The following is a 141,781-nucleotide window of genomic DNA, read 5'->3' on the forward strand; positions in this document are numbered from 1 at the left end:
TAAAAAACAAACACGCACTTGTGGCCTGGAGAAGAGAAGCACGCCCAGTGTTAACCTATTACAGGCATATTGCGCGTATCCAGATAGGCCAGCTTTGGGATCAGCGGTTCAAGAAAGTGAGCCCCCTTTCTGACTATGCAGTTTACCATCTGCTTTGGCCCTGCTTCTAGCCGATTGATTTCAGGCAAGCTACTTCTCTTTCCTAAGCCTTTGGTTTCCTCACCTATGAATAAGACTAATAAATGTCTTATAAGATATCTGTGAGGATCGAATTAGGATGAGTGTGAGTAGACTGGCTACGAGAGCCAGCCCTCAATGAAAATTAACTACTGTAATATGAATAACCATTATGAACAAATATGTATGGAGAGCCTGCTATTGCCAGGCCCTGTGCAAAGCCAAAGAAAGATCTGTTCCTACATTGGTAAGAAATGTAGCCTGGTCTTTTAAAAACATGGGTTGCTGTGCTTGCTTCAGCAGCACATATACTGAAAAATGGGTTGCCATGAAAAATGTAAATTGGGGGAGAGATTGTTCTAAAATAAAGCAGCTAAAAAGACATAATCAAATACAATGTGTGGCCCTCGAATGGACCCTGGTGTATGTGTATATGTGTGTTTTAGCTAGTAAATATTTTTTGACAACTGCAGAAATTTGAGCTAGTGTGAATATAGTTGATTTTAGTGAATTACTGGTAATTTTCTTTATTTTATTTTATTTTATTTATTTATCTTTAGAGGGGAAGGGAAGGAGAGAGGGAGAGAAACATCAATGTATGGTTGCCTTTTGGGCATCCCCTGCTGGGAACTGGCCTGCAGGGAACCGGCCTACAACCCCAGTATGTGCCCTGACTGGGATTCGAACCGCGATTCTCTGGTTCGCAGGCCTGCGCTCAAGCCACTGAGCTACACCAGCCAGGGCAATTACTGGTAATTTTCATAGTGTAATAATAGTATGTGCTCGTGTGAGAGAATGTTCTTATTGCTGTGCTATGCATCTGAAGAACTTAGAGTGAACGTCATAGCACCTATGAATTACTGTTTTTATTGGTTCAACAAAAAACCACATAAACACAAATGTACGTGGACAGAAAGCAAATAATGCAAAACTTTAACAACTGCTGGATCTAAGCGATACTATCAACTTTGCTCTGTGTCTGAAATTTTTATAGCAAAAAGCTGGGGAAACTGAATGTAATATTGTATCCATGTTTTGCTTACAACCACAGAAACATTAAGTCTGTACATGGATAAACACTGGGAGGGATCTGAAAGCCCACTGGTGACTTATGATGGTTGGTATCTGATTTTTAGCATAATGGTATTTGGACAAAAAATAAACATTGTGATAAATAAGACCAAGTTCTACCTGTTAAATTACTAACAAATATTAATGCATGATTTCAATACAAGGAGATAAATGCTTTGAAAAGGGAGATATGAACAAGCCGGTGGGCCCTGCAGTGCTTAGCAGGCCCTGGTGCCTCCAATGGGTCTAGGAGCAGTAGAGGAATCCAGAGTCAAGAGGGATGTAAATTAAAATTCTGACTCCCCCCCTCACTGACTGAATGAACTTCATCAGGTTACTTGACCTCTCTGTGACCCTATTGTAAAAGGAGGTATGGTAGACAAAATAAGGGCACGGTACCCCCATACCCCAAAAATATCCATATCCTAATCCCAGGAATTTGTGAATATGTTAACTGACATGGCAAAAGGGACTTTGCAAGTGTAATTAAATTAAGGACATGGAGATGCAAAAATTATCTTTGGATTATCTCTCGGGCCCCATGTATACACAAAGTCCTTATAAGAGGGAGACAGGAGAGTCAGACAATTAGACAAAAAGATGACAGCAGAAGCAGATGGGAGAAAGAGTAAGAGAGAGAAAGGGGGAGGGAGGCGAGAGGGAGGGGGACGAGAAAGAACGAAATGAAAATGCTTTGCTGCTGGCTGTGTAGCTGCAGGTAAGGGCCATGAGCCAAGGAATGCAGGCAGTCTCCAAAAGCTAGAAAAGGCAAAGAAACAGATGTTCTCCTAGAGTTTACAGAAAGAACATGGTGAATCTTGGGGCCTGAAGATCTGTAAAATACATCACTTGTGTTGGTTTAAGCCAGGAAATTTGTGATTGTTACAGTAGCCATAGGAAATTAATACAGGGGACAATACCACCTACTTTGCAAGCATGTTGCCAGAGGCTATAGCACATGGAACATTATGCCTGACACTTTCTAACCACCATTTTTCTGAATGACCCATGTGGGATGTTATAAAATCATGTGTGAGTAAAAAATGCATTCAAAATACAAGCTAGACCAATGCATTTTGATCAGACAAGGTACAAAAAGTTCATTGATATCATTTTACATTCCACTTGGCAGTTTTCCTTTAAGAAATTTGTCTTCTTTTGGCAAAGCAACAAAGGAAAACATCCACAATTACCTAGAGAGGCCATACCTCTTGTGGAATAAACTAAAAAAAACCCAAAAAACAAAGAACCCTCCCTCCTTTCCCAACTATGTTATCTATGAGAAGCTGGATTTTCTTCACCTATTTCAAGCAAAACAACGTATCCCAACAGACTGGATTCAGTAGCCCATAGGAGGAAACGGCTGTTTTACAGACATTCAAGAACTTTACCAAAATAACAACAACAACACACTTCTCACCAAATTTTTGTTTTGGAAAACAGTTATTTTTAATTAAAATATGTTTTTATATGTTAACATAGAATCAATTTATGATTAAGAAATTATCATACATATTTTTAAATGTCTCAGTTTTCCTTCCTACATGGTAAATAGCAAGAGATATCTCACAAAAACAAAACCTTTTGTGGGAGTAGTCAGGAATCATTTTGAAAAATACAAAGAGACCCCAGACCAAGCAGTTTGAGAGTGACAGCTGTAAGGCAGCAGGCAGGCTCCTGGCCTGACTCTGCAGGGGCCCTTCCGCCTGCCTGGAACTTTCTGTCCCCTCCATTACTCAGGTCTCTGGTGGCCCTCTCCTCTGAAAGTACTTCCTTGACGCTCCATCTGTAATGACCACCCACCCCACTCCCTCCTGTAACCTGCTTCACTTTTCTCTGCAGAATGTATCACCAGCTGATGGGCTACGATATGGTTGCCCTGTGTGGGCACTGCCTGTCTCCTGCACTAGACTCTAAGCTCCAGGAAGCCAAGAACTTGGCCTTTTTCACTGATATTTTTCCAGCACCTTTGACAGCTCCAGACGTTGGGCAGCTACTCAGTAAACAGTTGTTGAATGAATGAATGTATGAACAAATGACCTCACCGAATTCTCACAAAACCCAGTAAGGGGAAGACCATTGGTTTCCACAATACAGGGCAGAGGAAACCGAAAGATCTCCTAAATCATGCTTTGGCTAAAATTACATCTCTTATAAGTGAGGCAGCAGATTGGGGTTTTAAAGATTTTGTTTGTTTATTTATTTATTTTGAGAGAGGGAAAGGAGGGAAAAGGAGAGGGAGAGAAACAATATGCCCCCAATGTGGGTCCTGGCCTGCAACCCAGGCATGTGCCCTGACCAGGAATCGAACTGGCAACCTTTCAGTTCACTGGCCAGCCATCAATCCACTGAGCCACACCAGCCAGGGCCAGGTTGAGGTTTTAAAAGTGTTTGCCAAATGTGGAGTTGGGATCCTACTTGGAAATTGAGTCAAACCAAGTACCGTAAGAAGACATTTATTTCAAACAATCTTGCAGTCTAAGTAAAGCCTGGAGGATACCAAGGAATTTTTTTACCAATAAGTGTGTTAGATGTGCTAGTAGCATTGTGGTTACGCTAGAAATGGCTGTTTCTTGTTTTAAGAAACTTATGCTGAAATACATAAAAGTAAAATGACATGCTGTATGGAATTTGCCTTAAAATATTTGAGGAAAAAAACAGAAAGGAAAAAAAGATAGGTGAAGCAAATGTGGCAAGATATTGACAACCATTGAATCTGTGATATCAGAGTATCAGTCCGCGGCCTCTGAGAAGTGATTTCTTTCCATCTGGGCAGGAAATTGAGAGGCAGCTGGTGGAGCCTTAGAGTGGGGCCTGGGGCTGTCCCTTGTGGAAGACAAGGGGAGGAAGGAGGGCTGCATGAGAAGAGTCTTCAGATACAGCACAGTCTTTAAAAGTTTCAGCATGGCTGTCTTGGGGGTCCTTGAGCCAAAAATTGAGCCAAATTTACCCATCAGAGAAGTCCCATGTCTCTCAGGAAAGATTCTGCTGGATGAGTGTTCTGTGGCTGCTGTAACAAATGACCACAAACTGGGAGACTGGGGCGGGGGGCTGAAGACAATGGACATTTCTTCTCTCACCATTCTAAAAGCAAAAGGTCTGGAATCAAGGTGTCAGCGGCTTCTGGAAGCTCTGAGGGAGAACGTATGCTGTGCCTGTCTTCAGCATCTGGTGTGGCTGGCGATCCATGGCATTTCTCAGCTTGCAGCTTCATCACTCTGATGTCTGCCTCCATTGGCACAATGGACTTCTTCCCTATGTGGCTCTGTCTCTGTGTCACATAATAAAAACATCACGGAGGGTTTTTTCCTACAGAGCACAGTCAAATCTCCAGCTGTCCCGTCGAGCCCCTAGTTATGGCTGGCTCTGCAGGGCCTGTTATCTGAACAGTGTTTATCGATGAGCATCAGCATCAGACTCAGCCCAGCAATGCGCCCTGGGAGGGAGGGGCACGGGCAGGGGGAGGGGAGGGCACAGCAGTGCAGACTGCTGCCTCTCCTGTCACATTCACCGAGATGCTGCCTCTCTCTGAACAGTGAGTCATGCCGTCTCGCTCACCCTTTTATTTCTTCCTGTTCTCTTGCTCTCTTTTTAAGTTTTGGTGGCAGAACTCATGTAGTTGAAGTCTCTTCTTAAGTCAGATGTCTTTATAATGTGGCACCTCACTGATGCATTGCACCTATTCCCTTGTGTCTGCCCTCCCCAGGGTCTGGCAGTGACCCCAGACCACTCCCCACGTGCAGACCTGACCATCTCAAAGGACGTTGGCTGGGAGAACAATTGCCGGAGAACAGGAATGAAGAAAGTGAAAGAGGTACCATGGGCCTTTTTAAAAACATTTTTTTAAACTTTATTTTTCAATTTCTGCTGACGTTCAATATCATGTTAATTTCAGGTGTATAACATAGTTATTATACATTTACATACATCATGAAGTGATTACTCCAATAAGTTTAGAGCCTATCTGACACCACACATAATTATTAGAATATTATTGACTGTACTCCCCATGCTGTACTTTACATGTCTATTCTACAACTGGCAACTGAGAAGTACCTTGGGTCTTGATTTCTTTCATTCTTAATTCTGACTCCAAGTCACTCTAAGGCCTTGGCAGACCCACCGATTTCTGTACAGTGAGGAGAATGCAGTGTGCCCTGCCTGCCGCACAGGGGAGACACCGGAACTGAGTGGGATGGTGGGTGAGATGGCAATTTAAACAACGTAAAATGATCCATTAACTGCATGCATTCACATTGTTAATGAGTTACAGTGACAACATCGCTCCTTCGTGCCCTTTCAGTTTTCTTGATCTAGTCACACTACCAACCCTTCTTTTTCCCATTCATCCAGGAATTTCTTATTTTTCATTGATTTTCATTTAATGTAGGTTACTCTTTTGTGCCAGACAGCTCAAAGTGGGGGTGGTGGGAGCAGAAAGCATTCTTTCCATCACCTTTAGCCTATAAAAACAGGTATCTCTGCTATTCTAAAGGCAAGATTGATTATTATAAGAAAATCAAGAGCTTTTGAAGAAAAAATAATCTATGATTCCAGCACTCTGGCGGGAACATGATTGTTTGAATCCCCACCCCCAAGCTTTTTAACGCGGATGCAACTGGAATCTGCAAAGTGGACTTGGAAGTCTGAGAGGTCGGCACTCGGTTCCCAGCTCCCACACGCAGCAGCTGGTGAACCTGGATAAGTCCAGTGCTGGAAGCCTCGGAGTCCTTGTAACCTCCCCTCCAGGTCTCCCAGTGTCTTGAGAGCCAGACAACCCATGGCCAGACCTGGGGATAATGCTGTAGTAGTTTGGTGTGACATCGAAGACCATCTGGTGTCCCCATTTGGAATAATGGCATGGATTGGCATGGAAACCAGTGGTGGTGAGGTGGGAAGGCGGTGAGGCTGGAGGAGCACAAAAAGACAGGAGGACATTGCTAGTTAAGAGCCTGCAACTGAATCCCACACTGGAGATAACTTGCAGACTCCTGGATACAGCCATGCCTGAAACTAGAGAAAATTCACAGACTTCCCAATGAAACCATCCTGAATAGGATGCTGCAGAGGAAATGGTTAACAGGGAAAGAACAGAAAGATTTTGAGACAATGGAATTTGTCAGCTGATGTGAAAGGCGAGAGAGGGGCCATGTTAACCTAATGCCATATTTCTTCTGATTTGTCAAACTGGGTAGATGGGACAGTTCAGGAGGGGGTGTTTAACTACACGCAGAGCCTCTCTGGTTGCTCTCCATCTGATGGCAGAGAGAAGCACAGCTGAGAGGATGGCAGTGCTTGTCATTCTCTTCATTTGCACCAACACGCCTTTGCGAACATCCCAGCAGAGCTTACAGACAGCTCTGCCAGCAAAGCAGCATGGCGATGCAGATCCTGCTTCTGAGTTAAATGCTCCTAGGCTTGAATTCTAGCTTTGCCCCCTCAACACGTGATTTAATTTTTCTCAGTCTGTTTCCGCATCCGTCATCTGATGATAACAAGACAAACCTCTGGCACAGCAGCGAGGTATGCACACTGAGACATCAAATGCAAAGCTCATTGCACGATGCCTGTGCGTGGTAAGGGTTTTATCAGGGATGAACGTGATGACGGTCATTTTGGGACTGCCAAACAAACAGTTTTTGACTAACTGGCTTGTGACATGGATTGGTTCTTTCCAATTTAAGATGCTTTCTTTTAATGGAAGTTTAAAAATAATAGAAGTGCAATTACCATTTGAAAGGTAATTACTATGCTGTGTGAGCTCTGCAATTAAATATAAGTAATTTGCGTAGAAGGTGATGTTGCTATTGATACGTTAGTTGTACAGTAATTTTGAATTTAATGTCATCGGCAGGTTCTGGGGATGGTGGCTTTCCAGGAGAGGGAGAGGGACGCCTCCCCGCCTGTCACAGGCCACCCTCATTAGTGCCACGATCTCAAACAAATTGGATGAAGAGTCAGAGGCAGGAGATGGAGGCACATCCTACATTTAAAAATCCAGTTTGTTTAAACTTTTTCCAACCATAAAGGCAATAGAAGCTCAGGGTGGTAAAGCGAAAAAGAAAGAAGAAAAATCTCAAAAAGTTCTCTTCAAAGACAAACACTGTTGGCTTTTTGCTGTATAGCCTCCAAACATATATGAGGTCTGTCCGGAAAAAGTCTAACAAGTGTTAATGTGACGAGAATGGTTTCCGAGACATCTATGTAACCTGGCAGCCAGGGCGAGTGAACTGGAATGCGCATGTGTGAACGATGATGACCTCACTGTACTAGTCAGTGGGGGCGGTAGAGGCTATTGAGTGAACGTGTATATTGTGTGGCCATGGTATTCAAAATGACTGAGCGAGTAGAGCAGTGAATCTGCATCAAATTTTGTGTTAAGCTTGAAAATTCCTCCACAGAAACAAGTGGGCTGATTCAGAAGGCCGCAGCTGTGGGCAACTGCTGATCGGCAGCTTCATCACGACAACGTGCCCACTTATGCGTCATGTCTCATGTAGAGATATTTGGCAAAATATCAAATCATGCAGGTGACTCAGCCCCACTACAGCCCAGATTTGGTGCCCTGTGACTTCTGGCTTTTCCCAAAACTAAAATCACCTTTGAAAGGGAAGAGATCTCAGATTGTCAATGAGATTCAAGAAAATATGATGGGGCAGCTGATGGTGATTGGGAGAATTATGTGAGGTCCCAAGATGTCTACTTCGGAGAGGACTGAGACATCATCGTCCTATGTACAATGTTTCTTGTACCTTGTATCTTCTTCAATAAATGTCTCCATTTTCCATAGTATGCGGCTGGATACTTTCTGGACATACCTTGTAAACATATAATGGTGAGAATTTCATTTAGTTCAATGTTGTGTATAAAACTGCCAAGGCAGTGTCTGGCACTTAGTTAATGCTTAGGAATTGAGAGTGTTATTATTATTGTTATTATTATTATTATTATTGATTTTACATTCTGAATTTTCCTATAACATCTATACCAGTATTTTTCCATTTTATTAAAAAAAACCTCATAAACATTATTTATGTGACTGTACAATATTCTGTCCTGTGCATATTTTATGTATATACATTGTTTCTAATTGTTTATTCTTAAGAATATTAATGAACATCTTTATGCATAAGGTCTCCACATTTCAGGTTATCACAATGTATTAGTCAGTGTTCTTCAGATAAACAGAGCCAATAGGATATAAGTATATACTGATTTGTTATAAGAAATCAGCTCATGTGCCCTGGCTGGTATGGCTCAGTGGACTGAGCTCTGGCCTGCAAACCACGGGGCTGCTGGTTTGATTCCCCGTCAGGGCACATGCCTGGGTTACAGGCCAGGTCCCCAGCAGGGGGCGTGTGAGAGGCAACCACACACTGATGTCTCTCTCCCTCTGTTTCTCACTCCCTTCCCTCTCTGAATAAGGAAATAAGATCTGTAAAGAGAAACGAAATTAGCTCATGTGACTAGAGAGGCTGAGAATCCCCACTTTTTGCCAGCTTCAAGTGTAAGTGCCAGTCCAAGCCTGAAGGCCCGATACCAGGGGAGCCTATGGTGTAAGTTCCACCTGAGAGCAGACCAAAGTGACGAATGTATATCCTGACCCTGTGGGCAGACAAGGCAAACTCACACCTAGAATATTGTTGATTCCAGTTAAGATGAATTGCTGCTGAGCCTTCCAGGGTGGAAAGGGTCTATGGTAAACAACCAGCTACAACGTGTCCTTGGTGGATGGATGGATGGATGGATGGTGCCATATTGGCAGCTCAACATTGGCCTGTGTCACTGGCAGTGGCAGCAGCTAGCTGAGCCTTGGTGAGTGGGGCCCATTCACAGTCCCTATCCCTGCCACCGTAACTACTCTATTCATGTGCCCATGTGCCAGCACCGGGGAGGCCAAGGACAGACTAGTTAGCATCTACTGGCGAAGACTTTCTGCTTACTTAGTTGTTTAATGCCTCTCGTGTTGTGAGTGCTCTATAGTGACTATTACATGTAATACAAACACCTGCACACTCTGTGCCCACATGCATACACCCACCCACGTGCCTGGTCAAGCCAGTTGCCACTGCCCATGACTCTGCACACATTCTTATCTCAGCCTACTCTTCTTTCTCCATACAGTGATGAGCACCTGTATCTGCCAACCTCTACCTCTTGGGAAGAGTTCCCTGAATGCTGTCTTTCAGAGTCTGGCTCTTGCAGTGACTCCCTGAGTCTGTTCTCTTGTGGATGCCCTATTAGTCAGGGTTCTCTACAGAAAGAAAGCCAATAGGATGTGCGTGTGTGTGCATGTGTGTGCGTGTGAAAGAGAGAGAAACTGAGAGAGAAAGAGAGAGAGGATTTTAAGGAATTTGCTCATACTATTATAGAGCCTGGCAAGCCCAAAATTTGGAGGGTGGGCCAGCAGTCTGGGGACCCCAGGAAGAGCTGATGTGGTTCAAGTATGAAGGCCATTTGCTGGAGAATTCCCTCTTGCTTAGGGAAATTTACTCTTTGTTCTATTAAGGCCTTCACCTGATTGACTGAGGCCCACCCACATAATAGAGGGCAATCTGCTTTATGCAAAACCCACCAATTTAAATGTTAATCTCATTCAAACAACACTTTCACAGAAACACCCAGAGTATTGTCTGGCCAAAAGTCTGGAAACTGTGGCCCAGCCAAGTTAACACATGAAATCAACCATTGCAGATGCATTAACCAAATCAGGATTCTTGATCTGCAAATTTGGAAGCCAGACCTTAAAAAATAGTAACCACATCAAACCACTGTCCTTCATGGGGAATATTTCCCCTAAAGTCAGCTGACCATCTTACTTGATATCATCGTGGCATCTTTCCCTGGGATGATGGGATAATCACTGCATCTTTGACTGTCAGAGTTGATGGGATACAGGAATCTTTTCCCAAAGGGTATTATGTCTCGCTCTGTCTCTGTAGTTATAAATAGGAGGAGAAGGGGAGGGGCCAGGGACAAAGAAGCTCGGGAAATATAAATTTAAGCAAAGTTGAACAGTTATCTTTGGTGGGACTTTCAGAGATTGTAATATGCACATGTGTATATTATGTGCCCTTACATAAATCTCCAAAGGGGAGGACACTGCCTCCAGAGTTCCCCGAACGTTTCCCGACCAGAACTCCTGTAGGAAGCTGCTTAGCAGACAAAGGTTATGTGGGTCACAGCCTGTGGGATGCCAGTTGTCTCCAACCATCTCATTCCACAGTTTAAGAAACAGATTTAAGATGTGAGTGCCCTGCCCAGGTAGCATGCAGCAAAGCCAAGGCTAAAATCCACATTCCTGACCCATAGCCCATGCTCTGTCCATGTCACGGAAGTGTGATCTGGTCCCCATTCTAAAAACAGGAGACACTGATTAAAGCCTTGGTGAAGGTGATTGGATTGGAATCCAGGTCTCTTAAATCTCAGTCTGGAACCAAAAAGGCCCCCAGCATAGGCACACTTAGCAGTTCAGAAACTGCATATAGGAATTACATATTTTCAGCACCTTTGGATGACCGAGGGGGTGGAGCCGAGACTCCCCGGCAGGATGAATCACTGTTGTGGTTTGCCTGGTAAAATGATTCCATGGAGCAGAGAGTGAAGTTGCCCAACCAGCGCGCGTGTGCTGGGGACAATTCAAAGGGTTGGGTCGTGCCTCAAGGCTTCCTGCCTTGTCAACAGGAAGTCCACAGAAATGGTTCATTTTCTCTGAGAAGCAGCAGGTGCACGGCCCTGTAGAGATTTCTCCAAGGCTCTTTCTAGCCTTCTCAGGCTGGAAGTTTCAGCTTCCCCCTGGATCGGGTTGTGCTTAGCCAGAGAGAACCTGTAGTTCAGGTTTTGGCCAATGCACATTGCAAACCCCACACAGCTGTTTGGCAGACTCCTAGCCCAGGAAGGCCTGTGGATGGAGGAAGAAGAACCTCCTAGTGAGCAGTGGTTCTGGATGGAGCATGCCTTACACTCAACAGGCAGGCTCGTGAAAACACACATTGCTTGGGGATGATTCAGCAGATTTGGGCGGGGCCTGCAAATCTGCACGTCTGCCACGTTCCCCGTGGTGCTTATGCTGCTGGTTCTGGGTCCACTTTTCAGAACCGCTGCTCTAGAGTCCCCCTGCAGGATCCCCTGGGGTCTGCAGGCATGGAATTGCTCCTGCAGTGGGCCCAAATTTTTGGACCCAGTTTTAGAAACCAAACAGGGAGCTCTTGGCTATCAGAGAATGGGGCACATTATTGCTATAACATTTTAGACAACTTTATTGAGGTATAATTCACATAACATACAGCTCACCCATTTAAAGTGTACAACTCTTGATTTTTTGTATAGTCACAGGTATGTGCACTCGTCACCACAGTCAAGATTAGGACATACTCATCATCGCGAAGAGAAACCCCATACCCATCAGCTACTGCTCCTACTCCTCCTTATCCCTGCCCCAGCCCTAAGCAACCGCTATTCTCTGCGTTTCTATAAATTTGCCTGTTCTGCCTATTGCATATAAATGGAAATGTGTAACAGGTAGCCCCGTGTGTCTGGCGTCTTTGACTTGCACAATGGCCTCCAGGTTAGCCTGTGTCATCGTATGTGCTTCATCCCTGTTTGTGGCTGAGTCATGTTCCGTTGTGGGGATGGACCACACTTTGTCCATCCATTCATCCATTGCTGGGCTTTTATTTTTGTTGTGAATAATGATCTGGCTATTTGTTAAATTTCACAGAACTGCACACACACACAGAGTATACTTTACTGTATGTTAATTTTTAGAAAAAGGACACAGGCTGCTTTCACTTCCTATCTCTTGGACCATTGTCTCGAGTTGCCCTGAGCTGCCAAGTGAGAAGTCCTCAGACTTCTCTGAGACTGCTGCGTGGGGAAGGCCAGGTGTCCACGCGGCCCCTGCTGAGGCCAGCCTTCCCCGAACAACAGGCATTTGAGTGAAGCTGTACCACCGAGAGACCCCGGCTGGGGCAGTAGAATCTCCTAGCTGGGTCCCACCTCCTTAGTTAAATTGGGTTGTTTTAAGCCACTACACTGGGTGTAGCTTGTGACTGGGACAGCTGTGGTCCGTTCCTAGAGGAATTCATCAGGAAAGTCACTGCCCCTGGCCAGCTTCATCCAGGTGCAGATGGAGGCAGAGGCCTGCTGATGCCTCCTGACCACAGGGTCTCCCCGCTCCCACCCTTTCCCCTCACTGCCCCCTCTTTGCTGCAGACAGCACTTGCCTTGAAAGATGGGAATCCGGTCCCTTCCCTCCGTGATTTGTCCCCAGCTCTCATGTTTCACCACTTTCTTATCCAGTGTCTTTTGTTCCTCTCACCTGCTATGTACACTCCCCAAAGATTTTTTTAAAAGCTTTGTTGAGATACAGCTCACATACATGAAATGCATCCATTTGAAGTGTGCAGCTGGATGGGTTTCAGTCCATCTGCACCACCTGTGTCCTGCTTGCCCTGTGTCTGCGGGTCTCCCACGAGGAGTCAGCCCGCAGGTAGGCACCTTGCTGCCTCGTTCCCAGCGTATCCCCAGCGTCTACAGCAGTGCCTGCCTGGCACACAGAGCAAACACTTGGTGAATATGAGTCACCTTCGTGAACAGAAAGTCAGCAAGCTCCATGGAGAAGGCGATAGATGAGCTGGCCTTAACTCAAGCATATGGCTAGGTCCTCAGGACAAGGGCCCCGGCCTCAGCTGACATGCATGAGGCCGTTGTCTGTGCAGGGCTCTGGAGAGATGGGTTTTGGTCCTCTCTGCAGAACCAAGCCCCCTGCAGACTTGCCTGTCTTGTACCTGATGCATCTCTGCCATCTCTGAGTTAGGGGACAGCAGTCTTGGCTGATGGTCGAGTGAAAGTTAAGGACTCCCCCAGTTAACCTCACATATTTGCATCCTGTAGGGAGCCGTCTGGGGATGCAATACCCCGCATAGGTACTTTAAAGGGTGGTTGTTTTCCAGTAGTTGACAGAGAGGGATCTGAGCTGGCAGACTCGTATTAAAATCTAGCTCCCCGCAGAGCAGGTGCCTCTGGTGTCTGATACAGGCCACGGTGCTCTGATTCCAGCTTCAGCCACAGCGGCGGTTCGGGGCAGGCTCAGTTGGTGGGACAGTATCATCACTCTGCCCCCGAGGCCTCGTCTCAGACACTGAACAGCTGGCCGGGCCCAGAGCAGCCAGGGAGTGGGGGCCACCCAGGCTTCTGGGAGAGCTGTGTCCAGGGAGGCAGAGGCCAGTAAATGCTTCCCCTCTTTCCTCTGGCAGGTGACACAGGAACACACCTGCTGCCCCAACGTGCTGACACTCCTCCAGCAAGAGGTGCGTGCCATGTCTCCCCCACCCTAAACTTGGGGTACCTCTGTGATGGCCTCAGAGGGACTGGAATGCAGCAGGCACCCCGTGACCCCCTGGCCGTGTTGGAAGAAGCCCAGTGGCTGCTGCTGATAACACCTGCAACACTCGCTCTGGGAGCGGAGCGTAAGGAGTGTGGGTAAGGCCACCAGGTGAGACCACAGGAATCGGGCAGGTGGGGGGCAGAGGGAGAGATCCGGAGTGAGGGGGAGGGGGATCCTGCGGGGTCCCAGCTGTTTCCGGGCCCCACTCAGGCGTCATCTTGCTGTGAGCCACCAGCTGGGTGTACAGGAGCCCCGGGTGGGAGCTGCATAGCTGACCCAGTCAACCCCCAGATTTGTCAGCAAAAATAATTGAATATTATGGTTTTAAGCCATTACTTGGGGATGACTTATTATTTGGCAATAGATAAAGCACATTCGTATCAGTTTTTCCTTCTTCCGTGTCTCTCTGGCTTCCTGGGGACCACCTCCCCCCCCAAAACCAGCTGCCTTCAAGTCTTGGTCCGAGGTATCGCATCCAAGGGAACCTGGAGCACTTGTGGCACTGACCTGCTGGGTAGATAAGATCCTTCAGCTTGGGTAAGATCATTAACCCTGGCCTTGTATTCATCATCCCCCAGATGGGAAAAGTATCATTTCTTAAAAAAAGAAAAAAAGATTTTATTTATTTTTTAGAGAGAGGGGAAGGGAGGGAGAAAGAGAGGGAGAGAAACATCAGTCAATTGCCTCTCATATGTGCCTGGGACCAAACCTGCATCTCAGGCAGGTGCCCTGACCAGGAATTGAACCTGCAATCTTTCTTTGCAGGACAATGCCCAGCCAACTGAGCCATACCAGTCAGGGTGAAAAGTATCGTTTCTAACCTAAGATTCTTCTGTGGTTGAAATAAAAGAATCCCAGTGATTTTAGCGTCTGGCGGCCAGTGTCCCATCTGGGGCAGCTCACTGGCTCAGAGGCCAATTCAAACCCAGTTTCCAGGTGTGATGGACACAGCAGGTACCGCGCACCATCCTCCCGGGGCTGAATTGCTGCAGGTGCCCAGTTGTGGCTGGGCTCGTCTGCCGGCCTTGTGAAACCACCGCAGGGCAGGGCACCCTCTTCTTCTTGGGCCCCGAGGGAAGTAAAGCGAACTCGGTTCTTACAGAGGTGACACCATATCCTTCTCATCTAGATAATACATCGCTTGTCATAAACTATGTTTCCCTGGCTTCTGGTTTTCTTTTCTACTCAAATTACCCCCACTGGCACAAATTTGAGCAAACAGTTTCATTTCGGGTCAAAGGACTTCGTGCTGCAATCAAGGATCTGAATTAAATTCCTGGCAAAATACAATAATTAGAAGCACAATGAAAGCCGAATCAAAATGTCCCAGCATCCCGCAACACTAAAAGGCAGTCTGGTTAATTTCCAAATTATATTTGGTCTCAACATGCAAGGGGTTCTTTTTTATTTGGGCAGAGAAAATAAGACTAAAGATCATTACAATAACCACACAAGACTAGGAATGTAATTATAAAATAAGCCATACCCTAGCAGGCAAATCATTTTAATGTATTTCAAGAATTGAGTACTCTGTATAGAATTAAAGAAAAAAAACATGCAGGAAATTAATTAAAAAGAAATAAGTCACAGAAAAGCTTTGAGTGTCATAAAGTTACAAATACAAAGGCAGCAAATTAAAAAACAAACACACAATTACAGATTTTGGTAACATTAGTAGCCGGAACATACCCAATGAATTACTCGTCAAATATCTTACTAATTTTGACAGAAGGCTGGTGGTAATGATTAACTTCAATCTATCCAAAGGACTTTCTTTATTCATCCTTCAATTGTAAGGAAATCTGTCAAGATGGCTTTAGGTAAATTTGAAAGGGTGGAGTTTCTTTTTTCAAAGAAAACTGACCTGCAAGGTTCTCCCTGCTGCTCTCCCCCCACCCCCCACCAGATTTGCACATTCATTCAACTCTTTGAACTAAGGCAACCAAAGACAAATTTGAGATCCCCAGAACATCCTTAGAAGCCACCAATTATATTCACATTAGAAAAAAAAAGAAAAGAAATTAACATCCTCCAATGCTGAGGGCAATAATTCTATAAAGTGCAGGATGGCTCACTCTTACAGATTTCATGGACTTCACGTTAAAATTTCTTTAAAACAAGGGGTGGATGAGATTGGATCGGGACCCCAGCCATGCCCTGGGTGGAGAAATGACCCGTATGAGAAAGGTGATCTATGAGTCTGTCCTCAGGCATCTTTTCAACTCCGTGCGCACTGCTGAGGTAGGAGCTTTGGAAGAAGTGCAGGACAACTATTCAGGGAGTAAGAGTGTCCTCCTCTTGGCAAGTCAGTGTCCTCTTGCTCAGTTGGGAGCCTAAGACGGTCATGGTCATACTCAGGGGCCATGTGTGACCTTACAAAATTCAAGAGTTGTATCAGATCACGGCCACAGAGGAGAGCAAGATCCAATACAAAGCCGCGTGGCAATATCCTGGCACTGACCACAGGACATTTGCTGTCTATTGCAAGCTCAAGGGGGAGGGGATAGGGGTGAGGTGGAAAACCCCGGCAGGCAACCTACAAAACGGTTATTAGCAAATGGTATCAAAAAGTATCAAAACATTTCAAAAAACTGTAAAAACTGCCAGGCTTGGCAGATGTACTCGGCAGGATCTCCAGGTACCTACGGAGCTGCCCTATACTACAAAGGTTTGTCCTAAACTGCAGGACATCGTGCCCTCCCCTCTGAAGACACTCCATATCTGCAGAGACAGCGAGGATGTCCAGGCCACCGCTGGAACTACCTGTCCAGGTTAGGGACCAGCAGTTTGAGAGTCTAGCCCAAAACTCCAAGAGCTAATGGGCCTGTGAGGTGCTGCTCAGGCTGGAGCTAGCCAAGCGCATGCCATGGAGGACCAGGGTAGAGACAGGCTGGTAACTCTGTAAGGGGGTGGGGGGCCTCTCCCATCCCACATCGCTCACATTACCAAACGTCACACGTGGAGCCAGGTGCTTTGAACCACGGCTGAACTCACCTGAACTCACAGAGTGAGACCCTGGACCTCAGGGGAGGGACTCCACCCCCATTTGGCATTTGGGTTCCCACCCTAAACTGAACACCCCTCAGGGCTGGCTTCTGGGGTTTGTTACAAAGTCACACTGAGGCCAGGTCACCTTCCCCATCAGGGGCAGGGGAACATTCAGTATATAATACATGCATGAAGTTTTCAGCTTGGCTCAAGATCTAGAAGCCCTACCGGGCAGTCTATCCAAAGGGCAGAATGTTACAAATACTGATTGAGCCATCCGTACAAGCAAGTTGCTGAGACAGCAGAAAGCCCACCACAAGGGACAGGGGTTTCTCCAGCTTTTCTATCCCTGTCCATTATTCCATTTATGTCTCATGCAAACAGGATTCTAACTGAGGATCAAACTCAAAACCTACAACTAATATGAAGTTAAAACTCTAGTGCTTTAAAAGTGAAAGAAAAAAAAACCTGAATAAAAGTCCACCATCCTTATTTTGAAAGACTAAAAAACAAAACAAAACAACTGATCAGAGATATCCTCAAAATTCAGCTTGAAACATCTACAGTTTAATAGGACAATAGCGAGTGTTGCCGTTTTTGTCTCAAGATGGCGGCCTGCAAGAATCTGGGTCTTTGTCACTTCAGTTTGAAACACCTTCGAGATTATGCAGTTCAAACGGCCATTGACCTAAGCACAGCCCCAAGCTCTGCCAAACCGAGTTAAAAGCCATTTTCTTCCGTTCTTAGTTGGACTGCACAGTGGAGTGATTTCCATCTCAAAACATGGATGACAAAAACCCGCAGGGGCCCCGCCACTTGGCGTTCCCACGTCCAGGCCCCCCCGCGGTCACAGTCATGGCGCTCTTTCCCACTGACCCCGATGAGCTTGAAAAGCTTTCTTACTGTAAGTGGAGCCGCCACCAATTTGATGTTGGTCCACATGAGTCCACTTTTAAAGAAACTTCCCCTCAACCTCAATATTAGCTTCTACGCCACGTAGGTTACAAACTGCCTTCACAACGGAACGAGAGACACCAAAAAATATTCAGTGCAGGACACTGTGATTAACGAAGGCACAAGTCAGAAAAGAGGCCAGAGGCCTGCATCCTGGGACACGTCTCGGTAGTCAAAAATGCAGCTGGCTTAAGCTGAAAACTGATGGTTGCCCTCTCCCCAAGGTCAAAGTCATTTGTCTCCATAAAGCACGGTCTTTCTAAGAGCGCTTCCCCACCTGCCTCTGGGTTCTGGTTGACCACCACTTGGTTTACGACTTGGGCTGAGCAGGGGAGAAAAGACCGTATTTTTTCTGCCTTGTGAAGCGTCTTCAAGTGATGAAACCTCTCCTGGAATAGGAAGGTGCTAAGCTATCCCGAAGTCGGTAGAAGTTCTCCAAAACCTGTTTCATGGAGGGCTGAGACTAGGCACAAGACAACAAAAGGGTTTCAGGCTCAGTGAAGTTTGGTGCTGGTTGATGGAGGGTTAGCAGTTAATGCAGGACTTCTCAGAGCCTTCAATACACAGAAGGGCTGTCAAGCCACAAGAGTGCAGTTTTTTCGTTGGTCTGTATGTGTGCCTTGCACAACTTCTCAACAGTTTTTAAGCCTCTAGGGACTCCCACATACCAGAACTTGGCTAACTACGCACACTGCTTGCCCAACTAGCGATGGAGGGCAATGTGGGTACTGAAGCTTTAAACGCCCATTCTCAGCTCTCCTGGTTGTTCTCAAAATCATGGTAAACCTTGAAGGCAAGGAAAGGAAGTGCAGTAGAGGCAAAAAGAAAGAAATAAAGGTAACTGAGATTCATAGTCTAGTATCAATGTTAACCCCACATCTTCAAGTTTTCTCCTCTCTGCAACCGATCGCTGCTAAGACACAGATCACTAATGCTTCCTCCGGCTTGTGATTAAACCTGATCACATTCCTCTCCTCCCATCATATCATATTGGACACAGCACCTTGGGCATGAGTCTCAAACTCTCCTTAAAGGGCATATACTCCTGATGTTCTAGTGACTGCAGAAATCCATGCTCGGCGCCCACACATCTGAAAAGGAGGTGCCAAATATTTCAACAGCTTATATAGACTGCAATAGCTTAAACCCTGGGAGGGGCCTGGCCACGGTTTCATTGAATTCTGTCACTTAATGAATGAGGAAACAGCTCAAGGCTTGTTACAGAATTTGCCCAGCAGCACAAAACTACTTATACTTAGCAGCAGACAGCTGGGACCAGGGTCGGCCCCTTGAGTGGGTGAGTTGGGGAGACCCTCAACCTTCTGAGGGGTTAACGTGTGCTCACTCATGTAAAAGCCTTCAATGCTTCTAGGAGCCAGAGTCACAAAGGACAATGGCAAACTCAAGGGCGCTCCCTTTTTCTTTCCTGAGAAAGGAATGTAGATCTAGGGGCTCAGCGCATCAGAAACAGTGGGTGCCGGGAAAAAGGTTAAAAAAGGGCAAATTACAGAATCTTTAGAAAGAGCTTCATGCCTTTTTCTCCTTCCTCCCTGATCACCTACACCCTTTAGCTTCAGGAAGAGTACCAACCAGGAAAACAGAGTGTTCAGAAACAAGTTACCTGACACCTCCCAGGTGAGAAGTTCCAAGCCTTACTTGTCTGGTGAGCCGGTGACCCTTGGTTGCTCCTCCACCCTCTCAGGGTCCCTGTGTCCCCGCTTATAAAAATGACTACACTTGACCTTGCCAGTGACTCCCAAACAATGCTCAGTCATTCCAGGAACCGGTTAAAACAGTTTCCAGCCACTCCCCTACCACTTCTGGTAGTTTTATTCTGAGGCAGGGCCCAGGAACTGGCATTTTTAAAAGACCAGCCAGGTTTGGAGAGGCAGAAACTAGAGGACCTGAAATGTCCCGCCGAAGCCTCCAGCCTCACTCCAAGGACTTCTGCACCACCCCTGCCCCAGCCACTCTCAGGGGGATGGTTGGGAGGACCCCCAAAGATTTGTAACGTGGGGAGAAGCCCTGAGCAGACATAAGGGGATATTATTTCCTGTCTAGGCCCAGGTTTAATTATTCAAGCAAAATAATATGTAAAGTTATGTAGAATATTTAATTGGTTACGCTGATATCATAGAAATACCGAGAATCATAAAAGTAAAAAAAAGCTGCTAAGTGGTGCATAATGGTTCCAGGGTTCTAGGAAGTTGCTGCTGGTCTACAGACACTCGGGAGGTGGCGGTGGGGACAAGGCCCCAGCAGGCACGGGAGGGGTCACTGGCCCCGGTCCTGGTGCCTCTTGGCCTTGCCCTTCTTCTTCTTGTCCTCCAGCCGCGGCTTCAGGGCACAGACGCAGGCGGACACGCCGGCAATGGCCTTGGGCAGGTCAGTGCCTTTGCTCCACTTGTCCTTCTCTCGGTCGTACACCTGGACCGTCTTGGAGAAGGCTGTGTTCTCCCAACTGTAGCCGCCCAGGATGTAAATGCGGCCCTCCCACACGGCCACGCCGGACTCGCTGTTGGCGTGCAACAGAGGGGCCACTCGGGTCCACTGGTTGCACTGCGGGCTGTAGGCCTCGACGCCCAGCACGTCGAAGCGCTCCATGGACTCCACGCTGTCGTCGCTGCCCCCGATGGAGTAGATGCGGTCCTCCAGGCTGCACATGCTGTGCCAGCCCCGCGCGGTGATCATGGGCCGGCGCTCCTCCCACACGTCTGTCCGGTGGTCGTAGCACAGCAGGTTCTTGCGGTAGGGACCGATCTGGTAGTCATGGCCCCCCGAGATGTACACGAAGTCTTTGTAGATGGTGCCCGCATGGCCATATGTGAACCTGTGGAGAGATGGATGGATGGGTGGACAGAGAGACGATGAGGGCCTCGGCGCCACCCTGGGCTGGGCCTTCATTGCCAAGGCCTCAGACTTTTCCTCTGCAAAAGGGGACAACCTGTCCCCTCTGGGGTTTGTGGGGATTTAAGGGGATAACACAGGGGCAGGCACCCTGTGATTACTTTGTGGATGGCAGCCGTCACCGCACAGGGAGCGGCAGGGCAGGGCGGGTAAACAGACGGCTTTGCCGTCAGACTGCCCGGGAGAGAATCCCCGGCTCTGCCCCCTCCATTTCCCACCTGAAAAATGGGCACTAACTGCGGACTGCCAGCCTTCTGATAAGGGCTGAAAACAGCACCAGCACTCGTGGAGGCGATGCACGTTCCTGGCCGACTACTTAACAAGTGGGGGACGCAACCAAGTGCCAACCTGAAGGCGTTTCGGAGAAGTCGAGATTGTGGGGACGGAAAAGGGTCGGTGGGGGCCAGCAGCTCGGAGGAAGGGGAGGGACGGGGGAGTGGAGCACCAGGGATCGCAGGGCAGGGAAGCTCTTCTGTGCAATTCTTCCGGGGTGGTGGCCTGCACCGTGAACTCAGGAAGCGAACGGACTCAGACACTGAGGGATGTCTGTCTCAACGGCAGAGCTGACACTTGCACTCGAATGGCCCAGAACAGGAGCCCAACTCATCACCACCAGGCCACTTGCCCCTCACGGTCTACCCAGCTATTTACAAGCAAGGAAATTCTCCCTTGAATTAGAGGCCAGAAAATCCAGAAAGTGAGGTGGCCTGAATTGTAACTCCGAAGTCGTCACCTTTGAAGTCTGCCACAAAATCCCCAATCACCTGGGCAAGCCAGCCACGTAGGACCAGGAGTCGGTCTTGGGACTGTAAGTCTCTACTGAAGAGAGCGCTCCATTCTCGTTCCGGCCACCGACGGCCACTAGCATGTCTTCAATGGAGGCAAGGTAGAAATCCACACGACGCTGGTTCATGGAGGCCACCTGTGAAGGCACCACACCTGTACCTTCCCTTCCCCAACCCCAGGACAGCGTCAACATCTAGTGTCACTCCCCAAAGGTGTCCTATGGACCACTCAAGACTAGGAAGGGGAGGCAGCGGCCAAGTGAGTTTGGGGAAAGGGAGCCAAACGTCAAGAAAGAAGGCTCTTTGGCAGGGACTTCCCGGAGTTCCCAAGGACCCCCGAGACACTGCAAACCCCCAGGAAGGGTCTGGAGGACACGGCTCCCCAAACTTGTTTGGCCACGTGTCTAGCCTTGTATACGTGAATTCTGTAGGACATGCAGTTCACAATGGCTAATTTAGTGATTTCCTGAATTAAAAATTCACTTTTCCTCTTGCCACTCTCATCAGATAGTTTTTAAATTAATGCTGATCACCATCCACGTTAACAGGCAAAAAGTGGCACTCAGGAGGAATTACAAAGCAGAAGGCCCACTTTAAAAAAGAATCCAAGCAGCACACACAAAGCAGCACAGCCCCGTGGAGCCCGTACGTTCAGGCTGCCATGGCGGCGAAGCTTTCAGGGATGGGCTCCAAAGCTCGGAGCCCCTTTTTCTCAGCAGCACTTACACCTTGGTGGGTGGTTTTAGATTTCTGAGAATTAATGCCAAAGATCACCAGAGTCCATTCTGACTTCTGAGCTCAGAAAAACACCAAGTAAAATCAGAGGTGCAAGTATAAAGACTGAGGCCGACTTTAATGGATGTGGCCTGGACAGGTGTTCGTGGAACAAAGGAGCACCCTCCCTCTGCCGAGCACCTGCCAGGTCACGTGAGCTACAACCCCTGACCCCGGAGGGTCAATGTCCCTCCACCCATTCCAGAGGGAGAAGCTGAAATTTGGAGAGGACATGGTACAAGGATGAAATGCCCAGCTGCGCTCTAGCCAAACTGGGATGTGAGCTCAGGTCTCACGCCAAGACCAGTGCTCTTCCTGGACTTAGTTGCCACACTTGCCAAAGGTGTGAGCCTTCATGGCCTACGAAAGCCAGCCCCGGACCCTTCCGAAAGTGGAGCTTGGCAGAGATTCTGAGCCACAGGGAAGAGTTTGAACTAGGGGTCAACTCTAGATTGGTGCTATCTGATAAGGTTGCCACCAGCCTTCTGTGGGCTTTGACACGCAGATGTAAATTAGTTAAAGTGAAACCTAACTGAAAATTCAGTCCTTCAGTCCTACTGGCTACATTTCAAGAGCCCAGTTGCCACAAATTGTTTGTAGCCACTGTATCAGATACTGCAGACGTAGAATGTTTCTAAAGCTGCAGACTGACCCTGCAGAAGGTCAGCCCTCATGCGGGCACAGGGGAGGGTGGGAACTAGGTGGCTCATCATCACTTTATCATTACTCCTTATTCACAAGCGGGAACTGGTCAAGGACAGAGAGAAGGGAGGGGCAGTCAAGGCTAGGTTAGAGAGATTGAAAGTCCTCAAGAGTAAAGAAAGAATCTGGCTTTAATCTCACCTTGATCCACTGTTTACAGCGGGGGTCATACCTATAAAGAAGATTGGACGCTGCGTCCCCTCCATTGTCCCTCGAGAAGCTGCCACCAGCGATGAAGATGAACCCCCCCAGCACGGCAACACAGTGGTGGCTCCGCCGGGCTGGCAGGGGTGTCTCCTTGACCCACTGCTCACTCTTGGCGTCCAGATAGCAGGTGTCATCACTGAGCTCCAGACACCGTTCAGAGACCTCGCCGCCCACAAATAGCAGGCACTCCTCGTTGGTGCGAAGCGCCGTGCGCTTGGTCTGCATGACCGGCTGGGCTGCCAGGCTGTTGTGGTAGCACACGGCCTCCTCGATAAAGCCTTCGCAGTTGGCCTCCCGGGGCAGCAGTGAGCACACAGCTGGCTTGACTCGGTGCAACAGGTCATTCTTGGGGATGAGCGGGAAGTGGATATGCTCCAGCACCTGGTAGGCATGGGCCTCGCGCTCCGGCTGCTGTGTCAGCCACTGCAGGGCGGCCTGCAGCAGATCATGCTCGCATTCCCGCTGCACCTCGCTGCTGCTCAGGTAGACGCACAGCTTCTGCATGGAAATGTTCTGCAGGAAGTCGGGCGTGAAGGACAGCGTGCCAAAGTGGCTCAAGATAAAGCCATCAATGAAGGCATCCAGCCGCTTAAGGCTGTAGATGGAGGCCAGCTCCTGCAGATACAGGTAGTTGTCCTCACTCACCTCCTGCTCCAGGTACTCACAGCAGAAATCCACCACAGTCCAGATCTGCAGCAGGTGGGCCGTCTCCAGGATGTAGTCAATGTTGCCGCCGTCCAGCGCCAACTCTCCGCCATACAAGAAGTCCACCACGGCCTTGAGGCCAATGTAGGAGGCACCAATCAGCTCCACCTCCTTCTGGAAGGCCTCACGCATGCCCAGGGTGAACATGGAATTGAAGTAGTCGCTACACACAGCCAGCAGGTTGCGGTGAGCCGGCACGCGCTGCTCGTCAGCCACCAGGACAATGTCACAGAAGAGGCCATGTAGACGCTGTTCATTCAGCCGCTGCAGCACTGTAGTGGAGTGCTCAGCCCAGCGGTATACCTGTGGAAGAGCACCTGATTGCACCTGGGCCCAGAGAGAGGAAGCACACCAACCGCGACCCACCCACAGCTGCAGGAGTCCGTCTAGTGGGACACGACCAGCATTTTAAACACAGTGGACTGAAGGAGAATGAGAAATAAGATAGAATGCACTGCAGGAAACAGTGTGTGCATGTGTTATACATATCCTTCCTTCTTCTCCTTCTTGTAACGAAAATTCCTAAAAGCAACCTTCCTTCCTTCTCCTCTCTCTTCCTCATTTCCCTCTTTTCCTTCTTTATAAATCAGATTCCTAAAAGTTTTCTTTCTTCCTTCCTTCCCTCCCTCCCATTCTTCCTGTGGTTCATGAACAGACTGGAAAAATGCTGTCCTGTCAGGATGGAGAAGTGGCTCCAGATGTAGCTTCCACAGTCAGACAGAATCAGGGTTTGCACCCAGCACTGCCACCTTCCAGCTGTGTGATCTTGGTTGAGCCACGAGGAGGCTCTGAGCCTCCATTTCCTCATCACACAAGTGAGGGTGAGGGTAGTAACCACTCGGGTTCTGGGGGGTGGGGGGTTGTTCATGAGACAGTCATGGCAAAGAGCCTGCTCGAGGGAGGCTGTTGTGACTGTCAGTCCCCACCGAGGCTCTGTGCTGAGGGAGGACAGCTTTCTCTGTGCCTTAGAAAGGTACATGGTCAGGCCACAGCGACCCCCATTTCTAGTGATCCACACTAAGGTGCTCTGGAGACCCTACTTTCAGAAACATGGCTTCGCCGGCCATTGCTGGGGCTGAACAGATACGATGTGTGTAAAATGTGAAAACACTGTATTCTCCTGAGGGCTTATATGTACCCTGCACTGTGCTGTGCACTTGACCTGCACTCTCATTGGAGCATCACAAAAACCCTCCAAGGGAATGTCTATTATCATAATGCCCATTTTCTGGATGAGGAAAAATGAGGCCAGAGAGATTGAGAAATTTGCCCAAAGCCCCACAATGACTGCATCAGGGCTAAGATTTGAACCTAGGTCTGATTCCAGAGTCTAAACTTGTAATCACCACACTACACTGGAATTACCAAATCAATTAATATGAATAAAACATATGAATTAATTCCATAAATTTAAGTTAGGAGGCATTTACTGGGTGCTATATGCCTGGCATGTGCTTTTTGAGGACATGAAAATACGTCAGACCTAGGGAATCATCTCTAGATCCACGGAGGACTAATCATGCTTCTGGCTTTCAGGATACTGGGCACTTCCTTATTTCCTCACCATAAAAACAACAAGAAAATTCGATATAGAGAAAAACAAGCCATTCAGAAATATCAGCTAGGGAGCTGGTCCATTTGAAGGCAACTGAGGAGAAGGGCTGGCTGGGCGCTAAGCGTGAAGAGGGGAGATGGTGGGAGAAAGGAAGGTGGGCTGAGGGCTTAGGAGTTGTGAGCAGCTGTGTGACTGGCTTACAAGTTGCCAAATTCTTACAGGTTCCTTGTCCACATGTGTCTTAGAGCAGTGGGTCTCATTTCTTTCTTCCCCTCCAAATCTGCTCCTCACTGCTTCCAACACATGTGCAGTTGAGGTCCTTTATTTCCCTGCGGTTCTGCCTCATCTGGCTAATTCTAACATCGACTGCTCCGTCTACATTACGGGAGTGGACAATGACCTCACACTCTGACGAGGACACCAGATGGATATTGCCTAAAGCTTCCTTCCCATCCAGGTTTGGAGAGCCAGACTCCACTGCTCTTCTGTTACAGGATGGTTTCTCCTAAGCTGCATATAGGGGTAACTCCATTTATTCTGCTTAGTAGCAGAGAAAGCAAGGTTAGCCGGTTTTGGCTTCTAATTAAGCAGAAATGGCCTGAGCTCCAACACGCACTGGCTTGGAGCCCCTCTCGGGTGTGGACTGAAGAAAGGAAATTAAAAAGCACCGCAGCAGCAGGCTGCCCTATAATAGTGAAAGCTCGGTGTCCCGAGAGAAGGGAGTGAGGGGCATCAGGCGGGCTGTCTGCCCTCCCTGTGCCCCTGGTTGTCTCTAAGCTGATGGGGTGCTCCACACTTAAATGGGGATACACATGACCCCAGGCTGCTGTGTAAAAAGAGAAACAGCCCCAAGGGCTGGGGATCAGGGAAAGCCCGGACGACAGCTGCCGAGGGGAACCATCTGCTCCAGGGCATGGAAAAGGGCAGCGCTGCTTCTAAAGCTGGGTCTCCATGCTAAGTAGGCACATTTAACTCTGTACCTGGGTCTCGATGACAGCCCGATTCTGATTATTTTAATGTAGCTGCAGAGATGAGAACTTTCAAAAAACAGACCAATATTCCCCAATTTTAAAGAAACATCAATAAGAGATGTCCCCTTTACAGCAGCATTTCACGTAATTTCGGAGCCCCCAGCCCCCAACATTCTCTGATGGTATTAGCCTTGTTTATCCCTTCATTTCCTACATTAGTGACTTTATCGAAGGCAAGGCAAGGTGGGTGAAGAAACACAGATACTCAGGAGCTAGCACTGGACAGATGCAGCAGGAATGGGGATTTCGTATTAAAAAAAGCACTCGGCATTGAAATGGATCGACACCTTTTAGAGCAGATAAATGAACGGGTGGTCACACAATAGGACACTCTGCTGCACGGAGAAGGGACAATCTACCACAGCAACTGGGGCAAATCTCAGATCATAACGCTGAGTGAAAGGAGCCAGGCACACAGGAGCACCTACCTCCTGACTCACTTACACAAAGTTCAAGGGCGGGCAAACCTGCAGTGTTGGAAGTTGGGAGAATGGCAATGTATAGACTGGAAGGGCATGGCGATTATTATTATTTTTTATTTTAACTTTTATTTTTATTCTGGGTACAGGCTACATGAGTGTGTTGATGGCTAGAAAATCAAGGTACACTTACAGTTAGGAACGTAAGTACAATCAACCAAGAGAACCCTACTTCTAAAAGCTTCAATTCAGAAAGAAAGCAATTCAGAATCTGGCTTTCAGGAACAAAGATTTCCAGTGCTATCAAACTTAGAAAGCTGCGCTGTCTGCTCAGCCAAGCCCTGGAACAAAGCCCCTTTGAGACCGCGGGGAGACCTTCCTGGTTTTCACAGCAGATAAAGCCAGGCTTGGCAGAGCCTTCTCGGTAAGCGCGAATGGAAACAGGAGACTGTTTCTCCAGAGAACCAGCCTCTTCTGAAAATTACACCCTGTTTTTCTTTTATGCACATCTGTGGAACCTCTTTCTCTCATTTTCTCTTAAATCTATAGTCTGCTCACAACTCCCTTTATCTAATGGGTTCTTTCTCAACCTTCTTTTTCAGTCTTTTAAGGTATTTTTTTCTAATAGCCCCCATGAATTATTAACATCACACATATTCTGATTACCTATGCATGTAACTATATGCATAGCTGTGCTTTAGTCATAACAGGTAAAATTCTTTCCATATCCCAAGAACCAATTCCACTCCCTTGGGGAAAATACTGGTCTCCCTGAAAATGCTGATCTAAGATAACCATAAAATTTAGTCTCCAAAAGAGGGAAAGGTGGTGTTACTGGTAAGTATAAAGAGGCAGGTGTAACGGAGAACCGTTCAGAAGACTGGTCCCACAACCCCTGCTCTAGTAGAGCAGCTGTGGGGCGGGGCTGCTGCCAGGCCCTGCAGGAGTTTGTTGAAGGTGTAGATTCCCAGGCTCAGCTCTCAGACTTTAGTTGAGCAGGTCTGGGGGGGGGGGGGTGGCAAATACGCATACCTAGTGAGACATCTTCCCCCTCACCTTCTCCCAGCGTGATTTTGACGCAGCCAGTGTAACACAGGTTGGTAGCCCAGCCCTGGGAAGCCACCCTCGTGCACTCCTGGGAACTCAGAAAGTCACCAGGGGGGAAGATCCTGGGCCCTTAACGTATGCAACGTTCTGCCCTGTGCTGTAAGGTCAGCACTGGCTTCTCAATGGACTTGTCCTTGGAGCTCGAGCCCCCAGAGGGGAATGGCAATCCCACAGCGTTTATCCTGTCCCACCTACCTCAGGGGTGAGGTGCAGAATAAACGAGTCATGTCTCTAATATCCCTCACACAACCAGCTCTCTGATTTTAAGGTTCCTACACTCCTGGCCTGTGCTGCCTCTAAGGAGATTACCGCCACCACCAAGAACAAAAAACCAGCCCATCGGTTCAAAATGAGCTCATCAGAAAAACGTCCCACTTCCTAGGCACTCTGCACAGGTGGCGAGCGACCATCCACAGACCTTTGAAGACTCGCTGATCTTGTAGGGTCGAGACACTCTTGTCTGCCGGCTTCCCTCCATCATAAAAGAGGACAGTCCTACAACAAGAACAGGATTTCTGAGCACACAGTGACAGTTAGGACTCTAGGTCATTCATTAATTGCGAGCTCTGCTGGACAATAGCAACGACGAGGGTGGAAGCAGTCACATGGAAGACACAGGGCAAGGAAGCAGCGCACCATCAATACAAAGCAACTCTGGGGCCGTGAGTTGAAAATATCAGGTTATTAGAATTAGAACATTTAACAAGGCTTCCTTTGGCATCTAAAATCCAACAAAACCATGTCTTTAGCTAAACTACCTCCTACAAATACCTACCTTCTGATGCCTGATCTCACAGAGGCCTTTGGCTAGACCAAGGCTATAATGACGAGAGTTATCATTTCAGGGCCCAGACAATGACCCTGGAACCAAGCTGTGGGATTTATTTACATGTGCTGTCTCATTTAACCCCCACAACTATTTGGCCAGGCTGATGTCACGTGTTCCATTTTACAGATGAGGTTACTGAGTTAAAGGTCACATAGCTAGTAAACAGCTGGGAACCAAACCTGGGCCCTTCTTAGTGATGCTCTGCCGAATGTGACCCAGTCTTGAGAGTCATACTTCTAAAATACGATGAAGTTAAGGACATGGTGCAGTGATGATGGGTAAAACATGTTCTTGACATAGGTACTGGTTTAAGTGCTTTCTTAAGCACTTAAGAGTGTAGGGTACTGAATCCCTACGATAACCCCATGAGGCCAGCACTATTACTTCTCTCAGTTTGTGCAGGAGGAAACTGAGAGCAGAGAGAGGAAGTAACCAGATAGCATCACACAGGAAGGAGCTGGAAGACTTGGGATTCCAACCCAGCATGGCTTCCATACACTTAACCACTAGGCTATTCCACCTGGCCATAAAAAATAGAAAGAAAAGAAGGGACGGGAAAGGAAAAGGAAGGGAGGGAGGGAGGGGAAGGAAGGAAGGAAGGGAAGGAAGAAAGAAAAAAACACATGCAAGCTTGTAGGCAGGAAACCTTCTGGGGCCTTTGCCCTGCCTGGAACATTCAGGATAAACAAGCGTATTAACCTCTCTCGTCCTCACGGTCATGTCTATGAAATGGGCTGGTGTGCCAGGTGACATTAAGGTTTCTGCAAGCTTTGCAATGCCAAGCAACTCGCTGACAGCATAGAGCCAGGCTTTGGGGGACTTTGGGGTAAGGTGGGGCACACAGAGGTAGGGCTAGGCCAGCAGTGCAGCAGGCACAAGCTACATACTGGGACTGAGGGTTTAAAGAGGATTTCTTCCCCTGCTATCTAGGTTGAGAAGAGTCCATTTGTTACCACCTGAACAAACGGCCTTTGCTAATAAAAAAAATGTAACAAAAAGTCACCATTGTTTCAAGATAATTGCGGACACACCGGGGCCTAGTGTTCCCCAAAGAGTAACTTCGGGTACAGTCCATGCTGTCCAACTGCACGGGGGAAGGAAGAGATTAGACTTCTGAAGAATTAGCCACTTTAGAACACAATGGCCAGCTATGGCCACCCCTTTCTTTTCTGACAGACCCCTCAGCAGCTTGGGGGCTCAGAGAGAGAAGGGAAGGAAACCACATTCGCCCCTGACTTCCTTGACTCACCTTCACCCTCCAAGGCAGCTGGCCCCATCATTTCTGACACCTAGGCTCCGGTGGAGGAGGGGCTCACCCAAGGTCAGACCACAGAAAGCTGCAGGTCTCTCTCTCCACCACTCCAGGCAGACAGCCAAGGCTCCAATCGCCCTGAGTGCTAAAAGCTTTCTTTTCTAGGCCAAGATTTCTAGAGAGAGTTTCCCCTTGTGTAGGTTCCCTTTTGTCTCCGGGCGAGTGGGTTGGGGCCGATTTCTACAAGTGTTGGGTGCCCGCTGCCTTCGTGCTTCCTGAAAGCAGACTAGGGGGATCAAGGCCACCCACACGACCAGCGACGATCCCCAGTTATGCATAAAAGATCTTCTCGTAAACACGGGAACACAGGGCACGTCCGGACGGGCGGGCCCCCAGGGAACCTCTTCTCTAATGTTTCTTACCCGGGTTTCGACCCCGACCCTGCTCGACCTCAGCGCTCGGGTAAACACAACGTTGGGGAGATGGACGCGGCTGCCCGCCAGCACTCACCCGTCACCGGCAGAGTCTCCGGGGACGCGGCTGCGGCTCGTTCGGACCCGGCACCCCCTGGCGGAACCGCCGGCACAACGGCCGCCCAGGCAGGCTCGAGCCGGCTACGAGGAGGCGGAGAAGGCGGAGTCGGGACGCAACCCGGGCCGGCGCCCGCGGCGGGACGCGGGGACACTCACCTGGGCCGCGAGGGCCGCCGCACAGGCCGCACCTGTCCCGCCTACGGGGGCGGCGGCGCCCCTCCCCCGGCTCCCCCCGCGCCGCCGCACACCCTCCCCCAGCACAAAGGGAGGCGGCGGGTGGGCCGGGCGGGGGTCGCACTCGCAGCGGCCGGGGTCGTCCCCAGGCAGGCCCGCCCCCCGCCCCCCGACGGCGCGCGGCGCCCGGTGGGTCCCGAGCCGGAGGCGCGTTGGCGGAGGCCCACCTGGGAGGCGCGCTACGGGCGCGGCGCCGAGACCCCCGGCGGCGGGGCCGGACTGGCGGGGCCGCGGGGCGCGAGCGCAGGAGCCCCGGAGCCGAACCGGTGCGCAGCCATGGCTCCGCCAGGAAGTGCAAGGCCGAGGGCGGAGGCGCGCGCGGCCAATGGCGGCGGCCGAGAGGAGGTGGGTTCAGGCGGCGCCGAGGCGGGGCCAGCGCCCGGGGCGGGCGGCGTGCGCGGGGCTGTGGGGCTGGTCCCGGCTCGGCCCGCGGCCCCCGGGCGGCCACAGTCACACGGCCTGCTCTGTGGCACCCACTGTGCCAAGCGCGGGGACACGGCGTGGACGAGACAGGACAGGTCCCGGCCCCGACCCCAGGGAACGGATAATTGTGCGGGAGCGAGTGCTGGGAAGCGAACGTGGCGATGGCATCTTCGCTCTCTCACCTGATTTCAGTCTTAGCCGGAAAGTCCCCTGCGTTCACCCTAGAGGGAGGCCTTTGCTGTCCTTTCTATTCAGTCACATTCTCTCTCTTCACCCTTCTTTTAGCCTTACACCTTACTTTAGCGCCTGCCATCATCTAATATTCTAAATCATTTTCTTTTTTATTGGCTTATTGTCTGTCTCCCCCAGTAGAAACCCTCCAGGACCGGGTCTGTGGCTGGGCTCAGCCAGGGCTGGCTCAGTGAATATTTGGAATGAATGAAGTTAACCATCGCCAATCAACCTGTCCATTTGTGAAATAGCTCCTGCTACCTACAGCATAGATGAGCCTTGAAATATTATGTTTAATGAAAGAAGGCAGGTGGATACGAATGGACACACATTACACGATTCCATGTGTATGAACCGTCCAGAACACACAAATCCGTAGGAACAGAAAGTAGATTAAGTGGTTGCCAGGGGCTGGGGGAGAGGGGGCTAGGAATGGGTGTGTGTGTGGCTGTTAAAGAATAAGGAATTTCTTTAGAGGATGATGAAAACGTTCTGCAATTAGACAATTATTGATTATCACACATTCTGATATTCACATATCAGATAGTTACTGATTAAACTAAAAACCACCGCATGTTATATGGGACTTATATCTCAATAAAGCGGTAACAAAACCCAAACCTCTCTCTTCTGTTTTTCTGTTCCCTGTCTTCTGAAAGTGTCTAGAGCATGATTCCAGGGCCACATAAAGCATGGCTAGATGCAGCCAATGAAGGTGGGCCAGAAAAGAAAAAAAGGCAGGGGGTCAGCATGGCCAGGCACATCCTCAAGGCCTTTCTTTGTTCCTTCTCTTCTAGACACAACACTCAACTTGGCCCATCAGATGGGTCCCAGCAAGGTGCCCCGGAGCCCCTCAGCAGGCGGGCCTGGCACTGTTCCCACCCTCTGTGGAGCACATCTCACCAGAGGCTGCCTCTGCTGCAGAGCAAGGATATAACAAAGATTTGTGCAACGGTGGCAGGATTGTGTCTCTGGGCTACAGGAGGGGTGGGTTGGCCATGGGTAAGTTCCATCGCTGTCTTCTGAGTGAGCTTTGCCTCTGAGCCTCAGTGGCTTCATCTGTGAATGGGGCCTTCCCATTCCTAGTTCAGTCTGTTGCGCATCCACATCCTACATCTTTCTGGAAAGTGTTACCTTTGTGGGATTTTTTTTTACTTTTTATGTCTGGGATTTGTATTGAATATTAATTTGTTCAACCCTGACCGGTGTGGCTCAGTTGGTTGGGTGTCACTTGCAAAGCAAAGGGTCATCGGTTTGGTTCCTGGTCAGGGCACCTGCCTGGGTTGTGGGCCAGGTCCCCTGCTGGGGAATATGCAAGGGGCAACCAATCAATGTCTCTCTCACACATCGATGTTTCTATCCCTTTCTTTCTCTGTAAGAATAATTAAGTAAAATACAAAAAAGTTAATTTGTTTAGAAATAAATGTATAGGGGGGAAATGTATATATATTGTAAATTAAAGGGAGTGAGCCCTGGAATCACCTAGAGGATCTTTTAAATGATGGTGTCACTGCCCCATCTCTCTCCCTACTTAAAAAAATATTTTATTTATTTATATATTTCTAGAGAAAGAAGGAAGGAGGAAGAGAAACATCAGTGTGTGATTGTCTCTTGCGGGGCCCCCCACTGGGGGACTGGCCCACAACTGAGGCATGTGCCCTGACTAGGAATCAAACCAGCGACCCTGTGATTTGCAGGCCAGCACCCAATCCACTGAGCCACACCAGCCTGGGCTCTCTCCACTTTTCTATGAATACTTTATTCAGGCATCATTTGTACTCGGAAGCCTTACATGCTCATCTCTGACCCTTCCTTGACCCCTGTTCACCGCAAACAAATCAAATCCCACATCTTGCTCTGTGCCTGTATCTTGACACACAAATCTCTGCTGTTAAATAAATCCATGCACTACTTTATTCATTAAATCATTCAGCAGACTTTTAGGGACTTCCTGCTATCTGGCAGGCATGGTGGGAGCTGCCAGGGATAGAAAGAAGACACTTTCAGGGATCTTCGGGAAGGAGGCAAACAAGTAAATGAGCAAATTATGGTTGGTCTTGTGTCAGAGTTATATTCAGAGTGTTTGGGTGGGATGTATGTTTTTATAGTTATAGTTAAAGATTCCCTAGCAATAGATAAATATAAATGTGACTATATATCTGTATATATGGATCTATCTATATCTATCTGTCTAGAGAGATTTAGACATAGATATTTTAAGAGCCTATAGCTTGACATTGATATCCATTTCCCAGATGTTGGGTTCTTTATGAATGAGAAGATGCACAACCTTGGGGGGAAGCCTGCAGTAAGGGCCTGGGACAAACAGGAATCCACACATGACCTTGGCCTGAAAAGCATAGACTTGGCTAGCCCAACTTTATCCTGTTTTCCCCAATACCACTTAGTAAACTGCCCTTTCACTTTCTTTTCTTTAATTAGCATTTTCTCTCAAGTTAAAAAAGTAATGCATCTTCAGTTGAGAAATACATAAAAATCCAAAAGGAAAAATAAACCATGTAATAAACCATGTACTTTTGCACTATCCAAAAATAATAACTGGCAGTATTGTTGTCTCTGCATCTTTTCCCCTTGTTTACTATAATAACACTTACATGTAATGTGCTAGACTGATGTAAGCTCCCTTTGCATATTAACTCACTCAATCTCCTTGACCCTTTGAGGAGGGTACCGTTCATTTCCCTGTTTACAGGTGTGGAAACTGAGGTCCAGAGAAGTTAAATCAGTTGCCCAAGATCACAGAGCTCATAAAGAGCAGAGCTGGGCTTTGGACCCAGGCAGTTGGCTCCACATTCTGCTGGCTTCACCTTGCTCTCCACACTGTGGTGCTTCTGCACGAGGATAACAGGGATGCATGCTCCACGCAGAGAACTTGGAAAACACAGACGTGTTCAAAAGGGAGGAAAATCACCCACCTAAGGAGAACAGCTGTCAGCATTTAAGTGTAAATCAGCCCAGTATTTTCCCCACGCATATATATTCTCCATGCGTCCATGACAATGAAGTCATGCAGTGTGGGCCTTTTGGTAACTGCTTTTTTGTTTTTTAGATTTTATTTATTTATCCTTAGAAGGAAAGGGAAAGAGAGAAGGAGAGAAATATTAATGTATGGTTGCCTCTTGTGGGTCCCCTGCTGGGAACTGGCCTACATGTGCCCTGACTGGGAATTGAACCACATTCCTTTGGTTCACAGGCCCGCACTCAATCCACTGAGCTACACCAGCCAGGGCAGTAACTGCTTTTTTATCCCTTTTGCAAATATCATGAGTCTTCCTCCTGTCAGTAAGTCCTCTTCTACGATATGATTGTGATAGTGCGTCTGATCCCTGGGTTTGGGTCACGCATTCATCCCCCCTCATCATTGGGCACTCGGCTGGTTTCATACTACATGTAAATAATGCAGGGGAACATTTTCACATATGCACCTTTGTGCATGTGTCTGATAGTGCAGTGGACTTGTAGGTCCGTAAGGCTCTGACCTCCTCCACCCCCAAAGGCTATACTAGTAGGAACTCCCTGACAGTGGCTTAGTACCCTGTCACTTCTGAGGTTTGGACACCATCAGATAAAAACAGGGCCAGCTATATAATTTGCAGGGTTCAGTACAAAATGAAAATGGAGGTCCCCTTGTTTACAAAGCAGGAAGAAACCTTTTTCCTTTCCTCCACTGTCTCCCTCTCAGCCTGTCATGGTGCATTTTATTTGCCATTTCATGTCGTGCTCCCTTTGGTACAGGGATGTTTGTGGGACTCGTGCAGACCCTCACAGGCACCCGGGGCCTCATGCCTTCCTGCATCTGTGCCCAGGCCCCCTCTGGGTGATACCGACCACAGGGCAGGGACAGAGGTGCAACAGGCCAATAACCATCCTGGTGAGGTGGAGGTGCAAGGAGAGATGGGATTCCATGTGAAGCAAGGCGCCAAGCCCTTAGCACATGCTCTAAGGTCCCATCAGGCTATGCTTACACAACAAATTCAAAAGATAGAATAATTAAAGATTTTAAGTCAACAGTCACAGAGCGTTAAACCCCAAGTATGGGGCCTTCCTGAGTGTGAGGCCCTGTGCGACTATGACCTTAGATGGTTCAATTGGGACTGTCACCAAAGCAGAACATGTGAGGCTCATGTTATTTCCACTGTCAATACCTCAGTTTAGAAACAAATGTCATACCTTAGTAAAGAAGCATGTCATCTGGACACACAGAATGGCACAAAAAAGGGTGCGGGAGGGGGTCTAGGCAAGGTAGCCATTAGTTAATTGTGGGTAACACATAGGCCATGTGCAAACACTCTCTTGATCACTTGTGGAGTCCTTGTTGTGACCTAAAGGGTCCGTGCTATTATCCCCATTTTACAGATGAGGAAACTGAGGTTTTGAACAATTGGATAGCACATCAAATATCACACAGCTGATAAGTGCAGCAACCAGCATAAGGAACCCAGGCCATTGTGTGCCAGTGTACAGACAGCTAACCAGTTACCTAGTGTGCTGGCAGGTTAACTGAAAGGCTGTAAGCCGCTTTTTTATTTTCAGGCCATCTAGTTGGCTCTGACCTGCCTGGTGCCCAGGTGGTGGCAGCTGGCCATCCAGTTGGCTCTGACCTGCCTGGTCCCAGGTGGTGGCAGCTGGCCATCCAGTTGGCTCTGATCTGCCTGGTGCCCAGAAGATGGCAGCTGGTGCTAAGGTAGCAGGAGAGATTCAGCGAGCTGCCAGCCAGGCTCCTGTGACCAATAGAGGCTGGGCCATGAGAATTGCTACTTTGCAGCTGTACCCTTCCCTTCCCCTAGGGAGTTTTGTGGGTCCCAAGTCTCCTGGAGGAGGAGGAGGGAGAAGGAGGTGGGGCCTGTTTAGAAACACTCTGCTCTTCGCACCAAACGAAGTTGTCCTTGGCTCAGCTTCCCTCCCGAAGGCTGAGTAATCTAGAAAAATTGCAGCCCTGTGAGGAAGAAAAAGCAGGCCTAGGAGCCAACCCATATCATGTCCTAAGCGGAATTCTTGGCCTGCTCATTCTTGTAAGTTTGTAACTGTTTAGACTAGAAGACAAGAAGCAACATATGCCTTGGGAGAATCAGAGCAACCAGTGGGCAGAACCACAGTGGGAGTCTGGGCCCAGGCCTTGGGTCCCTAATCTCAAATGAAATAACAAATGCCTCCCTCAGTTGGCACTTGTTAATTCCTCCTTTTTTCTCCTCCCCAGTACATTCCCCCCAAGTCCTGTTTGGATTTGAGCCCCAGCCTGGCTATTTCCCAGATGTATGAAGTGGACCAAGTACACAGCTCTGTTGTGCCTCAGTTTCCCTATCTCCAAATGGGGTAGCATTTGTTCCTCTCTCATGGTGTTGGTAGAGAGTTAAATGACTTAATACATGATGACATTTCTGACAGTGTCTGGTACATAAAACTCCATAAACATGAGTTTTTGCTGATGCTGCCGACACATTTCCAATTAAAAAGCTGGCCTTTGGCTTAAGCCTTTGCTTCCTGTTACAATGGAAATCATTTGGAAATGGACCCCTTTCTTTGCTTTTATTTTAAGATTTTATTTATTTATTTATTTATTTGACCAAGGGGAAGGGACGAAGAAAGAGAGGCAGAGAAACATCATTGTGTGGGTGCCTCTCACACACCTGCTACTGGGGACCTGGCCCGCAACCCAGGCATGTGCCCTGACTGGGAACTGAACCAGCTACCCTGTGTTTGCAGGCTGGCACTCAATCCACTGAGCTACACCAGCCAGGGCATGGACTCTTTTCTCTTTGTGGTTCATACCTTAGTGTCCGTCATCTTCAGGCACCTGAGCTTCCTCAAGGTCATGTGGTGACTGGAGGGAGATGAAGACACCAGCCCCGAGAGAGAGGCTCGGAGAAGGAGAGAGGGGATGCAGGTACCAGGTACAGGATGTACAAGAGGCTCTCAGTACATCATGGTGTGACCTGGAGCTCTCTCTGTCTTAGAGCCTATTGGGCCAGAACCGCTCATCCCTTACTGCTGAGGTCCCTAACTAAGCTGGCATCGCCCACAGCCTCACTCCTCTATGGCATGCAAGGCTGACCACATGCTTCTCCTTTTGCCAGCTGTTAAAATGAAGTGCTTGGGGTTTCAAGGTTGCAAATTCGGCTGGGGTCCAAGGCCAGCAGGTAACCCTGTCCTCCTCTGGAACTTCTAATCTCTCATGTGTAAAACTAGATGAGAAGGATAAAAGCCTTCCCAGAATTTTGTGGCTGGAAGAGCACTAATGCAACCGCCTGTGGAGTCACGCATTGGTTACACCCCTGCCCTTCCTGATGCGATTATGACTTAAGACTTCTCCGTGGAGAACCTGGGCAGTGCGTTCTCTGAACCCCAAATTTAGGGTCAGCCTAGGGCAGTCAAGTCCTCGGGCTCAAGAGCCGTGTTGTGCCCAAGGTCACCACTAGCAATGTGGCCGTTTTGGTTCCAATTAGTCAAGATTCCCTAAAATTAAAAATTCAGTTTTTCAATCACCCAAACCACATTTCAAGTCCCCGGTAGCCACATGAGCTAGTGGCTGTCATACTGGACTGCAGAAGTTACAGACCATTTCCATTGTCACAGAAAGTTCTAGCGGAGACTCTGTCCTAGAGCAGCACTTACTAGCTGCATGACCTTGAGCAAGTTACTTACCTCTCTGGGCCTCAGTTTCCTGATCTGCAAAATGGGAGTTAATCTAGTCAACAGCACATATTTAATTGAGTGTGCCAGGTACTCTTGTAGGTGCTGAGGATACGACACTGAACAGTATAGGTAAATAAAGTATCGGTCCCCACGGAGCTGACCTCCTAAAGGAGGGACAAAGGCAACACTTATCTCCTAGAGTTAGTTTGAGAATGAAATGAAATAGAGCAGGAAAAGCATTTGACATGGTGCCTAGCACAATTTAAGTGTTTAATAGATGTTAGCTGCTATTATTACTAGTAATGTGCCCAACTCCCTTCTCCCATTACCCTACTACCTGCCATAGTAAACATGTAACATTCATACCCCGCTTCCAATCCCATATCCATGACAATCACAGCACACTTTCACACAGAGCCCAGAAGTACCTGTGAGATTCTAGGACCAGAGCAACAGGCAGCACCCTCAGACATATCCTCTAAGAACTCAGGATCACCCTCTTCCATGTTACCTCTGAGCTTCCCTGCTAACTGCCTGGCACCCACCATCCTGGATGCTAGGACCCCAGGTCCTGCAGAAGCTCTGACTCCAGGCCCAGGTCTGCCCCTCCTTAGGGAAAAGAGCACATGCTTGGTCAGTACCTTGTCAGTTGAGCAGCTGGTCCTACTGTGACCTCGTGCCAGTAACTGGCTTCTTGCTTCGCTGCTTGCTGAAGCCGAGTCTGCTTGTATTCTCACCAGGGCTCCTGGAGTCTTGAGAGCTGTCCCTGTCCTTTATTCAAGAAAAAATTAATTGTTTCGAGGCCAGGCAAACAGGTTCTGGCCAAAAAGGGCGGAGTGAAATCCGGCTGCACATCTGAAGTGGGAGAGACGGATGCGTGAAACGCAATTGCGATGTGGTGAGATAAGGGGGTGGGTGGAAGCGGGCCCTTGGCTGTGGGGACCCAGGGGAGGAAGGCACACTGTGTCCCTGGGAGTCCGCTCCACGGAGGGGTAGCCCACCCTGGGTATCTTCTCCACCGGCAGCAGCCAGACCCTTTGGACCGTCTGTCCTTCCCTTTCTCTCCCCCGCTTCAGGGATTGACTTGAATGGCCTGCCTTGACTCCACAGGACTGCCCTCTCTCTGGATCTCGTATCGTTTGGTTTTCGGCAATGACACATGGTGTAAATGGTCTGAGTTCAACCCTTGCTTCTGCCACTTAGTGGCTGTGTGACCTTGGCAAATTACCTGGCCTCTCTGAGCCTTGTTCCCCCCCCCCCACCGTGAAGTGTGGTTTACAGTACAGCCTGCCCCCGGGGGTTGCAGGAAAGATCCAGTGAGATATTGCATGGAGAAGGTTTAGCGTAGTGCCCGGGGCACTGCAGTCGGTGCCTGACACTGGCTCGCTGCTTCTGAGAGATTTCGGATTCTCTTGCACTCTATTGCCATGGTCAAGTCTATGAACTGCAATTTTTTTCAAACGCTAAACTTTTCTGGCACCCTTGTGATAAAGCTTATCTGCTCAGGACATACAACTACTGGGGCAGAGTCTGAGCAGTGTTTGGAAGGATAAGTGGGAGATCGGCAGGCAGAGGAGAGAGGAAAGGGGAACGCAGACAGAGGGGACAGCACGTGCAAACGCCAGGAAGAGATCAGGCTGGCTGGAACATGGGTGCCTGCAGGGAAGAGTGGGAAATGGGGTCACCAGGGAGATCGTGGACTCCGAGAGGACAGAAACCCTTCAGCACTGAGCTGCGTGCCTGGGACAGGGTGGCTGCATTTTAAATTCCACAAGTGCACCGTGAACTTTGGGAAGATGAAGCTCATTTGTTCTAATTCTTTGTTACACTCAATATTTAAAGTATTTGTTGTTTGTGTCAAAAGTTTCAGCAGCTTTGAGGCTCCTTTTTCTATTACCCACAATCTGCAAGCTGTCTGAGCTGTCCAGATCCCCCCTCTGTGAATATTGGCACCCCCTGCCCTAGAATGTCTGAAAGGTTTCCTCTGGTGCAGGGCAGCCTATAGCCAAGGGCTGACCAATATCAGGGTATCAAGGTCTGGCTCCCTTGCTTCAAGGTAGAGGGGGCAATTTTGTGGCTCTATTCATGCTGCAGAGCCCCTTCTGGGATGAGCGAAGATGACCCTTAGCCAGGCTCTCTGCCCTGTCTTGCTTCCTCAGCTCCAGAGAGCTCCCAGTGAAGAACCGCCAGAGAATCCAGGTCTCAGGGGCGGTCTCTCAGAACCCTGACCTAAGACACCACAGACGAACAAATGACTAAAGGGGCGGGGTTGTGGGTGACAAATCTTGTTTTTGTCCTTCTTTTAAAACAATAATCTGTCCCTACCAATCCTCCCCACCCCCGACCTGGGTTCCCCCAGAAATAGACCCTGAGGCTAGAATTCAAGTTCAAGTACTTAATTTGGAAAGTGCAGGAAACACTGACTGAGAGGATGAAGACAGCTAAGTGAAGGGGTCCTAAGAGTGCAGATGGACCCAGCCACTTCTGAGGGTGACTGGAGCCTTAGACACAGAGAACTCTGGGGCACAGTAAAAAACACACCACTTACGGCCTTCCCACCCGAGGGGTAGGGCTGACGGGGTGAACAGACATCCTTTCTGGCTGACAGCTGCTCAGCCGTGTTGATCAGCTTGCTCTTCCTGCTTCCTGGGCCAGCAGGCACAGCATGTTCTGGGAACCTGGGAAAAAGCCCTCCACCCCGAGCTGCAGATACTGGCAGCTGGAGAAGTAAGCCCTGAGGAATATGGATCGAACCCTGACAGCATCTGCTGCACCTTCCGTTAGGGAACTATTCCTCTCCAAAGTCTTTCTAAAGGCTCCTGTTGAAGCTGTCAGTCTGAGAACCCGACACGTTCCACCCACAAGTGTGGGCACATGACACACATCTAGCCAAACATAGTAGCTGATTCCCTGGGGAATCATCTCAAGGGGTGGACATGTTATTTAAGCAGGGCCAATCAGAATGCTTTCCTGGGATTTTTTATACACTTGCTGGAAGAGAGTTCTCTCTTCTCTCTGTCACTAACTGGGTAGGATGTAAGGCTTTGCATAGAAGGAGCTCATCTGCAATAGAAATGAATTCGGCCAGCATGTAGACGAGCGGAACTGAGACACGAGGGAGAAGACCGAGGGAGAAGATGACAATGATGATGTTGGTCCCCTGGTCCCATTGTACCTCTGATTTTCATGTGCCAGTAAATTCCTCATCTTTCCTCCACTCTAAACTATTGGCTTCAGCTGGTGTGATTTCTTTTTTCCTCACTAGCAACAATCAAGTTCTAACTATTGCAGAGCCCATTCACGTTCTACTCCCTTAGGCTCAGAAGTGGCAGCACTTCAGGGATGAAGACATATTTGTTGACCAAAATCTTGCTGGGATTATGAGCCTGAGCACTCGAGGCCAGGCCATTCCTGTGCTGTTGATGCCCAGAAGGCTGGGCTCAACTGGAAAGCTTCATAGTTTTCTTTTTCAAGTTACATAATACATATGATTCCAGGAAGTAGGAATGTAGAATGGGGATGGGAAATAGAGAATCAGAGGTTGCTGGGCTGGGTACATGCCAAGTTGTCCAATGCTGGGGTGACTGTGTGGTCGATTCCATGAAACTTTTTGGAGAGCCCAAGAAATTCATCTCAAACGGTCCACCCGGGATATGAAAGGGGACACATTTGTTTATCACTTCCTGCACCCCTGTGGGTCAACTGTAGCCCATGGGGGTTAACCCCACTGCCAAGTTCTGGGTTGTGTGTGTGGGGGTCCCTGGAAGGTTCTGCAGCGCTGCACACCATGATGTCTGAGAAGTCCCAGGACCAAAGGCAAGATGTGCGTGGTTGTGGCTGGGCATCCCCGTGATTGTGGTTTTGGTCTGTGCAGAACAGCTGAGGCCTGTGCAGAATTGCTAGCTGTGCAGTATAACAAGAGTGAAGGGTGGGGAGGGTCCGAGGGGCTTGTTTCTCACTAAATGACCATTTTTCACCTAACAGAGTGAAGACCACTCACCAAAACTCTCTTCAATCAGACTGAAAACTGGAGAGTTGTTTTGCTACTCTTTGTTGAACTCCAATCTCTTGCAAAGTCCCTTTTCCGGCCTAGGTGTCACCTTCTGGAAGTCAAGAGGTTTGGCAGGGTTGAGTCTGCCTATTGGGTCCTTGGCCCTGCCCACTCCTGACCCCTTTGGCGGGCTGGCACCAATACTGCCCTTGCTGGCACATCCTCCCCCTGTTCCTGCTACTTCTTAACATTGCAAAGGAGAATTGATTTTTTTAAAAAAAATTGAATTCTGACCTTATCCATTATACCACCCAATGGAAAGCAGGGTGGGCTGGTTATTTCCCATGTACTTGCTCCCCGGACCCATTTTCCATCTGTTCTGCGTCCTGGAAGTCTGACTTTGATGGATGGCGTCACCCGGGCCCCCTCCCTTGTGACTGCCTGTTGGGTTCAGCCGGGAGATTGGAGGGAGGGAGGAGAGAAGTCAGGACATTTCTTACCCTGCACACTCCCTGCTCAGAGCTGAGGTCTGTCAGTGGCTGCTTCCCTCCACGGGCACAGCTCCTGCCAGGAGATCCCGTTAAAGAGAAATTATTCTGACACTTGTTAAGGATGCAAGATAGACTTTATTCAAGACTATTGCAACAGGAGAGAGAGACAGAGAGACAGAGACAGACAGAGAGACAGAGAGACATTGGTGTGGCAGAGACCAGGAATTGAACCTTCAAACTTCTGGTGTCCGAGTCGATGCTCCAACAAACTGAGCCACACAGCCATGGCTTATTTAATTTTTAGTGTATTGTATTTATTAAATCAAATGGAGTATTCTCTGTTAATTAACTTAAGCCAGATTTCTTTATCCATTGCATGCTGCTGTTATAGGTCCCTTAAAGCCAAAGAGACGCTTACTTTAACGAATATTACAGACAAGTATGGAATTTTATTTGCATATTGCTCATACTAAGTTCTTCCTCTCTGTGGACCTATAATAATTTCCCTTCTCCAGCATGGAATAAACACCTCAGAAAAAAGTCTTATATAAGCCTGAATGTATATTTTAAATGTTCTAGGGGAAAGTACTGTTCAGAGGACTTCTGTGGCAGTTTTTTTTTTTTTTGGTTTGTTTATAGTAAAACCAAGAACCGAGATTTTTATATATTATATTTTATATATTGTGTTTGCTTAAAGTCAGGCAGGTCTGCAGACACATTGCTGTCTGTGAGGAATCTACAGCCTGTGAAGGGGAACTAAGAGGGAGTTTTCACAAAGCAAGTTGTAAAGGTTAGTGGATGCTACAAGATCCTCTGTGTGACCCAAACCCCTCTGACACATCAAAAGTGGAAACTGATTCAGAACAGCAGCGGTCACTAGATCAAGAATTCACCCTTGCTGGTCGGGTATCTCAGTGGGTTGGAGCATCGCCCTGATACACCAAGGTTACAGAGTGGATCCCTGGTCAGGCTCATACAAGAAGCAACCAATGAATGCAATAAATAAGTGGAACAACAAGTGGATGTTTCTCCCCCTCTCTCTCTCATTCTCTCTTTTTTTCTCCCTCTCTCAAAAATCAGTAAATGAAAATTAAAACAAAAATTAACTCATGGTTCCTTTACTGTGACGAGAACTCACTTCTGCACAGAGGAGCCTATTGTATTCCATCTCCATCAGAAAGAGCTTGTTTATATTGACGCTGATTCTGTCTTCCTATGACAGTTGGCTTTGATCTGCTCTCAGGGGGTCCACAAAAGAGACTCTCATGGGCTGCAAGAGAGAGAGCCCCTTCCAAGTGGAGAGACAGTTCTGTTGTCACTGAAGTTGCTCTCCTGCAGGAGTACCTGTGTCTGTGCTTGTCGCCCCCTCCCGAGCACTGCCCCAGCTGGCCGGGGGCCTCCTTGAGGCCTGACCGCCAGCCACATGGGAACACAGCTCTCAAAGTACGGTCTGACCAGCTCTCATGGGAGTTTTTTCTTTTCGTTTTCCATTTCTCCCCTATGTTCTCGGCACAGTGCTGCTCTAGAGCCAGCTGGATCTGCTTCTCCCTCCCGCCCTCCTCTACTCCGAATCACTGTGGGGGTGGGTACAGAGAGGGGAGGGACTCTTCCTGCAGCTGCGTTTCCCAGGCTCCCTGGTCAGTGGCTTCCTGTCACTGGGTTTGGCCAAAGAGACACTGGTGGGAGATTGGAGGTGGGAGGGGAGTATCTACCTCTGTGTGAGCAAACCTCCAGCAGCCACACCTACTCTGCTCCAGCTTCCCCTGGGTGTCCCCAGCCTCAGGACTCTAGTCTCCCCCTGCCATCTCTCTGTCTCTCTAGCCCACTGCTGGTCACCCGTCTCTGCTGCAGCAAACTTCTGGGCACTTCACCAACCTGCTCATCTTCTGCAGGGTACAGTCAATACCCTGCATTCAATTCGTCCTGCTCATACACTTGACTAACTACATCTACTTACATAGTTTTTGTTTTCCAGTGGACTCCAGCGCAGCGTGCTGCTTCTAGTAAGGCGGTTCGAGATTGCATGCGGGCCTGGGGATTGGCACTGAAATACCAGCTGCTGTTAGATCCTTGTACATGCATTTTCCGCATGTGCTCCCGCCATTGTGGCTATTTCATGGAAGAGGAAACGAGGCTCAGGAAAGGTATGACAGAACCAGGATTTGGGTAAGCTGCTGTCCAAACCCACCACCATGAGACTGCACTGCCCTGCTCGGCAACTTGGGACCACACTGCCCTTACCCACGGGCAGCTAAAACTCCAGGTTACATGAGCCCTTCCAGCATCTTCGGGCTGTATGCCTGGAACCCAAGCAGGACTCCCTCCGAGAGACTCATAATTCCCGAGACAGACCACTCAGGAGCTCTGTTTTACGCACTCAGTCAGCGGCACCATGCCTTCATTTTCCAAACGTTCCTGGGAGCCTCTTTTCAGAGATCTGACGATCAGAGAGTTCTGTGCTCATGCTATAAATGTCGCCTTCTATAAATATCATTTTGTGTGAGGCACCTGCTTCAGCGCGACAGCCACCTTGCTGAGAGCAGCAAGTCTCAGGGTTATGTTTTATTCCCATCTCTAGTTACAGCTGAGTTGGGATTTCTTTTCTGTTTTCTTTTTAATTTATAGCCCCAAGGAAAATGTGGAGACCAGGACACTGACCTTAACATTTCTGTAAGGTTTTCGCAGTGAAAAAATAAAGCCTATGTAAAAATGATGGCACCGATTTTTCTAGTTGTCTCAGAGCACAGACAGCTGAGCTACTCCGGGTCAAGTGTCTTGGCTCCAAACTCTGCTTCTTGGTGGGGTGGCAAGGGAGTGGGGAGTGAGGAAGCTGAGACCCCTGGGTTCAGGCTGCCTGGGTTCAGAGAGTCCCTCTGCAGTGTTCGAGCTGTGCAGCACTGGGAGACAGCTTCACCTCTCAGCGCCTCGGTTCCTTCACTTATGTCAGGGGGTAGCGGCAGTGTCTCCTCTGGCTGATGGGAGAATTATCTGGTGTGGCGGTGGTAAAGCGCACAGCACAGTGCCCCGTGCGTAGACCACAATCCACAGAGAGGCGTTACTCTTACTAATACGGCATAATCTAGTTAGTATATAATGTATGTGACACGAATTATTATTACTAGTAATAATATAATATTATCATGCTTCCATATACATATTATCTAACTTGCCCACCTGGTCAGGTGGTGGGACTCAAAAGACGCAGTAATATCAGGGAGCTCAGGTGCTTACACACACTAGTCTCTGCCCATTGTTCATTTCCTGGGTCAACAGCAGGTTTAAATGTTTACTGTGGATTTCTCCCTGCCCCCACTTGTGCTCACCCCTCTTCTGCCCTGGCTGCTATTACAGAGGCGGTCCTAGCTTGCATGATGCCGATCACTCCCTCTTTCCTGAGGTACTGCCTCCTTCCCTGCTGGGAAGTTCAACTCAATCCACTTTGTAGGCTTCTTTTCCTTTAAGTGCTGGTGATCCTTCAGGCCTCTGGGCCTGCGTAGTAGGGCTTTTTCTCCCTAAGTGCTCTTCCTTGGCCACACCAAACACCCCTGGCCTAATCGCCACCTGCAGACCGTGGCTTCCAGATCTGCATCTCTGACCCAGTCTCTAGCCTCTGTCCATCTCCATGCTGATGTCCCCCAGTAGTTCAAATGCCACCTGTCCCAAGTGAACTCATCTCCTCCACCCACTGAGATGATCAGGCCCCAAACCCAGGAATCGTCCTTCAGTCTTTTCAAAAACTTTCATTAAACATTTTTTAAGTGCACAGTTCAGTGATTTGTCAAATTTTTATAAACGTGCAACCATGATCATTTTCTCATTCCAAATCGTTTTTGACAACCACCAAAAGAAGCCCCGTGCTCATTATCAGTCGCTGCACGTTCCCCTCCCGCAGCCCCAGCCCCCACTGGTCTACCCGCTGTTTGTATGGATTTGCTCCTCTGAATCCTATGGTATGTGGTCTTTTGCACTGGGTTTCTTTCACTTAGCATGGCGTTTTCATGGAGTGTCACTGCTGCAGAATGAATCATTGCTTTTTATGGTTGGATAACATAATATTCCATTATACGGCTAGACCACATTTTGCTTATCCATTATCAGTCAATGGACATTTAGGTTTTCAGTTTTGGTTATTATGAATAATACTACCATAAACATTCAAATACAAGTTTTTATGTAGGTGTATGTTTTCATTTTCCTTGGGTAGGTTCATAAAATTGGAATTATTGGGTCACATGATGTCTCTCTGTTTATTATGAGGAACTGCCAAACTGCTATCCAAAGCAGATGCACCATTTTACATTCCCACCAGCAGTGTATGAAGATTCCGATTTCTCCGTATCTTCACCAGCGCTTGTTATTGTCGTTTTGATTGTAGCTGTTAGTGGGTATGATGTGACATCTCACTGTGGTTGTGATTTGCATCACCCTAATGACTAGTCTTTTCGGCCATATTTTCACATACTTATTAGCCATTGTATATCTTCTTTGGAGAAATGTCTATTCAACTCCTTTGCCTATTTGTAAATTGGGTTACTTGTCTTTTTTGTTGTGGAGTTGTAAGAGGTGTTTAAGAATATATTTCTGGATACTAGATCTTTATCAGATATAACCAGCGGTCCCCAACCTTTTTGGCACCAGGGACTGGTTTCATGGAAGAAAATTTTCCCATGGACTGGGAGTGGGGAGGTGGTCAGAGGCGGGGCTTAGGCGGTAGCTGTTCCTGCAGGCTGAGGACTAGTACTGGTTTATGGCCTAGGGGTTGGGGACCCTGAGATGTATGATTTGTACATATTTTTACCATTCTATGTTTCTTGATGGTGCCCTTTAAATCACAAAATGTTCCCATTTGCTGAAGTCCAATTTATCTAATTTTTTCCTCTGTCACTTCTGCTTTTTGTGCCATATCTAAGAAATATATCTGTGACCGTTTTGAGTTAATTTTTATATACGGTATGAGGTAGGGGTCCAGCTTCACTCCTCCGCATGTGTTATCCAGTTGCGCCAGCACCATCTGTTGAAAGGTTTATTCTTTCCCCATGAAATTAGCTTGGCACCCTTGTCCAAGATCAATTGACCATAAATGTAAGAGTTTATTTCTGGACTCTCAGTTGCCCTTTTGTGAGTATCACCTCCCTTGACTCTTCTCTCTCCCTCGCTCCACAGCCGCCCATGAACTGTGTACCTGTCGGGAACCCGTGCCGTGTGGTCGGATGTAGGTGTACAGTTGTGAGGGAGATGGACGTCATTCTTGCTGTCACGGACCTGGCATTCTTTTGGAAATAGATCGCAACACACGAGTAAAGAGACAAGCGGAAAAGGTGGCTGTGGATGGTAACGTCTGCTGTGGAAGACAGGAGAAGGTTGTGTGATGGAGAGCGACCATTGGAGCTTACAGAGGCGGCTACTTTGTAACGGGATGCTAGGGAAGGCCACCCTGAAGGGGGACATTCGGGGTCTGATGGGAAGTCAGGCATGCAGAGAATGGGGTAGGGTGTGCCAAGCAGAAGGGCAGAATTTGGCTGAAGATGAAACCACTAAAACACTGAAACCTGCTCGAATTCCACTTAGCACTGGGCTTTCAGTCATGGAGCCATTACTTTCCCTTGAATATAGTGTTTAAATTGTATTCTATTGATTATGCTATTACAGTTGTACTGAGTTTTCCCCCTTTGCTCCCCTCCATCCAGCACCCCCCACTCCCTCAGGCGATCCCCTCAACTTTCTTCATGGTCACGGGTCATGAGGATAAGTTCTTTGGCTTCTCCATTTCCTATACTGTACTTTACATCCCCGTGGCTATTCTGTAACTGTCTATTTATACTTCTTAATACCCTCACTTCTCACCCATTCTCCCACACCCCCTCCCATCTCTTTATCTTTAGCCTTTGGAATTTTAATCATAATGTATTTTGGGGGAGGCCTCTTTGTGTCCATCTTGCTTGAGGCTCTCTGTGCTTCCTGGACTTGCCTGTCTCTTTCCTTTACTAAATTAGGGACATTTTCTTTCACTAATTTTTCCAGAATGGATTTCCAATTCCTTGCTCTTTCTCTTCTCCTTCATAGTCACCCCTATGAAGTGAATGTTATATTACTTAAAGTTGTCCCCCAGGCTGCTTACACTATCTTTGTTTTTTTTATTTTATTTTCTTCTTCTTGTTCTGATTAATTGTCTTTTGCTTCCTTATGTTCCAAATCATTGATTTGATTCTCAGCTCCATCCCCTCCACTGTTGGTTCCCTGTAAGTTGTTCTTTATTTCAATTAGTGTATCCTTCCTTTCTGACTGGATCATTTTTTATGCTGTTAAGGTCCTCCCTAAGCTCCATGAGCATCCTTATAACTAAAGTTTTGAACTCTGTGTCTGATAGATTGCTTATCTCCATTTTGTTTAGCCCTTTTTCTAGAGTTTTGACCTGTCCTTTAATTTGGGCCATGTTTCTTTGTCTCCTTGTTTTGGCAGATTCCCTGTGTTTATTTCTATGTATTAGGTAGAGCTGCTTTGACTCTGTGTTTTTGTAACATGGCCTAATGTAGTAGGTGTACTGTAGGGTCCAGTGGTGTAGCCTCTCCTATCATGCAAGCCGGGTACTTGAGGTGCACCCTTTGTGTGGGCTGAGCACACCCTCCTCTTGTAGTTGAGCCTTGGTTGCTGTTGGCAGATCAATGGGAAGGATTTACCCAGGCCAGTCAGCTGCAAGTACTGGCTGTGACCCCTGACCACCAACCTCTGCCTTCTGTGGAGTATCGGCTGTGTAGGGGCAGGGTGGTGGTGCTCCAACATGGTCTGTCCACTGAGTGCACTGGGCCTGCGGTTTCCCAGGTGATGCAAGCCAAGGTCAGTCCCCAACGATGTTTTGACTGTTCACCCCCCGCCCTGCTGAGTTATAAATAAGTCTGAGATAACTACTACTTGTGCTGGGCCTGGAGATTTCCAGGCAAAGCCAAGCTGTGAATCTAGGCTGCTAGTTCCAGTCCTGGGGCTCACTAAGACCAGCTGCTGCTTGTTTAAGAGGATTTAGGAAGTTTCCCTGGCTGGTGTGGCTCAGTAGATTGAGTACCAGCCTGAAAAGCACAGGTTCGATTCATAGTCAGGGCACATGTCTGGGTTGCAGGCGGGGTTCCCAGTTGGGGGCGTGCGAGAGGCAACCACATATTGATGTTTCTCTCCCTCTCCTCTCCCCCCTTCCCCTATATCTAAAAAAATAAAATAAATAAAATCTTTTTTTAGAAAAGGATTTAGGAAGTTGTGACGCATGATCCAAGACTAGCTATTCATATGGAAAAGCAGTTTGGGTCGGCCTATAAGCTGGGTGGGAAGGAGTCTCTGGGCATCTCCAAGGCAGGTCAAACAGTGTTAGCCAGGTTGATGAAGACTCAGATATGGCACCAGTGTGCCAGCTCAGTGGGGTGAGAGCCCAGAAAAATGACATTGACCTCTGCTTCCCTTGATGCCAGACACCTCGGTCTCCCTCTGCATGCCACTGGCGCCCCTCAAGCTGCCTCCCCAGTGCCAGAGCCCAGAGACGGTGAGTCGGAGTAGGTGAGTCTGTGTGTGGGTTCTTTAAGAGGAACTGCTTGCTTGGTGCTCCAGCAGTTTCTTCCCCCAACTTAATCCCCACTGGTTTTTGTAGCCAGAAATTGTGCGGACTTAATTTCCTGGCACAGGAACCCTGGACTGGAGGGCCTGGTGTGGGGCTGGGTTCCTCACTCCTGAGATATCGCTCCCAAATTTTTATCCACCATGTGTGGATTTGGGACCAGCCCATTGTGCATCTGTGCCCCTCCTACCCGTCTGGAGGGGTGTTTCTTTAATTCCATAGTTGTCAGACTTTCCATTCAACTTGATTGTTGTCAGTCCTGAGTGATGGTTGTTCTGTATTTTAGTTCAGATTTTGTTGTGGCTGTGTGAAGGGGTGAGCCACGTCTACCTACGCCACCATCTTGCCCAGAGATAATTTAAGTCTATGTGAATCCAGTGTTCTGTTTTTAACAACCTATAGTATATACATGGAAATAACTGCTTATCTCCCTTACTAGACTGTGAGCCCCAAGCAGGCAGGAAGAGTTTTCGTTTAGTTCAAATTTGCAAGCAAGCATCTCTTACACATGCCACTTTTATTGCCCAAGTATAATAATCAAGAAATTTCCAAGAGATTCAGATTGTTTGCATTTCTTAGATTATTGGAAGGCTTGGCACTTTTGTGCTAAGACTCCCGCATGGCTGTTAGATCAGAGCTGAGAACTAGCAGCCTCTGGATCTCAGTTCTGAAGAAGAAACTGACACCCAGGGAGGGTGGTCCAGAGAGGATCACCTGCTCCAGGAGAAAATTTCTTACAAGATGAATTCTTGGATGATTTACAGTATATGTCCGCCCCCTACAGGCAAGTCAGTTTGTGAGCCTCTTGGATGCATCATAGGCCCAGTGCCAGAAATGACTGACTGACTGAATGAATGAATGAATACATAAATTTATACCACTCCCTCAATCCTCAATACAGTACAGAGCACATAGTGCCAAATATTTTGATTTATTTTTAAAAAGAAAAAATTAGATTGATTTTTATATTGTGTGGGTCTGAATTTAAACAAACATTTACACATAGCATTTATTGGTGGTGTGCAGTTAATTTTTTTTCTGTCCTAACTGGGCAAGTTGACTCCAGAGTGCTCAAAATCAGGGTTCTCTGTATAGCCAGCCCTTTACATTTTGAGTCCAGCAGAGGGCGACAGCAACAAGGAATAGAAAGAGAACAGCAGTTACCACTGGAATACATTCAAGGTCTTCTTCCAGGGAATGTCAGGATTGGGCCACTTTTTTCTTTTTGTTTGTTTGTTGTTTAATAGATAGACAGATAACTATCTATCTATTAAAAATAACTACCAAAAATAACTATCTATTCATACCTTTCTCCACTTTATCCAAAAGGTAGTGATAACAAAAGGTGTTCTGAATATACTGTTCTGTACCTTGCTTTTCTTTATTCATGATGCATCTTTTTAAAAAAGATTTTATTTGTTAATTTGCAGAAAGAGAGAAAGAGAGGGAGAAAGAGAGGTAGAGAAACATTGATGTGTGAGAGATGCATTGATCAGTTGCCTCTTGCACACCCCCGACTGTGGACCCTTCCAACAACCCACCCACATGCCCTGACTGGGAATTGAATGGCGACCTTTCGGTTCACAGGCCAGTACTCAATCCACTGAGCCACGCCAACCAGAGATTGTGATGTATGGTGTAGAATGTTCCATGAGAGAAATTTCTCTTTCTCTCCATCTTTCACAGCTGCATAATTCTCCATGGCATATTCATATCATTGTCTATGCATTCAGTCCCTTACTGATGGGCATTCAGGTTATTCCTAATCTTCTGCTACTACAAATAAAACTCGGTGGCTAACATTGAATATATTTTGCATGCACACACACACGAGTGTATCTATACCAGTGGCCGTCAAACACCGCTGCAAATGAGAATCACCTAGGGGGCCCTTAAAAATCCCAGCACCCAGGCCACGCCTCAGATCAATTACTTCAGAATCTCTAAGAGTGGGACGAGGGCATCCTGGTGATTCCAGTGTCCAGCCAGGAATGGGCATCACTTACCCTGTAGGGGAAGTTGACTGGTCAAGAGCACATAGATTGGTAAATTTTCTAGATACTGCCAAATGGCTTTCAGAGGCGGTTGTGCCAACTTTCACTCCCACCTGCTACGTACCCACATAAGAGGGCCTGGGTCTTCATAATCTCACCAACAAAGCAGGCTAGTCACACTTCGATTTCTGCCAACCCACTTATTTTTTAAAGTATCTCAGTCCTGCTTTAATTTGCATTTGTTATTGGATTAATATTAGGCATCTTTTTCTTTTGGTTGGCTTCTCTCTATGTGAGCAAGACTAATTCTTTGTGATTTGAGTTATAAATACTTTTCACTTTTTTGTCTTTGGTTTTTACACTTTACACATGAGGTAGTATTTTTTTCCCTTGAGGAAGATTTTTAAAAATATATTTGAAATGTATCCATCTTTTGGTATGACTCCTGAATTTTGATCATGGTTACAAGGTCTTTTCCCTTTTCAGACTTAAAATGGAATCTTCTGGAACTTTTGTGGTTTCCGTGATTGACACTTGAATCTTTGATCCTTTTGGAATTTGCCCTGATCAATGGTGTGATGTATGGATCCATTTTTGTTTTTCTTTCCAATGGCCAGTTGTCCTATTACCTTTATCAAGGAGTCAGACAGGAACTGCTTCGGGCTACCTGACATTGGAATTTTTTTGTTTTTGTCTTTAATTATAGTGTGGGGGTTCAGAGTAAGTCTCCCCAAGATGTGCCTCTGCCATGTGCTGATTGTTTTGAGCTGAAGCCAACCGTAGCTTCGGGCTCAAGAAAAACTTCTGCCCCTCCCTTAACTACCTAGAAGAACTTGAATTAAGGGCCTTAAACCATTATCAGAGATGACCTTTTCTGACCTATCTATACAGTGGGGCAAACCTCTATTTGCCAAGCATCTGCTCTTCTTAGCACCCTGCAGTAATCCTTTGACGCCTCCAAGGCACCCAGCTCAGAATGTCTCATATACCCATGTTCTCCTGCTGTCTCTGCACATGTTGTGTATGCGGGGTCCCATGCATATGTATGTATTGAATTTTCGTATTTCTCTTGCTAAACTGTTTGATGTCTGTTCGATTACTAGACCAGCTAAAAGAATCTTGAGGGTAGAGGAAAGTTTGGTCCTCTCCCACAAACAGTGACAAGAGAGCCTACTTTCCTGGAAATGAGGTTCCACCCGCTCATTGATGATTAATTGACTTATTGATTGATATGTTTGTTTGCCACTGAGAGATTAATTATGAACTGGACCTCATCCCTGACCTTTTGGGTTTCTATTCAGGACTTATTTTAATTACTCAATCAACACCAATGACCTTTTGTTTAATAGCTAATATATTTGTCTACACATATTTCAATTAAACCATAAACAAACCTACAATGTCAGTGCTTGTATTATTCCCTCCAGGAAGATAATCTCAGAGTTTCTGGGGCTTGCCCAAGGACCCATAGTTAGAGAGTGGCAGTGCCCAAAGCAATTCAAGAGGCTGATCTCCAGGACTCACCCCTTTACCTGCTTTGGCACTGTAACTGGTCTTTGTGTAATGACTGGATGAGGGAATGAATGAGTGAGCCAGTGAGGAAATGAAGACAGAATGAGTCAGCTCTTACACTCAAAGAAACCCAAAGAGGGAGATAAGACCTGAATGCAAATAACCAGAATACAAAGTAAACAGTGATCCCACCAGTGTTTTGGGTGGGATCCAAAAACAGTCCACTTTCTATCCCCTCCTATTTAAAATGCTTAATTCCTCCCAATTCTCCCTACCTAGAAACCTCGGAGCCAAATACTAGTAAGGGGATGGGGCTGTCTCCTTTGGTCTGATGCATTAAGTCACCCACTTGGAGGTTCCCCGTGGAGCTGTGGAGCTCTGCAGTTTGGGGGGGGGAGGGCACGGGAGAGGAAAGAGGGGAAATAGGGAGGAGGGAGATGCAAGGTAGAGGAGGGAAAAGTAGGGAAGGGGAAGGAGGAGAGGAGGAAGAAGACAGCTTGAGGAAGACGGTGGAGGGAGGAGGAAGGAGTTGGGGGTGAGGATGAAGAAAGGAAAGGAGGAGGGGAGAGGAGGAGGTTGGAAAGAGGAGAAGGTGGAATAGGTTGGGAGGAGAGGGGGACCGGCAAGAAGGGGTGGAGAGGAGGGGAGGGGGAGAGAACAGAAGGAAGAAGGAACAAGCAGGAGGAGGAAGGACAGAGTACAGAAGGGCAGTGGGAGGAGGAAGAGGACTTGGGAAGGAGGAAGGGGGGGAAAGAAAGAGTTGGGGGAGTGGGAGGACCGGGGTGGAGTTGGGAGGAGAGGAGCGGGAGGGCGAGGGAGAAGAGAGAAGGGGAGAGGGGATAGGGGAGAAGAGGAGGGAGGAGGGAGAGGGAGGAGCAAAAAGCCCCCTGAGCAGCCCCCACTGCGAAGTTGCGCAACCCACCTGAGCTGAGATTGGCCGCCATGGAGTAGAGATGCCCCGCCCCCAAAGCTGGGCGGCCAATGTCGAAGGGGGGGCGTGGCGGCCGCGGGTTGGGCGACGAATGGTCGGTGGGGGCCTGGGCTGTGCGGCCCGGGGGCGGTGCGGCGAGGCCTTGGACCTGGAGCGCGCTTGGCCGCACTCGCAGCTGCCGAGGCGCTGGAGCTTGGAGCTTGCCAATCCGTGTCCTTCTAGCCGCCGCTGTCGCCCACGGCGGTCTCTCGCCAGCTTTCCGCGCGACCCCGCAGTGCTCCGAACCCTGCCACTGGCCCGGAGCGTGCTTAGTTTTTCTGGTCAAAGTGTTCCCGCTGCGGCCCCGCGGCGATGGCCACCAAGATCGACAAAGAGGCTTGTCGGGAGGCGTACAACCTGGTGCGCGACGACAGCTCGGCCGTCATCTGGTGAGGAACTTTCCATTGCTCTCCAGGCCCCGCTCCCCGAGCTCGCGAGGGGCTGGTGCACTGAGCCGTCTTCCAGATGGGACGGATTAAGGGTCAACCAGTGCTGTCTTCCGCAGCCTTAACCCAGGACAGCGTGGAAAGCCAGCGCTGGCTTCTCCCCAGCCAGAGCATCTTTTAGATTGTCCTGCTGGAAGCTCAGCACCATGCAGCTACCAACGCTGATGTGTGTGTGTGTTTTTTCTTCTCCCAATCCAAAGGGTGACTTTTAAATATGACGGCTCCACCATCGTCCCAGGCGAGCAAGGAGAGGAATATCAGGACTTCATCCAACAGTGCACAGGTAGGAGGCATGCCCTTTGGGGGAATTCCTGCATTTTGGGGAAATTGTCTACCTCTCTGGGAGGAGCCTGTCGCCACCTTTTTTAACTCTGGCGCTGGAGGAACCAGGTTTGAGCATTTTAAAGCCTCATAAAGCCTTCTCCCTTCTGGACATTCAGAACAACCAGAGGTGACTTCCTGGCTTTTTGTTCCTCATTAGCTTTTCCAGGCGGGACAGCTCCTTTGCCCCCTGCGGATCACTGGTTTTCCACAGAGCACTCACAAGGTTCCAAATGCCAGTGTTCAGCCCTCCAACCTTCATCCCCTTTGGTCTGTCAGTGAGCCAAAATAAAAATCCTGGAGCTTACTGCAAGAGAAACAAGTGATCAGCTGCATCCTCCTTCCAACCATAATCATGTCCGTGTTCCATATATATATATATATATATATATATATATATATATATATATATATATAATTTGAGAATATAGAACCAGGTGTGAAAAAGTATGCCCATATGACCCCATTTGTGCGAAGTTGTAGAAAAGGCAATGTGAATCTGTGGTGTGAAAAGTCAGAATAGTGGCCATGTTTTGGGGTAGATAGCCACTGACATGGCGGGGGCACATGGAAGGCTGGGGTGGGGATGGAAAGGTCCCATATTTTCATCTGAGCGAGTATTACACAGGTGTGCACATATGTAAGAAATCATTAAGCAAAATACTTAAGATTTTTAAACTTTGTGCACTTTCCTGGTGTATGTTGAATCATGAAAAGGAAAGAACACATGGTGTGCATAACCATAAACCCCTCAAAAGAGGCAAAGGCACAGCATTCCTGGTGACAGGACCTTTTAAAGCTGACTTTGGCTAGTGGGTTCTTTCTGGCCTTGGAAACAGATATATTCAGACAAAGACAGTGTAGCCTGAAGGTTTGGGTGGGGACTCAGCCAGCCTGGTGGGTGGGTTTGAATCCTGAAATGGCCATTTCCTAACTGTGTGGCTTGGGGCAAGTTACTTCACCTCTCAGTCCCTTGGTTTCCTCACCTGTAATCTTGGAGGGCTGTTATAAGTGAGTCGTGTATGCCAAATGCTCAGGACCGTGTCCATACAAATTACACGGTCATTTGTGAAATAAATAAAAGTACAAAATCGTGCCAAGCACCACATGGCTGCTCCTTTCCTTAACTGCTCCCTTAATCAAATGGTATTTTACATTTAATCTAATTCAAAGAATATTTATGAAGTATATGCTATGGGCTGGGTGGTACTAGATTTTATAAAAAATGCTTTTCCAACTAAAGTGTCTCCCTGAGAGCTGCCTTCTAGACGTTCACTTATTGCTTTTGTAAAGGATTCATTTCGGATACCAACCACATAAAATGCTCTGACAACTCTCATTTCATAAGGCGCACAGGGCCTCTTGTGGAGAGTTGGCGGGGCTGGGATTTGGGCCCAGGCCCCTGACTCCAGCCTTCCATTCTTCCACCACCCTGGTGAATGCTTTTGCAAGTGGAATAAGTGCAAGCTCTTGACTTTCCCCATATTTTGTGCACAACTTGGAGATTCAGCAGTATTTTTTGCCTTGCCGGCTCTGAAGCTTTGTCTCACAGGCCAGCTTCCCTCCTCCCTGAACTCGAGGACAGTAAACTAGCAATTTCTTTCCTCTTGTTGGCCATCTATCACTCCCCGCCCCCCCCCCCCCATCGGAATGGGTTCCACCTCTGAAGCTATTGTTTCCTCCACCAAGTAGGAGAAGGCGACCCGGGGAAGACAGGCCATCCGGTCAGTAGATTCCTAACAGATGCTTCTGGGCAGTGGGCCTGCAAAGCTGGAAAGGCTTGCTTGGGTCAGAGAGCACTTCCTTCCTCCCTTGGGCTTTGTGGTTTTCTACTCTGAACCATCCCCCAAGCACAGGGATGGGAGTGGGGAGTGTCTGGCGGGGGAACTAAAAATGCTTTCCCTGCTGGTTGTTGATCTTATGAATGGACCATGGAATCTGAAGGCTCCGTCTGCTTTGGCTGGAAGACTGCCTTCCTTCCGCACCCATCTGTTGGACAGATATATAGGCGAGTTATGGGTGCTGTGTCTGCTCTTGTTCCTCTTGGAGAAGCTTGTTCCTTCCCCCTGCTGTGTCCCCATAACCCAGTGACAAAGGAATCGGAACACCACCTAGTAACTTTACACCTCGGTTGCTGCACTTGGCATGCCTTGTTACTGAGATTTGTTGCCCTTCTACAGATGTGTAAACCAAGGCCTAGAGAGATTAAGTGACTTGCCTGAGATCACACAGCTAAACTGGCTCCAAGGCCCATGCTCCTGGCCTCTTCACTCTAAGGAAGTGGTTTAGATTCTCATCTCCAAGCCATGAGGCTTCCTAAGTGATACAGCAGGTTCTCATCGGGGCTTGTGTGATTGCTTGCAGTTACAAAAGACATGTTTACCCACTTTTTTGATGCAGGGAGGGCTCTTTGTGGCCCTAAGTAGACTTCCTGTTTCCAGACATCTCATGAGGGGCACAAGGGATGGGAATGTCTGGAAAGCAAACCCGGTCTCTGTCTCCCCGGCTCTGGGCTGTACCGGTTTCTTCCTGGGCTCTCTCCCCTCCCTGAGAGTCCCTCCTGGGTTGGTATCTCTCAAATACACTCCTTCTCCTTCTCCTCCTTCTCCGGCTGCTGACTTCCTTCTTCCATCCTTCCCCACCCAGCATTTTCTAGAATGGAACACGCCTGTCCAGACTCCCGCTCTCATCTCTCCTCAGCTCCCAGCCTGCTCTCTCCTTGACCATTGCAGCTGTTTTTGGAAAGGCTGCCAATCTGGAAAATGGCTGGGCCCTCCTCTGCTCTGCTGACAGGATTTGGACCCTCTGTGGCCCTGCACTGGCTCTGCTGGCGTGTGGACAGACCTGGCCCTTCCTGTGCTAATTGCTCCAACACCACCTCCGCCCTTGCTTCTGCCCTGTGCTTCAGTCTGTGCGGGTGGTCAGTGGTCAGAGATCTTTCAGGTGCTGTGAGAGAAGCCCTGTGCAGATTAGCTTAAGCAAAAAAAAGAACCCCCCCCCCCCACAAAACTTGTCTGTAGCTTCTGTGGTTGGAAAGCCCAAGGGAAGTGCTAGCTGCAGGTGAGGCTGCCTGAACTCTGGCCCCTCTCCTCCTTCTCCCACCTCTGCCTTCCTCCTTTATTGCCCTTCTTGCAGTCAGGAGGGTTGCTTCTCCCTGAGTGGTGATACAGATGGCCACCAGCTGCCCCAGCTTCCAGGCCATCCCGATGGGGGAAGAGAGCCTCTTTGCCAATGATTTCAGAAGTCTCCAGGCTGACAACCTCTCCTTGGCATGGCTGGGTTCCTGTGCCCATCCTGAACTAATCCCTGGGACTCTGGCTGGCTAGGCCTGGATCAGTGCCCACCCCTGGAGTGGGTAAGGGGCAGCACCATCCAACACCAAAATCAGGAGACAGAGTGGGGGCGGGTGGTGTCCTAAAGGAAGGTAGGGGTAGTAGGTCCGTGCTGCTTCTAGAAGAGGGGCAAACCAAAAGCAAGTCTGTTGCCTCCCACCCCACCATTTCATTGCAAGTCTCTTAGCTCTTGCTCTTTCTTGTCTTATATTCACTCTGCCCTCCCCACCTCCCACTGCTGGATTAACTCTTTCTCACATACATCTCAAACCACGTCACTTCTCTGCTCATTAAGCTTCTATGACTCCTTTCTGCCCATTGAAGTAAAGCAGGCTGTCTGACTGGCGTTTCAACCAGTTTGTCTCAACCCATATCTCCTGCCCAATAGCTCCCTGCACCCTTCTGTGTGCACCTGCAGCCTCATACTAATACTCCCAGCTTCCAGGACTTCAGTTTGGAGATTCCCTCTAGGTGGAATTCTTCTTGGCACAGCCCATCTAAGCAGGATTCAGTCACCTACCCAGCCCAGGGAGAGCCCTTTTATTTCAATAGCCAGGACACTTCCTAATCAGAGAAGCTCTAGATTCACGTCCCAGCTCTGCTTCTTGCATGCTGTGTGAACTTGGGTCAGGGCATTCCTTCCTCTGTGCATCAGTTTTCTTGTCTATGAAACGGGGATCCTGACAGCCCCCGTCTCTGAGGGTGGCTGGGAGGGCTAGAAATATTACATCTAAAATGAGAGCACAGGCCCCTGATGTACACTGACTATCGTTACTGTTACTTTGTGTCACTGATTTTACTCTTATTGCTCTTATTATGATGACACTGTGCTTTCTCATGCCCCAGCTCAGCACACAGTAGGCATTCAGCCCTCCTAGGCTGGCAGGCAGTAAGCATCAGGCCCTGTGTAGGCACGCATTAGACGTTGGACCCCAGTGCACAGGCAGTAGGTGCTTAGTGCATGGTAAGAGGTGGTTAGCATAGTGATTGAAGGTTTGGGCTGCATCGGACGGCCTGGGTTCCAATACTTGCCAGTTGTGTGATCTGGAGCAGGTGAGTGACCCACCTGGACATCCCTTCTGCTATAATGTGGTCATTAGGAGGAGTAAGGAAGCAATTCCATGGTATCTAGGACATAGTTATGCTCCATAGATGTTAATTACTATGGTTGTTACCTTATTGGTGGAATTTAATCAATGTTGAAGTAGTGTATGTGGCCCGAGAACACCACGTGGTGGGGAGAAAAATGGGTAAAACTGCTGGAGGGTCTCTCGTTCCTCTGACAGAGCCTCCGGGAGGTAGGAGGAGCCAGGGCCCAGCTGACAGAGGTCGTAAGAAAGAAGCCATTTAGCAGACTGACTGGACACACGATCTCTCTGATTGAAGCAGAAAGGACTTCTAGACCACATACATGTGACGAGGCAGTGGCCTGGGCTATCTATGAAATCGTGTTCTGCTTTTGTGACTTAAGGTAATACCTGTTCCTTGTAGAATTTTCCAAAACCAAGACTAAGAAAAAAGAAGACAATAAAAATCAGATGTAGTTCAGCTATAGCCGTAGTTTTACTATGTGAAATTTGTTTACTTGTTTGCTCATTCCTTCCGTCATTTTCTTCTTCCTTTCTCTCCCCTCCTTCTTATCGCCTTCCTTCCAATCGGCATGACTGGCTACTCTGAAGGGCACTGTTTATAGGCGCTGAGAATAAATAGAGAGGCAGAGAAGGCCCCTGTCCTCATGGAGCTGATGCTTTATTGTCATCACCCAGCTTTTAAACTGACCGTTCTCTCATATAAATGGAACACTGTTTAACTGGTCCTCTATTGATGGACCCCAAACTACTGTGTTGTAAGCAGCTTTATTTTGGAAAGAATCCAGGCATCTGGGAATGAATCCAGTTTTCTGCTGATGCGAGTTTTAGAGCTGATGGATTGTGAGCATCAATAGTGGAGCCAGGGTGTCTCGCCTTGACTTGTACCCTTGCTATGCTGTGTGACCTTAGGCAAATCTCTCAGATTCTCTGTTTCCTTGTCTGGAAGATGGGGATAATGATTGCAAATAATGTCCAGGGTTATTGTGAGGATAAATTGATATACTACATATAAAACTTGTAGGGCAGTTCCTGGTATAGAGTCAGTGCTCAATAAATGTGGTTATTGTTAATGCAGCACCTTCTTGGAAGGTGTTGCACCTCAATGAATAAGTTGAAAGAAACATGACGTATGGGGTGGCTACCAGAAAAGGGGCATTCATAGAGGGCAATGTCAGCGTGAAGCTTTATTTGGGGTAGATGCCCTGTGATGTTGGCTGGGTGATGATGGTCTGGGTGCAGATAATATTCCCATGATGCTCTGGTAAGCCTGGAGTGTTCAGCTCAATCATCACTCACAGAGAGGTGTTGGAGGTTGGTATTTTTGTCTGTTCAGCATCCCATATTTTAGGGGAAACTTCTCCCTCCTGTTTCACAATAATCCTGCTCAGCCAATGTAGTTCCAGGATGTCTGACCGACCCTCCCCACTGTGAGGGCAGGTGACCAAGACCTGGACAATTAGAGTAATCCTCTCTGTTAACTGATTGGTTCAGGATTGGGTCCATGTGACTCAAGTCAAGCCAGTCAGATTCATCTCTGGATAGAGTTATTCTGAAAGAATCTATCTTTCTCTGGGGTTAAGACCTATAAGCATAAAGGGCTTAGTACTTACAGGACCCATCTACCGTTCGGAGAGAGAACCTGTCTGAGAACTCAGGAACAGCACCAAAGGTGGGGAATGGAGACCGGATGACATGGTTTAAACCCGTGGTGCCAGCCATTGGAGTTATTTTGAGCCAACTGAATTTTTTTCCTTAAGCCAGCTTGACTGAGTTCTTTATCATTTCCATCTGAAAGAGTCCTGGCCATAGTTCCTAGGGTAGGCAGCTGGTAACAGGCTAAGAAAGGAGAATCCAGATTGGGCAAGGAGTTCAAAAGCTTTCATGTGAGAATTGACTGAGGAAGTTGGGCATATTTAAGCTGGAGGAGTGATACTTCAGGGGACACAAGTGTTGCCTTCAGATGTCTGCAGGACTGTCATTTGAAAGACATGAACTTCTTCTACCCAGCGTGGTAGAAGAGAACCAAATAGTGAATATTTCAGGGGTAGATTTGGGGTTCACATGCAGGAGAATTGTCCTTAAGTTAGAATGGGCTGTCCCTGAAGGTAGTGAGGCCTCTTTTGTGGAAATTATGTCAGGAGAGGTTGCTCGGCCACTTGACATAGATGTTTAAGAGAGGGATCAAAAGAGGTCCTCCTTGACTGTGCACTCTCTTCTCTTGCACAGCCCCTTTCTCTGGTCTATGCTACATCAGGAAGAGTGACAAAAGCCATTAACTTGGGCCTGGGCGACTCCCCTTTAGGATGGGGTCAGCCTGACCAGGTACTGAGAGTGGCAGTGGCACTGATGGTTCCTGAGAAGAATGGGGATGTGTTGACTGTTAAAGGAAAAATTACTTATTCTGATACTTGTTGAAGAATGGCAAGGCAGGCTTTATTCAGGGGGACTGTTGTGATAGGTGTAGGGACCACTGCAATGAGGTTTTGCAGTAGGAAAGAAAAATTGGGCTTGACTCAATACAACAAGGAAAGGTGGGAATTTATAGTCAAGGAGCAGAGTGGAGCAGGGTGGTCAGTAGATGGAAAATTACAAGGAGGAAACATCAGGGGTAAAGGGCGTTCTGGCTACACCGACCAACCTAACACTATTCTTGCTGAAGGCAGGCCAGGGTGATCAGAAATCCAGGGGCTGGTGGAGAATGAAGAACACGCTTAGGTATCAAACGTGATCGATCAGGTATGGAATATGGAGGATTCTGGCTAAACTAAGTTTAGGAGGATTGTTGCTAAAATCAGATAATGCAGAGATGAACAGAAACACACAAGTCCACAAGTTGGAACTTGTTGAAAAAGCTCAGAAAAGCCTGACTAGAGTTTGGTCAAGTTGAGAATCTTTGCCAGTACTAAAAGAAGGGGGGTGGGACTCCATGCTCTGCGACAAATAGACTTGCTCTCCGTGGCTCTGCACATACAGCTGTACAACACACGTACAATTGGCAGCCTGTGTATCAGGCTGTTCTTTCTGTACTAGGATTTTTTGCCCCTGGCTTCACGTACATGTATGGATTTCAGAAATTTGAGTGAGAAGGGGAGGGGAGAAATTCTCTTATGAGTCTAAGGGAATATGAGGTGAAAAGGAAGCTTTAAATCTATGGCAGTGTTTTGGATGTTGGAAAGTGCTGAATAGTCTGTCAGTGGTGCATTTGCCAAACGTTGATTGAGCACAGCTGTCTTTGAGGAACAATGTTGGGCTATGACTTTTAAGTAGAACCCCGAAGGGCTATTGAGCCACTGCCTTCATAGCTTTCTGCAACATTCAGTCTTCCATTGCCTTCTTTTCCACACACCTGTTCCTGGGAGGTCTGGAGCCCCACTGCGTGGTTTGTGTCATAAGGTGCACAGGCTTGGGACAGCTCTTTTTTGGATTGCCTCTTGGTGACATTTGTGTCTGCTTTTGAGCTTGTATCCAGATATGCCATGGGAAGGCTGCTAGCTGTCTATCTTCCTGATAGGAGGGTATCTCTTGTTCAGAAAAAGTGTTCAATTAGTTGAATTGAATTGAGTTTTTAATCCTTGAAAATCTTTAGGAGTTAACACTAACTTTTCGAAAGTATCGCTTGTGGGTTGTGTAGGTATTACGTTCACATGCTTACCTCCCCTCCTTTCTTTACCTCCTTACACAGTGTCTGGCAGATATAATCCCTGCTTGAGTGTGGCTGGTAGGGTAATAATATGGATGTAATAATTTATAGTTTTAATTTGAACATTCCACCTGAAATGTCGTATGGTGTGCTTGAGTATGATATTGTTATATTATAGAATTACATGCTTATGATTTTGTAATAAAAGATTTTGTAATAAAAAGGGGGTGTTATTTGTGCTAGACCCAGCATTTTGATATGCCCCCATACCCAGAGCATGGAATCCCATGAATAGGTCTTTGTTGTCTTCTGGTTGCTAAATTTAGTGGCGATCTCTTTGTCTTTATTCCACTTTACCTCCCTCAGGAATGTGTCAGTGACCTGTACTTACTGAAAATATAATTTCCTTCTTTCTGCTTCTGCCCCACAGAGCTTCCCTCTATGTCTCTCATCCCTTATTCCTCATTCTCACTTCCTTCTGCTGGTTCTCCTTTCCCTTCCTGCCCCGTAAGTGTAGGTGTTTCCTAGGGCTCCACCCTCGTTCATGATGTTTCCTTCTCCAGGACATTTGTTGAGCGCCGACTGTGTGCCGAGCCCTCTGCTGGATTCTGAGTTGGGCACTTTCCCTGACTCCAGTGAACGTGCAGTCCACGCCCACAGTGGCTTCCTACAGTAGACATCAGGTTGCACCAACTGCTCTCCTCTTAAGAACTTTTTGTAACTCTTTCCATAAGGTCCAAATGCTTACAGATGACATGGAGGCTCCTTATGGCAGGACGCTATTAGGCAAAATGGTTTCTAGTACTTAATGTGACCAATGTCATTTTCATTTTAAGAAGTAAGTTGCTCCTAGTGACTTGAAATGATCTCAGGATGTGTGAGCTTTGGAATATGCAGTTCTTTTTAAAAAAAAGATGTTATTTATTTATTTTTAGAGAGAGAAGAAGGAAGGGATAACACAGGGAGTAAAACATTGATGGGTGAGAGAAACATAGAACTGGTTGCCTCTCGTGTAGCCACGAGAACTGGTCAGCTGGCCTGCAACCCAGGCACGTTCCCTAACCAGAAATCGAACCAGTGATCCTTCAGTTCACAGGCCAGCACTCCATCCACTGAGCCACCCCAGCTAGGGCAGAATATGAGTTCTTAACAAGCATGCTCTCATTGGCTACAAGAGGCTCAGTATATCAAGCCCCTGTCCCCTTTTGGGTGGTGGTGATCCACCATCTTGCTGCTGCTCAAGTCGTCCGTAAGTTCTCTTTAGTCCAACTCTGGAGTTGTCAGGCTCTTTCTTCGGTCTCTTGGCTGAGTCCTCCTTTGGTGTTCTCCAGTGCACCTGGGGAGATTTCCCCAGCAGATGATCTTCAGCTACCTCCTCCCCTCACAAAGGCACATCCCCAGCACCTAAGATTCTGACCTCATGCCAGGCAGTATGGGGATGCTGTGCGAGTATTACCTCGGACACTTTTTTCTTCCATGAGGGATATGGGTGGATTGAGTGCAATGACACCCATAAGTGGGAGTTGTCCCCATTTTACTGATGAGGAAGCTGATGATTTCCCTGGTGAGTCAAAATGAACTTGCTTGAAATGGCACAGTAAATGGAAAAATGGGACTTTGAACCCAGATCTGTCTGAGGTTCCCAGCTTTACCTCTGTTCTGTGCTGCTCCCATCCCCCTGTTTTTTTATCTTCACCCGAGGATATGTCTGTTGATTTTAGAGAGGAAGGTGGAGAGAGAAAAACATTGATCGGTTTTCTCCTGTAAGTTCCCTGACTGGGGATTGAACTCACAATCTAAGCATGTGCCCTGAGTGGGAATTGAACCATCAGCCTTTCAGTGTATGGGACAATGCTTCACTCCACCCAGCTAGGGACCCTCCCCCTTTCATATGATTTGCAGATAGCCTTCCTGCACCGTCCTCATCCATTTTGCTTTCCTGGAGAACTTCTATATATCCATCAAAGCCCAGTGTAAATGCACCCTCTCTTCAGGCGCCTTTCTTGCCTTTGCGATGCAAGGCACATTGCATCCACCACATTGTGCAGTGTTTGTGTGCTTATCTGTTTCTTCAATTCCATGGGGAGGTCCTGGACAGAGGGACTTTGTCACTCTGGTCGCCTTGGTGGAGAATCCCTACCCCTTATGGTTAGCCAATCCCAATCTCTTTTTGGCCAGGGGGTGTGTTGCTCCCCTGTGTGGGTCCAAGTTGTGGGCTGCAGCACTTTCCAATTTCTCCAGTTATATGCACATGAGCATTCCCGTATCTGTTTGTCATCTGTCTTCCTGCTGGAGTGAGCTCCGGGGTGAGAGCGGGGGCAGAATCCTGGTCTGTTTGGTTCTCCACTGTACTGTCGGCACCTGGCATTCTCCCCTCAGGTATTTGTTGGTTGATGGATGCACATAGGTGAGTGAATGCCAGTCTCCCAATGCAGGCACATAGGCTTCCTGGCTGAAGTCCCGCCCCCACGAGCCTCTGGCCCGGGTCTCCTGCCCAGAGCCACTGTGTGGTTGCGTTCCTCACTGATTTGACTTTATGCATTTGACTTTTCAGATTCAGCCCAATGGCCACCGCAGGGACAGGTCCCCAGGGGCCTGTGCCTGAAGGTGCTGTTACGTCAGCATTTTGTCTTTTCTTTCATCAGTGCATTTTGAAATGAACCTGATTTAGATCCTGTTGTAGTTTTGGATTTAGCTTATGGTCATCTATCTCATTTTTTTCTTATGCACTTATTCTTATTTTGTCTTCTATGCATTTGTGTAATCTTCTTTGCCAATGACAGGTGATAATAATACTTTAAAAAATAATGGTGAGCTCTGAACCTTTAATGCGCCAGCCATGGTGCCGGGTCAGTGTATGAGTTTCCAATGGCTGCTGTAACAAATTTTCACAAACTTAGTGGCTTAAAACAACATAATTTCATCATCTTATAGTTCGGGAGGTCAGAAGCCCCAAATCAGTTTCTCAGGGCTAGGGTAGAGGAGTCAGCAGGGCTGGTTCATCCTGGAGGCTGGAGGGGAGAATCCGTGTCTGTGCCCTTTGCGGCCTCTAGAGGCCACCGGCACCCCTTGGCTCACGGCCCCTCCCCCCGTCATCCAGGTCAGCAGTGGCAGGTTGCGTCCTTCTCACAGTGCCCTATCGGTGGTTCTGATTCTCCTACCGCCCTTTTCTCCCTTTGAAGATGCTTGTGGGCCTGCCTTTGCGATCCTCCAGGATCATTTCTCCATGTTGGGCTCATGAAATGAATTACATCCCCAAAGTCTCTTTTGCCATGCTGGTCATGTCATCACTGGTTCTGGAGAGTAGGGCGCGGACACCCTTGGGGCCAACGTTTTGCCAGCTCCTGTCATCTAATCGTGATTTAATTTAATCTACACTGTGACTGGTGTGGTAGGCCCTGTTGTTACTCCCATTTCATAGGTGGGAAAATCGAGGCTCAGAGAGGAAGGCACTGGCCCGGGGTGGTGCGGAGGCTGAGCTGGGTGCCTCACCCAGTGCCTGGCCACCCCTCCTGACACCCTGCTGCTTTCTGACCCTTCAGCTGAAATTCTTTTGAAACAAGGAGGGAAGACCATAGGCAAGCTCTTTTTTCTGTTTTCCCAGTTTTATTGCAAAGTAATTGACATACATCATTGCATATCTTTAAGGTACAGCATGATGGTTTAATTTTCATATAGTTTGTGAAGTGATTACCATAATAGGTTCAGGTAACATTCATCATCTGATATAGATACAATAAAAAGAAAAGGAAAAATAATTTCTCCTTGTGATGAGAACTGTTAAGATCTATTCTCTCAACAACTTTCTACACGCTGTCTTCTTGACTGCTGAGGGACAGCCCTAGGTCTGTGCCTCTGGCTGGCATCACGTCGGTGGGAATACACAGCTCAGAGGTAATTTTTTCTGCCTTTGTTGAAGTGGAAACCCTGAGGTGGTCTCTGGGGAGCGACACTCTGTATGTAATTCAAACGTCTTCAACCCTCCCAGTGTAAAATTCTGACTTCACTACTTTCGTCTGAAAGGATGTCCCTTGGAGTCAACTAATCTGACTGACCTGGAAGTAGTTTTCTTCTCTTTTTGGCTATAATTCTATCCTGGCTGTAGAATGGAGCATATTGTTCATGGTTTGCAGATGAAGGAAACTGCTGACTCAGGCAGGCCGGGGGCCCCTCTGGGTCACACTGGTGCTTCTGGGGAGGAGTGAGAGGCACCAGCCCCTGGGTGAGCCCGGGCTGCCCGTCCCCCTGGCCTCGCCGGACGGAGGAGGGCCTGCGTTCTCTCTGCACGCTCTTGCAGCGCTGAACTGGGTGCCACTCGCTCTGTTCCTGATTTGGCAAAACCTACTGCCATGTGTCTGATTCCAGGAAAGTAACCTACTCTCTTTGGTGATTTGTAATTACTCATTCATCCAACAAATTTAAAATGAGGGCCTACTATATGTCAGGAACTCTGGGTCCTGGGAAGTTAAGGGATCTAAGTCACAGAGTTTACGTTTTGTTAGAAGTGCAGGTACAGATAATAGACAGGCTGGCAAGTGAGATCATTTCAGGAGATGAGCATCATAAAGAAAATAAAACGAAGCAATGGGCTACAGAGGGACTGCAGGGAAGCCGCCGTTAACAAGACTAGTCTGGGGAGGAGGAGGAGGGGACACCAAGGAGAGGCCTGAATGAGGAGGGCACAGACACGGAGGCATCTGGGTGAGGAGTGGGCCCAGCAAAACCCTTAAGTCATATATATGATAGTTGTCCGGTGTCCACAATATATAAAGAGCTCTTACCACCCAACAATAATAAGACAACAACCCAATTAAAAAATGGGCAGGGGATTTGGATATCTCCAAAGAAGATGCACAGATGGCCAATAAACACATGAAAAAGTGCTCAACATCATGAGTAATAGGGAGATGCCAACCGATCCCCAATGAGAGAACATGTCGAACACCCTGGGAGGCTGTAATAACAGGTGTTGGTGGGAACGTAGAGAATCAGAACCCTCTGGTCGGGGAGGAAAACGGTACAACGGCTGTGGCAAGTCAGTTTCTGGAAAGGTGAAGCCTAATAATTCCACTCCTTAGTATACACACCCTGGAGAAACATGTCCACACAAAAACTTGTACATGAGAGCTCACAGCAGCATTATTCACAATAGCCCCAAACTAGAAACCTCCCAAATGCCCGTAAGCTGATGAATGGATAAACAAAATGTGGTCTGTCTGTACAATGGAATATTACTCAGTCATAAAAAGGAATGAGGTACTGATTCACACTACAACATGGATGAACCTTAAAACCATCATGCTTGGTGGAAGAGGCCAGACATAAAAGGTCACACATTGTATGGTTCCCTTTACTTGAAGTTTCTAGAACAAGCAATCCATGAAGATAAAAAGCAGGTTAGCGGTTGCCGGGGGCAGGGACAGGGGTGAGTAGTGGCAGCAAATGGATACAAAGTCTCACTTTGGGGCAATGAAGTGCTCAGGAACTGGACGGCCATGACAGTTGCACAGCTTGTGAATGTGCTAAAAACCAATGAATCATACACACAAAGGGTATAATTCCAAAAAGGGATGAATTTCATGGTATGTACATAAAATCTCAATCTTTAAAATGTAAAGAAGAGAAGGGGAGAGCAGGGGGGCAGAAGTCAAGAAGGCTCGTGATACCAAGTGCACAGGGATGGGGGGTCGGGGGTGGGGCAGGCAGGGCCCAGAGCATGGCCAGCCTTGCAGGCCACGGTGAGGACTGGATTTTATGGGGCAGCATGCGTATTATCCCCACTACTTATGTTCTGTGGCCTTCTAGAATTTCACCTTTGTCCTTTCTGCAGTCCCTTCCTAGGTCAGCATTTTTAATTCTGTCACTTCCCCCTCCCTTTCAGACCTGCCCTCAAACCCCAGTGCCCCGTGGTGCTGCGTGCTCTGCGCAGGCTCCACTGCGTGCACTCTCACTTCCCTGTGGCCTCCATTGGCTCCGTGATAGTCACCATCGTCCCGGTCAGCATCCCTGTCTAGCGTTTTTGACCACTTGTCTAGTCTTGAGGCTTTACACCATCCACCGTTTCCGACGAGGACTGACACCCAGGCACAGCATGGTTCCCTTGGCTGTGTTTCCATCTTCCGAGTCCAGCCCTGCGCAGAGCTGGTGCTGAGGATCTCTATCGTTGCCTTAATTCCCTGCATCAGAAATGAGTACTTGAAAAAGAGCAGGGCGCCCTGGCCAGGTAGCTTAGTCGGTTAGAGCATTGTGCCAGTACCCCGAGGTTGTGGGTTCAATCCCCAGTTAGAGCACGTACAAAAATTAACCAATGAATGCATAAAAAGTGGAACAACAAATCAGTGTTTCTCTCAAATCATTAAGTGATAAAAGAGGAGATTCTGTCTTGGATATTAGTGTGGGTTGATAAATAAGTGAATCAATAGAGTAAAATGAGTCAGCTGTAAATGTGTGGGCACACTCAAGGTCTGGGAATGTCATTAGCAGCCAGGGGGATGGCAAGCTGTTTGTGTGTCTGTCCCCACCATTAAGGTGCTCTGAGGCAGAGATGAAGAAGTTACCCTCCAGCCCAGAGAACTGAGGATCTGCGGGGCCAGGGCAGCTGGGACGAGAACCCAGCCTCACGGTCCCTCAGGCTGCTCAGGTTTAGAGTGTGCTTCGCCCCTCTGAGTATCAGACTTGGCGAGGTGAGCATGAAAGGTAATGTCTGTATTACCCCCATGTAATATAGACATTGCTAATTCTAGGAACCCTGTGTTGTCGGTCTGCCCTTCCCACGCGCTTTCGTTTGTAACGGACGGGTTTGTCCAGCGCAGTTACATGTTACCTGTCTGACCACCTCTGCTCTTCTCTGCAGGTCTGTTCTCTCCTGTTCTCTGCAGGAGGAAGCTACGCCTTTAAAATCCAGGACATGTTTTTCAATCCTTATGCGAGGAAATGTTTATTGATTTTAAGGAGGGGGGCATAGAAAGAGAGAGAGAAAAAACCGTCAGTGTGAGAGAGAAGCATCAGTCGGTCCCCTCCCAAATGTGCCCCTACTGGGGGTTGGACCCACAGCCTTTTGGTGTATGGGACAAGGCTCCAACCAGCTGAGCCATGCTGCCAGGGCTGGTTTTATTCTTATAGAATGGCATCTCCCACTGAACTGAATGCAGCCAAAAACTGGGGACTGAAAAGGGGCTACAGGAGAGGGAGCAGAGGCTTGTTGTTTACTTGGGAAATGTTTTTGAGCATGACCAGTGTGTCGGGTGCCACTGTGGGCACTCGGAGTAGTCAGGACCAGATGCCCGCCGCCTGGAGTAGGGGTGAGCCGGCTGGAGGAGCCCTCAGGGAAGTCATTTTGAGCCTTAAAACTCTTATTTTACACACAGTAATGATAAGCTAACTTATGTGCCCTCCCTCCAGCCACTGACAAGTCAAAAATAGAAGGGCTGGTGGAGGCAGGCGCTTTGAACTTGTCCACGGAAGCTGTTGCTTTTGTCTGTGGAGTTCTGTCAGAGTCTCAAGTTGTAATGTGAGCCCCCCGTGTACTTACCCTGTTAGCTGATGAGCTCCAAGTCACCCTTCAAATCCCATGTCAAACATCACCTCCTCTGTGAAGCCTGCTGCTCTGCTCACCAAGCCCCAGGCAGAGTTAATTTCCTTCTTAATGTTCTTATTCACTCTGTGCTAACCCTCACTGCTACGGTACTGACTACATTGTGTTCACATACTTTTTTTCCCAGGCTGGATTTTGTGTGTATGTGTATGTGTGCGCGTGTACACATTTTAATCCTCTCCTGAGGATATATCCATTGATTCCAGTGAGAGAAAGGGAGATAGAGAAACCTTGATCAGTTGCCTCCCGCACGTGCCGTGACAGGGGACAGAACCTGCAACCTAGGTGTGTGCCCTGACCAGTTTATGGGACGAGGCTCCAGCCAACTGATCCGCACCAGCCAGGACTAGATTGCATATTTCTGAGCACAGAGATTGTGTCTCTGGACCAGAGATTGTTGATATGTGTTTGTCAGATTACTAACTGACAGCAATAGAAAACAGCAGAACTATGAAAAGCAGATGCAGGAGTGCAGAGCGGTGCACACCAGAGATGTTTCATGCGTAGGCCGTCTGACCCTGACTCTGCCAGTGTCCCCAGAGTGTCTCACTGTAGACCTGCCATGAGGGATGCTGGGCCTCCAGCACCCGGAACAGCCTCTTGATCTCCAAGTCAGAAGGTGGAGTCGCGTAGAACACACTGACTGCCATTTAAGGAAGTAAAAGTCATCATTTAAAAAAAGGTTGTGGTGCTTTGTCATTGGGGGAAAACCACTGGCTGCCCGGTAATCTGGGTATTCAGATCAGCCCTCTCTCTCCCAGAGGGTTCCTCTAGAGTAATCATCTTTCTTCTCCTCTGGCTGTCCTGTACTCCATTTTCTGGTGTTCTCGGTCAAACGAGGGAAGCTGGGTCATTCCGCATTTAATGTGAATTCAGTAAGGGAGGAGTCCTATGTGAAGCCTATGCTTTGAGGATGGGTGGGAAAAGTATCAAACTGCAGGTACAGGGTGGTCTCAGTGCAGACTGTATGTGTGTGCATGTGCGCAGAGAGCCTATATAGACTTCGTCAGTAAGCAGACTCTCCATTCGCCCTCTGAGGAAGGGACGCTCCAAGACGTACACAGGGCTGTTATCCCTGGGATGAGTTATCTTTATTTTGTATACTTTTTAATGTCTTCAAAACATGTTTTGAGTGGGACGGGAGGGTGTTTTGTTGTTTTATCCATTGGGGCAAACAGTACAAGTCACTTTAAAAAAGAGGGAATGCTATGTGGCTTTTCAATAATGGTAGCTCTCCCTTCAGGAGGGCCAGAAAGCGGGCTCCTTTCACCCCGAGTCTGTAGTCCCTTGGGCAGGGTGGGGGTGCACCCAGCAAGACTTCTGTGTCCTCTTTGTCCCTGAGAGGAAGGACATTTTCTGCTTCCTAAGTCCTCCTCCTGTCCTGCTGCGGTCCCTGCCTGGGCCCCCTCCAGTGCAGCGGCTGGAAGTGAGCGCTGTGTGGCTACTGTCCAGCTGTGGCCTTGCCCTGAGTGGCAGGATGTTAGAATTCTTTCCCGGTTCCTTTCATACCTCCTCCAGGGAGCTCACTGGGTGGAAGCTGACAGCTCAGCTTTTCGGTGTGTGGGTTGTTTTCTCTTTGCTGAACTTTGTTTGCATAACTTCTTAGAGAGACTATATAAGGTCAGGTCAGCTGCAGAGCGAGCCACAGGCTTATAGAGTTCAAGGGCAGTTTCCTCCCTGTTCTCCTTCCCCCCTTTCTTTGTCTTGCTCTGAAGGTCAGTGTCAGATGGAAATTATGAAATGATTACTTCTCCCTCTCTCTTTCCTTTCTGTTGCCCAGCAGATATTTATCAGGTACCTACAAGTCATTTCGTACACGGTGCGATCTAACAGGAACTAGAAACATTTGAAAGTAGTTAAAGGTCAAAAGGACATGCACCACAATGTCTAAGGGGTTCCATGGGGGATAAGACCCTTATTTTCTTTTACTCATACTTCTAATTATTTTATACTCAGTATGTGTTTTGTGCATAACCAAAAAAATGTTCAAAGTATTTGCAAACGTGTGAAAAGTTTGTACACCACTTGGCCCATTGCAGGTACTCGGCCTCTGGGTTTTGTCCTCCTCCAGCCAGGGCTGGCTTAGGGGCAGGCAGAGGGGAAGGCCAGGTCCTTTTTGGGAGAAGGCAGGGGCTCTCGATTAGTGTGGATCCCGTTCATTTTTTGTTATTTGTTTTTTTTAGAGAGGGGATGGAAGGGAGAAAGAGAGGGACAGAAACATTGATGTGTGAAAGAAATATCAATCAGTTACCTCTCGCATGCCCCCAACTGGGGACCTGGCCTGCAACCCAGGCATGTGCCCTGGCTGGGAATCGAACTGGTGACCCTTTAGTTCACAGGCTGGTGCTCAATCCACTGAGCCACACCCGCCAGGGCAGAATTCCGTTTTGAGGTCACCCTGATGAGAATAATGGAAGGTTTGGGCAGGATCTGCCCCTCGGGGATCCCCTGAGTCTTGAGAGATGTCAAGTGTGGTGGGGGGAGGTGAGGGAAGTCCCCGAGAGGTTGGCGTGGATCAGATGCCGTTGGTAGTTTTGGGGGAAGTATTGAAGCATCTCATCCTGGCGGCCTTGCAATTCCAGAGAAGCCTGGCTCCCCCTTTTTTCCTTACTGTTCTTCTCATGCCCTTTTGGGGTCCCCTCCCCTCTTTGTGTTATTGTTTCTTCCCCGTTCCCTTGTGTAGTGGTTTAGCATCACCTCCTGCCTTCTCTGTCTCTCTTCCTAAATTCCCCCCTCCTGTCAGGTCTTAGACAGAGTGCAGGAGGAGGGAGGAGAGGGGAGAAAGAGGCACAGGTGTTGGGGAGGCACGAGAGAGGAGGAAAGTGTAGGGTCTTAGAGGGAGGGGGTTAGAGGAGGGGCTGCAGGGGGGAGAACTCAACCCAGCTGGTGCTTGCGATTAGTGTGGATCCTGTTCTAATCGCAAGCCAGGCAGTGTCTGAGGACTTTACCTGTTATGACTTTATGCTGCGTGTTAACTTAGCAAATGAAGGGGAGGAGCCTGGAAGGGAGGAGTAGGACATTGAACTGACTGGGTCCTGCCCAGGGTTTCTAAGGAGTCCCCGGGGCTGGTGGGATGGGCTGGTCCAGGGGCTCTTTCAGGCTGATAACCCTTCATTGTCTGTGATGAGGCTGCATAGGCCACACAAACGGTCAAGTTCTTTCGAGGGTGGAGTTTTATGAACGTCACGTAAGACTCTCATGAGGCGGGAAGGGGAGGGTGCCCACAGCCTCAAATCAGGGACACTCAGCATGCAGGCAGCCTGGACTGGGGGGCTCTTGGTGCTGGCCATCCTTAGAGACAGGGCCCCTGACCTCACTCTGTCATTGGTTGACGCTTTCCCTAGATGAGGCTCCATGGGGTTTTGTGATGCCTTTTGGAGTCCTTGTTAATGACAGCTTATGTCACATAGATGATTTTACCCAGTGCCATGGTTCAGCAGCTTTTTTATTTTTTTAGACGGAGGGAGAGGGAGAAACTTCAATTTGTTGTTCCACTTATTTATGCATTCACTGGTTGTTTCTTGTATGTATCCTGACCAGGGATTGAACCTACAACCTTGGCATATCAGGATGATGCTCTAACCCACTGAGCTACCCAGCCAGGGCCTCGGTTGCTCTTTTTCTAAATATGCTCTGCTCTTTCTTGGGCTGTGGGATTTGGGCAGAGAGAGAGTCTCTGGGGGGACGGTCCTGATGGTCTTTGATGGTGAGATACTCAGGAACCACACCTAAGGTGTCTAATTCTGTAAATTACAATGTCGAGAAGCCAGGCCACACAGGAAGCTCCTTTACATGATCACTTCCTTAAAGTAAAAGGTGTGTAGCTGGGGAGGAAAGGGGGGGGGAGGCTGAACTTTGAGCACTTCAGCTTTTCTGCCCAAGAGCCGTTTGCCTCACCCTCTTGCCCTGCTAGGAGTGGAGCAAGTTCTCCATGCCAAAAGCCCCGTCGTTTCTCTCCTCTTCCTCTGGGTCAGTGGTTCTCAAGGTTTGGGGGCGTCAGGATGCCCTTGGGGACTTGTTTAAACTCAGTTTGCAGGCCCCGGTGGCAGAGTGTCTGGATTCACATTTGAATGTGTTCTTGGGCTTTCTCAAGCCCAAGAGGGCTTGAGAAAAGGAGGGCTTGTGGACGACCACACATTGAGAACTGCTTGTTTAGACTTAACCAGTTCTGCACTGGGCAGGAAGGAATCATCTGGCTTCTTTGCACTTCACCTCTCTGAGCTGTATTTCTTTGCCTGTAAAATGGGACTGTGAGTAGTGCAAAAATGTGCAAATACGGGTAAGTGCCTAGCACATTGTGCTCAGTAAATAGCGGCCTCTATTATCTTCAGGACCCTCCTTGGTCTTATCTGTACCTGCCCCCCACCCCGTGCTTAGCTGGGCTTGGCATATAGTAGGCCCTCAAGAAATATGTTATGAGTGACTAAATGACCGTGTGCTCCCTGAGCTGCTGCTTTGAAACCCGGAGCAGAAAGCCTGTGAAGAAGGCAGAGGCTAGTGCGCTCCGTGTCGGGCTCAGCAGTTCGGAGGCCACTGCAGACCTCAGAGAGCAGCTTCACTGGAGAGGTGGGGTAGGAGGAGAGCAACCGTCCATCTGCCAAAGCCTGTGCGGCCCATTTCTTCCATTTAATCCTCACAATGTCCTTATGAAGCAGGTACATGATCCATTTTTCAGATGAGGAAACCGAGACTTGCAGACATTCAAAGTCAGAGCTGGTACAAAGTGGAGGAGAACTCCTAAGGGATTTTAGAACTTGAACTCAACCCGGATGCCATAGAGCTGAAGGTGGAGGGTGAGCTGCCCGGGAGCAGCAGGTGTAGATGGCCGCGCCGAGGCCTCTGACAGACAGGCTTGGGTGTCTGCTCCTGGTGTGTGTGTTTGGACTTCTCCCACTGGGGTCGAACAGAGCTGCACCCTCAGCTCCTGACCTCTTCGGAAAAGATGTGCCATTGGCCCCATTGGGGACTGAGTAACGCAATGAGGGTGACAGCAACTTCAAGTATCAACTGTCTCCCTGCCAGTTTTGCCATCTTAGTGTACAAATCCATACACAGATGCACATGCAGGGGCACACACACGCAGACATGCACAAGCACACTATATACATGCATGGTGAGGCATAGGTATGCCTTCTCAGTCAATATGCCCACGTTTTCCTGGGGGAGAGGGTAACATTAGCAGGCAATAAATGAGGGGGCTGTGATGTTTTCCATTCCTGATTAGGTGCCGCGGCTGCGCATGTGTGTTTGCTCTGCCCAGTTTGTCCAGAAGAGGGAAGGCCTTCCCCCCAGTGCCTAAGAACTAGAACTTCCTCCTGCACAGACCAGTTTGAGTTCAGAATGGCCTCACAGCCTCCTTCAGGGTGCGTGATGTGGAGAGAGAGCTCCAGGCCTGTGTGGGCGGCTGGGAGAATGACTTTTCAATGTTGGGCCAAATCTTGAGCAGCAAACATCCGTTAGCATCAAATCACTCTTGGATTTTCAAAACATCAGCAACCTTGTTGGTTAAACCGTTATCCAATAAGTGCTCCAAATCCACTCAGGGGAACAGCCTTGCCTGCCAGTAGCTTAAATGACATTGGCCTGCAGTTCTGGGAAGGCCCGGGCTCCCACGTCCTTGAGGTTGGGGGTGTGACTTAACTTATCTTGTGCCAGGTCCCGAGTTGGTCCTTTGCATCTTTGGGCAGTTGGGACCCAAACGCTGTCACGGAACCCAAATGTCCAGGCTGATCTATGTGGAAATGGTATATAGAGTGGTTCCCATGGAAGCAGACAGCCTGCTTTTTTGTTTGTTTGTTCTGCGTTGCCTTGGCATCTGATGTGTGTCCCCACCTCCCCTTCAGGTCAAGGCTGCAATTTAATGAAACACTTTGGTGCTAGTTCTCCTTTTCCTCCAATAACACTACTCAAAACAGAGCGCTGGCTTCCCAAACACTGCCATGAATGCTGGGAGAAGCTCGGAAGCCTACCCCCACCCTCTATGTCTGCAACACCCACGTGTGGCTGGCTGTGTGAATTTCAGTTCCTCAGTCCCACTGGCCTCATTTCCTGTGCTCACTACCCACCTGGCAGCTCCTCCCCGTGGCTGCAGCTTCAGGGGACAGGTTCTACCTCATCAGACAGAGCCTTGAAACACAGGCAGGATTCACAGCGACCATATTTAATCCTCATGATCAACTAATGAGTGTGTATAAAAGCAAACATCCCAAAGGTCCATCAACAGATGAGTGGATGAATGGGTTGTGGCATATCCGTACAATGAAGTAGTATTCAACCATAAACAGAGTGAAGTACTGACCACGCTACAATGTGGCTGAACCTTGAAACCATGCTGAGTGAAAGAAGCCAGACACAGCAGACCACACAGTGTATGGCTCCATCTGTGTGAAACGTCTGAACAGGCAAATCCAGAGATGGAAGGCAGATTTGTGTCGCTTAGGGCTAGGGAAGGGGAAGGTGTGGAGTGACTGCCACCGGGTATGGGCTTTCGTTTTGGGGTGATGCAAATGATCTGAAATTAGGTAGTGGTGATGATCACACAATAGTGTGAATGTACTAAATGCCATGGAATTTTATACTTTAAAATGGTTAAAATGGTGAATTTTATGTTATGTGACTTTTATGTCAATAAAGAAAAAAGTGCGAAGGACAAAAAAATAATCACCTCATTTTACAGATGAAGCAGCTGTGGCTCAGATGTCTGGGGACTAAGCAAGTTGGAGTCCTTGGGAGTGAGAGATGGAGCTCTCGCCCCCGCGTGGGTGTCTCCTGGACCCCTTCTTTACTTCCATGGCTAGTTGGTCATGAAGCCCTGTTGAGGGGCCTGTGAAGTGCCCTTGAGACCATCTTTCCTCTCTGTCCCCACTGCCTTGTGGTCTTTTAAAAATATATATTATTTATTTATTTATTTTTAGAGAGAGGAAAGTGGGAGAGAAAGACAGGGAGAGAAACATTAATGTGTGAGAGATACATAGTTTGGTTGCCTCTCACACACCCCCAACTGAGGACATGGCCCTTAACCCAGGTGTGTGCTCTGACTGGGAATCAAACCTGCAACCTTTTAGTTTGCGGGCCGGCACTCAGTCCACCGAGCCACACCAGCCAGGGCCTCACTGCCTTGTTCTCTGCTGACCCCATGGTCAGGTCCCATGAAGGGCACCCAGTGAGCTCCTGTGGCCTGGTAGGCAGACACACCCAAGCTGTCTCGGTCCTTGGCTTCAAGGCTGGCTTTGTCATCAGTATGTTCCCTTGGGCATGTCCCACAGCTTCTGAGCCTCCTCTATCCAGTGGTGATTCGGATGTTGATGGAGGTGGTGGCAGTGAGCCCCACCCCACCCGCACCATCAGCACCGTAGTGAGACCGAATGAGATGGTGAAACACAAGTGTGCTTTATAAACTGAGGTGCTGTGCCAGTGCGAATAGTCATAATGATCTGTTTCCTTTAAGAAATAAACATTGGGAGTCCCCTGGCCTGGACTGTAGAGTTCAAATCCAGAGTCTTGGCTTGTTGAGAACTGCTTCTTAGCTTCCATGGAACAGATGGTTCCACATCATGCAGCACAATTGTTCAGCAGTGCTGAGGCTTTGAGGTACTAACCAGGCAATGAACTTGATCAGCTCCATACTGGGTTCCCATTACACTCAGAGGGCTGGTGGTCTTAGTGTAAACCTATCCACATGTGGGAGTCAGCAGGGAGGCACCTAGAAAGATTCTGGGAAGAAGGGTACCTTGATTTAATAAATAATTTAAAAACCTCCTCAGCATTTTGGCATTACCACTGCCTCAGCATTACCCGGGTGCTAGTTAGACATGCAGACCCCAGGGCCTTAGATCTGCTGAATCAAAATCTGTGTCTTAGCAAGATCCTCCAAGAGTCAAATATACACAAATATTTAAGAAGTACACTTCCACACTGTAAACAAGTGCCTGAGAGATTTTAAAGCTAGCAGCCAAATGCCATTAAGAGTATCAGTGCTGAGCAGAGCGGCTGGTACAAAAATAGTCCAAACCAGTAGCATCCCCACATGTCAGTCTTCGCCTGTTAGGGACTAGAATGAGATCTCTTGATACGCACACTTAGAATATGAACTATGTAGAAATTAAGCAGAGCAAGGATATGAGACTCCTCAGTGAAGAGCACAGAATGTCGGTGGAAGACACAAAGGGGGTCCTGATTAAGTGGGACACAAACTGTCACTAGGAGTTTGTTTCTGGTTAGAGGTGGCTCTGCCTCCCAGCAGACACGGGGCAATGTTTGGACACACTTCTGGTTGTCGTATTGGGTTGGGAACTATGCTACTGGCATCTCGTAGGTGGAGGCTGAGGGTGCTGCTTAATATTCTGTGATGCCTAGGTCACCCACAACAAGGAACCCTCCAGCCCACTGTCCTTGTGGGACACACACACGTGCACATGCACTTTAAAACCTCAAGGATGTTTTGGTGACACAAGGAGTGGTGGTCAGGGGAACTTAGCCTGTGGAAGACATTCTAAAGTGATGAGAATGAAAAAAGTGTGGTAATGAAATGAAATATAAATGTAGATCACTGGAACAAACTAACTTCTAGAGCAGGGGTGGCAAACTCATACTCACTGGGGGCCACATCAGCCTCACGGTTGCCTTTAAAGGGCCGAATGTAATTTTAGGACTGTATCAATGTAACTACTCTTTAACAGTTAAGGGAGAGCTCAGTGCTGCCCCTGGGGTAGAAACAAGGTACTGGCCAGATAAAACAAGGTGGAGGGTTGGATTCGGCCCATGGTCCTTGTGTTTACCACCTGTGCTCTAGAGTCGTTTTAATACAAATGAATATGTAAGCTATAACAAGCAGAATGCACCCATTTGAAGAACACTCAGAATTCTTAATGGCCTAGTTGTCTAGCCATAAGCTAGACATGCCCAGTAGGCCCAGAGCTGTATCCCAGGCCAAAATAAGGGCCACTTTCTCCCCATCCAACTCCTCCCCAACCTGGTTCCCATCTCCATGTGGCTTTCCTATCCCTAGTCCTAGTGGGGTCTCGAAGCCTGGGGATAAGACAAGTCGATGAGCTTTTTCCTGAGTAAGATCCAGAGCTTGAGCCTCGATGGTATGAGAGTCGGGAGGGTGGCAGGTATAGCAGCCAGAGAGGCTGGGTCCACATCCCAGTGGCTTCCTACCACCTGTGTGGCCTTGGGAGTGTCTGGTGACCCTTCTGAACCTTCATTTCTGATCTGTGAGATGGCATCGAAGCCTGGGTGCTGTTGTCATGACCAGATGACAGAATGTTGGCCAAGGTCTGTGTTAGGTTCCAGCTGTGCTCTCTGGGTGCACCTGTGGCTTATAGCCCCTCCTCAGAGTTGTGGTTTTGGGGTATTTTAACCCAACCCTATGCCCTCTTTTTGCTGTTGGCTGCAGATGATATCCGATTCTTTGCCTTTGTGCGCTTCACCACTGGGGACGCCATGAGCAAGAGGTCCAAGTTCGCCCTCATCACGTGGATCGGTGAGAACGTCAGTGGGCTGCAGCGAGCCAAAACCGGCACAGACAAGACCCTGGTGAAGGAGGTTGTGCAGGTAACTGGCCTCGGGTTTCCTGTTGGACCTGGGGGTCACATCCGGAAAGGGTCACCATCCAGCAGGGACTGAGAGGGCTGAGTTTGACTCCTAGGTCTGTGACTTAGCTGTGACTTCAGGCAGGCTGTGCTTTGTCTCTGGACCACACAGTCACTGGTGAAATGCTCCCAGAAGTGTTTTCAGCATGCGGGCGAGGAGGCAAGTAGCTACATCTGTGACCCTGCTCATCCATCACCTGCTAGAAGCGTGGCGGCTGGGGGTTTACCTTTGAGGTTGGGCAGGTGCCTCGTGGAGAAGCGGGCTGGAGGGAGGCCCGGAATGGCAGCCACTACCTGTTTGCATCATGAATGATCACATTTGACTTCCAGTGGTCGCCATGAGGACCCAGTGTGAGAATTCATGCATGTCCTCTCTGAAGGGTGCCCGGCACACAGTAGGTATGCGATAACACTTGTTTAATGAACAAATGTCAACCTCGTGAGGGCCAGCGGGGGGTTATGATAATCTCGATGGCTGGAATGATAAAGGCTGTATGGGATGGCACAGATTCCAGACTGGATAGCGGGGCACTGCTCAGGGCTAACTTATTCCCAAGTCTCTCTTTGCCTGAAAGGAAAGAGGGAAAGGCAGTCTTGCCCTTGATTTTGTCTCTGGGCTTCTGAACAATTCTACCTGTAGAGTTCTCAACTGTAAAATATTTTTCATTCTGGACATAATGAAAATTGACACTTGGAAACTTCGAAGGTTGGGGCTAGGGCATGTGAGACAAGAGAATCTGAATTCCAGAGAGAAAAACCAAGCACAGGGAGCTGAGAGAGAGAGAGAGAGAGAGTTCTCTTTTTACCAAAGGATTCTCCATTTTGCAAAAGGATATTTTCCAAACCCATGCTAGGGAGGTATGGTAGCTATTGGGTGGGGGCTTTCTTCTTCAGGTGATGAAAATATTACAAAATTGACTATGGTGGTGGCTATACATATCTGTGACTATACCAAAAGCCACTAAATTGTAAAAAAACAAAACACACACAAATAGTTTGTGTTGCATGTGGTATGCTGGATTGGATCCTGGAGCAGAAAGACTGGTGGAATCAGAATGAAGTCTGGAGTTCAGTTACAGCACCATTCCAGTGCTGGCTTCCTCATTGTGACCAGCATCGCGCGGTAGTACCAGAGGTTCATAATTGTGAAATTGGGTGCCAGGAATGGGAGAACTTTTGGTACTGCCTCCTGCAACTTTTCTGTAAGTCAAAAATTATCCCCAAGTAAACATTTATTTAAAAAATAAAGAGAAAGAAAAAAATTCCTATCATTCCATTATCACAGCCTATTTTTCTAACCTTCTTAGCAGCTCTGTGGGTGAGCTCACCACCTCTGTGCATGGATGCAGACACAGCCTGCAAACCACACTCTCGCTGGCTTCTGCTTTATTTTTCACTTAACATAATTTCATATACTATGCAACCGCAGAGACGCAGCAGTGAACGCTTTCTGGAGGCCAGCTGTCCCCTGCCCCAAGTGGGCTGCAATGTACTGAGTGTTCCCCAGCTGTTGGCCTCCTGAGTTGCCTCCCGTATTTATCTGTATAAATACTGTTTCACCACCAGTCTCAGACACGCAGCTCCGTCCTCTCTTCCGATGGGTTGTTTCTTTAGAATACATTTTCAGGAGGTAGGGCTCCAGAATTAATAGGCGTGATGGTCACTTTTAAAAGGTATGGGTTGTCAGCCCTGGCCGAGTGGCTCAGTTGATTGGAGTGTTGTTCTGTACACAAGAAGGTTGTAAGTTCAATCCCTGGTTGGGGTGTGTATGGAAGAAAATCAATTGATGTTTTTTTCTCTCTCTCCCTTCCTTGTTCTCTAAAATCAATAAATATACCCTCAGATGAGGATTTAAAAATAATAATAAAAATTAAAAGGTATGGGCTGTCAGATTACCTTCTAAAAGGATTGGTGCCATGCCTGGGACATAGTAAATATTCAATAAATGGTTTTAATGGTTAACCAGCTTTCAGGGGGTTTCTTTTATGGCAGCAGAATGGACAATGCAAAGAACGCATGTCCCATGGCCAGTGTCTCCTGCTGGAGTCTGCCATCTACAGTTGGTTAGTTCTCTTCATTGGCCAATCCTAGGAGTGGCCGGGAGATGAGGGAACAAGCAAAGAGAGAGCATTTGCTGGGATGTGTCCAATGAGGGCAGTGTTTGAATCTTGCAAATTATATTGATAAAATATAACCACATGCAGCGGATCACTTTAGCCACGGTAAAGCATACAATTCAGTGGCATAAGTACATTCACTGTGTTGTGCAATCACCACCGTTGTTAGTGCCAGAACTATTTCATCGCCCCTCCAAAAATGCTCTGTACCCATAGCAACCTGATGACTTCCTTCTAATCTAGAACTCATCTCAGGTTGATGAAGTGGGCCAGTAAATGAGTGATTTGGGGAAATATGATTTTTTGTGGGAACCCTCAGTTGATAGTATTGATTATAATTATTTTGTTTGTGAACTCAATTACATTGCAGCAAAAAGGGAAATTGTCTGACTCTCTCGCCTGGGAAGTACATACAGAATTTTCTGGCTTTAGGTGTGGCTGGAACCAGGGCTGAAGCAGGATCTTCCTTTCATCTCTCTTTTCTCGGGGTTGGGCCTCAGGTGGCCTCTGAACAGCAGGAAGAATGGTCCAGGCATGATGGTTTCTTCTCGTCTTGCTCCCAGGGAGAGAACCCTTCTCCCACAATGTCAATCATTCCTTTAAAGTGACCCTGATTGGCCAAGCTTAGGTCACATGTCCATCCTGGGTCAAGGAGGTGGGGCTTTGTGACTGGCAGCTCTGGCATGATTCCAGTTAAAAGAAAGAGATGCTGGTATGCAGATGGAGAGTACAGATGCCCCTCCAGAGGGGGGTGCTTGGGTGTACCTGGAACTGAAGGTACAATGTAATATGTTGACCATTACCTGTTGCATTTCCACCTACGCATTTAAAAACGTTTGAAACTATTACAAAACCTCACATTATACTACAGTTGTGAATATAGCCATTTAAGTTACAAAGGGTCAATTTTGGTGGCATAGTGGTGTCTTTTGACAATCACAAAAATCATGCTGATCCTGGTGTGTGTGTGTGTTTCCCCTTTGTTTCATGGGCACTCGGACCCAGTGTCCCCTAAGGGGCCCTGCAGATGAGCCATTCTGGATTCCGTGTTTTGGGGACTGGATCACTTTCCCAGCCTTTGCCATGATTTCCACATGAAGAATAAGTGGGTTGACTTTTGGTTTAAGATTACTAATACACCCTTGGTTTTTAATGTAACAGAAGTAGTTTGCCCACATCCTTACTCATTGTGTAAAACGTAGAGAATGTGAATTGATGTGGATACAGTGGAGTCAAGAAGGCGGGTCTTCTACCTGCCTGACTGTGAGCAAGTCTTTCTTCCTCCCTGGAACCCAGTTTCCCCATTTAGAAAATGAGTTGATTTGCTGTGTCATATTCTGTTTTGACATATTCTGAAATTTTGCCTTTTTTAATGGGGTGCTTTGACAACATCTCACCTTTAAAAGAACCTTATTTTACTTCGTCGAACAAAAAGACAGGGTGTGCAGTGGCCTGGAATGCAGTCTTTGGGGCCAGATGGTGTGGGTTCCCATTTTAGCTCCACCACTTACTGTGTGGCCTTGGGCACACTGCTCACCCTCTCTGGGCCTCAACCCCCTGAGATTCAAAACGGGTAATGTAATATCTGCTTCTTTAGGTTGCTATATAGAGAAAGTGTTTAGAACTGGGTTTGGTGAAGACCCAGAAGGAGTAGTTATAGTTATTCCAAGCTGTCCCTTTTAGACCCCAGGGTGATGACCAGTTTTGTATGCTGTGAATTGTTTCCTTCAAAGATGGAAGGCTCACATGGTGAGCCATGGGTGTGGGGCACGAATCTTAATCCAAGTTGCCTAATTCTCTTGCAAATGGCTTAGACCAGAGTCAAAGCCATATCAACACGCAAGGTCCTGGCCTCACCCACCCTTGCCAGTGCTGACTTCAGATGCTCTGTGTCCCCTGGGGCCTGCCGTACAGGTGCATCAGCATATGCAGAAACTGAGGCCCAGAGCAGTGCATAGCACTTGCCCCAAACCCATGGGCTGGCAAAGCAGCAGGGCCCGGTCTGGAGCCCGGAGGAGTTAAAAGTCAGAAGGCTTGCCTTTGGGTCTCTCTGGTCTGTGATCAGAGCCACATTAGTGGCTGGGGGTGGGGAAACGAGCTGCTGGGCCGGTCGGGCTGGAGGAGGACTGCAACACCGGATTCGAGTCCCAGGAATGTGGTGATCAGACAGCACGCACGGCTGCTTCTCTGCCGCCGTCATCTGCTGCACAGAAGCCCCGGGCTGGTACCGAGGACAAATTGCCCTTTCCATTGTTCTGGCACCTCCGTGGGATAATGGGGACAATGCAGTTGCCACTGTTAGAGACCTGCCTATGCCAGGCCAGGCTGCCTGGATTCGGAGCCAGCCTTAGTCAGTGATGCATCAGGCTTGCCTTGCAGGACGGCTTTATTCACGCCATCTTTTTATTTACTTTTGATTGTATATGAATGTCTATGGGGCCAAGTAACCAGAGGGCACATCTCCGCCTTCAGTGCTGGGAAAGGAGCAGAGTATCTCCTCCAAGAAGCCAAGGAGGAAGGGAGGACAGACATGTCAGAGACGGTGTGCAGTTATCGGCCTAATGTACATTCTGAGGGCTTTAAATGCCAGGAGCAGGGTTGTCCTACATTCTGGACCTCATCCCACCCTTCAGGGCCAGATGTACCCAGTACTCCTCCGGGGGAGTCACTTCTGTGTACCAGTGTGGTAATAATATTAGTATCAATGGTTTTATTGTATCCCTACCATGTGTCTGACACTTTTAAGGACCCTTCATGTATTAAATCATTTATTCTTGAAAGCAGCGTCATTGCTGCCATCATTCCTGTTTTATAGATGACAAGCCTGGGGCAGGGGACGGTTGGGTAACTCAGCCCAGGTCTCCGTGCCTAGACACTCGGTGCTCTGCCTGGACCCCAGAGGGTCTGGTCCCAAGCCCTGACTTGATCATGTCACCTCATCACACGTTTCCCCAAAGTCCTCCAACACCAAGTAGAATGTTCAGAGCCCACGTGCGTTTGGAAACTCAACTTGTGTAGACTCACACTGCACAGGGAAGGCTCTGTGAAGCTCTGCAGAAAACAAACCTTTTATGTTTTTAAAAAAATTTTACTGCCTCTCAATTTTTCTTATGGTTGAAACTTTTTATTTTTTTATCCTTGCTCAAGGACACTTTTCAAGTGGATGCTAAACGTCGTTACTCTGTTCTTATTTTTTGAAAAAATGCTGAGCCATGGCCGGGTTGCTCAGTTGGTTGGAGTGTTGTCCTGTATCTCAGAAACATCGTGGGTTCGATCCCCAGTCAGGGCACGTATGGCAGGCACCTGGCTGACGTTTCTCTCTCTCTCCTTTCTTCTTCCTCTAAAATCAATAAAGTGTATCCTTGGGTGAGGATTAAAAATTTTTTTTTAATGCTGCTGTGTCAAATAGAAAAGATAATGGGCTTAGGGAGAGTGAGGCCCACGCCGATATTGCGGCTCCATCAGCTGTTAGTTTGAGGACTTTGGGCAAGTAACTTGACCTCTAGAAACTGTTTGCTTATGAAAAAGAGAATATAAATCTTCACAGAGCTGTTGGAAGGGCTGAAGAGAAACAATGGCTGTGAAAATAGTTTCCGCCTTTTGGTAACTGGTAAACTCCTCCTCTCCATTCTTCGAAAGCCCAATTCTTTACCCCCCTCTACCAGCCTCAGTCAGAGTCAATGACTTCTTTATCTGTGTTTTTGCTAGGATCCAGATTCCACGAATTATAAATTATAAATAAATGTCCAGAAAGTGATCTTGAGGACAGGGACCATGGCCACTCTTTATTCTGTACAAGGCACATAACAGGTACTAATAAGAAAAAAAAAACAACGAAAAACAAAGAAACACATCTCTTCACACGGGCTCTGGACTGTGTCTTATTCTTTGTATATTCTTAGGACAAAGGCTAGTGTATCTTCAATAAATGCCCTTTGGGTTGAAGTAAATTGTGGGAGCCAGTTACACTCAGGGAGGGCTACGGGTGTTGGTCGGAGTTTGTAAAGGCTCTGCTGTTTCAATAGAAAGCAGAGGTTCGCCCTGGTTGGGTCAGCTGGGAGTATCTGCACACCACTGTTTAATGAGATTTATGGGCTGCTGCTCCCCTGTGCAAAGAATCAGTTGTCACACAGCACTTGGGGACCATCCACAACTCCTCATGTCTCTCCTGAGGATTTCAGCTGTTTGTGTTTATGCTTCTTCAAGCCTGTGGTTCATGGTAAGGCCCTCGCTCTCCTCAGAGCCAAGAAAGGCCTTCTGTGTTGGTGCATTTCACCTGGGCCCGGGCCTGGACATGGGCCTGGGCCTGGGCTTGGGCAGTGGGGCTTTGTTGCTCATGTCATTTATATATAATTTTTCATTTTATTTAATTTATTGATTGATTTTTAGAGAGAGAGGGAGAGAAACTTTGACTCTTTCCACTCATTTTTCGTGCATTCATTAGATGGTCCTTGTGGGTGCCCTGACTGGTGATCAAACCGGCAACCTTGGCATATCAGGATGACACTCTAACCAACTGAGTGTCCAACTGAGCTGCCCAGCCAGGACTCATTTAAAACACAGCCGCCTGATGACAAGTACGGAGCTCCTCAGCAGCCGGTGGTAGGTGATGCCAGGTGTCATGTTTGGAGGGCCAGGCTTATTTATCACAAGCCATGTGCTGTTACTATCCCCAACATACAGATGAGGAAGTAAAGGTTTGGAGGGATGAGTCCTTGAGCCAAGGGGAGTGTTGAATCAGAAGTCAGACGGTGGGGCACGGGAGACACCTTTAACGGTGGGCTGGCCAGTCAGAGGCCTGCGGCCAGCTCTGTGCCCCAGAGTTCTTTTAACCAAGCTCTTTGAAATTTGGGATCATAATATACCTTATAGAATTGCAAAAATTAAACAAGATAGTATATTTAAAGTATCCGATGTATATACAGTGTTCACTGTAGGTACTATTTACTTATTTATTCAACTTCTGTTGAAAGTGAAAATAGTTCACTATTTACTGACAGTGAACATCGGTGACTATGAGTTGTCCTTTAAAAAAAAATCTGTTGACCCTGGCTGGTGTACCTCAGTGGATTGAGCTCGGGCCTGCAAACCAAAAGATTGCAGGTTCCATTCCCAGTTAGGGCACATGCCTGGGTTGTGGGCCAGGTCCCTGGTGGAGGGCCCATGAGAGGCAACCACACATTGATGTTTCTCTCCCTCTCTTTCTCCTTTCCTTCCCCTCTCTCAAAAAATAAATAAATAAAATCTTTTAAAAAATGAATTTTAAAAATCTGTTGAATTATTGCTTTGGGAAAAGTTCCCCAAAGTGGGTGTGGCTAGGGAACAAGAAATGCTAGGTACAGTTTTGACCAGGTAGAAACCAAAGGCCTAAACCTGGATTTAATCTTGTTTATCAACTGACTGATCCCAGGGGCTAGTTGGAGCTCCGGGTTAAGAGGATTCTGAGGTTAAGTCTGAACTTACTGGGAAAGCACCCAATTGATTTGTGATGTTTGCCACGGGTATGGGAGGAGAGAGTTGTATATGTTTTTGCCACTCTTGCCCTGATCTAGCAGGAGCCATAGTCAGAAATCAGGCAGAGTCAGATCCCAAGCAGTCCCCGAAATGCTAAAGAGGTGGGTGGCCCTGCAGGGCGAGGATGTGAGGCATATGGATGGCTACTTCTATTTTTGGCCCAAAGTTACCCACAGCATGCTTTAGAATGTTACATCTTCAGCCCTCCATCTGTACTGGACAGTTATCCTGTGCCCATCAGAAATGGGACTGCATGCCTCTCTCTAGTCCTTTGTTCTCTCCTTGGTGAAGTCGGGTCTCATCATTGCTGAACTATGGTGGTGATGCAGGTGCCTTTGTTACCGAATCTGTCAAACACGAGACCACAGCATTTTGATGTTTGTTTTTTGCTTTTCTGTGATGACTCATGCCTATTGTAAGAACTTGTTCTTTCTGAGTAAATTACACCTTGCTGGAAGGATTTTTCAAACCTTGCTCTTTGAAGCACTTTGGAACAGTTGTAGGAGGGAAGTGTAGGAGGCCCAGGAGGGGTTGGCAGCTAAATGCCCAGCAGGTCCGACACTGTGCTTTTCCATCTGGCTCTTGTTCCAGCTGCTGGGGTCCGACCGCCTTTCTTCAGCACACTGAGGTCTTTGGTTTATAATACAATCTTTGCCCACTTGGGGAAAATACATTTTTGTGGCCAGCATGTGCCTCGTCCACCCCCTGCACTATTTTGCAGGGATCTGGGACGGGCCTGCCACTAGCATGCAGCTTCCCTGTAGAAAGCCGCTCTGATCCCAAAGTTGACTTTTCTGTGCCAGTTTTCTCCATTGCCCCTTGGATTCTGGTGTCCAGTTCTACATGCCCTGGGTGCATATCCATGGGTGACTGGTGGGAAAAGGGCCCGGAAAACCAGTTGCCCAGCACTCTTCTTTCACAGAGATGGAAACCAGGGCCCTGAGCCATTGACTGCTTCCTTCAGCACATTGTAGAGCCCCTGAGCTCTCTTCTTCAGCTCTCAGAGAGACCCCTAAGAACCAGAACTTTGACTTCTGAGGACTTAATGAGTGCTGGACATATAATACGTGTTCGGAAAGCATGTGTTTGCTGGAAGAATGAATTGCATTAGCTCACACTGTCTTTGGATACAATGAAGGTCATGCTTCCCACCTGGCTCCACTTTGTAGAAATGTGCATTGCTGACATCACAGATGCAGCTGTCAAAGCCTCCCCACTCATTTTAATTTCTTCCCAGACCTTCCCCCACATTCTCTAGCCACCCTCTTAGACCTAGTGTTCTGGGTAGAAGACCTGACGGATCTGCTCAACAGACCTTGTCCCTGTCTTCCCATGGCTTAACCCTGTCCCCAGGTTTTGGGTGTGCAGCTGGACTTGTCATCTTCTCCCTGCAAGGGCAAGGAGGTGGCAGTGTCACTGCCTTGGTTATTTTGAGGATTTCCCAGTCTTCCCTTCATTAAAAAAATAAGTGGTGGGGATGGAGAAATCAGTGTGGGATAACAGAGGTGCCAGCCACTCCCTGTGTCTTCATTCCAAGTGGTTCAGGAAACGCCTTTCTAGCTTAGACTCTGCTAACAATCTGGAGAATGAAGGCAAACCTAGGGTCATTTAAAATATTATGTACTCATCCTCGAGCACTTACTCTAAGCAGAGTGGCACGCTCGCAGTGTCCCAGTGCTTTGCGCACGCATCAGACCCTCACAACAGCCCTGAGATGTGGGTCCTCTTATTGTCCCCATTGCAGGTGAGGAAACTAAGACTCAGGGCAGGTCAGTAAGGCTGCTGCTGGAGATGCACATGGACAATTGTCCCTATTTGTCTTTGGCCCAAATCTACCCCCAGCATGCTTTAGGACTGAAGCTGGGGTTTAAACTCAGGCAGTTGGGAGCTGTTTAAACAATGAGATGATTTAGAACAAAGAATAGGAAAATATTTGTGCACTTTGACATCAGCCTTGCAAATAGATTCTTGACTGTGTGCAGAGTCCTGGTTCCTAACCCTAGTCCTTCTCTAGAGTTGCCTTCCTCGGAAGCAGACTGTGTCTGTCTCGCATCTCTGAAGCATGAGCATCTGTGCACTTGAGAAAAGTCACAGGGACAAAATGTGTCCTGAACTTGGTTGGTATGCGTTTTCAGACCATCTTGGAGTCATATTTAGCTGGATGAGAACTCTGCCTTTGACAAGTCCTCTGTAGCAGAAAAGGGTGAGACCCTGCCTGGAAGTTATTAGCCAGGGACACAGCATTCCTGGACATGACAAAGATCTTTCTAGAAACGGAATGGCTCATTTGGCTTAGAAGTGTGTGACGTTTGGCTTAGGCAGCTTTGACATGCTGACATGGAGGGCCAGGCAGTCTGGTGCCGCCCGGGAGGTGCATGGCAAAGGAGAGAGGATGTGAGAGAGACCGAGGCCAGGCCTCACCCCTGGGCCCTGGGGGGAACCGATTCCTGCCTCTCAGTCTCTTCTAGTTGCTTCTCTATCAAATGAGGTGGTGAATGCCGGGGTTTCAAAGGCTCTTTCAGCTCCCCCCTCCCCTTTCTTTTTGTTGATAAAGGTGTAACTTACACAGAGGAAAACGCAGGAATCTTGGGTGTATAGATTGATAAAATTTGAATTTTACAGTTTTGAATTCTTGTGCATACCTGTGAGACCACCACCTGGAACGTTCCCAGCCCTTGAAAAGCCCCTCCCCCACTCAGGTCGGCTCTGTTGTTTTGTGATTAACGATTCCCTGTGACTGAGCACCGTGATCTTTTGGACTCACTCCTGTTCTGCCTAGACCGGCACTGTCACCGGCCACCTGTGGCTGCTGAGCACATGAGGTGTGGCCTGTCATCCTGCTGTGTGACGTGCGAGTACAGGGTGCACTGGCTCCGGGAGACTCGGTGTAAGGGGAAGGAGGTAAAAGAGCTCATTGATGGTTTTATCCATTGATCGCGTTAAAGTAGGAATATTGTAAATATATTTTTATAATCAATGTCACCTGTTTCTCTTCTGCTTTCCTCAAAAGGGGCTCCTGGAAAACTTGAAATTCTCTATGTATTAGTGTTGTCCTGGGATCTGACGGTCCCCTTCCTAGTAAGGAATTGTCTTTTGAGTAGTTAGTGTTCCTGCATCTGCCCAGTAGCCATTCGATGGCACCCTGAGAGTGTCGGGGACAGTGGCTGGGAGTGGGGAGGCGGCCACTTCGCATGTGGCTAAGTCCTTGCAGGCCTTGGGTCTTGCCCCCAGGTCAGGGTCTGGCTGTCCACAGACCCCTTTTTGCTCATATCTGTCTCTTTTAATTAATTAATTTTAAATCTTCACGCAAGGATATGCTTATTGATTTGAGAGAGAGAGAAAGGGAGAAAGAGACAGAGCAACATCGATTGGTTGCCTCCTGCATGTTCCCTGACCAGGGATTGAACCCACAGCCTTTCGATGTACGGGCTGCCACTCCAACCGACTGAGCTGTGCGGCCAGGACTCTGCCTCTTTTTAAAAACACACAGTGAGATCCATGAGCGGGGGCGATGGCATCCCCCTTGCCAAGTCTAAGGCCCACTTTGCAAGGACTGCTCACGGTGGAGAAATATGAGGGTCTTTTTGACTTGGGTTTTAGGATGAATCAGACTTTTTTGGGACTTTCGAAGAGTCCACACCATGAAGGGAAGAGTCGACTCACTTGAAGCCCCGGAGGGTGCACAAGCATCCGGGGCGTGGGGAGGCCCGTGAGGCCTCCTGTGTGGCTGTCACCTCCCACCTGCCCTTTGGGTGCTGGTCTCAGTAGTGGGGATGGATAAGGTTGCTTTTCTATGTACTTTAGTTTGGTAGAATAATTTTTTGCTAATCTCCTGGTTCTAAACGTGTCTCTGGTATGTAGCACAGGGTTTGGGATTGCTTTTTTTGGAGTTTGAGACAGACGTTTTTAAAAGGTAGTTTTGTTCATTTGCATTTATTGTTTATTTTTTCATTACTCTTCTTTATCCTGTTTTGTTCTTCATTTTGTCCGTACTTTGAAAACCCATATACTTGTGATTTAGGTTGGATTGTGCTCCCCGTAGATTTCTTAGCCCTTATCAAACTTCTTAATCTAAACCTTCTAATGGCTAACCCACATAAACGGGAGTGTCCTTATTGCTTTAGATTGCCATATATAGCTGTTGCAGGCAGCAAGACCTTGGGCTTCCTTCTATAAACCCCTGAGCTGCTGACTTCCTTCCCCCGAGTCTGCCCTCTGCCCTTCCTCGTGCCCCTGGGGCTCTGGGTTGAGAAACTCGTTCATTCCCAGTTCTCCTTTCTGGCCCCTTCATCCAGCTAGGGTTTGCTTATTCTGAGGATGTACACAGACCCCGGGCAGCACAGTAGGGAATAGAAACAATGTTTAGTCACCCCAGGCGAGTTACACAATCACACCAAGCCCAACTTGCAGGTCTTATCACAAATAAAAAGCTAATATACTGAGGGAGGATTAAGTGAGAAAAAGTGTGAGGCGCGCCTGGCCCATAGTAGCTGCTTGATAAATAGTAACCTCCCCCTCCTCCCTCCCTGTTCATATTCTTAGTGGCTTGGCATGGCAAACGGTTTGTGTTGATACTGTAAAACTTGACCTTCAGTGCTCTCCTGGGCTTAGTCATTCTACTTGAAGGGATGGTGACTTATGTTTGTATTCATGTTTTTTTTAATTGAAGTAAAGCTCACATAACATAAAATGAACCATTTTAAAATATACACTCCAGTGGTGCTTACTACACTCCCAGTGCTGTGCAGCCACCATCTGTTTCGTCCCAGATATTTTCATCACCCCCCAAAAACCTCAGATGCATAGTAGTCACTCCCTACGCCCCCTCCAACCCCTGGCAGCCACTTATCTGGTCAATACTTCCTGTCTCCATGGATTTGCCTTTTATGGACATTTTATATGAGTGGAATTCTCCACCCCATGCTCTTTCATGGCTGGTTTCTTTCATTTACCATAATGGTTTTGAGGTTCATCCACGTTGTAGCATGCATCAGTACTTCATTCTTTCCTGGCTGAGTAGTATGCCATTGTGCGGACAGATCATATTTTGCTTATCTGTTCATCTGTCGATGGACATTTGAATTGTTTCCACTCTTTGGCTGTTACAAGTAATGCTGCTAGGGATATTTGTGTGTAGGTGTTTGTGCAGATGTACACTTTCATTTCGCTTGGGTAGGTCTCTAGGAGGTCTGTTGGTTTTAGTACAGGGTTTTAAGAAGTTTGCCAATGTGTGGCGGTATCTGGCACACAAAAGTGTGTAATAAATGGTGGTCATTACTGATGTTATTTCCTTGTGGAGTTTGTTTATGAGGTTGATTTTCTGACTTTCAGACTTGTTATTTATATTTTGGTAAAACTGTCTGTATGTCACCACTCTCAGGTTTATCTCGTTTGTTGAAGTCTTGTGACCCACATGTTAAAATAGCTGTCGATTCCTCATGGCTCGGAGTTATCTGATAAGCCAGGTCACCTGCTTCACTCATTCACGCCACGAGTATTTACTGAGTGCTTCGTGTTTGCCTGGCCTGTGGAGGTTTGTGGTTGAAACGTGCACCCTAAGAGGGCACAGTGACCGAGTTTAGCGTGTCGCTAAAGCCAGTCACAGGGCATGGTGTTTGGTAAATGAATGCGCACCGCTGCCCAAAAGGAACTGAGTGTGGCTGAGAGCTCAGTACATGCTTTGTGTGCAGTGCCTGGGCTGATCACTCAGACCTGGGACTGGAAACCCTGCACCATTATGATGGGGGCAGGAGGCTAGCTTATACCAGCATGAGAGCCAATCATGTGTCTCTTTCCAACTCCATGGACAATGATGTCATGTTGGTAGCTTGAAATCAACCACCATAGGAATATTTACACCACGGAAATGGGCAAAACTAGAAACCAGCGCTTCTCTCTGCTTTTTCTCTCCCTCACTTCTCTCTCACTCTCTTTTTAAGAGCCTGGTGTTAAACATTTACCAGCACAACAGCTTATCTTTCTAACCTTATCTCCTATTATTCTCCTAATGGTGGTTCTTCACAAATGGGGCAACCGAGGCACCGAAAGTTGGAGGAACTTGTCCAAAGTAACATAGTCAGGAAATGACAGAACCGGGGTTCAAACCCACATCTGACCTTGACCTATCACCATGGTCTTGGGACTACACAGTACCTTCACTTTACCCATTTTCTGATCTTTCGTCATGTTTTTTCTTCTGCCAAACTATTTTGCCACGACATGTTTATTTTGACCATTTCTTAGTATTTTAGGTGCGGAGACTTCCTGGTGTGTTGCCTGAGCAATGCTTAGATCCTGTCCCTTCTTACCAGGAATTCTGTTTTATTTTGTTCTTGCAGAATTTCGCTAAAGAGTTTGTGATCAGTGACCGGAAGGAGCTGGAGGAAGATTTCATCAAGAATGAGCTCAAGAAGGCTGGGGGAGCCAATTATGACGCCCAGACCGAGTAGCCCCAGCCCTCCCCCTGCCCCTTGCCAAAGTCATTTGCCTGCTCTCCAGGGGAGGGGACGCCGGCTTCAGCTACCAGCCCATCAGGGAGAGGAGACGCAATGAAAGGCAACAACCCAGCACCCCGTCTGCAACCCAGCTCCCCTTCCCTGCTTCCCTTATGAGTCCTGATATGTCCTATCTCGCAAAGCTCATGGAACATCTTTCTTTTACCTTCTTTCTCTTTTGTCCCCTGCTTTCTTATTCTGAAGAAAAATTGTGATGCCAAGATCAGATCTTTGTGCCTCCTGCGGTGACATCCTCAGGTCTGAGGCACCTCCCGTGGCGACCCCTTTCCCTGGCATTTCTCCTGGCCTGCCTGGCCTCCTCTGCTGTGACCTCCGGTTGCTCTGGAGCCCGTGCCAGTGCTGCCGTCTTGGTTTTCCTCGGCTTGCCCACCGCCTAACGCCGAGGAGGCAGCTGTGCCCGGAGCCACGCCGTCGCCGGTGGCCTTCATAAGCACACGCGTTCGCCCCACATGTCAGGCTCAGACCTCCCGGAACATGCTCCAGGGTCCCTCCCCCACCTCATTCAAAGTTGCCTAAGCTGCAGAGATGGTGCTCGGTGGTGAGAGGTGTAGGCCTGACTCAGACCGAAGGAGAGAAAATTTGCCTTAAAAGTTGCCTGGCATTCGCTTTCCCACCCTTTTGATTGGAGACCCACTGTGGCGTGGGGTGGGGGAAGGTCTGAGTCTAGACTTGACCGAGGGAGTCTTTCAGGGTCAATTCAGAGGCTCCCAAAGGGACCAGGACGTTGGGGAGAGAGGCCCGGGGTGCGGAACAGGAACGTGGGTAGCCCTGGGAGCTGATTCTTTACTTTCAGGTCCTCGGCTGACAGCGGGGATCTCTCGGGCAGAGGTCCTGTCTGCCACCTTCTCGGGGTGTGCGGCAGCCCCAGGCCACCTGTGACCTGAATCCTGCGTCTGCACCACACATTCAAAGGGTTATTTTTTTTTTCAAAGAAAGATGAGATTGGCTTGGTTCTTCATGAGCATATTTTATATTGTTCTCTTTCTCTTTTTCCTTGTTCATTTTGTTTGTGGGGAGGAAATCTGTGCTGTATTGGGGCTGTGAACATCTGCACTCAAACAGTTTACAGAAATAAAATTTTTTTGTTTTTCAAAGAACAAGTTTGTCTGATTTGCCTTATAAAGCTTTTTTTTAATTATAAAAGCAAAAGCCATTGTCATCTTCAGATTTAATAGGCATCTGTGGAGCTGGTGGTGGCTGGGCACATTCCTGCTGAGAATCTTACTTTAGTTCTTAACAAACCACCTTAAGAAACTGGCGCTGTTTGTGTCCCCACTTTCTGGAACAGAGGCTCCGAGAGACTGATTCCCCTGAGGCCACCCGAGTAGAAAGAGGCAGAGCTGGGATTCGAACCTAGATCTCCTGATGCCCCTGCACTGAGGCATTTGAGGGGAGTGGAGAGGCCCTGGAATTGAGATGGTGGTGTGACAGCAGGATTTGGGTGTTTCCTGCATGGCCAGAAGCCTCCCCTCTGTCTTTTCAGGAAAAGCTGGCCTGTGACATCCTTTCTGAGGTTGTCCTAGAGCTTCAAACCCAGACTTCCAGCATGCTAGACACGATGGGACCTCAGAATCAGGCAGCTGGGTGGGGTGGGGAGGGTGCGGGGAAAGGGCCGAAACCAAAGTCAGAGCGGGAAGGAGTCCTGCCACGTGTGGCCAAGGCCACGATTAAGCTGCCCTACGACAGCACGGAGCTGGAGGTCGATCCCTGGCCCGTGCCAGCCATGTCTGGGTTCTAATACCGGCTCCTCTGCTCTCGGCTGTGTGGCTTTAGGCAAGTTAGTTAACCTCTTTCAGCCTTAGTTTCTTCATTTGCAAAATCGGCAACAATATCACCCTCTCTGATAGGTGGGAAGGCCGAAGGAGCAGCACGGTTCTGAGGGTGCCCAGGAGGCGCTCGGTTATTACATCACGCCTGCCTCTAGGTCGCCCCAGTGCTGCGCACCCCAGCCCCAGAGCTTCCTACACGCAGAGCGCAGGGGCCAAGCTGGGTCTCTGGCTTCCTGGCCTGTGGGCTTTGAGCTCTAGTCAGAGAACTCGGGACAATCACAGGTGATGGTAAACTCCCCTTCGAAGAGAAGCCGGACTCCGTGGGAGGAAATGACAAGGGGACTAGGCCTGGTCAGAGGCATCAAGGAGGGCCTCCCCCAGGAAGCGACACCTGGGAACTGAAGGAGAGAGGGGTGAAGCAGGCCAGGAGGCGGAGGGACCAGGGGACTACGGACTCCATGGGGCTGCTGCTGAGGGGAAGAGCAAAGAGGGTGGACCCGGGTTGGTGTGTCAAGGAGCTTGTTTTCATTTATTTATCTTAAATGTATTTTATTGACTATGCTATTACACTTGTCCTGATTTTCCCCCTTTACCCCCCCTTCCACCCAGCACCTTTCACCCCCTCAGGCAATCCCTGCACCATTGTTCATGTCCACGGGTCATGCATATAAGTTCTTCAGCTTCTCCATTTCCTGTACTGTACTGTACATCCCCATGGCTATTCTGTAACTACCTATTGGTACTTCTTAATCTCCTCACCTCTTCACCCATTATCTCCTTCCCCCCTTTCATCTGGCAACGTTCTGGTAAGTGACTGCTTTTCTCTTGCTTTTAAGAGTTTCCCTATCCTTAACCTTTGACCTTTTAATAATGGTGTGTCTTGGAGTGGGCCTCTTTGCATCCATCATAACTGGGATTCTGCTTTTCCTGGACTTTCATGTCTATTTCCTTCACCAAATGAGGGAAGTTTTCTTTGACTATTTTTTCAGATGGATTTCCAATTTCTTGCTCTTCTCCTTCTGGTACCCCATGTGAGGCAAATGTTGGAACTCTGAAACTTGCCCTAGAGGCTGTATGCTATCCTCATTTTTTAATTCTTTTTTCCTCTTGTTCTAAGTGGTAGTTTTTTTGCTTCCTTATATTCCAAACTATTGATTTGATTCTTAGCTTCATCCCTGTAAATTGTTCTTTATTTTAATTAGTGTATCCTTTGTTTCTGACTGGATCTTTTTTTTTTTTGCTGCTGAGGTCCTCACTAAGTCCTTGAGCATCGTTATAACCAGTGTTTTGCACTCTGCATCTCAGAGATTGCTTATTTGTATTGTGTTTAGCTCTTTCTCTGCAGTTTTTACAGCTCAGGGATTTGCGGAGATTCCAGAGGGTGTTTGATGGGATCATGAGGTCTTCAAAGGCAAGGAGACCTTGACTTTACCATCTCTTTATCCCCTGTAACCAGCACCTGCTAGGTACCCAGTATTTCCTGGCCTCCATTAGGGCCTGGCAGGGGTTAGGGATGAAGTTCTGGGTGCTTGAGTCTCCTTGCTAAGACACAACTCTGCATTACTCCATGCATTGTTCATTCAACAGCTGTTCCAGATTGCCAAAATGGAATAGTGTAAAACCACCATTTTACTTTGCCCTTGATATTGTGGGACGGGATTTTAGGAAGAGTTCTTGCTAGCAGGGGTCTCTCGTTAGGCTGTGTCCAGATCGACTGGGCAGGATGTCCAAGCTGGCCCACTCATGTAGCCAGCAGCTGAGATTGTGGTCCAGGAGATCAGCTGGGCTGTGGATCAGAGCACCTGACACGGCCTCTTCTGCATGATGGTGTCAGGGGTGTGGACTTCTTAGATGGTGGCTGCTGCCCACAGAGAAGTGTCCCAGAGGACAAGGGAGAAGCTACATGGCCTTTTCTGACCAAGCCTCGAGTCACACGGCAGCATTTCCCTAGTACTGTACTGGGGAAAGTGGTCATGAACTCCCAAGTTCAAGGAAAGGGGACATTGACCCTACCTCTCAATGGGAGAAGTGTCAAGACCTGTGTGACCTTTTAAAGCACCCCACTTGATGTGACCAGGTCCTGTGCTAGGCCTGGGGTACCCTCATGCTCAGGGGCTTGCAAGGGGGTTGGGGTGAGGCAGAGCAGATCTATAGTCAAATAAGCCATAATTGCAGTGGGTATTCCTGTGTTCTCAGGGAGGCAGCTGCTCCTGGCTGACTGGTCCCGGGGGAGGCACCTGTTTCTTAACTTCGTGGCCCTCCTGCTGGGCATTTACTCTCCAGGGGACTACGTGAGCTGGAAGGGGAGCCCAGCCCCAGGTGCTGCCCTGGTGGGGGAAGGCCTCCTGCTGCCCCGCCCCCAGGACAGGCCGCCCTCATGACAGTCTCCCTGCTGCTTCCTGTTCCCTGTTTCTCCGTGAGCCACAGAGAGAGGCAGAGACATAAAGCAAAAACAGTCACTGCAAGGAGATGACTCACCGAGGGACGGGAGGCAGCCCAGCATGCAGCCCAGCGTGCAAGCTGAGTCAGGTTGGAGGTGGCCAGCCAGGCAGCTTCAGTTTCCTCCTCTGTAAACCGAGGCCTTATCTAAGTCTGTGGTATTTGTGACTACTGTCACAAAATACCACAGTCTAGGTGACTAATAACGGCAGAAATTGGTTTCTTATAGTTTGGAGGCCAGAAGTCTAAGATCAGGGTGTCAGCATGGTCAGAACTGGGCCCTCTTCTGGCTCACAGACCTCTTACTGTGTCCTCACATGGAAGGGCCCTGGGAGCTCTGTGGGGTCTCTTTTACGAGGGCACTAGTCCCATTCGGGAGGGCTCCACGCTCGTGACCTGATCACCCCACAAAGGCCACACCTAATGCCATCACATGGGGTGTTAGGGTTCCAACACATGAGTCTGGGACACACCTTCTGACCACAGCCTTATCTTCTGTATTTGTATGAGGACTAAGCGAGGTGAGCGGTGCAAGCTGCTCAACGTTACGATGGCTGCTCTCTGCACAGTCCTGGGAGACCCTCCTTGTTCTGGGGAAGTGCTGGCCCTGAGCACGCCCAGCCTAACACCAAAGCAGTGACAGATTTCTAGATCCTTCTGCCTCTGCTTGTCAGCACCACCACCGTGGGCCCACCACTATAGCTCTGGCTTTGACAGTCGTCATGTTGAGGACCGGAGCGCACTGACACCTGCGTCAGCTTTGGGAAGGGCTCTCAGACACCCTAGTGGGGTGAGGGGGCTGGTCCTGGGCACCAGCACAGGGTGACAAGGAAGGGTTCAAATCCCACCTCTGCCATGTGGCCGTGTGACCTCAGGTAGGACAGTTGACCTCTGTGAGGTATTCCCCGGGCATTTCGAAGGTGTGTTAACCCAGATGCACGAGAACAATGGACAGGGCTGACTTTCACTGAAAAAGTCATAGGCCTAAGGCATGACCTGCCCAGTTAGGAATTTATGATTGATCACCCTGTGAGGTTACTGTCCACAGAACCCTTTTTTTGTCCATATATTTCTGTTGTTTTCAGCCCCTTAGCCAGTGGTCATTTCTTTTTTATTTTAAAAAAGATTTTATTTATTTTTAAAGTTAGGGGAAGGGAAGGAGAAAGGGAGGGAGAGAAACATAAGTGTGTGGTTGTCTCTCATGTGCCCCCTACTAGGGACCTAGCCCACAACCCAGGCGTGCACCCTGACTGGTAATTGAACCAGTGACCCTTCGGTTCGCAGGCCAGCACTCAATCCAATGAGCCACACCAGCCAGGGCCTAGTGGTCATTTCTTATAGGAGCCCCAGGAACCTTCCCTCTCATTGGCTTTACCACTCCCCTACTAACTGAACCTCTTCAGGACAGAGACAAGTCCTCAGTGCCTGGCATACAGGTGCTCAGTAAACAATCTGTGAGCGGGACCTGGCTGGAGCAGGGAGGGCCCTGCCTAGCTCTAAGCCGCACAGAGAACCCATGACCTTTTCAGACCAGGATCAGACCTGTTCTGTGCTGAACTGAGCAAAGAAGCTGGGGGCTTCTCATCTTCCTCCACCTGGGAGCTGGCACCCACCTCTATCTGTCCCCAGTCTTATGCCCAAAAGATAGGAGTGTATTTTGTGTACCTGTCCACCTGCTTCAAGCATACGTCCAGCTCCTCCACCTTCAGTGTCTAGAACCCATTACTATGACTACTTCCCCGTTTTAACCTTCTCTGGAGACACCACCAAGAGGGGGAAGTGTGCTCCAGGGCTGGGGCTGCTGTGGGGCCAAGGGCAGTGCAGGGTGTCTGGGACTCCACAGGACGTGGCTGCAGAGACCTGCTAATCTCCTTGGGAAGGGGACACCTTCCCCCCATGTGAGCCTGGGGAGGAGGCTCTGTCTGCCTGTGCTGGCGGTTTGGTTTGGGGGGCTGCCCCTGCAGCTGGGGGTGAGAGAGAAATGAGGCCCTCGTGAATGGAGGGCTAACAGGGCCATGGGTTATTTCTGGTAAATCCGAAAGAACTGGCACAGGCCTCGACATGGGTGCTTTCCTCGTTGGCAATTCCCGAGTCTCCTGTCGCTGCCGAAGATGCGTAAAGTCAAGGGTGGCGTGCACAGACAGGACAGACCGCGATTCTTCCCATAAATCCCAAAGCTCAAGGGTGGCGTAAGTAATTTGCAAAAACAATGGTGATTACAGAATGAGAACAACGAAGCTGAATTTCCAAACAGAACAATGTGCATGTATATACACACAGGAGCGAAATTACATGAATGCCATGAGAATGAGCGGTGAGCCCTGGGGAGGGAGAGCGGAGGGAGAGAGTGTCAGAGCGGGACTCCAGCTGTGTGTTTGTTTCATTCATTTTTTAAAGAGCTGGAGGAAATGTATACAATAAGATGTAAGCATCTGTGTAATGGGCAGGTGGGACTCGGTTAGATCAGTTTCTGTTTTCCTGTTGGTTTAGAAGTTAAGAAATGGTTTTGCAACGGGCAAACGAACAAACTTACACAGCATACCCAGCCACCACAGGGAGGAAGGTCAGGCTGCTCACCCACTGGCAGCTGAGGACTCGGCTTAAGTAGAGCCAATGGAAGGGGCAGGCGGCAGCTTAGGAAAAAGCGATGACCGCTCGTGGAGGGCCAACCCCACGGGTGCTGCTCAGCAGCATGAGTTTTGAGTTTGAGGATTCAAATGCCGACCGATGGGAACAAAACTGTTGGTCTGAACGATCAAGAGGAAGAATGTCCCCAGATACTTCCAGCACTCTCCTCAGGGTGCCTCCCTCAGTAACACCTGGGGGCACCCGCTGCCCAGGTCCCCCACCTCCTATAGCCCTGCACCCCCTCTCATTGGCCTCCTCAGAAGCCTTCCACCAGGGTACTTGCTGCTCTGGCATCTGTCTGGCTCTCACAACTCTTGGCACAGTGCCTGGCATTTAGTAGGAGCCCGGTGAATTCTCACTTAACAGATGGGTGCCACCTAAATGGGTTTGCACCACAAAACATCCTGCTCCTCAAAGGGTGTGTCCCCAGATACCCATAGCAAAACCACACGGCATATTTGCTGGAATGTAGATTCCCCGGCCTCACCCCAGACTTTCTGAGTCAGGATCTTTGGGATTGTCCCAGAATCTACATTTTTTAGCAAATTTGCCAAGCAATTCTTACATACTCTACCAAGAAGGTCTTTGCAGAACGTAGAACCTAATGATGCTTTTTGATCGTGGTTCTTAATGTGTCTGGTTGGAGACTGCATTAGTATCACCTGGAATTTGGCAAAAGGCAAATGACAAGCCCTGCCCCTGGCCCTCTGAGGCTGAAACTGTGCGGTGGGCTGGAAGTCAGCATTGAAACACACCGCGGGGCAAGGCTGGGGCGCGTTGGCGTTTGGGAACCACTATTCTCGACTACCCTCTCCTTCCTTTGGGTGAAAGAGAAACTGGGATTCCATTTTACAAGACTTTTGGAAATAGACATGAATTTTTCCATTTTGTAAGTATTACCGTCATAAAAATATTTAGAAAGCAGAGATAAAGAAAATAAAGATACAAATGATCTGAAACTCAACCTTCCAGAGGTAACTTTGTCACATTTAGGGGGACAGCTTTGCAGACTTTTTTAACAGAACATACAAATTTTATTTTCAGAAATTGAGGTTATGTTGCGTTCATGTTTTATAACCTACTCTTTTCACTTACCAATCCAGGATGAGCTCTTTCCACATCAGTGACTACTACCATAGTCATCTTTTGTGTGTGTGTGTGTGGCTCATACTGGGTGGTGTACAATCATTATTAGTTTAGCCAGTCCTCTGTGGCCAATAGTTAGAGTTTGAATTGGCAAGCCAGGGCCTCATAAGCCAGACCTGCCCCGCAGAATGATTGGAATGCACACGTGTGATTTGCCAATGCGCAGTGGCCGATGGGCTGTTCACTGGGACTTATGTGAGACCAGTGACCCCTGAGTTGTACCAGGTACAACCTGCACCACAGTACTCAGAAGCCCTGCCCCCAAAATTTGAATTTGTTGCAACATTTAAAAAATGAAAAGCTTTCACATAAAAGCCCAGCTCAATTTTTTTTTTTTTTTTTTTTTTACAAATCTGGAGTTCCAATAACATGTGGATTACATAGAGGGGCTGGGACTGAGTCACTCACGCCTGCCGGTACAGGCTGTGTGGGGTGTGCTTTGCGGGCCCCGCAGCCCCCAGCTCTCCAGTTAACTCCCCTGCCAACCTTGGACGTGAACTCCTCTACTTAACCATCTGATTCCTACATGCATTTGTTTGCCACCCCTGTATGACACTTTTAGATATTGGTTGGATGAAGGAAGGAATCATTCTTCAAATCTACAATTGCCTAGAGACAGAGGATGCTTCCTCTATGTTATTTAAACAGCCCATATGGGGAGTTGCTATGGCAACCGTGGGGCCACATAATAGATTGCTTCTGGGATGATCTGATCCGGAGTATCCTGCAAGAAACAGCACCCCTGCCCCCCACTCCCTCACCCAGGTCGTCACTTCCAGCGGGGGTCTGGTTACCGAGGTTTAGCAGGGTTAGTCAGCTTACTTTTAGGGTGGAGTTAGCTCCCAGCGGAAGCACAGGTGCTGTCTACAATGCAGACTCTGGTTTTTCCCCACAATTCCTCTTATTACTTACCTCCCTGTGTATTTCATATTTTGAAACAATTGTGCAAAACAAATTGCATTAGGGAAGCACCGATTTGTTTCTCACTTAAAAAGAAGATCAAAGGTAAAGAGTGGCAGCTAATGTCCTGTCACGGTTAAGTAAATGGGTTCTGACTTGGGCCCTGCCATTCACTTGCTGTGTGGCCGTGGATGAGTTATAAACACCCTCTGAACCGCAGTTTCACCCCCTTTCCCAGGCCCCCACCTAGGTCCTTGACCTCCCGTGGCTGTGGTCCCATCCCTGGGTCATAACCCTTGGCACCAACGTTCATTCTCACCTCCTTCTAGTGCTGTGGATGTTGTAAGTTAGCAATGAATTCCCCAAACTCAGAGCCAGGGTCTGGGTGCAGATGTGGTTGTACCAACTAGATGCATTTATTAGAGATTTGGAAGGCAGGAGAGAGAGCAAGGCCATCTTTCTGTGGCCTGTTTTCTCTTGGCAAGAGAACTCCCTGGGATACTGGCGTCCAGCGTCCAGCTCTGTGGGTGTCCTGAGCATGTGAAGGGCAGCAGAGGGGTTCTGACCCTGGGGTGAAGCTCTGAGGGTATGTTCTGGACCCAGCTGTCCCCTCATCAGCTCTCTGGTTCTCCGACCTCCTGGCAGTGGAAGCTCCCTGGTGAGTTGGCTCTGGGGCGTCCGCGGCTGATTATCACAGATGAACTGGAGTCTCTCCGCCTCCAGCCCTCAGGGTTGTAAGCATCTTGTACAGCATTGCTTTCTACCTGAAATACCTAGATCATTTCTGCACTGAATGTGACCCTTGTCACCTCCCTGGGCGCCCATCCCTGCTGGCTGCCTGCTGTGTGTGCCATCCTGAGATTCCATCATCAGCAGAGGCTTGACTCCAGCCTGAGTCTGATCTCAGGGGCCCTGCTTCCCTACAGTGTGGACAGTTCACTCAGACTTCGCGCTGCTGCACCGAGCCGCGTGGGCACTCCTCCGGGAAAACGTCCTGTCCAGTGTGGTTCCAGGTTCTTCCTACACTCGGATTCCTGGGATCTTTCACTTAGCACTGAGTAAGCTCAATAGCCATTAGGGAATATTTTTAAATATTTCAAAACTACAAATAATGAATCTGTCTTGAAAATGACTCCCAGAGTCATGACATCAAAAGGCCAGCAAGGGTGGACCAGTTCTCCCTTACGTGCCTTAAAAATGTAGTTCTTAAACTCGTGATTAAATGGTGAGTTTTTTCTTCTTATTGTAATCTTTTTAACTACAGAAGTAGTTCTCAATGTGGGCCAACCACCCCCACCCTGTGTGACAGGGAGATGTCCCCGGGGATTATCCTGGTGGATTTATAGCGCCCGGAGCAGATGCTGTGGGCGGGCTCTGACCTCCCCTGCTGGGGGATTGTGCTGAGACCCGCGGCTGGGCTGTCCCTGGGCGGAGGGAAAACCCTAACCACAAGGCTGAGCCTTTTGAGGGAGGCTGGGGACCCACCAGCTGCGAGGGAGAATGCCCACTAGTCCCCAAGGTCTGCAGTCACAGTAACTTAGGATCTCAGGTTGCGTTTGCGTGTGGGAAGGACTAGCTCTGTGCCTCCCGGGAAGCCCTCGGCCTTAAAGCCTCAGTGCTGAGAAGAGAAACTGGATCGGTCGTTTGGGGAAGGGCAGCAAGAACTCTCCCCTTGCAGGAGTTCCCGTTTCAATGGAGGGCCTACTGTAAGAGAAGCACATCTCATTTTCATCTACAAGGGATGTGATATTGTCAAACCAGTTTACAGAGGGGGAAACTGAGGCTCAGAGAAGTGAAGCTATTTACCTAAGATCACGAAGCTAGGAAGTGGCAGAGCTGGGATTCAAACCCAAGTCTGTTGGCTCCAAAGTCTATACTTCTGTTTTTTCCTTCCTTCTTCCCTTCCTCCCATCTATTTTTCTCTCCTCTTCCTCCTCCTCCTCCGCCTTCTCCTTTTCTCTGTCCCTCTCTCCCCCTCCTTCTCTCTCCCCCTTTCTTCTTCCTTTCCTCTCCCTTTCTTCCCTCCCTCTAGGATATGGAGGCACGTGTGCAGCGCCCAGGGCCCCAGCCTGGCCTCCAGGCCTCTCTGGCCCTCAGATGCCTTTCTTTTCTTCGCAGCCCCGCTCCCTTCCTTTCTCTATTCCTAACCCCTAGGAGGGCCCCGGGGCCATAGGGAGTGCTCAGTAAGTGGGGCTGTCTTTGGACTAAAATACTGGCTGTGTGACAAGGCCTGGGAGGGTACAGGGGGACGTTATCAAAACTTACGTTGATTAGGCTTTGTGACATGAAAATAGGAGAACTGAGAACGGCTGTGCACAGATGTCTCCAAAGACCAAGCTGGGGACTTCAATAGTTATTTGTACTGAAGTAAAAGGAATTTTTAATAAACCTGGAAAGAGAGGGTGGGGGATGGGTAAGAGCGCCAGGTCGGGAGGAAGATGCTGCAGATTCTTGTAATAAATATTACCCCTTGGGGCCCCGGCGGTGACAACCCTCTCTTGGGGACCCCGGTGATGATGAATAACTCCTGGTGGTGACACCCCACATCAGGACACCCCCAAATGCTCTGAGAATCTGTCATAAGAACAGAACACAACAACTCTTTAATTTTTCATGATTTGCACTTTATTTCAGTTAAAAAAATGCTAATGGCAGAGGTCATTTTCATGGTACCCTCCTATTCCAATCTTGAAATGCTGCTCTGGGCTCTGGTTTCAGAGTTTCTGATTTCAACTCTGGGATGACCTTAGGGCCAGTGAGCCTCCGGGTGCCAGGTGTTGGCGAAGCCTGTCCTGGCCGAGCCAGGTGTCCCCACCTGCTAGGTGAGGAGCTCATGCTGGGAATGGCCCGCCCACCCATCTGAGGTCACACAGCCAGAAGTGGTTTCACTGGCATTGGAAAGCTGTCTGAAACAAGCCTGCGCTTTCTCACATGAAATCATGTTGTCTTCATGTGGGGGGCTTTTGGGAATCGACAGACCCCACCAACTAAGAGAAGTCAGAAGGCCAAAGGCGTTAGACGAACCCCAGCAATCACCAGAGACAGGGCCCCTGGGCAGAGAACAGAGGGAGTGTGGGCGCCTGGCTCTGATTCCAGTTCTGCCTCCGACAGAATCTCTACGGCCCTCGGCTGTCCCCCGGCTTCTAGGGCTCTCAATGTCCCCCATGGTGGGTACTTTTAGTCTTCCTAAAAGGTGACTGATATCAGACTGGCAATTTTTGCAGTGACTTCAGGGCACCCAGAGAACAGTCGTTCTGTTAATTGCTATGCAATTCGTGGAATGTATTATACCAGACACTAACCCTTTCACCAGCAGCTTTGCCACTTGAACATGCACCTAATCACCTGGAGGGCGTGTTAAAATGTAGATTCCTCAGGCCTATCCTGAGCATTTCTGATCCAGCGGGCCTGGGTGGAGCCCAAGAATCTGCATTTCCAGCGAGGCCTCAGGTGGTCTGATGCTGCAGGTCCAAGGCCTCCACTTTGAGAACCACGGACTAACCTAACACCCCCAGGTGTTTTGTGCTCAATGGTGTGCTGGATTCAGCTATTCCTGACAGGGGAATTAAAGAGTTAACGATTTTAGCTTTGGTTATAGTTGCTAGGCTTAAGTGACTGAAGCAGGTGAAAAGCTGTTGTTCTAGGAATTGGAGTTTGTGACCTACAGGACTCCAGGAGGTGGATAGCAATTCAACCTTTGTGCCCTGGGGGTCTGCAAGCAACAGAGACGCAACTGAGCCTCGGTGTAAGAACTGTGGATCAGCACATAAACAAGTGCTAGGTAAGCCGCTGGACTACAACTCTTATCTGATTAACCTTTTTTCCAAACCCCTTCCCTTCTCCTTATAAAAAGGCTGGCTTCAGATGAGATGCTATGATGGTTTTTAGGGTACTAAACCCACCATCTTCTCAGATCACCAACATCTGCATAAATCACCCATAAAGATTCATGAAGATTTAATCCTTGTCTCTACTTACTGGTCCTGGTAGTGACGGGCAGCATGAATGCCAACTTTTCCAGTTTTATTGCTACTGGCTTACAGGAATGAACTGTGTTCATCCCTTCCCAGCTCCACGTCTGGGGACTTCACACTGGTAGCTGAAACCAGCCCTGATGGAAGCATTTATACCAGGGAGACTGGGTATCAGCAAATACTGCAAAGCAAGGCTCATCTCAGAGCTAGCAATTAAAACAGCACAGAGCAGTTCTAAGCACTTCTCACACACAAACTTATTTTTAATCCTTTCAGCCACCCTATGGAGTACACACTACTGCTAGTCCCATTCTGCGGATGTGGAAATGGAGGCCCAGGAAGTGTAGGTATCTTGCCCAAGGTCACACAGCTGTAGAGGACCCAGGCTTTCCATATTGACATTCTGAGTCATTGATCTACACAGCTTACCCAAGCTCCAATTTCACAGATATTGCCTAGGATAAGGCTGAGAAGGGAAAAGGCGCAGGAGGTTGATTTGTAAAATATGAACGCAGTGAAAGTACTGCTGCGTGGCAGACAATAGAGTTAGCACAGGTGGCAGGTAGGCTTTCCTGGGTTTCTTTATAAGGGAAGGGAGTGACTTTCCTTGGGAGAAGAGGCCCCCAGAGCACTTCCACACCCCGGCAGAGGGTCTTCCCGGGGGTAAGCTGGGGCTCGCGTCAGGAGAGCAGTGCCCGCCCGACAAGCAGGGGACTTGGGGACCAGCTTGTTCAGACACTGTGTCCAGATGTCTGAGATGTACATTGTGGCTTTGGCTCTCAGCTAGTGGTGCTAATTCAAACTCGACCTAAAATTTCCTTGGGATCTATGCATATCCCTTCAAGGTCTTATTGTTATGTGGATAGAAAACAAGGAGACTTTAGAAATCCACCCTCTGGTCATGCCTGGAACGAGAAGACCAGCCAAGGTGGCCTTGAATGAAAAGGTCCGTGGGATGCCACATGCTTTCCGAGTCCTTCCAGCTCTGCTAGTGTGCAGAGACCCCGGCTGTGGGTTTTCCGTGGGGGAAGCCGGGGCAGGACCAGGACCGGGGTTGGTTGCGTGCCAAGGATGTGCTGGGCGTTCTGTGGGCATTAACCGTATACATTACATTTTAGGGACTATCTGATGACAGAGGCTGAGGGAAGCTAAAAATAGAGAAATAAGAGAGAAATCCAGAAGTCAGACTCAGGACTTTCTGACCTCAAATGCCTGAAAAGTCCCCTGTGGATGATGACGATTAGGCTGAAATCTGAAGGCTTGGGCAGGCCTTGTGTGTACAAGATCTGGGGCATTTTGGGGAAATCTGTGGTAGGTTGAATAATGAACGGCCTCCAAAGATGTCCAGGTCTAATCCCTGCAAACTGTGGCTAATTTTATACGGCCAAAGGGACTTTGTGGGTGTGACTAAGTTGAGATTCTTGAACGGGGGGTCACCCTAAATTATCCAGGTGGGCCCTCTGTAATAACACATGTCCTTACAAGAGGGAGAAGAGGGAGGTCTGACTATAGAAATAGATATGGATGATGGGAGTCGGGGGCGGGGGAGAGAAGGAACAGGAAGCAAGTCTTCCCTGTGGCCATAGGCCAGAGGCCAAACACATGGATTTATCCTCTAACCACACCTGGGTTTATCATCTAATCACTCACCTTCTCATTCACTCCTTGCTTCCTGGGCTTTATCGGTCATTCACTCATTTCATTCATGTATTTACTCTGAGAGCACTCTCAGAGTTAGGTACTGGGTGAGTGAGAAAACACTCTTCCTGCTCTCAAAGAACTCATTCCTTTCTGGTACTGAGAGACCACTGGGGTTTGAGGGTATGTGAGGGATACAGGGGCCACAGGAGCCCAGGGGAGGGAGCAGTCAGAGGCTCCAGAGAGGAGATGCCATTTAAACTAGCCTTGGAAGGTGCATCATTCATTCAGTGTCAGCAAAACATTTACTGAGCGTCAGCTATGTGCAGACACTATTCTAGATGCTGGAGATACACTGAGGAGATAAGAAGGTTCCAGTCCTCCTGGGGCTTCTAGGCTAGAGGGTTGAATTGAGCAAGTGGAGATGGGGTTATAGCTTGCCGCCATGTCTGGGCCAACGATGCTTAGTTGGTAAGACCATCAGTGAAAGCCACCAGGCAGGGGCCAGCTATAGGGACAACCGTAACACCTCTTCCCTCTGGCATTTATTGAGCACCTACTGTGTGCCAGGCGCAGTGCTTTCCCTGACTTTCTCATCCAGGCTTCACAGCAGTCCTCAGCAGGCACCCGTATTAGCCCCTCTTTGCAGATAAGGAAACTGGGGCTTAGTTTAAGCCAATTGAAACTTCTTCCCACCTGTGTGGTTTGCTCTCTGTTCCATGTGCCCAGAACTTGTCTGTCATTCCGTTCTAGTCCTCCATCATTCCGGTTCCCTCTCTGGAGGGCAAAGGCCTGACCTGAACACAGAAAGTGCTCTATACACGTTTGTGGAGGGGACCAGCGTCTTCCCAGGGCCCCGCTCTCCAGTCCCTCCTCACGCCCTGATCTGCGGTGCCTGGCCTCCCACCTGGAGCACGTGCTCTCAGTTCCTTCCCCAACAGTGAGGCACAAGAACTGGGAAGAGAAGTGCTAACAGAGATGGCAGCTTCCATGGTGGAGGTTCAGGCGCGGGGAAGGAGACTATTTTAAGCTCCCCCTGTCTTTGCTTTTGGCAGTCTCCCCGCTGGAATCGGCGTCAGTAGGAGGATACAGGTTGTAGAAGGAGTTGCCCGTGGGACACCCACCTGCATTAGCGCCCATAGGTCTCGCCCACTTGGGGAGGTTACCCAGTGCTCCTGTTCTCAGCCAAGTCACCCCTCAGCTTAGGACTCAGCAGGGGGTTAGTAGCCCTCTCTCAATGGGTCCCAGTTGCTTTACACGTGAGAGAAAGATGGAGAGCAACACGGCTTGAAACCATGCGCCCTTCCAGTGGTCAAGGGGTTTAGAATCCGGGGGCAGGTTCACCGCAGGCTCAACAGGAAGGCGGCTCTAACCTGAGTGCTCCATCTCCTCCTTCCAGCCCGATGGAGTTGGCCTGACCCACTTGGGGTGATGGCCCGAGGGCAAGGCACTTCCTCCCTCTGGGTCTCAGCTTTCTCGGCTCACAAGGGAGAGACTGCGGACACAGGTTTCTTTCAGGGCAGGGGCCAGCGGGCAGGGAGGCGGACAGGGAGGCCGTGCCGGGCTAGGTTAACCTGGGAGACCGTTCGGCCTTCCCGGGCCACAAGGGCTGAAGTTTCTGTAGCTTCAGATTCTTCAAGAGAAACCAGAACTTCAGATTTTTTTTAATGTTAAAGTTTTATCATATTGACTTTTGTATAGAATGTCATTTTATTAATGTGTGACTAAAAAAGTGTTTCATGCCTAAAAAAGTGTTCATTTGAGAGTGTACAGTTGGGCCTGACTGGTGTGGCTCAGTTGGGCATCGTTCTGTAAAGCAAAAGGTTGCCAGTTCAATTCCCAGTCAGGGCACGTGCCTGGGATGTGGGTATGGCCCCCAGTTGGGGAGGGTGCAAAGGCAACTGATCTATGTTTCTCTCCCTCTCTTACCTTCTCTTTAAAAATAAATAAATAAACTTTTTTTAAAGGGGTGCTGCTAGATGGGTTTTCAGAACCTGAACACGCAGTCCAGCAGCCAGATCAGAGTATGTCTGACCCTGCAAATTCCCCACCCCCCAGAGGTGACCACAGCCCTTGCCTTTAGCACTGGACATCTGCTCAGTGTGTGTGTATTCACACTTCACCTACAGGGCGTTCTTTTGTGTCTGGCTTCTTTCTCTCCACATTACAGTTTTGGGACAAGTTGTGGATTATCTCTCTCAGCTTCTGTGCAGAATTCCATGGTGTGAATGTGCCACAGTTTGTGCAGCCGCTCTGCCGGGATGGGCATTTGGGGGTTTCTGGTGCGGGGCTACTACGAGCGGAGCTGCTGTGCACATTCCCCGACATACCTTTGGTGTGTACATGACCGTGTTTCCGTAGAATCTATCCCAGGAGCGGAACACCTGGGTCAAAAGGAGGCAAGCGTTTCAAGGACGATGGATTTTATCTAAAGTCATTCTATTTTATAGTGACACAAAACAATGAATATTTGTTTAAACAAGGATTTGACCAAGGAAATTATTCTGCAGGCTGATCAGACCTGCTGGCAGCGTCTCCAGCCTACGGTCTGGGTTGGATTAGCATCCTTCATCAGCCCTTGTAGCCTGCAGTTGGCTTCATTTGTGCGTGTCTTCTTAAATTTTTATGGCTTTTTCACTCACATTGTAGATAATTCAGAAAATGGAGAAAAGAAAAAAAATGGCCAGTTCAGCCCCTAAAGCAAACACAACAGTATCTTTGTGTGTGTTGTGGTGCTCTTTTTCCTGTGTATATATGTATTTTATTTCTACAAATTTGCAATATTTCTCTAAACGAAGTATATATTTTGCCTTTTGACTTCATCATAAACACATATTATTACACAGTCTTCTAGCTATGATTGGTTTTCGACTCATTTAACTTTCCGGATGGAGAGAAAACAATTCCTGTCTATTTTTAGATTTATTATTGTAGCTATTAAAAATGGCTGGTAAGCATGTTTTTCTTTTGTGATAGTAAGGCTTTATTTGAGGTGCGTAGAAAGTGGTTTCAGGAGCCGTGCCACTTGGGTTCAGAAACCGGCTGTACGGACTCCCCACCCCGGGCCTCAGCTTGCTTTATCTGGGAAATGGGGATACAAATTGCACTGCCTCATAGGTCATTGTGAGGATTCAATGAGGTGATAGAAGTAATGTGCTTAGAAAGAGGCTTTGCATTTTGCAAACAAATTGCAAGGGCTAACTATTTATTCTTAGCTATAGCAGTAACTATTTTTATGTTTCTTTTACTCCCCGTGAAACCAATTCTTGTTCGCTGTAGAAGCTTTAAGGTTTTAAAGTACGCAGAGACAACCCTGGGAACGTTCGTGGGTGTGCAAGAGGCGTTTCCCAAAACTGGAATTTATTTATAAAAAGTCCTGTATTTATTTTACATGTTTAAACATCAGTTACCTTCAAAGTACTCTCCATTTGAGGTAATACACCTATCAAGACATTTTTTTCCACTGCTCAAAACAGTTTTTGGACTTGTCAATGTTGATGCCTTTTAGTGCTTCTGCCATTTTTTGTATCACCTTTTCCTCATGGGCAAAACATTTCCCGTTGAGGACTTTTTCATCTGGGAAACAGAAAAAAATCGCACGGGGTGAGATTGGGTGAATAGAGAGGATGGGACACAGGTGCCATTTTTTGTCAAAAACTGCTGAACACTCAGCCTGGTGTAGGGCAGGTGAGCTCATAAATCACGTGTCATGAAATGGGCAAATGCATGGAAAGAGTCTTCCAAAAAATTCACTGAAGCCAAACCCAGCCTCTCACAACAACACCAGCTAGTATACAGATACAGATGGGTTCCTAGAACACTCACCTAGCGGGGGAAGCCTGTACTGCAAGGGTCCGCCTTGGTTCCCCCTTGTATTTTGCCAGTCCTGTGTTAGTTGCTTATGTGATATGCATGTGTGTGTGCCCTCACACGCAAGATTATAACAGGGATTGTTTTGTAACCTGTTTCTCGGTGACCCCAACATTTCTCTCTAAGTCACTGATGGGACACAGTCCTCTGTGGGTACCTCAGGTTTCTGCATGTGTTATAAGCAGAAGCACTGACTGTCTTTTCAGGGGGGTTTGTATAGTGAACAGCCTTGGTGGTCAGACATGGTGTCCCCGCCTCCCTGAGAAAAGGGCAAGTTCTTTTCCGCCTCATGTCATACAGAGCCTCCCAGCAGGACAAAGCTCAGGCAGGCTTCCTGCCCAGCAGAAGTTTGGGTTCCCCAAGCTCAGTGTTCCCCAGTGGGGAGGAACATGCCGTGTGTGTGACACCCACATTGCCCCCTGGGGTCCGGGGCAAGGGCAACTGATGGGACCCTAAGGCTCACACTGCCTGCTGTGCTGTGAGTTGTGAAGTCCTTTGTCTCTGACCCAGGAGTCTTGTGCCTTCTGCCAGCAGCCATGGTACTTGCTGGCTAAGGGCTGGCTTGCACGTAGGGTACAAGCCCTGCTCACTCACAGTCCTTGATGATCTTCAGTAGTTTTCTCAGCATTAGCCCCAGTGGCTGCACAGGTTTCCCTCATGTTGCTTTTCCATCACTCTTTGGATCAATCTTCTGTTGTTGGGAATAGAAGCTGTTTTCAACCTTTTCACTACTTCAACAATGCTATCACGAGCAGTGTGACAGCTAAACTTTGCTCTCAGGTGATTCTCTCCACACCACGAATGAGAAATTCCGAGGAGTGGAGTGCCGGGACCCCTGACATTGAAACGTCAGAGTGCCCGGTATAGATGGAGGCCTCACTGGGGTTTTCTCTGTCACCGGATCTTGAGCTCCTTGTGTTCCTAGTACCTGGCACACAGTGAGTGCTCATCCAATGTTAGTTGAACTTGAACAGGGACCATCAATAACATTAAGAGGATGCCCAGTCATTTCATGGCATGGAGCCTGCTGGTTCTTGCTCGTCATTGCTGTACTCCAAGAGATGTTCTGAGTGTCACAAAACCACACCTGGTGTCAGGAGACAGGCATGAGGCAGAGGAAACCTAGGGCATGGGGGCTCCTCTGGGGGAGGGTTCTGAGTCCGTTGCTCAGCCCCCTAAATCATCCCCCCAGTGAGCCCCTGGGAGAGGCGATTATAATGTTTTACTTCCTATTGAGAAGTGTATGCATTTTAGAGGTTCAACTCAACGAATCCTCACACACCCGATGCAACCATGCGATCAGCGTTGAGATCAGGAAGGCCCAACATCCCCAGCCCCCAAACCTCACCTCCTGCCCCCTTAGTGTCCCCATGGTAAGCATCATCCCGACTCCAAACAGTATAGTTTCCTTGTCCTGCTTTTATACACGAACCGCATGTCTTCTGACCTTTCCTGTCTGGCTTCTGTCCCTCGGCATCACGTTTGTGAGATCCAGCTCTGCTGTCCGGTGTAATTGCAGGTTGTTCTTTCTTCCGCGTGGGTTCTGCTGTACAGACAAGTCCCGTTCACTCAGGCATTCTACTGCTGAGGGGCGCCGGGTGGTTTCCAAGGCGGGCTCCTGCGAGCAGGATGGCTAAGAACATCTGGTACAAGTTCTCGCCCATGTACACATTCCTGCTGGGTGCACACCGAGGAGTGGGATTGCTGGCTGAAGGTGTGCGTCTGGGTTCAGCTTTATCCGATATCCCAAATGGTTAGAAAAAGCATACTCAATGAATGACTTTCTTGAGTCAAACAATCAGAGTGATGGGTAAATCAAAAACAGGGCTGGCGTCAGGAGCCATCGGCCTCCTGCTCAGACAGGGCTGTGCTTGTGATTCAATGCTCTGAGGTAGCTCCTGAAATTCTCAATACTTTTATCTTTACATTTGTGTTTTGCAAGTGAAGTGTGATGGACTACGGACATGCGCCGGGAGCCTGGTGGGCCTGCCTGGCTCCACCTCCCTGCCTCCCAGAGTGAGTTCTCAGCCACCTGCTCCCTGCCACGCCCCTCGCACTGCTGCTCTCCACCCACTGGTCCTGTGAGCATCCTGCTCCCAAGGCAGCATGTCATTAAGTAAGAAATAAATGCCACAATAGGGAGAGAGAGAGAGAAAGGGAAAAGAGAGACTGCACATTTTCATTTTGCCCTGGGCCCACAGATTATATAGCCGGCCCTGGCTAGCGTGTATCCCGCACCCATTGTGGCCTGGGCCCTCTGCCAAATGCTTCCTACGTGTGATCATGCTTAAACTCTCACCACCATATGATATCAGCATTATTGTCATCCTCCTTCCCCCATGGCAGACAAGGAGCTTGGAAGTCACCCTGCTGTGTGGTATTTGGGAAGTAGGCATTGGGCCGATTTGAGGGCTGCTGTGTCTGCCCCCACAGCTTGTGTTCATTCTCCCCTCAGGGTACCAGGCCTACCCTCAGGTCCAGGCCCCTCAGGCAGGGTGAGATCATCCAGAAGAAGTGAAGAGCCCCTAGAGAAGGGGCCTTGCAGCCCTAGGCGTCGGTCACTGCGGCAGCAGCAGAAGGCCTGGCTGGCATTTATGGCTGGGGTTAGCCATCCCCTGGGGCTGGTGATGGGGCAAGCGAGAGCACAGCAGCCCAAGGGGCCACGGGGGCTCCTGCAGGGTATGGCAAGGATGGGCCGGGGCCATATCTGAGTGTGGCAAGCCTTATGAAATGATCATGAGGTCGTGATTCATAATGCATGAGAGGTCAGGTGGCGCTGCCCCACCGGACACAGGGCCTTTGTTCCCGCTGAGGACTGTGGGAGCGTTTTCCTCATAATCATCTCAGAGAGGAAGGAAGCAAAGAAGATTTATTTCCCAGAGTCTAATCAGCTTCCTTTGGGGAGGCCGCTATCTCTCCTGCACAGACCTCTGCCCCCAGAGAACGCTTCACATTGAGTTGCTCAGGGTCAGACTCTGAGGGGCCAAAGATATATGGCTTGCTTGCAGTGTCTTAGAAAATACACGTTCTATTGTGCGTGTGTGTGTATGAGAAGCTTCTTTCCAGACCAGCCATTTTCACAGCTGTCTGCATTGTTCACCTCCTAAGCCAGTCTCTTTGTGAAGTTTTGTTTGTTTGGCTCACTTCTTTTGTTTTTAAACAGGGGGAAAAAGAAAACGAGAGCAGACAGGATCTTCCCCAGATCAATCGCTCAGCTGGAAATGGACTGAAGGTCAAAGGTCAACTTATCCATCACCAGATTCGTTCTAAGGGCCTCCTCCTTAGAAGGAAAGCTCCTGGGAGAGTGAGTGCGAGATGGTTAAGCAGAAAATTCCCGGCGGCTTCAGCCAGGGGGTTGTTGAATGTGTTTCACAGGAGGTTTCAAGGCAGACTTGTTTTTTGCCAACTGCTGACTCTGTTTTCTGCTTCTGTGTGGAAGCCGTGTTGGTACCAAGATTCTGTTCCCTTAGCCAGAGCTGCCTGGGGCAGGGCTGGAGGCCAGATCCTAGCTGGGCAGTTGGTGTCCCTGTCCTACAGAATTGCCCTTGGGACTGACTCTGGAGCAGAGGAGACGAAATCTTGGGTGGGGCTGGGATCCGTGTTGTCTCACTGACAGAGAGACTACGGCAGGGAGTGTGCGGTGGGGACGGAGAGACAAAGAGGCGGAGACAGGCACCAGTGCCTTCGGAGCACCTTTTGGTTTTCCAGGCCCAGCTCTGGCCCTGTGGTGCCTAACCACATTCTTTATGCAGGGCCAGCTGCACGATGTGTGGGACTTAGTGCACAAGGAGATCAAGGGCCCCTTGTTCGAACATTTTTAAGACTTTCAGCCCTGGCTGGTGTGGCTCACTAGATTGAGCATTGGCCTGTGAACCAAAGAGTCACTGGTTCAATTCCCAGTCAGGGCACACGCCTGGGTTGTGAGCCAGGTCCCTAGTTGGGGGCGTGCAAGGGGTAATCACACATCGATACGTCTCTCCCCCGCTTTCTCACCCTCCCTTCCCTTTTCTCTAAAAATAAATAAATAAAAATTTAAAAAAAAGACTTTCGAGGAGGCATTAGCAGAGAATGAAACCAAGTGGGGACCCTTCCCAGCCAGGCACCTGCCGTGCCACTGTGCAGGCTGCACGCCCGTGAAGCCAGCCCTGGGTGTGTGAGCCCTGTAGCCAAAGAGCCTTGAAGAAGACAGACCAATGGGAAAGGGGGACTTCCCACGTGAAAGAAAGGTATTTTAAAATTTTTCCTAGAACTGCATCCAAGGGGGCAGCCCCAGGCTGGGAAAACTTAGGAGACAGAAAAAGTCCAGGGTGACTAAAGAAAGTGAGAGAAAAGGCATTCCTAGTGCAGGCACCCAGCAGAGGGCCCTGGGGAGGGGGTGGGGTGCAGCTGGGAGCAAACGGCCTTGTAGGCCATGCTGCTGGGGTTAGACGGAGTGGGGCCCAGGGCAGGGCAAATGAACCCCAGCCCAAGAGCCCCAAAGGGGCCTAGAGCAAGTTCACCACCGTGAAGAAAGGGAGTCTGGACCAGATCAGAACAAAGAGAACTGTCTCTTTGCCCGGTGCAGCTAAGGAGCTCATCAGCAGAACGGAAGAGAAGGCTGAAAATCATCATTGGCTCCTCGAATTAGTGTATCTGTCTGTACATCTGCCCTTTGGTGTCTATGTTATGTTTAATTAATTGCACAGTTAGCTGAATGCTGTTCTCATTCTCCATCGTGAGTTCAAATATTCCCATCCAACCCTTTGTAAAATCTCTAGTTAGCAGAAGAAGAAATACCATGCCTCACTCTTTGAACTGGACCAAGCCCATCTGTACATGATGGCATAGCTGTTGGGGCTCCAACCGACGGGAGAGGCCGGCAGCACCCGTGAGAGGGACTCTGTCGCTGGCCTGTCTCTGCCCCCTGGGGAGACGCTCACATCTCAGGCACCGTGCTGGGGGCTCATGGGATGTGAGGGGGTTGGGGGATCGGCTGACCAGGATCACCCCAAGCCTTCATCCCAGTGACCTGTCCCTTCCTTCATTGTCATAAGTACTGCCCACGCGTCAATAAATTCCTGTTGAGAGCTGTCTTGTAGGAATTTGGAATCCACTGGGTAAAATGTCACGGATGTCGTGAGCGTCCTTTCACATGCAGCTTCAGTGTGTCTGTTGCATTTTCCTGATGTACGGCCCTGTGAATCCTGCCGGAAAAGGAAGTAAGGGAGCTGGCCCTTAGGGGAATGGTTAGGAGCAGGCCTGGGTGTGAATTGCAGCATCCCCATTAGGGGCTGTGTCACCTTGGTAAGTCACCTAACCTCTCTGAGCCTGTTTTCCTCAGCTGTAACATGGGGATAATATTTCTTATGCCACAGGGTTGCTGTGAGGATGATAAAAAGGTACCTGACATGTAGAGATGTAAATTATTGTTGTTATTCTGTGCTGGTTCCTAAGGAATACTAACTACTTCTTTTCTGCATGTTCCTAAGCCATCCATTCCAGAATCCGGCCTGAGGTTGAAAGCAAGGGACTCTATAAACGTGCTAGCAGGGGCGCAGTTAAGGCTGTGTGTGTTGGTGCAAAAAAAAGAGTTAAAAAACATGGCAGGCCCAGGAGGCTCTCCTTAGAAAGGCCTGCGTACAAGGCTGGCTCTTGGCTGGCATCTGGGAACTGGCACTTGAACTAACCGTTCCCTGTGTTCTGTAACTGATAAGGATGTTTTATTATTGTACCAAAGCTGTTTGCACAAACAGCATCGTTTATGCTGAACACCTGTTCTCTTTGTGGGAATCTGGAAATGCGGTTTGTGCCAGGCCAAGGGTGCCTCTGAGAGTAGCCCCAGTAAAACCCTGGAACTGTGGCTCTAATGGGCCCCCCGGACCCCAGCGGAGCTTGCGTGTTACTGAAGGAAGCTGTGCTCCGGGTCACCACTCATGGAAGAGAGGGCGCGGGAAGCCTGTGCATGGATCCCTCTCAACTCCATGTCCTGTCAGGGGGGCTGCTGCAAGGAAATACCGGGGACTGGGAGGATTAAACAACAGACGCTTACTTCTCACTGTTTTGGATGCTGAAAATGCAAGGTCAAGGGGGTCCTGGGCGGGGGCCTGCTTCCTGGCAAGTAGATGGCTACCTTCTCTCTGCGTCGTCACACAGAGGAGAGAGAGGAGCTTCAGTCTCTTCTTGTAAGGACACCAGTCTCATCGTGGGAGCCCCACTCTCCTGACCTCATTTGAAGGCCCCTGATCCAAGTGCCTTCTTCACTCTGTGGGGCAGGGATGCAGCGTATGAAGGTGGAGGGGATGTAACATTCAGCTGATACCCCTTCCCCTGTGCGTCTCCCCCTCACAATCTGGCTGTGCCTCCCGACTCTGTTGCTGAAAGAAATCTGGGTCATGAATACAATGGTATGCTGAAAATGAGTCCTTTTAGTGAATTTTGTGAATGTGGGAGTGGTCTTGGGGACCCCTGACACAATGTGTGTGTGTGTGTGTGTGTGTGTGTGTGTGTGTGATTCCTTCCTTTTGGTGCCCTTAGGGTAGTTATATTACTTCCATGATGAACAAATAAATATGCTGTAAAATTTTGTTGAACGAACGTGAAGCCATGGCGTTTTCAGTAATAAGATCACGTTCGTGGTGCAGTGTCCCTCAGTGACAGTTTCCAGCAGCTGCTTGGCTGTGTGGCTTCCTTCCTGCCCCTGGCTCTTGGCCCCAGTGTCCCTCCCTGTGATGATGAGATTGTCAGGACCCACCCCCCTCCGGTGGCTGCAGGCAGGAAACTGGGGGTGTCCTGGAGAAAGGCCGCCTCCCAGGAAGGGAACCGAGAGTGAGTGCAACGGGAAACTGGAGCTCCCAAGTGTAGAGATGAGATTTGGGGCAGCCACGGAAGGCGCTTCCAGAAATGGTACCAAGGTCCTCGGCCACTGCTGGGGAATTCCTCTCAGCAGTGCTGAGATGACTGACCATTCTCTTCAGAAAGGTCATTGCTTGTGTCACATTCACTGTCCCAGCAATTGTCTTGGTTACACTCATGAATGAGAGAATCGGAATGGGGTGATTTCAGCAAACAGACTGGACAAAAGGACGCTTTGCCAAAAATGCAAATCAAGCAGCCAGATTGCCCATAAATTTGCAAGCTGGTAACACTTTGTGTTTCTTTGTTCAAGTTCTCGCCTGTTCGCTTGGAGGGGGTGTCTGTCCAGAGTTTCCCGAACTGGCAGGATGGGGGCGGCATTCACCCGGGATGATGCGCCTCACCCAGCCTGTGGAAGTCAGGGATGGACGAGTGAGAGAAAGAATGAGAGCAGGAGCAGCTGTGGCTGTTAGGAATGCAGCCCCGGGTCCCAAAGGACAGGGGTTTGGGTGAAAAGGGGGGAGGCGTAGTGGGTAGAACAAGGGCTGGGACGTCAGGCTCGGTCCCTGGCCTGCCTCAGCCACGGAGAACTCGGGGCCTCTCGGAGCACCCGTTTCCTGGTCTGTAACACGGTTTCTCCTTCAGCAGGTGCTGGGAGGATGAGCACCAGGCACATTCGTACCAAGCACAGGCACTGCCATTAACTACTGGCTCCTCCGGGTCCATCGCAACCAGCAAATGCTGAGGCTGCGGTGCTGTTTCCTTCCTGTGGTCACAGAGAAGGATGGGGAGGGAGCTCACCTATATCTAGGTCAATAATGTACCCGAAACTTTATTTACTTCCAACAAGAATCTTGTAAGGCAAAGCTTTGTAAACATAGATGTGTGCACCTATTTGTTGGGGATCTTGTTAGAATGTGCATTCTGACTCAGCAGGTCTGGGGGCGGGGGCCGAGATTCTGCATTTCTAACAGATTCTCAGACGTGCTGATGCTGCTGGTCCACAAGTGCACTCGGAGTGACAATGAGGTAGGCAAGGCTCGCCGTGTCTATTTCACAGGTGAAAAACTGAGGTTCAGGGGGTGAGGAAGCCCAGATCTGCCTGCCTCTAAGCCTGTGCCCCCTCTCCCATGCTACTAAAGGTTTCGCAGTGGCTGGATAACATTCTGATTGCCGTAGGACAGGAGACAAAATCAGAGAGGGGTGGGCAGCATGGGTTCAAGGCGAAGAGGATGAAGGAGGGGTGCGTATTAGAACGTTATTGAAGCAGCTGAGGTGGGAGAACATGCAGCCTGAGAATAGTGTGTGAATAGAAAGGTAACAGGAACAGTGAAGGGTTTTTTCTTTCTTGGACAGAATTTTATGGCTTCATGAACATGAACACAGTGTGGACACAAGCTGTCCCTCCATTTTCTTTGCTGCACAGCCTGGCATTGGGACCAGTGACTCTGAAGCGGGGCTGCTCTTCCCTCGGTGGCCTTGCGGTCCTGAGGGGAGACGCTGCGAGCTGCCTTGGCACAGGAAGGTCTGTTGCTCAGGGGCGGCTCCTCGGTATGCGCACCAGGGGCTCCCCAAAGCCATCGGGCAGCGCGTGCTTGGCTTTCTTGTTGTGCCGTAACCAGTGCTGGCATCAAGAGCCGGCCCTCAAATCTTCTGTGCACTCTCTTGTCTCTGCTGCTGGGGTTCTGCCAGTCACACTTAATTTTGACAGATGGGTCTGACTGATGCCGGGTGAAATTCTTGGTCCTCTTTCTGATAATCCTGGGTTTCATGAAGGGTGTGAGGATGGCCACGATGCCGAGTAGGAGATGGCTGCCCCCTCCAAAGGTAGCACCAAGAAAGAGCTACAGTGAAGTTTTATAAGTAGAACCTGGAGCGTGTGGGTGGGGCGAGTGAGGAGGCTTTTTGCTGACTCAGGGTACGGGGGTGTCATGAGCAGCATTGAGTCTAGGTAAGCTGTTTGCGTTAGTCAGGGTCAGCAGGAAAGGGCAGTGCACCCGAAAAGTTCCTCTAAACAAAAGTAGTGAAGGGTCTGTTCACAGAGGCTTGGGCAGCGGAGTGAACCAAAACAGCATTGAGACACTCCCCCAGGCTGCAGCAGGGAGCCACTGCCGCCCTGAGCCTGAGTGGGGAGCAGGGGCGGGTCTGCCAGCACTGTCAAATACCCTGTCTTCTCTCTCCTCCCGGCCTCTCATCTCCTGCTGTGCTTCCCCTTTGCCAAATCCAGGGGAGCCTGAGGGGCGAGCTCATGAAGATCAGCCACCCGGGCCACAGGGCAGAGCGTGGGTCTAGAGAATAACCAGCAAGTCCTTGAATCCCAGATCTGCTGCTTACTAGATGGGAGGACTTGGGCCAAAGAGTTGTCATCTCTGAGCCTTGGTTTCGTGACTGTAAAGTGGGACTTATAATAGTATCTTTCCCATAGGGTCACTGCAAACATTCAGAAAGCTAATGCACATTCTTGTCTTTTATAACAACTCTGCTGACCAGGAAAGAAGCTATGAGAAAAGAAAAATGTTTTCCTTCTGATGTTGGGAGCTTAAGACACAGTGGTTCAGCTGGAAGTGTCAGCAGTCCTGTTTTCCAAATAAAAAGACCTCTAGGCCTCTGTAGTATAGTCCTGACCCAGTCCTGAGTCACTATCCCCATGCTGAAACAACTGTCTCCATGGTGATGGTTTAAACAAAGTACAGAGGCTATGAAAATGCTACTTTACGTGGCTTTGGCTACATCTCAACTGATGACTGTTGAGGAAACAGCAAAAGATTTGTAGTAGACGGGAAGCTGGCTGTCTACTCTCCCCAGTGAAAGACTCCTCCACATTCCCAGATGCACATACCGGAAACTCAGCAGGCATCCTTGACGGTACCCCCGACCCTTATGTCCAACTCATCACCAAGTCCTGTTGATTTTATAAAAGCTCTCACTTCCATTCCAAGCACTGTAGTCCAAGCCCCTGCATCCTTCACTAGGTTTCCACTCTCCCCATTGGTTATTCACATGGCAGCCAGAGGTCTCTGAAATTCAAATCTTAGCATGCCATGTCCTGTGGAAAACTTTTACTGACTTCCCATTGCTCCGAGAACATTTGTCCTACGAGGCCTCTCACTAGCCAGTCTTGTTCATGTCTGTGGCCACTTATCCTGACCTGCTCACTCAGCTAACACTTGCTTTCTTTCTCTTCCCCAGACCCAGCCCTCTCTCCTCCCCAAGACTTCCTGCATTCTAGACTGATTTTCTCTACAATCCATCCTCCTTCCCTTCTCTCAGGTTTAACTCCCACCTCCTTGGGGAAGCCCCCTGACCTCCCTGGCTTTGTCCCTTCCTTGTTTCCTGTATTTTCTCCTGGCCCTGTTGTATTTTCCTTCACAGCACTTGCAATTAAGTGATACATGGTTGGGTGGTATGTGGTCATTTAGAATGTTCTGGTGTCAGTAACTATGCCCTCTGTTTGCCAATGCTTAGCACAATGCCAGGCATATAGTAGGTGCCTCAAGAAACATTCTTCAAATGAATGAATGAACGAATGATTAAATGAAACAGGCTCTCCATAGGCCCCTTCGATTCCTAGCTCTTAAAAGTTAAAATTCATTGTGTCAGCATATGGAGAGGCTGACATTAGTCTTCTCTTTGAGGGAGTTCATACTCAGGGCAGTTTGGTGTTGAAATGAGAGAAATGACCCACAGACACAGCTGTGACTCCTTTATGACTTTTTGCAAAGCCATAGTCATAAATCAAAAGCCCTTGTGCACTGCACACGGATGTCGTTAAGTCAGCCTGGGAAGCTCGGACCCAGGGGTTGCATTGTCCCTGCAAAGTCACTCCAGGGTGAGGTGGTGGTGGTGGTTTGGTGGGAGTATCAGATTGAGCAGAAAACAGAAATATCAAAAGTTAACTTTTGTTAGCACTTAGAAGGAGCCAGGCACTATTCTAAGAGCTTTGCTCATTTGACCCCCACGTTATGAGGCAGGTCTTACCATCCCCATTTTATAGATGGGCAAACCGAGGCCAGCAAAAGACCTAGCCCAGGTCACACAGCCAGTGGATCTGCAGAGAATGGCCCCTTGCCCTCTTCCCCTCTTTACCTGGAGGCGCTGCTGCCTCCAGTTGGAGGTGAGCACCAGCTTTCTGATGCTTCATCTATGGAGATTTATGTCCTTAAATTTGGTGAGTTTTGATCCTGTTCATGAGCCAAACCTGCCTCTCCTTTCTTCTGTGTTTCTTTTTCTCTGTAGCAGAGGATAAGCAGTGATTAAGTACATCAATTCCAAAAGCAAATGCCCAGTGGGAATCCCAGCTGACACCCCTGTGTGACTTCAACGTCAGTTTACCTCTCTGTGCCTTAGTTTCCTCTGATGTAATACTCTGATAATGCCCGAAGCTGCCTCGTAGAACTGTGGATATGATTAAATGAATCAACGCTGGTGGTGGGCTCAGAATGTACCCGATGCAGAGTAAAAGCACTTTGTGTGCTTCATATTACTGTATTTTAAAATAACGACTAAGCTATTGGCCCAAAGAACAGACCTTGGTTGGAAAATTCTTTTAATTGGTTCCTAGGTAGCCAGACAAGCCACCTGCTCTGCTTAGAAGTGGGAGGCCCAAGCTCCAGCCTTGGCCCTACCCTTGTCAGCTGCACGACTTTGCACAAGTTACTAGCTCTTTCTGAGGACCAGTCCTTACATGTGTGAAATCAGGTGGCATCCTTCCTCACAAGATTTATAAACATTAAAAAAAAAAAAAAAGGACTGGCTTAAAAGCAATGGCTCCTAACCAAAGGATCGCGGGTTCGATTCCCAGTCAGGGCACATGTCTGAGTTGCAGGCCAGTTCCCAGCAGGGGACTTACGAGAGGCAACCGTACATTGATATTTCTCTCCTTCTCTCCTTCCCTTCCCCTCTAAAGATAAATAAAATCTTTTTTAAAAAAAGCAATGGCTGGACCTAAGAGTGTCTCCCTTATCATCAATTAGCTAAGATTCGCACAGGCGAATGAAACAGCAGAGAAGCAACTGTGCTTCTCTGAACTGGGCGCATGCCGCCCCCGGAAAGCCCTGGGCGTCACCAACAGCACAGCCTCAAAAGTCACAGCTGCTGTCTTTTCCCGTGTTCCACCTCTCGGGGCTGGAATTGTCATCTTTACAGTGAGGCTGGCGGTTGCGTTGAAAGAACCTTAGGAACTTCGGTCCTGGCAAAGGAAACGATATTCCAGTGGTTCTCCAAGGCCTGTGCCCTTCACCGCAAAGGCGCTGAGACTCGGGCCGCTTGTGCCCACTCTGGGGCATCCCGGACTTCTCGGGCTGGAGGTTCAGGAAGGTCTGGGTCTTTGACTGGCTGGGCTGGGGGAGGCTGGACTGTGCTTTCTCGGAGAGATTAGCACGGAATCTGCTTATGCTCTCAGCTCGGCCTGTGCTGCTGAGCAGAAGGTGGAAGCAGGGCCGTGGGCCAGTGTGGCTGTGAGAGGTGAGGAGGGAGATGGGGCAGAGCAGGAGGGGAGAGAACCCTCTTCCAAGGGTTCAGATGCTTCTCTGATCACAAGGCTAGAGGGGGGTGGGGGGTACTGTCCACCTGCTGTTGTCTCATTTCCAAGGTCAGGCTTAGGAGAGTGGGTGATGGGGACGAGGGCTAATCCTGGAATGGGCACCTCTAAGGCCCAGCTGCTGAAAGTGTGGTCAGGGGACCGCACCCTGGTCAAGGGGCGCCTTCCTTAGTTTCCTGGGCAAAGGGCGATTCCCCGGACTTGCATTTTTATATTCACATAAGGGAGGCTCTGTAGTAACACAGAAGTGAGTTATTAAGGAAAGGTCTTATGATCATTAAGTCGTGTCCATGGGATGGGAAAATATTAACAAAAAATCACGCATGCCCTTCTCTGCCCTTCCAAGCACAGGACCGACTGAGTGGCCTGCTCTCAGATTGGTGTAGTTCTGATCGGGAAGCGGGTCACACCAAATGGGAAAGGGCCCAGTGGGGAGATGCAGGAGAGAGGCGGTGGGAGGGAGCGGGAGCAAAGGCGTCATGGGCAGAGAGACCGGGTCAGCAGCTGCTTGCAGTGGGACCCTGGGGAGCGATCTGAGGAGCACAGGGGACGCTTGTCATGCTGTGGACACCCGTGTTTCTTGGATCTTGTTCCATGATGTGGAAACACACCTGTCCGATGAGTCCTGAGCTAGAAGCCAAGTTGAACCCTGTGCCGGCTCAGGTCCATGGGAAAACAGATGCTGCTTGGAATTAGATGTATAAGAGACTTGTAGGGCATGAGGCCACGTGATGGAGCCGGGGGCCACCTTCTGCCCACAGTGCGGGTCTGACACCGGAGAAACGGAGAAGTGAAAGGGAGGAGGGTTGAGTGGGAAGTGCCTCAGCCTGCATCGTGGCAAAGAGGAAGTCCCGGCCAGGCAGACGGGGAAACCCAGAGGAACCCTTTGGAGAAGCCCCGAAGTGGGGTCCGAAAGGCCTGCTCCGCCGGCTGGGAGCAGAAACACTGCCGGGGTTTTCCCGGGGGGAGATCTGAGCAGGGCCTCCCCCTGGCTGCACAAGCCCCTGTGAGAGCACGAGGTCACCCCAAAGGACATGGTCGCACCAGTCGCACAGCCATGGTTGCATGGGTTCTGGAGACAACAGTCTGTTGCCGGAGCCATGGGTAGAGAAGGTGGGGAGGGGTCCCAGGATAAGGACAGTGGGGCACCCCATGGGATGGAGGCAGAAGTTCAGTTTCAAACGGGCTGCCACATGGGTCACCACCTCTGCAGGTTCTTCAAGCTGCCCCGGGAGCCACAAGGCCCCATGTCCTCCCTCACGGCCCCAGACAGCAGGGCAACGGCTTTCGGTTACACATCCACGGTTCCCAGTGCTGCTGTGCCCAGGTGCCTGAGCTCCGCCTCCCAGAGCCTCTGCCTCAGTTGTTGCAGGAGCAGCCAGGGTATTGGTTTTCCACGAGAGCTGACGTGCCACCCGGCTCAGAGCGGCTGGTCTGCACCGAGAGCGAAGGGCGGTCTGGTCTTTCCACTCAGCTGCCTCTTGGATCCAGCGGACGGCCCGTCAGTGCGGGTGTGTCCCCGCGCGCGTCCCAGCTAGGGCGACCTCCAGCTTTGGGACCCTCGCGTTCAGGACGTCTGACCAAGCCAAGATCCTTTAGTATTAAGTGCTCCATGTTTCTGTTTTTTTTTTTTTTTTTTTTAAGATTGTGTTTATTTTTCAGGGAGAGGGGAAGACAGGGAGAAAGAGAGGAAGAGAAACATCAATTGCTTGCCTCTCACAAGCCCCCTCTGGGGACCTGGCCCATAACACGGGCATGTGCCCTGACTGGGAATCGAACAGGCGGGTGTTCAGTCCTTGGAGCCACACCAGCCAGGGCTGCTGTTCCATGTTTTAAGAAGCACTGTCAGATGAACAGCCTTTTATCTGGGGCCAGACCATTCCCGGTGGCCTCTCCTGGGTGTTAGTGCCCCAGTTTATTCCATGAAATTGGCCGGCTGGGAGGTGGGGCCGTGTCTCAGAGCCATATCCCCACCCTGGGGGGCGGTGCTAGGTCTGTAGCCACCTGGCTGCTGCCCTCTGGCCCTCAGTCTGCCCATGAGGGTGAGCAGCCACGGGTGCTGCTGTGCCTGAGGGTGTCAGCACCTGTCCTGGGGATGAAGGCAGCCTCTCCTGCCAGCTTACAGGGGACTGAAATCTCTTAAAAAAGGACACAGCCTTACTTCCCCCCCAGATGACAGAGGAGACTTAACAAACATAAACCCCCTCAGAAAGCAGTGGGTCAAATCCTCAAAGTTGTGAGCCCCAAAGCAGACCTTGCCCCAGGCCTCGGTCCTGGCACCTGCGCATGTGAACTTATTTGGAAGTGGGGTCTTTGCAGGTGTAATTAAGGAGCTGAAGATGAGCTCATCCTGGATCAGGAGGCCCTGATCCAGGCTCACCCAGAGGAGGCCATGCATGACAGAGGACAGATGGGTGCGATGCACCTACACATTCTGACACCGGGGGTCACCGGCAGCCACCAGAAGCTGGGAGAGAGCCTGGAATGGGCTTTCCCTCAGAGTCTGAGAGGAGACCAGCCCTGCCACCTCCTCCACGTCAGACGCTGGCCTCTGGGACCGTGGGAATAAATTTCTGTTGTTTTCGGTCGCCCAGTCCGTGGCACTTTGTTACAGCAGCCGCAGGAAATAATACAAGACCTATTCCAGAAAAGTCCAGCTTCAACCCTGGAGAATGGTCGCCAACACCTGTCTTCCGAAGAAGGGGCAGGGCAGGCCGAGGGCTGGAGGGGCCGTGCTCACTCTCCGCACCCCTGCACTTTGCCCCTACTGAGCAGTAGGTTGAGTGATGCCCTAGAGCAATGCCTGGTCCCAGGGGATTTTGTTAAACTGCACATCCGGAGTCCACCGTCTGGGGCAGCCTGAGGTCCAGCATCCCCAGTAGGCTCCCAGGTGAGGCTGCTGTCCTCTGAGCAGGGAGACCTCAGGGCTGCCTGCAAGGGCACCTCAGACCACGTGTGCGATGTCACCTGAGGTTCCTGACCTGTAGACCCAAACTGTCCTGGTCAGAGCAGGGACTCTGAGTTCACCCACCTCCCCAGGACAACCTCACAACTACTGGATTTGGGTGTCTGGGGTCGGCAGGCTGTGAAGACAGTGGCCCCTGGGGGAGTCTGAGGCCCTTTCTCACTGGGGCTGGGAAAAAAAGCATTCACGTTTTTACAGACCCCATCTGTGCTCGGCCCTGTTACAGCAAGACTTGGGTTCATTTAAACATCAGAACAACTCCTGGGAGGCAGCTTCTATTCTCACCCCCATTTTGCAGATGGGGAAACTGAGGCCTAGGGAGCCAGTCTGTCTTCATGTCCTATACACAGATGTGGCACAGTCAGACCCACAGCCGGCTCTCTGACCCCCCCCCCCCCCAGTTCTCAGCAGAGCTCTACTTCAGGCCAGTGCTTCTCAAGCTTTAATGTACCTTCCAGTCACTGGGTGAAAATGCAGGTGCTGGCCAGGAGGTGACACCATAGCCCTCAGAGGAAAACATCATGGCGTGGATTAGGAGCCATCTGCAGGGCCCATCTGCAAATACGTATAAGAGACGAAAGACCAGGCACCTTGGGAAGGCGGGCCAGGGCCAGACCGCACGCAGGTGCCATCCTGCTTTCCAGCAATTTTAGCACCTGGACACCTGGACCACGGGACCACCCAGGAGATTGAATCACAGAGCCACTGGCATTTAATGGAGCTAAGAGACCATGAGCCCCCTGCTAACGAATTTCTTTGAAAATGAAGCAGCTGCCCAGTTGCCTCGTTAATCTCATTAGGCACCTGCTTGTAATTACCTTCTCTGAGCAACTCTGTGGCCCTACCTAAAAAGAATGGAAGGCTCGCTCTACATGTGAAACACCTGGGACAACAGGGCCTGTCATTAAAAACAGAATGGGGGGGGGACCCTGGGGAGCCTCTCTTTACAAAACGATGCCCCGGGGGTGTGGGTGGATGGGCGACCACAGCTGGTGGGGTGCGAGCTCCTGTGTGAGCCAGGCTCCCTTTTTCCCTTGAAGAATCCTGCTGCAAACCGGGCGGCGGTGAAGTCCTCACAGGTCTACAGCAGCTGAAAAAGGCCAGCCGGCTACAAAGCTGTGCATTCAGTTTGCTGCCTTTAAAAAAAACTTCAAAGACTCAGGGGCTAAAATAATTTTACTTCTCGAAACAGAGGCATTAGTAAATGTATTACCTTTTTAAAAATTGTCCTTAGTTGATAAAATAGGCCAGCAGCCTTGTTTCAGACCCTCAACATTCTAAGGAGCTGTGCACCCCACAGACCTGGAACCCTTAGTGTTTAGCCATCGGTATGAAAGCAAATGTACGAGGTATTAACTACAGCATTGCCCACTAAAGCGAAATGCTCGTCCGTCGGGGACTGGCTCAGTTATGACTCTCAGACAGTGGCACGTTATGAAAATAGAGATTTGTGTGCACTCCATAATCTGTCATTAAGTGAAGGAACAAGACAAGGTGTGAACTCTCTGGGAAAAGCCGCAGGAAGCTCCTGGAGGTGGCGGCCTCTGAGGGGCAGGACTGGGAACCGGGGTGAAAGGAGATTCCCTTTCTTTCCCATCCTCTCGTGGACCCTTTGAACTTGTGGCTGTGTGATAATTATGTCAGACGTGGCCACAGGGCCAAGCTGCGTGCAGGTACCGGGGACCTCCGCGTGCCGTCTCTGCAACTTCTCATGAATGTGTAATTATCTAAAAATGAATTTTAATATTTTTGAGATATTTTAAACCTCAAAATAATTTTTTAACTTAGAAAAATGTAGAACCAAGTGTCTGAGCTCCGTGTGCACATTGCAGTTTGGGCTGGTCCGAGTGATTGATTGGCAGCCACGTGTGGCCAGCGGCTGCTGGTGTGGGTAGCACAGCTGTGGCCTTAGCTTCTTCCCTCCAGTGCAGCTTTCTCAGAAGTGGACTCCTGGAGGCAGGTTCTGGTCTTTTGGTAGATAAGTTACTTACCTCAAGGAAGTTGGGGCCTCTCTGAGCCTCCGTTATCTTTATCTGTAGAGTGGAACTGATAACAGCTTGTTCTAGCCAATGTTAGGTTCAGTGACCTGCTGTGCCTGCGGCCCTTACTGGTGATTAGCATGTACCAGTGTCGCTGTGTTTGAACCTCCAACAGCAGCTTCATCTGGTTCCCCTCCTGTTACAATACCTACTGCCTCTGCCCGCCAGTTTTCTCCAAGCAACACATGCCCCACACCTCTTCTCGGTTTAGCTGCTGGGCAGGAAGGAGGACCAGGTCCCCCATGTGTCTTTGGTGCCTCACTCCAAAAGGTGGCAAGCTGGCTGCTGACTTGGAGGCCACACCTTCTGCAAGGATCCTTGCAAAGCCAATTTAGAAACTGAGGACTTCCTCTGTGGGCCTGTTTCGCCGAGGGCGGCTGCTTTTCACCATATAAGGCGATCCCTTGGCACTCGGGTATCTCAGGTGAGCCGCAGCGGCCCTGCGAGGTCTGGCTCAGCTAAGCTGAAAAGGCGCTTCCTCCTGAGCGTGTGCACCGCGGGCTGAACACTGAGATTTGGACACCTTTTATGGTTCTAGAAGAAGAAGAGAGACCTGCGTACCGCAAAAGCAGGAACAGAGCTTTATCTTGGTGAGAAACGGTGGGTTGACCTCACAGCGACTCCGCTGCAGAACCAGGATGTGACTCTCACCACAGAGCAGGTGCTCATACGGGGCCGAGAGCAGCTGTGGCCTGGCTCACTGAGGGGCGGCAGTCACAGGAGTCAACTGCCAACTTTAAGCCCCACGGGGGAGGGGTGCGGTGGAGCAAAACCCTCCTGAATCTCAGGGCTCATCCTTGGGGGCTTTCTGGCCTCTGACCAGGTTAGGTTTCCCACACTGTCCTTGAACCCTGCTCTGTCTTCAAAGGACTTCCCCTTCTCTACCTGCAGTCTTCCTCTGAACAGCCACGGTGGGGAACGGGAGGGAGCAGGGGGGTCTGGAAGTCCTGAAGGGTGACGAAGAGGAGAAAGTGGGGGCACTTTTCCAGGCAGAATAGAAAGGCCCTTGCGAAGACTCTGAGCTGGGGAATCAGAAGGTTCCCAGAGCAGAACCCCCATGCTTACAGGGAGAGATGGCTAGGCCCAGGGCATGGGGAGCTGCAGGGGCCACCCTGGACGGGGACTTAACTTGGTGGGATCCCCCTGACAGGGACAGAGGGAAGAGCAACGAACCGATCATTCACTCAGCCACCGACCCGATGTGACGCCTGTGCTCAGAGGCACCGCACCCTGGTGCTGCGGACTGGGCAGGCTGGCGTCCTCCCTTCGCCCCTCGGTGCTGTTCTTCTCTGCCTGTCCTCTCCCTGGCCCTCCTTCCCAGCACCCATTCTGTGACACTGGTGGAGTTGTACTTGGATCATTGGAGAGCCAGGAAGAGGCTGGAACCCCAAGCAATTGTCTTATGCTCCAAACTTCAAAACCTGCTGGGCTGCAAGTCTCCACTTCGTTGTTCTCACACCACGTGACTAGGACTCCCCGTTCTTTACTCTGTCCTACCCCACTGGGAGGGGTGGGGCAGGCAATGGTTTAAAAAAAGGGAACAAACTTTTAAAAACTCGTCCAAAGAGCAGTGTGGAAAAGGGAAGGAGAAAGAGTAACTGGACATCGGAGAAACTGGACAGACAGCACCTTAGCCCGGTGATCAAGGTCAACACCCACAGTCTATCAGTCATGGTGACGGCACTTGCCGTAGACAGGGTGCTGGGAGAAGGGCGCCTTGCCTCTGGGGCCTTCATCTGCCAAACTCACAACCTCAGTCTAGTCAAGAGAAAAACACATGGCCAACATTCCTCAGGCCGTCAAGGTCATGAAAAATAAGCAGTCAGGGAAGCTGTCACAACCCAGAGGTGTCTAAGGAGACATGCCAAGTGAACGTGAGGTGGGATCAATATTGGTTCATTAATGGTGACAAATACACCACATGAATGTAAGATGTTAGTTATAAGAGAAACGTGGTGTGGGCTATGCAGGGACCCTCTATATCACGTTCTCAACAATCCTGTAAATCTAGAACTATTCTAAAATTTGTAGTATTTTTAAAAACCACGACCCTAGCGCAGCATTTTGCGGTGATCATGAGCGCCTCCTTGTGGGCATTCAGCTACATTAGCTGTGAGGAGTCCCGGCGAAAGGAAAAGGCAGGGTCACAAACTCTGGGCTCGGGAAACAGAAAAGGCCTGTTCCCTGCCCTGGCTCCTATTCCGCTTTGGGGGGTGGTGTAAAGCACATTCAGGACTCCTCATCACACCCGGCATTTACCTCCGCTTCTACCTTGGGCTGCAGACTGAGCTGACCCATCCCACTGTCACTGGTCCAAGACAGCCTGCAGGGAGAGGGGGTGAGACCATGACGTCAGCTTTATTTCCTGTAGCCCCTAGAACCAGATGGGGAGGCAGGGAGGCGGGAGGAGAGACAGCCATCTTCTTGTCCCTGAATAAGAACTTTCTATGATTTTTAATGTCTATTCTTAGGAAACTGCGTCAGAAGAGGGGGGTGTCTCAATTCATTAATTAAAAATGCCCAGTTCCAGCTGAAGAGGCTGGAACTTGATTTAACATGAACCCCCTCCCCTCCGGAGCCTTCTGTGGACAGCACTGGGAGTGTGTTTTTGCTCCTTCTTGTTTCCTTCTTCCCCTGAGCTGCTGTTCTTGGCTAGGGTTGCCAGATTAAGTTTGTATTTCAGATGAACAACAAATACTTTTTCTAGTACAAGTATGCCCCATGTAGTGTTTGGGGCTGTTCATACTAAAACATTGATTGGTGTTTCTCTGAAATTTAAATTTAATTGGGGGTCCGGGATCTCTGTTCCGTGGCCCATACAGGCTCATGGCGGAGGGGGTGGAGAGGTGTGACGTGTGCACCGGCTCGCAGTGCCTGAGCCATCATGGATGAGACATGAGACAAATTCACATGGACTACCGAGTCCTGTGAAGGAAAAGGGATGGCACAGCTACTCCCTCAAGGCAGGAGAGCCTTGAGTGGCCTGGCAACTCTCTCAAGGGGAGAGCGTGCTGACCCTTGCCTAGACGAGCTTTTTATTTTATTTTATTTTATTTTATTTTATTTTATTTTATTTTATTTTATTTTATTTTATTTTATTTTATTTTATTTTATTTTATTTTATTTTATTTTATTCTATTTTTTTGCACAGGAGTTCAGGTACAACTTACTAATCATTGCCAGGCAGTAAACGGTAGATAGTATACAAAGAACTATTAGGGCTTCTTCTGAGTCAGGGTCTACCAGCTAAAAAGCTACAAAACTTTGGGAAAATAAACTCATTTTCTGCTCGGGCTTTTATCACTTAACTAAAAGCATTCTTAGCAAAGCAGACTTCACAGGATTGTTAGTAATTCTTTCTTATGCCAGATCGCCTCAGATCCCACTCTAGCAAGGCAAAGGGCTGCACTGCTTTCCCCATCACAGGTTTTCAGGCTTAAGTGGATTAGAGCCAGGAAGCGCTTCTCCCAGAGGATATGGGGACTGGGTTACGTCAGAATAGCCTGGGGGCAAGGGTCCATCACTCCCTCTTTGTTGCAGCCCCCAAGTCCTTCCATGACGGCCTCCCAAGTGATGGTGTCTGGCTTAGGTTGTCCCCCCCAGGGGTCGTACCCATCATCGACTATCGGACCATGCATTGGGGGCAGGGGGATGAAGCAGAGGCAGTGTTTGCTTCCAGAGACAAGCTTTGTCTCCTTAGTGGCTCGCATTCCAGAGGTCGCTCACTCAGCCCTAACCATGGGGGGCAGTTACAACTCCTGAAACCAGGCAGAGCGGTTCCCAACAGAGGTGGTGGTGGGCAGAAAGTTTTGCTTGATGTATGGCGGCTTACTGGTTTCCCATTGCTGTTGTAACAAATTACCCCAAATCTCGTGGCTTCAGACATTAATTTATTCTCTTACAGTTCCAAAGCTCAGAAGCCTACAACCAAGGTATTGGCAGGGCTGCCTCCTTCTGGAAGTTCTAGAGCCGAATCTCTTCCCTTGCCTTTTCCAGATTCTAGGAGTCCTTCCTCTACCTTCAACCCAGTAGCACAGACTCTCCCAGCCCCTGCCTTCCCCTCCCCCCTCCTGCATCCCACCTCTTTCTCTTTCTCTGCCTCTAGCCCTCCTGCCTCTCTCCTATAAGGAACTGAGATGACATCGGACTCATTCAGGTAATCCAGGATGACCCCCCCCCCCATCTCAAAACCCTTAACCACACCTGTGAAGTTCCTTTGCCTTGTAAGGTGACATGGTCACAGGTTCTGGGACTTAGGGCATGGACATCTGGGGGGCTGTTTTTCGGCCTCCCACAGGGAGCAAGCTGTCTTCAGGCTATTTGGGCCTGGCCCAGTTTCAAGCTGACTTTGAGCTCCTGGCCACTTCGGTGCATCCCCGGCAGGCCTCCTTGCCCACAGCTACTCCCCTGACTGGGCATTGCCTGGTCTCTGGATGACAGCTGCCAGTTGGAGCTGGCTGGCTGACACCCCCGCAACTTGTCATTGCCAGGCCCCGGGGAGAAGCCCCTTCACCGTGTCCTGCCACAGACCCTGCACCTCTGACCCACTGCTGGGTGGCAGCTGCACGGTCACTGCCAGGAGCAGACCCCATTCTTCTGCCCCCACACCTCAGCCAGGGCCTGGGCGATGTGGATGTTGGCTGGAGCTCTCAAAGATGTGCCATCATTGTCCCCATCCCCACCAGCCCTGGGGCAAGAGGCAGGCTCTCCACTACTCCTGGGGAAAAGGACTCAGTCACCCAACAAGTCTTTCCCCAAACACCCCCTCACTCCACAACCTTGAACCTTCTACACCTGCCTTCTGAAAGGGGTTAGCCCTTTCTGCAGAGGAGATGTGAGCTCAGGGGAGGGCACGTAGTGGGGGCGGGCACGCCAGCCGTGAGAAACACGTGCGCAAAGGCACACAACTGTGAGAGGATGGCTTAGCGGGGCCAGACAGGACGGTGCGTGGGTGAAGGTCCCAAGAGAAAGCTGAAAAATGAATGGGACCAGGTGATGAAGGGCGCTAGCCCTGGAAGACAACCTGATAGAATCAATGAGCTGTGTGTTTCCGGGCCCATGAAGAGCGGCAGTGCAGGAGCAGAGGTGGTCAGCTTGGGAGAGGGCTCCCCAAGCCAAGCGTGTCCTCACCAACAGTCAGAGGGGCCCTCGGGTGCACAGCCAGCTCAGCGGGTCATAGCTGCCTGGCTGCAGCCAGGCCAGTTAACCCTCCAGGTCTCAGTTTCTTCAACTGTAAAATGGGGGGTGGGGGATGATGATAAACTTACCTAGTAGCTGCAGGTATCCATGTAATGAATCAATCATGTAATGAATCTAGCAAGTGCCTGGTATACAGCATGTTCGGTGGACCTGCAAGCTGTCCCTGTGGTCACTCTCCTGTGGCAGCCTGTGCAGAGTGTGCTGGAGCCAGCAGAGCCAGTGACTGCTGTTTCACAGCCGGGAGAGCCAGGATCAGTCTGAGGGCGTGTGCGGCAGAGTCCAGCACAGGAGTTGCTGGAGTTTCCTGCTCAGCTGGGGCTGCCTAGGGGCCTTACCCAGAAGCTGGTCCATACAACTCAAACTGTGGGGTTCCCTGGATGGTTCCAAGAGGGGCATCTGGGGCCCATGGAGTGTGTGGGGTGAGAGATGGCAGATGTCCCGCTGGAGGTGCCTGGCTGGAGGCTTGGCCCTTCTGTGGGGTGTCGGACTTGGACTTGAAGACCTGGCAGGGTGTCGCTGGCAGAGACCACCATAGACAACAGTGCCAGCCTGGTCAGGATTCCTGGGCACTAAGGAGGAATCAGCCCCCAAAGCTGATGTCAAAATAGGGACAGCTGGAGAGGGCGTCCGTCCCCAGGGACCAGTGCCTGGCTGAATGAGCATAATGGATGGATATCCGATGACAGTCTCACTTTATATGTAGAATTTCAAATAATACAAATCTCCCTCAACAAAAAAGAAATCAAGAATACTCTCCAAGCCAGGGAGCTGCCAGGATGATAAACTGTTTCTGCTATGGGCACAGAGTGATGGCCCTCAGGGCCTGTCAACGGAACCTCTTCCCACACTAACCCCTGGGGAGGGGTTAGTCTTAAGTCACATGCCGCCTGCAGGCAGGGATGAACTCGGTGCCTCTGACACGTGAAGTGGGTCATTTGTAATGTTTTCCTCCTTTATTCAATAAAATTCTTTTCAGAAATCACCATGAAATGAAATGAATAATTATAATGATCAGGGAAAATGCAGAGAGTATAGATGTTCTGTTATTGCATGTTTTATATTTAATCATTCCAGTAGAAACCTTATGAAATTAAGATACTACGGTATAGAAAGGGGGAAGATAATGGATTAATAATTTATAATTATGCTCATGTTTTTTTTTTTTTAAAAAGGGAGGAAAAACTAACACCTATATATTTGTGTGGAAGAGTTAAGGTAGCAAGTTTGAGACTATGATCTTTAGAAAGGGCTTTGTATGAGGCTGGCCTGTGGCTGACACCTGGGAACTTGGCCCTTGAACTTCGCCCTGCATTCCCTACCTGAGAAGGGCGTTCCCTTTATCTACACTATTTGCACAAACAGTGCGGCTTATCCACAGCACTTGGTCTCCTGCTGGGAGTCCAGAATTCAGACATCTGCCAGGCCGAGGGCGCCTATGTGACCAGTCCCTAATAAGAACCCTGGTGCTGGGTCTCTAGTTGGCTTTTCTGGGCAGAAATACTGTGCACGGTCATGCATGTTTTATTAGTGGGGACAGGGGTGCGCTGTGTGATCCTTTGTGGGGAGGGGAGCGGGGGAAGCCTCGGCATGGATTTCCCCAGACGCCACCAGTGTCTTTTTCCTTTGCCGATTCTACACCGTCGCGGTAATATTGATACAATTGGCCTTGAGGCCAACTGTATGCTGAGTCCCTAAATCCTTCTATTGAATCGCTGTGTGTGTGAATGGTCTGAGATCCCTGAAACATTACCCACTAGTAATATAATTTAATATAATATAAAATAATATAATAAATATATAATATTATGGTTTCTGCATAGAGCCTTAGCTGCAAATTTGTCCATCATCTCGTGGATATCAACATCCATGGCAGGCATGTTCAGTAGGACACGGGCCAGCCTATTTTTGCCAATAGTTGCTGGAAGAGCATGTTTGTTTATATAAACTTTATTTTCAGAAAGGCTTTAGACTTACAGAAAAGCGTTAAAGATAGAACACAGTTCCCATAAACCCCACACCCAGTGTCCCGCAGCATGAATGGCTTACATATTATGATAATGTTACGATTCACGAACCCTCAGTCCCACATTATTATTAACTCAAGTCCGTAACGTGTTCACATTTCCTTGTTACCTGTTACCCTCTGCCTGCTCCAGGATCCCGTCCAGGGCCCCACTTCGCACTTAGACATCCACGTCTCCGCGGGCTCCCCTTGGTTGTGACAGTTAGCTGGAGTTTCCTTGTTTTGATGACCTTGACAGTTTTGAGGCATACCGTCAGAAATTTTGCAGGATGTCCCTCAATTGGGATTTGACTCATGGTTAGATGAAGGTTATGGATTTTCAGAAGACCTCAGACATAAAGTGCCATTTCCATTTCATCATATCAAGTGTCTAAATGATCAATGTCATTTACTACTGCTGGAGTTGACCTTGATCACTTGTCTGAGGTAGCATTGGTCAGGTTTCTCCACCATCCAGTTAATCCCCCTCCCTCCCATTTCCACCCCCTCCACTTTGGGAGGTGGTCGCTGTGCGTGGCCGTACTGAAGAGAGGGGAGTTACACTCAGTGTTCATACAATTAATGGGGCTCTTTTGAAAGGGAGATTTGCCTCTTCTTCCACACTTATTTAGTAAATCACATACAAGTATATATGACCACCTTGTATTAACTTTGCTTTCCACATTTCCTTCATGAAGCAATGACTATGCAGATAGAGAGAGCCTTAAACGTAAGGCTCTGTTGGACTGAGGTTCACGCAGACCTCATTCCATAGCACATTCCAGAAACTGGAGAACTGTTCATGCCTTTGTGTCTCTGGGATTCATTCTAAAGGGTCTTAGATTGCTCTTGAATTGACAATTTTTAACCATAAAAACTCCAAGTGGGACTCTAATGATGGCATTGAAGTAGCCTGAGGTCTGCTCCTTGGTCTTTACAGTCTCAGTGTTTCTGAGATTTATTTCCAATCTATTCTAGTAACGTCAGGCAGGCTAAGTGAGCTCAGAAAATTCCAGATATTTCACGCTTACTCTTATGATGGGTGCTCTTGCTTCAGGGGCCAGGTCTATATCTAGGAGTTCTCCAAATAAGCCTAGTTTTTAAAAATATGTAATAAAATGTAAAAAATTTGAAGTTTATATAAATATTATGAAAACAGTAGGAGCAGTACCGTTAAGAACAGAAGTCAGCAAACTGTGGCTCACAAAATTGGCTGCCTGGTTTTGTATAGCCAGTGAGCTCAGAATGAGTTTTCCATTTTAAATGGTTGGGGGAAAATAAAAAAACAAATAATATTCCGTATCGTGTGGAAATCACGTGACATTTGAACTGCCTATAAAGTCGGAGCGGAGCAAAGCCATGTCTGGTTGTTTACTGTCTGCGGCTCCTTCCGTGCAGTGACAGCAGAGTCGCTGCCCCAGAGACGGTGTGGCCTGAAGGATCTACAGCATCTACTGGGTGGCCTTCCACAGAATAGTCTGCTGGCTCCGGGCTCAGTGCTGACACCAGTGCAGCCTCCTTCCCCCCTTACCCACAGTGTCACTTCCTGAGGTTTCAGCTACCTGTGGTCAACCCCACTCTGAAAATGCAAATTCCAGAAAAAATGTGTTTTAAATCGCTCGCTGTTCCCAGTATGGGATGGAATCTCGGGCTGACCTGCTCAGTCCTGCCCCGCATGTGACTCTCCTCTGGTGCACGGCCGTCACGCTGTTGTGTTCCCTGCCCATTACCCGCTTAGCAGCTTCTGGGGATCAGGTTGATTGACTCTCGCAGAATCATAGTGCTCGTGTCCATGCAGCCCTGGCCCCACGCAGGGCCAGGCGGGAAGGAGCTCTCTTCTCTTTTTTTCCAACTTGGAAAATGGCCAGGAAGCCTCTGATTGGCAAGCAGGGTGGGGCTGAAGGTGGGTAGAAAGTCTGGAAAGGCAGTAAGTAGGTCCTTGGCCTTGACACAGGAAAGGAAATGTTCAGATGGTCTCCGAGTTCTTAAGTTGGGAAGTCCCTGTTTATTTCTTCGTATCCCACCTGTTTTCCTGTGATAGCCTGTCACCCCTCAGTCTCTCACTCTCGGTCTTCATTTTTTTCCTTATCTTTCCCAAACTTCTCATCCACAGCTTCCCCCCAGCCACCCCCCACCCCCTGCAACCATCTTCTCCCTTTTAGTCATCATTTGCCACTCATTCCGGGACAGGCGATTGATGAGAGCAGGGGCTTGATCACTCAGCACCTGGCATGTAGTGGGTGCTCCATACATTTTTGCAAACTGGAGTGACTGCCCTTTGGACCTTATAGTTGTCCCTTTTGTCCCAGGCCTCTCTGTTACTGGACAGGGAGGGGCTGCCCAGGGCCAGCTGGGGTGTGTGGATTCTTGACTTCATGTAGGAGAGATGTCACAACACGAGTCCAGGTGGCTGTGAGGGCACATTTATTACAGCTGGGGACAGTGAAGCACGGAAGGGCTCAGCATGGAGGAAGCGGCAGGAGAGCCCGGGCGGGGCTGCCTGAGCTCACTGGGAAGCCAGAGGGTCTCGGGGACGGGTTCAGGGGATCAGCCGGGGACAAGCTGCCAGCTGCCCACCGCCCAGAGTTTAGGAGACATGTACCTGTGAAGAAAGAAGTGAGGGAAGAGGCAGGGAAAGGAAATGGCACAGGCTGCTCCCAGAGGGAGAGTGTGGGTGCTGGGTCCTGTCTGTCTCTTGTGGGGGGCTGTGGGCGGGGAATCTTAGGGGAGGTCTCAGGGGAGGGTTTCATCATTTTTCCAGGTGCTCTTTCAGGTCATGGTCTCCAATGATTGGTCAGTGACAGGGAAGGGGGTCTTTGGTCACTGCAATTGGTCTGGCATCGCTCAGCTGGTTTTGCTGCTTTCCTGGGCCTGGGGCTGAAATATAACTGAGGCCTAGATGTTGTCTCCAGGGAGGTGACCATCTGCACGTGGCGGTAAATTGCTTGGCCAATTTCTTCGGCTATCTGTCTCAGTTTCCTATTCCCCTTGCCAAGGAATTTTCCTAGCTTCTTACTGTCCTGTCTCACCACCAGCCTAACCCCACAGTCTGACAAATCAGGTGTTAACTTATTGCACCAGGAACCCTGGGCAGTTTAGCTGGCAAAGGTAAAGAGTTTTCATAGAAATCTGTGGAAGAGTGAGGTGGCATGAAGCAGTGTTTTGACAGGCCCATGTATGAAGGGGCCACATTGGGTCTGGGATGCAGAGTGGACCCGGCCCCGTTCCCTTAGGAACCATTGAGTGGAGATAGCTGTGGGATGTTGTGTTCATGATTCTGCGCTCTGCACCTGGGCTGGAAATCTGGGCTCCTTTCTGACAAAGTGATTTACATACTCCTTGAGGGCGCTGAAAGTTTCATTTTTCCTGGAAATTTCAAACACCAAAGTTTCTGCTCATTTATAATTTTAGAGTTCAAAGTTCTTTTTGAGGAAAACAGCCATCACTTTAAAAGGGGGTCTGTTATAACACTACAGCTTCAGCGGGGTGCCCTCGAGAAATACTGTCCCTTTGCACTTTGCAGCTGGTCTTGTCTGCGTATGTCACTTTGGCCTGATGAATGGCCCAGGCCCAGGGTACACTGTGATCCTCTCCCAGTCTATGGGGAGGAAGAGTCTTTGTGTTTAGTGTGAGGGATGGGTTGGAGGAGGCAAAGCGGTCAGGAAGGAGGCTGTTCCTTTAGGTCTAGCCTGGACCTATAGAGAGAAGTGGGTAGGAGCGTAGGAGCGAGTAGGAGAAGCGCAGGACAGATCTTAGATGTAAGAAAAAATTATTAAGTAATGGAACGTGGGGAGAGAGGGAGGAGGAGGCATTGAAGGTGGAGACCTGCGCTAAGGAAGAAGGTAAACAGATGAAGCAGTTTGAGGGAAGAGGCTGCCTTTGGGCTCAGCTGGGCTGAACTCGTCATGCCGCCTCATACAGATGTCTGATAAATATCTGGACATACCTGTCAGAGTGCAGGCTGTAAGGCCAGCTGGACCTACATTTGGGGGCCAGCACAACAGAGTGGTGAGAATTGAAGTCAGGAGGAAGGATGTTACCTCAGGGAGAGTGTGGGGTGAGAAGGGGAGATGGCCGTAGGGAGCAGCATGAGGAAATTCAGCAGAGCAGAAGCCAAAAAAGATTTGAAAATTACAAGGAGAGAGGAGGAAGGAAGCCAGGAGGTGAGAGATCTAGAGGTCCATCAAGGAAAGCTTTA

The 141,781-nt window shown here is 49.0% G+C and overlaps 3 protein-coding genes across 6 annotated transcripts; 2 read left to right on the forward strand and 1 right to left on the reverse strand.

Annotated features, from left to right (window-relative positions):
• Positions 1-14,994: 14,994 nt before the first annotated feature.
• On the reverse strand, positions 14,995-30,872 carry KLHL36 (kelch like family member 36). 4 transcript variants are annotated; one of them, XM_037142413.2, is made up of 6 exons: positions 30,786-30,872; positions 30,362-30,465; positions 28,189-28,265; positions 22,888-23,961; positions 21,250-21,407; positions 14,995-20,408 (listed from the first exon to the last, which is right to left on the reverse strand). In XM_037142413.2, the coding sequence occupies exons 3-6, from the start codon at positions 28,249-28,251 to the stop codon at positions 19,853-19,855; spliced, it is 1,851 nt and encodes a 616-aa protein (XP_036998308.1). In that variant the 5' UTR covers positions 28,252-28,265; positions 30,362-30,465; positions 30,786-30,872; the 3' UTR covers positions 14,995-19,852. The 4 variants fall into 4 exon arrangements, with proteins under 4 accessions (XP_036998308.1, XP_036998309.1, XP_036998307.1 ...); XM_037142414.2 differs by lacking the exon at positions 30,362-30,465 and having other exon boundaries at positions 30,786-30,868; XM_037142412.2 differs by lacking the exons at positions 30,362-30,465; positions 30,786-30,872 and adding an exon at positions 29,849-30,340.
• Positions 30,334-47,715, forward strand: LOC119047012 (atherin-like). The gene is made up of 2 exons (XM_037142293.2): positions 30,334-30,963; positions 47,572-47,715. Exons 1-2 carry the CDS (start codon positions 30,334-30,336, stop codon positions 47,689-47,691), a joined length of 750 nt encoding a protein of 249 aa, XP_036998188.2. The 3' UTR covers positions 47,692-47,715.
• Positions 47,716-54,582: 6,867 nt separating this feature from the next.
• On the forward strand, positions 54,583-95,744 carry COTL1 (coactosin like F-actin binding protein 1). The gene is made up of 4 exons (XM_037142415.2): positions 54,583-54,870; positions 55,128-55,210; positions 80,303-80,460; positions 94,468-95,744. Exons 1-4 carry the CDS (start codon positions 54,794-54,796, stop codon positions 94,576-94,578), a joined length of 429 nt encoding a protein of 142 aa, XP_036998310.1. The 5' UTR covers positions 54,583-54,793; the 3' UTR covers positions 94,579-95,744.
• Positions 95,745-141,781: the final 46,037 nt, after the last annotated feature.

Source organism: Artibeus jamaicensis, unplaced genomic scaffold (assembly GCF_021234435.1).
Source record: "Artibeus jamaicensis isolate MK-2021 breed Jamaican fruit bat unplaced genomic scaffold, CSHL_Jam_final contig_464, whole genome shotgun sequence".
Taxonomy (NCBI): domain Eukaryota; kingdom Metazoa; phylum Chordata; class Mammalia; order Chiroptera; family Phyllostomidae; genus Artibeus; species Artibeus jamaicensis.

What these genes read in the sequence shown, in the direction of transcription:
- COTL1 (XM_037142415.2), top strand. Translation starts at nt 54,794, where the DNA reads ATGGCCACCAAGATCGACAAAGAGGCTTGTCGGGAGGCGTACAACCTG. An exon ending in GACAGCTCGGCCGTCATCTG is followed by an intron (nt 54,871 to 55,127) that starts GTGAGGAACTTT and finishes CCCAATCCAAAG; the next exon opens with GGTGACTTTTAAATATGACG. An exon ending in TGGTGAAGGAGGTTGTGCAG is followed by an intron (nt 80,461 to 94,467) that starts GTAACTGGCCTC and finishes TTGTTCTTGCAG; the next exon opens with AATTTCGCTAAAGAGTTTGT.
- LOC119047012 (XM_037142293.2), top strand. Translation starts at nt 30,334, where the DNA reads ATGGACGCGGCTGCCCGCCAGCACTCACCCGTCACCGGCAGAGTCTCC. An exon ending in ATGGCGGCGGCCGAGAGGAG is followed by an intron (nt 30,964 to 47,571) that starts GTGGGTTCAGGC and finishes CTCGCTCCACAG; the next exon opens with CCGCCCATGAACTGTGTACC.
- KLHL36 (XM_037142412.2), bottom strand. Translation starts at nt 29,879, where the DNA reads ATGATGGGGCCAGCTGCCTTGGAGGGTGAAG. An exon ending in AGATCAGCGAGTCTTCAAAG is followed by an intron (nt 23,962 to 28,188) that starts GTCTGTGGATGG and finishes GCTCTTCCACAG; the next exon opens with GTATACCGCTGGGCTGAGCA. An exon ending in TACGTGGCTGGCTTGCCCAG is followed by an intron (nt 20,409 to 21,249) that starts GTGATTGGGGAT and finishes ATCTCTCCACAG; the next exon opens with GTTCACATATGGCCATGCGG.